Source organism: Staurois parvus, unplaced genomic scaffold, assembly GCF_062004578.1.
Source record: "Staurois parvus isolate SC_StPar_1 unplaced genomic scaffold, SC_StPar_1.0 ptg000023l, whole genome shotgun sequence".
Taxonomy (NCBI): Eukaryota; Metazoa; Chordata; class Amphibia; order Anura; family Ranidae; genus Staurois; species Staurois parvus.
The window spans coordinates 3,255,512-3,399,690 of record NW_028317819.1 but is presented as its reverse complement, the minus strand read 5'-3'; the positions used below and the strand labels follow the sequence as shown (position 1 = coordinate 3,399,690).

General features: G+C 41.6%; 1 protein-coding gene across 2 annotated transcripts; it reads left to right on the top strand.

The window, feature by feature from the left end:
• Positions 1–40,772: 40,772 nt before the first annotated feature.
• AVIL (advillin) lies at positions 40,773–136,111 on the top strand. 2 transcript variants are annotated; one of them, XM_089692800.1, is made up of 20 exons: positions 40,773–40,901; positions 94,159–94,258; positions 99,404–99,478; positions 99,834–100,030; positions 104,024–104,132; positions 105,935–106,045; positions 106,331–106,536; positions 111,012–111,090; positions 111,214–111,312; positions 112,114–112,267; positions 113,542–113,642; positions 114,514–114,651; positions 115,331–115,489; positions 119,860–120,039; positions 122,489–122,634; positions 124,636–124,780; positions 125,045–125,233; positions 126,524–126,592; positions 129,529–129,657; positions 135,552–136,111. In XM_089692800.1, the coding sequence occupies exons 2-20, from the start codon at positions 94,193–94,195 to the stop codon at positions 135,663–135,665; spliced, it is 2,466 nt and encodes an 821-aa protein (XP_089548926.1). In that variant the 5' UTR covers positions 40,773–40,901; positions 94,159–94,192; the 3' UTR covers positions 135,666–136,111. The 2 variants fall into 2 exon arrangements, with proteins under 2 accessions (XP_089548926.1, XP_089548928.1); XM_089692802.1 differs by lacking the exon at positions 40,773–40,901 and adding an exon at positions 51,377–51,496.
• Positions 136,112–144,179: the final 8,068 nt, after the last annotated feature.

Genomic DNA, 144,179 nt, shown 5'->3' with positions numbered 1-144,179 from the left:
TAGGGTAACATGGAGGGGCGTTTGAAAGCAGTACAAAAAAAAAAACGCCTTATGCCCCTAAGGCTCCATTAACACAAATGCCTTTTTTAGTGATTTTTGCAGAAACGCACTACAGTCCAATTAACATGGTTTCCTATGGAACATGTTCACATCTATGCTTTTTTGAACTGCTGCATTTTTGGAAAGGGTCAGGGACTTTTTTTTAAAAGCAAAAAGCAGCATTTTTGCTACAATAGAGTTCAATGGAGAAGCTGCTGAAATGCATGGTAATGTGTTTTTGCCGCATTTTGCATTTTTATTCTGTCCAGCAAAAAAGTTTCCACTTTTAAGAAAAAAAAAACGGTGAACAAAACGCAAAATGAGGCAAAATCATGGCAAAAATGCAAGTAGAAAACCGCAAAATGAACTGCGGAAAGCACAGCAAAACAGACAAAAAGCAAACTGCATAGGTGTGAATGAAGCCTAAATGTGGCTGCAAAAACATCCTGTGTGCTTGAGGCCGTATGGAGAGAAAAGAGGTTCTGATGTGAATAAAAGCCCATCAATGTGGTATGTTTCATCACCAAAGTACCAAATGCTTGTAAACAAGGAAGAGAGGCGTTAGTACCATCACAGCCACTAGATGGCACTGCTGGTTAAGCTTATATCCAATGTCTGGAGGTCTCCAGATCATGGTACCATTTCCTTCTTTTTTTTTTTTTTTGGAGAAAAACTATAATTACATTTTTAGTACAGCATTACCTTTTTAAAAACCATTCCAGCGTATTTTTTTGTTATTTGACTGTAGAGATTTGCAAATCTAAACAGGGAGAAAGGCATGTCACAGAGAATAGAATGTGCAGGCCTGTAGGGAGGTGGACATTTTTCTTATACTATATGATAGGAAGAGCAGTATTGCAGATGTAGCAATTATACTGAGCAGCGCTACAGGTACAGCCAAACCATTCATAAGGTTCAGGTGATAAAGCTCCATTTTTCCATGGTCTACTATGGAATCTGAAATGCTACCACTATTTTTTTTAGAGGAGGGCTTTGTAGGGGGGAACATGAAGCTTTAGCCCCTGCAAGTGCATTTATCCTTTAAAACTTACACCACTCACCCCCATACATGAAAATAAATAATACTGATCTGTAAAATGACTGTTTCTTTATATGTAGCTATTGGTTAAAAGCACTGTTTAAAAAGGATTCACAAAGAAATACAGGTGTACCTCATTTTACGAATTTAATGCGCTCGCTGGGACGTTTCATTGCGAACAATTCGTAAACCGAAATGAGGTTTCCCATAGGAATGCATTGAAAACCAATTAATCCTTTCCGGAGGTCAGAAAAAATTGTTTTTAAAAAAGTCGCTGTCCCTATAGGCCAGTGCCGGTTTTTAAATGTAATTACCGACTTTTTTTTTCTTCTTCACTATAGCTCAGAGAATCGGCTGTCACTTTCCCCCCAGCTAAAAGAAAGAGAGTTTCCTTTTAGTTTATTTCCCTAAGTTAAAAGTTTGTTTCCTGAGATAAAAGAAACAAAGTATCCTTTAGCTCCGGTGAAAGTGACAGCTAATTCTGTGAGCTACAGTGAAGAAAAAAAAAAGGCGGCAATTGCATTTAAAAATGAGCATCGATATACACGTCAGATTGCGAAAAAAAAAGTGTAAACCGAGGCATTATTTTCAATGGATTTTCATTCGTAAATTACGTTCACCGAGGCATTTGGAAACCGAGGTACACCTGTACCTCTAATGAATCCATCCATACCCTTCAGACATTTTACAACATTCATATGGCATGCAACAGTTGCATTCACCCTATTTATAATTCAATGGATATGCACCAGGTGAAGATGGCAGCTGTCTGAGAATTAAGGAGCACATAGACACGTTTGAAAGAGAGATACAAACTCTGGTCATTGACCTGCACTATGCAATAAAAACGGAAAGATGTCTCTGCTCTAATGCAAATAACTTACACTTATATAAAACATGAGTGTGACTGCATGTTAATATTGAGAATTAAGGATCAATCCTCTGCACACTGCTATGTACCTTGATATATTACCTGCAAACGTTTGCATTATATCTGCGACTCTCAGATCACATAAATTGTAACACATGTTTAAGCTGGCCAACTGTGTCAAAGTGCTCCCTCTCTGGTCAGTCCCTACTATACTCTGCAAAATGCCAAAAATGTACTTGTTTATAGCATAGCTTATTGGACATAAAGTGGCAATATGCAGCAGACTCTGGTTTGTTCATGCAGACTAAGGTTTTCCTTGCAGTCGGGCTGTGCCCACACTGCATGGGTCAACTTCTCATTTTGTCTAGGGGTGAAGAGAAAACTTATACTCGCCTGATCCTTTGTTCTATCGGAATACAGCGATCCCCCATGGTAAACCGATGAACTGTTCCTAGTCTATGGAGCCTGCTCTGGTCTTGATGATGACAGGAGCAGTCGACCATACAAGACCACTAGACCGCGGGGAGGGTGGAGTTCAGGCGCTGCAGGGACTAGTCTTGTGCTGGGTGGATCAGAGGATTAGGTAAGTATATCTCCTTTCTCCTCTCCCCTAGACAAAAATGAGCCACTGCCCCATGCAGTGCAGGCACAGCCCCACTGCATGGGAACATTTTTTTCCTTCAGAGATGGGCTTTAAAGTAGGCTATAAGCAGGTAAGTATTTGGCATTTTGCACAGTAGAACAGGGAATAGCCAGAAAGGGATGACTTTTAGGCAGTAGGCCAGCTGGAACATGTATTTCAATTATATGAAAAACAAGAATCCCTGTTTTTATGCAAAAGTTTGCTAAAACATGTAAGGATATATAGCAGTGTGTAGAGGCTTAAAGCTAAACTCTGCAGAAATTAAAAAATGGCATACTAAAAATGCCATTTTTGCATAGGGAATCATGAAAAAACCACTTGGTTTATCCCTTGCCCCTGCAGGTGTCCCATGCAACTGGGCCCCTGAAGCATCATCTGTACATTGGTCATACTCTGATGTCATCAAGTAAAATGCAGGATCAGTAGTCCTGCATTGTAAATGAGGAGGTTGGGGGCTCATTTACAATTCAGAGAGAAGAGGAAAGTGCTGGCTGCTTTTAATGATTTAAAGGTAAGTAAAGATGCTTTTAATGGCACCCTAGGCAAAAACAAGTGTTTATCCCTTGCAGTGTGGGGGGAGCCACACTGCAATGGTAGCTTTTTTTTTTTTTACTTCTCTAGAGTTTAGCTTTAATTCAGATTTTTTTGTATTAACATGTGCTCACATCATATGCCTAACTAGAACCTTCAGGGCCCTGGTGCAAGAAACCATGAAGGGCCCCCTGACCCCCCTTCCCTCTTTAACCCCCCTTTCCCCTGAGCCCGGGGCCCTGTACTCCAATCGTGGTCCCTTTATTACAGTCCCACAGCAGGACCATTCCACATGTTCTGCAGTGGGCCCCCTTCCTGACATCTTGGGTAGAGTTGCCACCTTTTTTTCAAGCCAAACTCAAACACTTTAGCAGCGTACAGCAAATTTTTGTAGCATACACTGTACATATATTTTGTGAATAAATAACATTTCTAATCATATGGATTTAATCGCAAGAGTCCCCCTTACATCAGAGTCCACAGAGTTCCCCCTTTACAACTGAATCTGCAGTTTCCCCTTCACATCTGAATCTGCAGAGTTTCCGCTTTACATCTCAACTCTCACAGTTCCCTTACACTGTAAGGGGCGACTGATGTAAAGGGAAAACTCTGAGAACTCTAAGGGGGAACACTAAGAACTCTGATGTAAAGAGGGAACTCTGATGTAAGAAGGATCACTGCAGACTCTGGTGTAGGGGGAACTCTGATATAAGGGGGTCTCTGGTAACCAAAACCCCCACTTACATCAAAGTTTCCAGCATTCCCCTTTAATCAGAGTTCCTAAAGCACCCCTTATATCAGAGTCTGCAAAGCCACCATCAGTGTCTGCAGACCCCCCCCACCATCAGTGTCTGCAGAGCCCCCCACCATCAGAGTATGCAGAGCCCCCTGTAACGATTGTGTGCAATAGGGACATGAAACCTGTATACGACAGCCATCTTGTTAAGGTCTCAGCCATTTTGTTTTTCATGAGCAGTGATCTTCCTCCCCTCCCTCCTCCTGATAACTGTGGAATTTGTAGCTGTAAATTTTAAACTCCAAAAGAGCCTCTTATCTTAACTAAAACACAACAGATGAGCGTCCAGACCTGGCCAGAGCTGTAAACAGCTAATTAGTCTTGGCAGGATGTCTGTTTCCATGAACCATGGAACACACTTTCCTCTGCCCTTTAGTAAAACAAAAATAACTCCGTCAAGCCATCACACATGACATGTAAGGTCATTTAAGCTCTAGGAATGCAGAGCAGCGTGCCTTAAAACGTCTATTCCACAACCCAACAATTCCACATACAATTCATAGAATTCAACAGGAACAGGACACATTAATATTAGGTATATATTTGAATGGGGAATATCATACCAAATAAATCAAGGTCTAATATGACTACCCTAGCAGAACATACAAAAGGGGAGAAAGCAGTCCCCTCCCTCCTGGGTGACAAAGGTATGCTGTGTTTGGTATCCCTGGATATGAAATATTCAGGATTATAAGATTCTGCCATGTTCTAGAATACCACCTGCACGTATTGGAAGTTATTAATATTAGTGTAAAACTTTATTTTGGAATTGGTCGAAAACATGGTGGCCTCCCAGCACCCAACCCTTAAACCGGATTATTGGTCATTTGGTCTCTGTCTACACCCCTTTTTGATATCACAGAAAAGGGACTGACAGGACTTGGTAGAAAAGCTCTTGTTTTACCATCAACCAAAGGAACACCCAAGAGAGCCACGGCAATGTTTTTGCTTGGACAATTGGACTTTGCTAAAACCAAGGACTTTGCAAGTATTCTGCCTTCTTAACTCCTTTCTTTTATTTTTCTGTTGCGCTATTGTTCTCTTTATTTCTTTGTAACATCCCTTTCTGTAAATATTTTAATTGCATCATTTTGACCTTTTCATTAATAAATCCTATTTTGAAAAGTGTTAAAATGATCTCAAGCTTTTAATGCAAACTAAAGAATCCCTGTCTCTTGAAGAGTGCTACTGATAATCCTCTGAATATACCTGTCTGTGGTTACAGTGTGTGTTACAGAGGTGTACTGTTCACCTTTGTTCTTGCGAACATTGTGATTGGTTGATGGGCCCAAAGCTATCTGGTGGCAGTTTGGAGTTTGAAGGGTTAATTGCTAATTAACCTAACCCAGTGACAATCACTCTCAGGCTGCTGGCACATAGATTTTGTTCCCACGATCTGCAAAATCTTTGTGCAGGGTGCAACTGAGGGTCGCATTGTTATGCAAGTGACAGCACGGTGTCAGATTGGCTGGTCCTTTGTCACGAGTTGGTGAGAAGGGCAGGGGTCGAGCACTGCATACGTCACACCCCCAACATCAGAGTCCACAGAGCCCCCTACATCAGAGTCCGTAAGGGACTGTAAGGCTCTGGAAATTTAAGGGGAAATCTGATTTAAGGGGGGGGGGTCTGATGAAAGGGGAAATTCTGTAGATTCCGGTGTAAAGGGGAACTTTGATGTAAGGGGGTCTCTGCTGACCAATGCCCCCCTTACATCAGAGTCCACAACACCATGGTGCTGGGGAGACACAATCCGGGCTCTTAAGCCCTGCCACAGTGGTGGAACTCCAGGGCCTGGTCGCAAGTGCAACTTTTGCGACCCTGGTAGTTCTGCTACTGGGTCACATCCCCGACTGCAGGTCGCTGATCAGACTTTAGATCTCCTCCAGCTGTGTCTACTTGTCCCATATTAGCACTATATGTACATTAAGGTATGTTAAAACAAGTATTTGGCATTTTGAACAGCAGAGAAGGGACTGGGCAGAGAGGGATCACTGGCCAGAGAGGGTATTGCAATAGTTTGGCCCCTTTTTAAAATGAAAACTTTTACAACTTTTACACATTTTTATGCAACACAACAAATTGAACAAACAAAACATAAAAAAATTAAACGGTTTAAGCATTAATGGTTAAATATTTTTTTTTTTTTTTTTATCATAATCAGAAAAATAATGGGGGTCAAAGGAAAGCGTGGAGGGGGTTAATTATCGCCGATTGGGAAGTGATACCCATAAATAATTTTTATTTAAAAAAAAAAAGTGTTTTAACTTTGCATTAAAAACCACTTCCCATCCAGCATATGTACATATACATCCTGGATAAGAAGCGATTATACCAGATCAGGGCTGCAGCTGCAATCATGGTATCAATTTTACAGTTTGTGATCAAGTTGGCTTTCAAGTATAAGTGATCTGAGCAGCTCCACAGCTGCCCAATCAATTTTACAGTGTTCAGAAGTGAGGCCCCTCTTCCGCTGCCATCCACCATTCCACCAGGCTTCAAGCGGTTGGGTCGGCTGCCCATAGAGGAGATGGAGGAACAGGTGTTCCTCTATCTCCTCTGTAACAAATGAAGCTGGAAGTGACAAGGATTTCGGCATGGTTTTGGTGCTGTGTTGCTCAGGAAAGGATCTGATCAAACAATCTGTGTTTGATCAGATCCTTTGAATGGCAGAGGAGGGATCAAAGGTCTAATAGACCCCAGATCTCTCCATAAATAGAACCTGTCACTGCCAAAGCTATTGCATGGTGGTCATCCCTTGTGATAGTAATAAAGTTGAATAAAAAAAGTATACAAAATATGAATTTAAATAGAAAAAATTTTAAAGCACCCCTATCCCTCCATGCTCACATAGTAATGTAGACACGCACATAGGTTCGGCACTCATATGTAAATAGTGTGAGCACCACACATGTAAGGTATCGCCAAGAACGAAGAGTGAGAACAAAAATTCTAGTGCCAGAGCTCATTTGCTAGAAAATTACATAGATCCCCTGAACATTACAGGTGTAACTCGAAAAATTAGAATATCGTGCAAAAGTGCATTTATTTCAGTAATGCAACTTAAAAGGTGAAACTAATATATGAGATAGACTCATTACATGCAAAGCAAGATAGTTCAAGCCGTGATTTGTCATAATTGTGATGATTATGGCTTACAGCTCATGAAAACGCCAAATCCACAATCTCAGAAAATTAGAATATTGTGAAAAGGTGCAATATTCTCGGCTCAAAGTGTCCCACTCTAATCAGCTAATTAAGCCATAACACCTGCAAAGGGTTCCTGAGCCTTTAAATGGTCTCTCAGTTTGGTTCAGTAGGAATCGCAATCAAGGGAAAGACTGCTGACCTGACAGTTGTGCAGAAAACCATCATTGACACCCTCCATAAGGAGGAAAGCCTCAAAAGCTAATTGCAAAAGAAGTTGGATGTTCCCAAAGTGCTGTATCAAAGCACATTAATAGAAAGTTATGAGGAAGGGAAAAGTGTGGAAGAAAAAGGTGCACAAGCAGCAGGGGTGACCGCAGCCTGGAGAGGATTGTCAGTAAAAGGCCATTCAAAAGTGTTGGGGACTTTCACAAGGAGTGGACTGAGGCTGGAGTCAGTGCATCAAGAGCCACCACACACAGACGGATCCTGGACATGAGCTTCAAATGTCGTATTCCTCTTGTCAAGTCATAAAATGTTACATTTCCAATTCGCGCTTCTGAACAGTGTTTAAAAACACTGTAAACAGGCTTCATTTTTACAGCAGAGACTTGGCAAGTCCCGCCTGTTGTTTTGACAGCAAAGAACTACTCACGAGAGAAGGACAATGTGTGCTATATACATCCTGTGTACTTTGATTATGTTTTCTTTGGGTGTACATGGTATATCTTAAGATTGATCCTAAGATTTACAACTGGTTATTGAGCTATTTTAACAGGCAACTGGACACTTAGCCCCACCCAGGGGCGGACTGACCATTTGGAAACTCGGGCACTGCCCAAGGGCCCGGGGTCAGTAGGGGGCTCCATGAGATGCCCCTGGTACCTTTTCCATAGGCTTTTTTGAGTTTGGGCAAGGACACAAGGGCCCCATGATCTCCTATTGCCCGGGGGCCCCATGAGTTGTCAGTCTGCCCCTGGCCCAACCCTTTGGAATGTGTCTGGAGAGTGGTGATTTATGGCATATTTTCTGAATGGTCTACAGATGTGAGCAGGGTGCCCCAATTAGGCTCTGTCCTGGGACCGATTCTGTTTACCATTTCATAAACAATATAGAGGACGGCATAAAATAGTTAAATCTCAGTGTTTCCTGATGATACAAAGGTGAGCTGGAAAATAACATCTCAACAGGATACAGCAAATTTACAGGAAGACCTAGCTAAAAGAGGAGAGGGCAGCTATATGGCAGATGAGGCTTAAAGTGGTTCCAAAGGTTTTTGAAAAATAATTAATACATCATACTTACCTGCTCTGTGTAATGTTTTTTTAAATGAACGCTAAAGCGCTAAACGCGCATTTAGGCGCACTTAGACACGTTTACATGTGTCAAGCATTTTGTCTGCCAAAACACTGATGCTCCTGGATGCTCTGGCAGTAAGTTTTTTTTTTTTGTTTTTTTTTTCTTACAGCTCCTAAAAGCCCCTGCCACGAAAAGCTTCTAAAAGTCTATGTGTGCATGGACACGTAGGAAAACATGGAGTGGAGTTTGAAAGCTGTAGAGAAAAATGACTGATGCCCCTAAATATGGATGCAAAAATGCACTGTGTGCAAGAGGCCTTAATATTGAAAAATATAAGTAGTGCACTTGGGAGCTAAAGATATATACAGTGTCTCACAGAAGTGAGTACACCCCTCACATTTTTGTAAATATTTTCTTATATCTTTTCATGTGACAACACTGAAGAAATGACACTTTGCTACAATGTAAAGTAGTGATTGTGCAAATTGTATAACAGTGTAAATTTTCTGTCCCCTCAAAATAACTCAACACACAGCCATTAATGCAAAAACACTGGCAACAAAAGTGAGTGCAAATGTCCAAATTGGGCCAAGTTAGATATTTTCCCTCCCTGGTGTCATGTGACTCGTTATTGTTACAAGGTCTCAGGTGTGAATGGGGAGCAGGTGTGTTAAATTTGGTGTTATCGCTCTCACTCTTTCTGGTCTGGTCACTGGAAGTTCAACATGGCACCTCATGGCAAAGGACTCTCTGAGGATCTGAAAAAAAGAATTGTTGCTCTACATAAAGATGGCCTAGGTTATAAGAAGATTGCCAAGACCCTGAAACTGAGCTGCAGCATGGTAGCCAAGACCATACAGCGGTTTAACAGGACAGGTTCCACTCAGAACAGGCCTCGCCATGGTCGACCAAAGAAGCTGAGTGTACATGCTCAGCGTCATATTCAGAGGTTGTCTTTGGGAAACAGATGTATGAGTGCTGCCAGCATTGCTGCAGAGGTTGAAGGGGTGGGGGGGTCAGCCTGTCTGTGCTCAGACCAATACGCCGCACACTGCATTAAATTGGTCTGCATGGCTGTCGTCCCAGAAGGAAGCCTGGTCAAGCATGGTGGTGGGAGTGTCATGGTCTGGGGCTGCATGAGTGCTGCCAGCACTGGGGAGCTACAGCTCATTGAGGGAACCATGAATGCCAACATGTACTGTGACATACTGAAGCAGAACATGATCCCCTCCCTTAGGAGACTGAGCCGCAGGGCAGTATTCCAACATAACGAGCCCAAACACACCTCCAAGATGACCACTGCCTTGCTAAAGAAGCTGAGGGTAAAGGTGATGGACTGGCCAAGCATGTCTCCAGACCTAAACCCTATTGAGCATCTGTGGGGCATCCTCAAATGGAAGGTTGAGGAGCGCAAGGTCTCTAACATCCACCAGCTCTGTGATGTCATTATGGAGCAGTGGAAGAGGACTCCAGTGTCAACCTGTGAAGCTCTGGTGAACTCCATGCCCAAGAGGGTTAAGGCAGTGCTGGAAAATAATGATGGCCACATAAAATATTGACACTTTGGGCCCAATTTGGACATTTTCGCTTAGGGGTGTACTCACTTTTGTTTCCATCGGTTTAGACATTAATGGCTGTGTGTTGAGTTATTTTGAGGGGACAGCAAATTTACACTGTTATACAAGCTGTACACTCACTACTTTACATTGTAGCAAAGTGTCATTTTATCAGTGTTGTCACATGAAAAGATATAATAAAATATTTACAAAAATATGAGAGGTGTACTCACTTCTGTGAGATACTGTATGCAAATTACTCATTAGGGAGAGAACCTCTGGAGGGAAAAGGATTCGGTGCTCCGAATAGATGACAGACTCAGCGATAGCATGTAATGCCAAGCTGCAGCAAGGAACGCCAGCAGACTATTAGCATGCATTAAAAAGGGTATTTACTTAAGAGATAAGACCATAATTCTACCACTTTTTATAAAAACTCTGGCCACAGCTTGAATGTGCTGTCCAGCTTTGGTCACCAATCCTCAGGAAGGATGTCCTTGAACTGCAGAGCGTCTAGAGAAGGGAACAAAGCTAATAAGAGGACCTCAGTTATGAGGAATAGCTACATACACACTGAGCCCAGCAGATAAACTCGGCCTGGTGAGGCCCACCATTGCCTCCACACCACAGCGCAACCAGACCTGCCCGGACCTGAAACCCACCTGGTGACCCCCGGGAACACAGTGCGGGAGAAGGCCCGACTGCTGGTTCTGCGATCCCCCAGCCTTACTACGCCCATCACCCACATCTGATGCCCACCTCTCACAACCTTCCCTACACCCTATCTCCACCACCTAGAAAACACCTTGGATCCAAGCCACTGACTCCACCTCCCGTGCAGCACTCTCCTATGGAGGTCTCATCTGGACCCACTCACCCAGACCCAATGGTCGAAAAGGTGGTGGGGTTGGTCTGTTCCTGTCACCACTGAGCACCTTCCGAGTCCTCCCAAACCCCCCCCCCATCCTTCTCCTTTGAGGCCCACTGCATCCGACTTTTCTCTCCAACCCCCCTGAGGATTGCTGTGATCTACCGGCCTCCTGGACCCGTATCCAGCTTCCTTGATGACTTTTCCGCCTGGCTACCCTTCTTTCTCTCTTCTGAGCTACCCACCATCATCCTTGGACACTTCAACATCCCTGTCAACATCAATAACCCGGCTACATCTCAATTCCCCCACTTAACCTCCTCTTTTGCACTCACTCAGTGCATACAATCCACCACCCACTCCGACGGGAACATCCTGGACCTCCTCTCCTCCCATGCCCACCTCCAGGACTTCTCCAGGGCATCACCCATCCTCTGGAACTCCCTACCCTAATCCATCAGACTATCACCCACTCTCCTATCCTTTAGGCGCACCCTAAAAACCCACCTCTTCAGGGAAGCCTACTCCACCCTCTGCTAACTGCCAATCTCCTCCACTCTTCCTACCACTTCATCCCCCACAGCTTTTCCTCCCGTACCACTATCCCCTCCCTCCTAGATTGTAAGCTCCAAGGAGCAGGGCCCTGGAACCCCTCGTGTATCGCACTGTATTGTTATTGTACTGTCTCATGTATTGTCTCCCATTGTAATGTACAGCGCTGAGCAAACTGTTGGCGTTATATAAATACTGTATAATAATAACAACATACAATAAAATTATTCTTCCTGATTAGGAAGTGCTTAAACTGGTTCTAAAGGAACAAAGTGTTTTCCTTAATGCATTCTACACATTAAAGTAAAAAAAAAAAAAAGTAAAAAAAACCTTCTGCATGCAACTCCCCTCCCCCTCCTTATACTTACCTGAGCCGGATCTAAATTCAGTGCTGTGCACGAGAGCAGAGGCTCTCTCAGCTCTATCCCTTTTCATTGGCTCAGAGACAGCAGCAGGAGCCATTGGCCCTGCACCTAGACTGCTTTATTTTAATTGTCCGGATTATATGTTATGGAATTTTAACAACACATAAATATAATAATATATAATAATATATATGGCCTTATAATATATAAGGCCATATAAGGCCAAATCATCACCATTCTTATTAATAGTTATGATGTGAACAGATATAACAAGGGAGACTTCCCCATCCCCAAAACCATGTCTCCTGGGAGTAGTAGAAGACTAAGTTTTTATTTTTTACCTTGAAAGAACACTCAATGGCCTGTTCCTTTATTATTATGGAAGGCCATAAGCCATGTGATGGAAACATCTGAATCCTCCAAACTTATTCTATAGAAAACCTGGCAAACACTAAACTGCCACTATGCTAAGTGACGTTTTCTAACAAAGGGATCAGACTTAAAGAGTAACTCCATTTTTGTGGAAAAAATAAAGCAAATGAAAAAAAAAACATATTCAATTGCTACAATGTTATTAAAAATTACCTTTCCTTTTCCAACTGCAGCATTGTCATTTTCTGTAAAATGTAATGCAGTATGGCAACTTGGAGGACTTCTGTACACAGCTGGTGTACAGAACACCCCCAGACAAGTCACTTCCTGCTTGTGTGAAGAACTCTGCACTAAGAAACAAGTCAGGTGTTAGGCATCCTCTGCAACAGACATGTCATTTTTGGTGAAATACTCCCTTAGAGTTAATCACATCTAAAGGGATGCAGACACTGCAACTTTTCTCATCAGAACATAGTGCACCAGCTGACTAAAAATAAATTCATCACCCCAATTCGGAATCAATATTCAAAGACACAAAGTGGAGTTAACAGTTTTTTCTTCAGAGTAGAAACAGGTAAGAATCTGGAGAAATATTTCACAATCTTTAAACATTATTATTATTATTATACAGTATTTATAAAGCGCCAATAGTTCACTCAGCGCTGTACATTACAAAGGGGGACAGAACATGTGACAGAACAATACCAATACAATGCAAAACATGAGGGGATCGAGGGCCCTGCTCTTTCGAGCTTACAATCTAGAAGGGACGGGATAGTGGTACAGGAGGAGATAGCTGTGGGGGATGGAGTGGTAGGAAGAGTGGAGGAGGTCAGCAAGTTAGCAGGGGGTGAGGTAGGCTTCCCTGAAGAGATGGGTTTTCAGGGTACGCCTAAAGGAGAGGAGAGTAGGTGATAATCTGATGGGTTGGGGAAGGGAGTTCCAGAGGATGGGTGACACCCTGGAGAAGTCCTGGAGGCGGGCATGGGAGGAGGAGACCAGGGAACTAGAGAGAAGGAGGTCTTGTGAGGAGCGGAGTGTGCGTGCTGGGCGGTACTTGGATATTAGGTCAGTGATGTAGTTCGGGGCAGTATGGTGGACAGCTTTGTACGTCAGTGTTAGGATTTTGAATTTGATCCGTTGCGCAATCGGAAGCCAGTGGAGGGTTTGGCAGAGGGGGGTGGCGGAAATGGAGCGGTTGGAAAGGTGAATGAGTCTGGCAGCCGTATTCAGGATCGACTGAAGCGGGGATAGCCAGCGGCGAGGCAGGCCAGTGAGGAGGGAGTTGCAGTAGTCGAGTCGTGATATGATGAGGGAGTGGATGAGCTGTTTAGTGGTTTCTGGGGTTAGGAACGTGCGTATTTTGGCGATGTTGCGGAGGTGGAGTCTGCACGAGTTTGTTAAAGATTGGACTTGGGGCTGGAAGGATAGGTTGGAGTCCAGAATGACACCAAGTACTCTGGCCTGCAGAGCGGGTTTGATATTGGCGTTGTTGGATGTGATGTAGAAGTCAATGGAGGGTGGGGTTCGGGCTGGGGGGAAGACAAGGAGCTCGGTTTTGGAGAGATTCAGTTTAAGGAAGTGGAGCGACATCCAATCTGATATGTCGCTCAGTAGGTGTGTGATTTGGGCAGAGACCGAGGGGGTGAGGTGGGGGGTTGAGAGATAGATTTGTGTGTCGTCGGCATAGAGGTGGTAGTTGAAGCCGTGAGCGTGTATGAGTTGGCCAAGGGAGGAGGTGTAGATGGAGAAGAGAAGGGGCCCAAAGACAGAGCCTTGAGGGACCCCAACAGAGAGGGGGAGTGAGGGGGAGGTGGTAGCATTATAGGTAACGCTGAAAGAGCGTTGTGACAGGTAGGATGAGAGCCAGGAGAGAGCAGAATCTCTGAGGCCGAGGGAGTGTAGTATTTTGAGGAGGAGGGGGTGGTCAACTGTGTCGAAGGCCGCAGGGAGGTCAAGGAGTAGGAGCACTGAATAGTGGCCATTAGCTTTGGCGGTTAGAAGGTCGTTGGAGAGTTTGAGTAAGGAGGTTTCGGTGGAGTGTAGGGGGCGGAAGCCAGACTGTAGGGGATCGAGGAGGTGGTTGTTGTTGAGGTGAGAGCATAGGCGGGTGTAGACGAGGCGCTCGAGGAGTTTAGATGTAAGTGGGAGCAGGGAGATGGGTCTGAGGTTGTTCGGGTCATTGGGGTCCAGGGAGGGCTTTTTAAGTATGGGGGTGATGTGTGCATGCTTCAGTGGGGAGGGGAAAGTGCCGGAGGAGAGGGAGAGATTAAAGATGTGGGTGAGGGAGCGTAGGATGGAGGGGGAGGGAGGTCGTAGGAATTGTGAGGGGATAGGGTCGAGGGGGCAGGTGGTGAGGCGGGCATCAGAGAGGATCTTGGAGACTTCCTCGATGGTAGTAAGGTCAAAGGTGTGGAGTGTTGGGGGAGCTTCAGTATGAGGAATGTAGGGTGGGGTGGGAGTGGAGGTCAGAGCAGTGGTGGGGCCGTGGGAGAGGGGTGATGAGGGGGTAGCTGAGTGGGGGGGAACGGGGTAGGAGGGAGTTTGAGCAGTGACGAAGTCCCTGCGGGTAATGTCGAGGGGGAGGGGGGATGAGGGGGTAGCTGTGTGAGAGGGGACGGGTTGAGAGGGCGTGTGAGTTGCGGCAATGTCCTTGCGAATTGTGTCAATCTTGTTTTTGAAGTGATTGGCAATCTCAAGGGTGGTGAGTGAGGTGCTGGGTGGAGGTGGGGGTGGAGAGAGTAGAGAGTTGAAGGTGGAGAAGAGTCGGCGAGGATTGGAGGAGAGGGCCTTGATGAGGGTCAGGCAGTAGGCTTGTTTGGCTGCGTGGAGGGAGGAGGTGTAGGTGCGGAAGGCAGATTTATAGCAGGTGAAAGCTTGTTGGGATTTTGTTTTGCGCCATAGTCGCTCCAGGGCACGACTGCGTCGGTTGAGGGTTTTGGTGTGATCAGTCTGCCAGGGCTGAAGCGGTCGGAGTCTGATGTTGCGTGTGGTTAAAGGCGCTAGTGAGTCAAGGGCTGCTGACAGCGCGTTGTTGTAGGCAGTCATAGCCAAGTCGGGGCAGGACAGGGGGAGGATGCGGTCGTGGAGTTGATCAGCTGCAGAGTGGAGGGGGGCAGGGTTAAGGTTGCGGAGGTTACGGCTGGTAGTAGTGTGACATTTGGAGGGGTAGGCGTTGGAGGACGAGGAGATAGAGAAGGTGATCAGGTTGTGGTCAGAGAGAGGGAAGGGGGTGTTAGTGAGGTTGTGGGGAGCGCAGCGGTTGGAGAAGACAAGATCAAGGATATTACCGTCGGAGTGGGTGGTGGATTGTATGCACTGTGCAAGTGCAAAGGAGGAGGTTAAGTGGAGGAGACGGGCTGTGTCCGGGTTGTAAAGGTTGACAGGGATGTTGAAATCCCCAAGAATGATGGTGGGTAGCTCAGAGGAGAGGAAGAAGGGTAGCCAGGAGGAGAAGTCATCCAGGAAGCAGGGTATGGATCCAGGAGGCCGGTATATCACAGCAATCTTCAGGGGGGTTAGGGAGAATAGTCGGACGCAGTGGGCCTCGAAGGAGGAGAAGGATAGGGAGGGGGGGGTTTGGGAGGACTTGGAAGGTGGTCTGAGGTGACAGGAGCAGACCAACCCCACCACCTTTACGACCGTTAGGTCTGGGTGAGTGGGTCCAGGTGAGACCTCCATAGGAGAGTGCAGCAGGGGAGGTAGAGTCAGTGGGCTGGATCCAGGTTTCCGTGATCGCCAGGAGGTTGAGGGAGCCCGAAACAAAGAGGTCGTGGATGGCGGTAAGCTTGTTGCACACCGATCGGGCGTTCAGGAGTGCACATGAAAACGGGGGGAGATTTTAGGGAGCAGGGGGACAGATACTAGGTTGCGGGGGTTGCGGTAGGACATGGAGGCGGGAGGGTGTTGTGCGGGTGAGGGAGGTGGTGGAGGGCCAGGATTCGGGGAGATGTCTCCCGCGGCTAGGAGGAGGAGAAGGGTAGAAAGGTGGCATGGGAGCGGGATGTGCAGGAGCGTGAGAAACTCCTAGTGGAGGTGTTCGGGTCAGTGGGAGAGTGGAATAATAGGAGGAGGTGGTGGGTGCCATAGAGGGGCGAAGGAAGCAGTGAGGACACAATATACAAATGTTTAGGAGGAGCAGAGGGATATAGTGAATGGATTTTGGGAATGGAGGAGAGGAAAATGAGGAGGAGGAGTAGAAGGGGCATTTTGGGGGGTGATGAGAGCAGTAGTAGGGAGATGATAGCAATGAGGGGGAGATGTGCAAGTTTTGGGGTGGAGCAGAGGGGTAAAGAAATGAGATTTGGGAACAGAGGATAGTAATATGAAGAGGAGTGTATTATATAAAAGGTACACAGAGTGGGACTCAGGCATGTAAGAGATGTTTCCCAGGGTGTTTGCTTGCAGTCTGTCCAGCGTGCAGTAGAGTTTCTTGCTGTTGTGTCTTTCTGCTGCTTAAGTTCTCCTGCTTTAGTTCAACTGCTGTGTTTAACTGCTTCGCACTCTTTCGAAGCCGCACTCCATCAGAAGCAGCACCCCCATCAGAGATCTCCCCCCATGAGCTGATCTAAATTTATAGGGAGATGCTCAAATGAGCATTCAACTCCACCCCAATTAGAAGCGGATAAGGCTCACATGAATAGTGGGGGATGTCTCTTAGGAACCAGGCTACAGTCGTAAACTGGGTGCAACATTGATTTACATTATCTGATTTTCTCAATTGGATAGTCCTGTATAAAATATTGCGTATGATAATTAGCCTGTAAGATATGACTGACCAAATGTTATCTTTAAAAAACCTAATAGTACTTCAACCCTACCTCATTGGAAATAAGGGGCAGAAGTAAGGGGTGTTGCTGTAATATTTTAACTTTTCATGACGATGTAATTGTAAATGATGCTTGTTTTCCTGAGAAGCTTCCCTCTTGTCTGGCTAAGCCTACTAAAACGTTTTCAAAAGCTTTTTTTTTTAAAAGAATTTGACAAAAAAGTAGTCATTAAAGTGCTCCAGAGACACATTGGACAGAACAACTTTAACATTTTGTTATAGAGGTCATTGAGGGTACAAGTTATTACTTGAGACAGTATTTTATAAAATGATGCTGCGTAAACCTCCGGCTTGGGTGATTGTCTATTTGCAGGAAAATTTATTGTCAAAGCTAATTCTTCTGTAGTGATAAGGAAGTTATATTTTTCTCTCTGGCTGGTTGAACGTTTAGGTAGGTGAATTAAAGTTTCTTGCACTTGTAATAATTGAAAACTTGACACGTGCATGCACATCTCCAAAAGCCACATATCTAGTCTTTAACTGTAAAAGGCTCATGGTGAGAATCAAATCTGCCAACCCGCCTGTTTGGTATTCAAGCATTTACTAATTGGGTGGGGTCAGGAAAGTTGTATCTCTATGCTGGGGCTGATAAGTGTGCTTTTTCCACTACTGTTCATACTGTAGACTGCAGATATCTAAGATAACACGTGTGGTTTTTTTTATACAAATATAAAGCCTGCTCCTTAAATTATTTGCATAGAGATATTGTTTGTATTTCATAACGTACTGTTATTGTAATGGCCACATGTTTGCCTTGTTTAAGGCGATGTCATGCAAAGTCATAGCATGTCTACCATCTGTTAAACTGCATCAACTTCTGCATCAATCCTTAGGTTTAAATAGGATTCAGATATGAATTAGATGTGTGATCCACTCTCAAACTTCCAAAAATTCCAGCATTTTTGGGAAAAAAACACATTTTCTGCCTATGAAGAAAACCATAATGCAGGCCCCATGTACAGCTTTCTTTCCAGTAAGGAGAACACTGAACAGCACATCATCATATCTCACTTCAAACCTTATCTTTTTCAGATGTAGTTCAGGTCCACTTCAAAGACTTGTATAAGAGCTGGGGGATGTTAAATGCTAGTTTTTGTGATTAGCGTGATAGGGTTAATGGTTTAACTGTTAAGGTCTTGCCCTAGAGTTTAAGTGTTATGGGTTTTATTTTAGGTGATGGTTCAGTGTTCAGGTAGCAAAGGGTTGACCGTAGACTTTTTGGCAAAATTTTGCCAAAGCAAAAAAGTTTCAGTTTTGATTTTAAGCTTCTTAGGTCATATTTACATTAAAAAAATCCACCCAAAGTCTTTTTTTTCAGACTGTTTATAGCTTTTTAAGCATGTAATACAATACAGATGCAAAATCCTTACATGACATAAGGAAAACCATAAAATGTCTTGTCGTTTCCTATATGGCTGCAGAACACAATGAAAATGAATGCAGAGAGAAAAATGAGTGGTCTTCCTAGAACCATATTGAAGTTAGGCTGTAAGAGAGGAACAGCACCAGAAACCCCAGATCTTGTAAAAACGCACTGAGAACCCCCTAGTAGTGTAACTGACTTTGTAAAATGGGAGTTTACATTTGATGAATGTTTTATACTTAGATAAAGTTAGAGAGAGATTTTGTTTCTAGGGGATTAAAGTGTTTTTTGGAGTAACAGTGCAGTGCCTTAAACTGTTTTTGGTATGAGAGTTAAGGGGAAGATCTTCCACTAGCCCTGAGATGGATGCCTTGGAACATCTGGAATCCGGTCTAAAGCAGTTTTAATAAATCCGCACACCTGCTTCCAGAATAAATGTTTCTTGGGGCAGGACCATTGTCAGGAATGGACTCGCCAATGGTGGTGGGACTCACCTGCCTTGTGGGCTGCAGTACCAAGGCTGGCCAGCGGGTGCTCTCAGCAGCCAGAATCTCATTCTTGCAATCAGGCCATCACCTGAGGCTGATTGCAGGAGGTGTATTTAAGCAGGACTAGGCCTGTGATCAGTGCCTTGGTGTATGTTTCCCCATGAGCCCCTGTACCTGCATCCTGTCTGCTTCCTGCTTTGATGTGGACTCTGAACCTGACTCTGAACGAACTCCGCCTGTCCTGACCTCGGCTATTCCGGACCACTCTTCCGCTCGCTCCTGGTACCCTGTTTGCCTGTTAGCTACCGACCCGGCCCGCCTGACTACGTTGTGCTCTATATATATATATATATATATATATATATATATATATATATATATATATATATATATATAATCAGTTTAGGTTTGGGTTTGTTTCACCTTGTTGTATGTATTTGTGTTAGTTTTGGGTTTGGTTTGTTGCACTGCGTTTTATGTTTGTGTTGTCCTTAATAAATTACCTTGTTTACATGCTATACCTGAAGTCTGTGTTTCCCTGTGTCGGTCCACACACCTCTGGTCATTCCCGGAGCCCTGACAACCATATAGCATGAAGAAAATCCCCTTTATGACTGCACAGGTGAAAGCAGAGCTGAGAATGTCTAATTTTCAGGTTATACAACCACAACCATGTAGAATATCTGATGGTAAAGTTTGAATTAAATGAGTTTATCTTTGTAGGAAATAACTGAGGACACATAAGTTTCCTCAACATCTTTCCAGTCCTCTATCAATAACTGTGGTTTATTATCATGCCAATTGGATCAATGTAGAGGAGTATGGGATGTTCTAGCAGTGAGCAGCTTGATATAGTACCTGGAAATGCATTTAGTATTTTAAAAAGATAATAACATTTTTTCCAAAGAGACTTGTTTAAGTAGAGCCTCAGAAGTTTTGAATTGGCTAGGGACAACATGTCAGAGTTGATAGTAGAGGAAACATCAAATTCTAGTTGCAGGGTTTGAAAACCCTTAATGTACTATCATGAAATAATTAACCTGCAAATGTAAGACCCAGTGAAGACCAAAATCCTGCACTAGGGGATGAAGTTCAGGGAGGAGTGGGTTGCCCATATTGGATTATAATGATTCAGACCAATCCATAGACTATTGTATAAGGAAGTATTCATATATTGCAGCAGCTTAAGTGCGGTTTTAAGGAAAGAAGCGACCCGCAGATTGCCTGTAGTTTCTCCATATACAGAATTATGTAAGAATTCAAATGAGGACATAATGCCAGTTTCTGTAGCTGTACAAGTTTTATCTCTCCCTTGTCTACATCAATCATGTACTGTATATGGACGTTCGGCAAATAGGAAAAAATTAGAGAATGCAATGCCAGACAATTTAGACAGCATCTAATGGGTAGTAAGACAGGGTGGGGGTTGATTCCATATGAAGGAGGATAAGATGCAGTTTATTTATTGAAAGTAGTGCTTCATTATAACATTGAGGAGTTTGCCAGATTATAGAGGAATTTAATTTAAGAGAGGAGGAATTTTGCATAGCAGAGCCATTCAAAGCAGTGTGCTTACAGTGAAGCACACACGCAGCCCCCATAGTGAAACAGCACACAGTTAACCCTTTGGCCCACATGTTAACCACTTCCTGTCCAGTGCCATTAGTACAGTGTCAGTGTTTTTTTTATTGGCACTGATCACTGTATTGGTGTCACTGGGGATGTCAGTGACACCAAGTCAGTTCCTCCCAGTGTCAGAACGCCCATCGCAGTCCCGCTATAAGTTGCTGATCGCCGCAATTACTAGTACTGGGATTTTTTTTTTTAGCAAAGACATGTAGCAGAATACATTTTGGCCTACATTTATGATGAAATTTGATTTTTAAAATTTTTTTACTGGACATGTTTAATAGCAGAAAGTCAAAACTATTTTTTTTTCTCAAAATTGTCGGTCTTTTTTTGTTTATAGCACAAAAAATAAAACACTCACAGGCGATCAAATACCACCAAAAGAAAACTCTATTTGTGGGAAAAAAAAGGACATACATTTTTTTTTTTTGGTGCAGCATTGCATAACTTCACCATTGTCAGTTAAAGTAACGCAGCGCCGTATCGCAAAAAATGGTCTGGTCAGGAAGGGGGGTAAATCTTCAGGAGGGCAAGTGGTTAATATGTAGGGATTTCCTCACACTTCCTGTTTTGGCTATGGGACAGGAAGTGAAGGGAAATCTTCTCAATGACAACACTGACTTTTTCATTGGTGAAAGAAGGGTATTTATATCTGTGTGATTTTTTTTTTTTTTTATACTATTTTCTTTCAAAATTTAACATTTAAAAATATGATTTGTATTGACCTAATTTAACGTAGTTGTTTTTCATATACCAGCAGCTTCCCTTTGACTGGTATTCCAGTAACCTTTTTTTTTTTTTTTAGTATTAATATATGCTGCTGGGACCACACTGACTGAGTGGGTTGACATATTTCTATGGTTGAAACCATTTTTATATTTTATTAGCAATAAAAACTGACAAGGGTTCTAATCCATCTCCACTGTATCCATTCCACTGGATATCACATCATAAGATAAAATTCTGAGGGGTTTCATGAGATAAATATCTCACATATTGATTAAATAACTCGTGCTTTATTTAGTTGTGTGTGGTTTTTTTTTTTTTTTTTTTTTTTTGTAAATTGCAAAAACATTTTTGAAAAATGTTATGAACTATTTTATCTCACATTTTAAACCGGAAAATAACTCTTCGTTAATTGAGCCCTGTGATAGGGAATTGACTGAAATGCTGTAAGTGTGCATTTAAAATACTTGATTTGTCTTTGATTTTACCTGCAACTTTGAAACTTTTTCAAGAATATGTAAACCCAACATTTCATTTTCCTGATGTGTGGCTGCTGTACCCTGTACTTGTATGAAATTGTATCCAATTCTCTTTGCAGTGGATTTCTTTGTGTGAAATCCCTGGTGTACCTGCCAGTCCCTCTGCTTTCCTATTATTCCCCCAGCCATTCATTGGGAAGATCAGTGTTCTGCTAGTTCTCCTCCCCTAGCTCTTTGAGCTCCTTATGCAGCTGAGAACAGAGGGTATATGATCACTTATAAAAAGGGGGGGGGGAGGTATTTATTTTTTTTATATCTAATTACAAATGTTTTGCCTTTCATTTCTATTTTAAACTGAATAGGTTGTTTTACATGGTGAGGGTTCACATATAGTTTAAGCTCTTCAATGAGCATCTTCCTGTGAAACGGAGCAAAGCAACTTCCATCAGAGGCTTCTTACACTTTTCATTGTGCAGGCTCCCTTTAAAATGTTGAGTGTTAGACTTGTATTGCTGCAAAGTCCCACCTGCTTTTACCAACATGAGAAATGCAGAAAGCTTGTCTATATTCCCATCACACGCTTTCCTGGAAACAGGGCTCAGCAGTAATGGGTGCGCAGCGACAACCAGCTGGATACTGGACTCATCACGGATCAATGTACATATTCGCCAGCACACCATGGATCACCAAATGTCATCCAAAACTTTTATTGTAGAAAGATCACATCACAAAGGACCAAGTGCAACATTTTGGAGCTGCAAAGGACCCCTTTATCATATACCTGAGGAAGGGGTCCTGAGTGGCTCTAAAATGTTGCACTTGGTCCTTTGTGGCAGTACTAGGGTTGTTGGTTGGAATCCCAACCATGGCACCACCGGCCTGGAGTTTGCATGTTCTCCCTGTGCCTGTGTGGGTTTCCTCTGGGTACTCTGGTTTCCTCCTACACGCCAAAGATATGCTGGTAGGTTTATTGGATCCTGTCTAAATTGGCCCTAGTATGTGTATGTATGAATGTAAGTTAGGGACCTTAGATTGTATGCCACTTGAGGGTTAGGGACTGATGTAAATGTACAATATATGTGTGTGTGTCTGTAAAGTGCTGCGTAAATTGATGGCACTATATAAGTACCTGAAATAAAAAAAATAAAATAATGTGATCTTTCTGCAATGAAAATTTTGGATGACATTTGATGATCCATGGTGTGCTGGCGAACATGTGCATTGAAATGCAGAAAGCTGTTCCATAAAAACACATGTAAACGACAAGTGAATGACCCGACTTTTTTTTTTTATCGGAGCATTAGATTATCAATTCTGACATATGCTATGCAATGCAAAAATTACAGAACTGGAGAATGAAGCAATAATTCATGTATATCAGCCTTTGTGACACCTACACACTATACACTTTATTCAGAACTATAAAAGCACCAGTCAGTTCCACATCTTTTCATCTTTCAATGGACTTCTATTATCTGTAGGTTCTATGACACCAGCTAATTTACAAATTCATTACAAAGAAATAGCACACTGCGGAGAAATTTGAATGATGCAAATACATGCAAATCATAAAATATCGATCAAAGCTTTCTTTCTCACCCTTCTAAGGGTTAGTCATTGATGTGAAAACAACAGAAACTTTAATTAGTATACTTGTGTACATTTCAGTTAAAGCATTCATATGAGTCACAAGTTTACAGTGTAATGTCCCTACAATATATACCCCTCCTGAGCCCAAAGTATGTACAAACCTCTGCCATGCCCCAGTTATCCATAAATAGAGATTTCATAGGTGAAGATTGATCTACAGTCTACAAGTGCTTTTTTTTCACTACAACTTTTATTTTACTAGCAAAATATAATTTGCAATAATTTGGAGGCTGAGCGCAGTATAAAATTTTTAGTAGTTAAGAGTTTTTTTCCTCCCCAAAATTACACTTACCTAGGTGGAAGTGGCATCAGTCCGATGCTACATCTGTCCCCCGCTGGCTCTAAGTGAGAGAACTCAGTGGTCACATGACCACTGCTTGCTGAGTTCTCACCACTGATGTGAGCAGAAAATCTGCTCTGCTCCCCCCCGATGGAGTGGATGACTCAGGCTCTCAGCAAATCGCTGACAGGTGCTGCTCCAGACTCTGGGGAGGATCCTGACATTAAAGTCGGGACTTTTCCCCAGACTGGACCGGCTGAGTGACGTCCAGTGAAGCCCGCTATCAGCTGAACACTGATCACAGGAGTGAAGAACACTGCACTCCTGTGATTTACAGAAGTACAGCCAAAGGAGCTTTGGCTGTACTTCTCCTTTAAGGTCTGAACCACAATGGGTGTTAAGCCCCAGTGCATGAGATCCTGGTATTTAGGTGCATGTGGAAGGCACGGGTGCATCCTCTAGGCCTGGTGCCGGCAACCTTTTAAACTCTGGGAGGCCAACAGCTGTGCGGCTAGATAGGGCACCAAGTGTTACTAAGGTTTATGGCAGTATATGCCCAAGGACAAATTCCTAAACGCAAGTAGTCTGTGTTCCAGGCATTCATCAACGAGCAAATGCACCATATTACCACTCAAATGCACAGATGTAAAAGGTTCCTACAGAGAGACAGTTCCTTCAAATAAGGGGCTTTTACAGTATATACAACTACTATACAATAAATTGTATACCACCACTCAGGCACCTATGTAGAATGTGTGTTTGTGGAAATCTGGTTTATATACTGTAGTACATTTGTAAAAGCATATTGTAATTTCACATTGTAATGCTCTTCGTTCAAAAGAAAATTTGTAGATGCAAATGCTATTTTATTCCAACATAAACAGTATTACTTTTCATCCTAAACCCAATAAATGTCATCTGGATTAATCAAGTGGACCAGTCAATGGATCATTCAATCCACCAATGGATTCTCTACATTATAATATAAAAAGACACATGAAGCTGTTAGTATGAGTAAGTGCCTGGTCATACTGGTGCAACTTGTCATGCGATTTGATAGTTTCAAATCACAGCCTATTGTCCACAAATTGAAGCAGTCATATCGGTGCAATTCCCACTTCGTCGGAGTCACACCGATTTTGAAGTAGTGCATGCACTACTTTTTAGCAGTTCAGGCGTGACTTGCATAGACATCTGTGTCTTGCATGTTGCAGATGTCTTGCAAGTCACACCTGAGGTCTGACTGACATCCAACTTAGAAATTGTGCAACTTCACTGGAAGTCGCATGATTTCAAAGTTGGATTGGTGTGACCAGGGGCGGACTGACAACTCATGGGGCCCCCGGGCAATAGGGGATCATGGGGCCCCTGTGTCCTTGCCCAAACTCAAAGCCTATGAAAAAGATATCAGGGGCATCTCATGGGACCCCCAACTGACCCCGGGCCCTCGGGCATTGCCCAAGTTTCCAAATGGTCAGTCCGCCCCTGGGTGTGACCAAAGACTAAAGAGATCAATTCTAATTCATAGCACATACATGCCTATTAGATTCACATGTTAGGGGAAAAACAATTAGTGCATGGGTTAACCCCAACTTCCAATCATTGTATAATGTGTACAGTAAATTGTTGCATTATTTTCCCATTTAAAATATGGAAGGTAATTTAATTGGAAACATTTTTTACAGCACATCTGCCCTTCCATCCCTTCCCGGGTCCAGCTGCTTGTGCAGTTATACCTTCTATTTAGGGCTAAGCAATGCAGGAGATTTGTATTTACTTTTACACAGACAGATATCTGCATCAGTAAGGCAGTGTACAATGCCAAGTGCAGTAATCCATAATAACTAGTAAGGTTTTATTTTATTGCTGTAAAATCAATAGTTTATTGCTGATGACTAGCTCTAAGTAGTTGCTCTTTGCAAAACAATTTTGCGCTGCTTTACTACATAAGTTTACCAGATTTTCAAAATGAAATCCAGAGACAGCATACAGACCACAGCCACTAAAAAAAACACACCCACATGTAACCCATTGAAATGGTGTTAGGTGCAGTATTCTAAAATGGACATTAGATGGTGGTGACCTGCCATTCAGGGTTATTCACATTTTGCAGAACAGCCCTTTGGAACATGTATGCTGAACAGCAGGACTTGAATGGTCAGCAGGACACAAAGGGACTGCATTTCCCAGGGGAGGTAGCGTGTGGGTGGGGGCATATAAATATCAAAGCCTGGGAGACTGGCCAGGAGAGTGAGGGGAGAGGCTTAGAGAGGAGGAGAGAAGTGTGTTGACAGTTGAAGTGCTTAACTAGACCATGGAGCCAGAGTTAGAGAGGGAGAAGGAGCAGAAAGAGCTTACTGATTGCCCATCTTGCCACGCTGCCCAGCAAGCCTATCTGTTAACAGGAGACCAGACAGGACGCCAAATCGGAACCAAAGAGTCTGGTTGTGGCCCCCATCTGCCAGAAAAGACAGACTGCTACAATCTGCTGGATCACATTGAGCGGGTGAGAGAGTTGACTCCCAACTATCCACTGAACACTTTCGTCACCTCAGCTACTTACCTGCACATAATTGCGAACATTACATATAGTTGCCCCAGGATGCGGGCCTAGTTCTCCTAGCCACCAATGTTGGGATACATCTGCATTACAGTCTCATCATCCAAGCTGACCGCAAGACATACAGTACAGTTGCAGGCCAGAATACAGTAGTGCCAACTGAAACAACAAGTTCCCTCTTCCAGCAGAGCAGGATTCCTACTACTGTTGCCTTTGGCCTTTGACATCCAGAGAGAGTTGTCCTTGCCCATAGACACTTATGCAAATTGTTACTCTCCACTATTTCAAGTCTGTCTTTTATCTAGTGCCTTAAAGGGGACCTTGCATTAATTCACTACCAGCAAAAGAAAAAATGTTAAATCATTCTTTTTTTTTTGTCCTCATTATTTTCTTTGGGTTACCGTTTGAGGAACTATCATCTACACCTTAATTCAATTTCATACCAACTGGGCCCCAACAAGCACACAGAAGAATTTATAGTATTCTTAAAGGGATGTTGATCAATTATAAATGAGAGCTCACTTCACAATTTAATACCTGTGATCTAGTTCTGAGGACCCACAGTGTGCTTATGTGCTTTGATAGTTCTTGTTCACTGTGGTATTTAACAGTCTCCTCAGATTGGAGGCATTAGATTATTTCTGAAAGCAGGCCTGATAAATGTTACGGGTATTTCACTGCAAATGTTTTTACTTTTACTTAAAATTGATTTCACTGCGAATGTTGTTACTTTTAGTTAAAATTGACAAGTGATTATCTTTGCTTCATATACCTATGTTATTCTGTTCTTTTTGACCAAATTACATTCAATGCCAATATGAACTTCATATTGGTTTATACTAGTTGTAGTTTATTGTGGTCACCAAAGTATGGTGGTGCCAGCATTTGGAGGTCCAGATTGAGAGGGAACCCAAAAATTTACTAAGCAACCCTTAGGGCTCATGTACACTGCAGCTGATAAACTCACTGTTAGGAGCTGTTCAGCGTTTTTGCTCAGACCTCTCCCACCCTTGAAAACAAAAGATATGTTAATGACCATTCACACCTTAAATTCCTCATGAAGACCCCCTGCCAGGCAGCTTTAATGACTCGCTCCACCAGACACCTTTCCCACCCTTGGAAACAAAAGAGATGTTAATGAGCAACTCACACCTAAGCTCATCTCAACACATACTGCTGCCTCTGCTTCTACACTCTGTATTTTTCTGAAACAGTCTAAAATAGTTAATAATTTATTACTTTGCAGTGCATTCTGGGCATTTGGATGTTTCTCCTGTGCTTATCTTTAAAAGACACATATGCACATAAACAGACTTTTTTTAACCTACGTTTTCCAGCAGTCAGTTTCCATTGTTCAGAAGCGACCCGTGTACATGGGGCCTTAAGGGTGTAGTGCTACACAAAAAAATCACGCTTCAATTCATAACCACGCCTACAAAATTAATACCTCATTTTAAAACCCTGAAAGAATTGTTCAAAACCTTTTGTAACAAAAGGCAGACATTCATCGTATAAAGACACCATGAGCAGAGGAAGGCTAAAGAGAATTGTGGGTGTGGCCAAATGGTGGTAGCAGTCTGTGGGGCTTAAAGAGGTATGGTTAAATAAAACCTGAGCCTATACTGCTATTGGTCAGGGGTGCATAATGCACAAATTACAGGGGTGAAGAGTAAGGAAAGTATAGTATGCAGGGATCAGGAGTAAGTAATGTACAGGGTACAGAGGTCAGGAGTAAGTAACGTACAGGGTACAGAGGTCAGGAGTAAGGCCTGGTTCACACCTATGCATTTTTTTTTTTTTATTGAACATGTTCATGTCTATGCTTTTTTTAGCTGCTGCATTTTTGGAAATTTTTGGAAATGGTCAGGGACTTTTTAAAATGCAAAATGGTGCATTTTTGGTTGAATAGACTTCACTGAACATGCTGCAGAAAAGCATGTAGTGTGGTTTTTATGTGTTTTTGACACGTTTTGCATTTTTTATCTGCCCAACAAATTGGCCAAAAGATGCATCATAAAGTGTGTAAAATGCGTCAAAAATGTGTGTGCAAAAATGCACAGCAAAAAGCACTTGAGAAACAGTTCAAAAGCAAACTGCATAGGTGTCAGCCAAGTAACACATAGGCTGCAGAGGTCAGGAGTAAGTAACTCACAGAGTGCAGAGGCCAAGAATAAGTAGAACACAGGGTGCAGAGGTCAGGAGTAAACACACAGGGTTCAGACAGAGGGCAAGAGTAAGTAACTCACAGAGTGCAGAGGCCAGGAGTAAGTAGAAAACAGGGTGCAGAGGTCAGGAGTAAGTAGAAAACAGGGTGCATAGGTCAGGAGTAAACACACAGGGTGCAGAGATCAGGAATAAGTAACTCGCAGAGGCCAGGAATAAGTAAATCACTGAATGCAGAGGTCAGGAGTAAGTAGAACACAGGGCGCAGAGGTCAGGAGTAAGTAACACAGAGCGTAGAGGTCATGAGTAAACACACAGGGTGCAGAGGTCATGAGTAAACGCACAGGGTGCAGAGGTCATGAGTAAACTCACAGGGTGCAGAGGTCATGAGTAAACTCACAGGGTGCAGAGGTCATGGGTAAACGCACAGGGTGCAGAGGTCATGGGTAAACGCACAGGGTGCAGAGGTCATGGGTAAACGCACAGGGTGCAGAGGTCATGGGTAAACGCACAGGGTGCAGAGGTCATGGGTAAACGCACAGGGTGCAGAGGTCATGGGTAAACGCACAGGGTGCAGAGGTCATGGGTAAACGCACAGGGTGCAGAGGCCAGGGGTAAGTAGAACACAGGGTGCAGAGGCCAGGGGTACATAACACAGGGTGCAGAGGCCAGGGGTACATAACACAGGGTGCAGATCAGGAGTAAGTAGGACACAGGGTGCAGATCAGGAGTAAGTAGGACACAGGGTGCAAAGGTCAGGAGCAAGTAACACAAAGGTTGCAGTGCAGCTGAAGTGAATTTACAATATACAGTAATATATCTTGTTCTTTGGCTTGGTGGCACACTGATTGCACCTGGTTTCCCTCACATATAAGTCCAGAATCTGCCCATCACCCTCTCCTTTCACTTTCCTAGTCAAGCAGAAAGTTATACAGCACAATAAATTGCAGACATCCCCAGCATTGTCTCCTAGCACTGTAGAGAAAACCTTGCAGTGTTCAGGTTCCAGTTGAGTCTTTTGCACATGTTCGGCAATTCAGCTTGTCCAGTGGACCCAATATCAATTGAAGCATGCGCAGTGTGAATGGTATATCACAAAAATAAAACAAAAACAAGCCAAAAACAACAAATAGCTAGTGTCATTGTCATATCTCCGACTCACTTGTACAAGTGTGGATCCATGAACCCAGAAAAATGCATACTAAACAATATGGTAGTGTGACAAGAGCACTCCTACCTGGAGAAAGTAGGTTACTAAATGATGGATCATTTAGTAACCTACTTTCTCCAGGTAGGAGTGCTCTTGTCACACTACCATATTGTTTAGTATGCAGTGTGAATGGTGCCTGTGCCCTGCAAGGTTCACACTAAGCTGCCAGGCTGAGGGATAAACCAGGGACATCTCCTGTCAGGGGACAGACCCCTCATTAAATGGACCTGTCCCCAGGAAAAAGGAACAAATGGCAACCTTGAAGTAAATGTTTTTCACATGAAGTGATTGTGAAGAATAGCTTAGTCATATGCTACTAAACCAGGGGCGGACTGACAACTCATGGGGCCCCTGGGTAATAAAAGATAATGGGGCCCCTTGTGCCTCCGCCTACACTAAAGCCAAAGCCACACCCACACAACACCCCACCTACATATTGCAGCTCAGCTACATATAAAGGGCATTAAAAATTAATTTAAAAAATAAAACCACATCGTGGGGTCCTTCCTCCTTCCATACCAAGCCCTTTGGGTCTGGTATGGGCTTTGAGGGGAACCCCCACACCAAAAATTAAGAAAAAATGTTCATGGGGTCTCCCCCAAGATCCATACCAGACCCTTATCTGAGCATGCTGCCCAGCAGGTCAGGAAAAGGGGGGATGAGCAAACGTTCCCCCCTTCTGAACCATACCAGACCACATGCCCTCAAAATGGGGAGTGCTGTGGGGGGCTCCCCCCCCAAAGCACCTTCTCCCCACAAGTGCCTTTTCCCCACAACTCTGGCTGGTGGTTGTGGGGGTCTGCGGACAGGAGGCTTATCAGAATCTGGAAGCCCCCTTTAGCAGGGGGGCCCCCAGATTCCGCCCCCCCCCCAGTGTGAATGAGTATGGGGTACATGGTACCGCTACCCATTCACAAAAAAAAGTGTAGTGTAAAAAAAAGACAGGAGACGGTCTTTTACAAGTCCTGAAGTAGATCCAACGTCAATCACGATGCCCCCCGCTACCCGAAAAGAGAGAGGAAAAAAAAAGGCTCTGCTCCCAACAGCGGCTCCCGGCCGTCTGCCTGCTCTGCTGGCTTGACATTTCTTAAATATGTAAGGGGCGAGGCCACCCAGTGATATCACAAATGTGGCCCCACCTCCTTGTGACATCATTGACCCAGCATGCCCCGGTTGATGATGCCGCAAGGGGCAGGGTCACACGCAAGTCCCTGGGTGGCCCCGCCCCTTACATATTTAAGAACTCTCAAGCCAGCGGAGCAGGCAGACGGCCGGAAGCCATCGTCGGGAGCAGAGCCTTTCTTTTTTACTTTTTTCGTGTAGCAGCGGGCATCGTGATTGATGTTGGATCTACTGTGGGGAACATTCTTTATTTTTCTTCTTTTAATAAATGACTTGTCAAAGACCGTGTCCTGTCCTATTTTCACACTACACTTTTTTTTTTAGTGAATGAGTAGCGGTACCATGTACCCCATACTCATTCACATGGGGGGGGGATCTGGGGCCCCCTTGCTAAAGGGGGCTTCCAGATGCCGATAAGCCCCCCCACCCGCAGACCCCCACAACCACCGGCCAGGGTTGTGGGCAAGAGGCCCTTGTCCCCATCAACATGGAGACAAGGTGCTTTGGGGGAGGGGAGCCCCCTCTGCCCCAAAGCACCCCCCCATGTTGAGGGCATGTGGCCTGGTATGGTTCAGGAGAGGGGGGCTCTCGCTCATCCCCCCCCCCCCTTTCCTGACCTGCAAGGTTGCAAGCTTGGATAAGGGTCTGGTATGGATTTTGGGGGGGACCCCCACATCATTTTTTTTTAATTCTGGCATGGTGGTTCCCCTCAAAATCCATACCAGGCCCAAAGGGCTTTGGATGAAGGGGGTACAACACGCCGTTTTTGAAATACATTTTTTTTAATTGTCAGCAATTCTTTCTTTTACATTCAGTTGTCAGTGAGGAACCCTGCTGACAGATGAAACATTAACGCATGGTTTTCACTACTAAAATACCGCATGACTTGATAAAATTAACTCGTGCAGTATTTTAGTAACATTTTTTGGTGAATTCAAACTTTTTTTTTAAATACTATGCGGTATCCTTCTGCATACTGGGATGCTGCAAGATACTGCTTAGTGAATTGTGCCCAGTGAGCCTCTCACCAGGCCCCCTACTGACCCCGGGCCCTGGGGCAATGTCTGAATGGTCAGTCCGCCACTGTACTAAACAATCACGTTTTGTTTTCCTGGCTTTCATTAACGAAAAACCCTGTAATATTCTATTTCTGCAGGTTCCTTGATTAGGAACCCATCACTTTTGCAGTATGTTTGACCCATGTACTGCCATATAACCTGATTTGCTTATTTGCAAACTATATGTAAAAAGGTTGTGTCACTATATTAATGTATTTACTTTCTGTTTACAATAATACAGAGAACAAACACACAGTAATAATATTTTAGGAAAATATAGTTTTATATCTGGCTAGCAGGCGATGCCCTGAATAACTATATGACTACATTTACTTCAAATGTAATGTATAAGCACATAGCCATTTATGGGAATAACACCAGATGTAATATGAAGCTGTGACTCAATGCAAATGTAATGTGCTTTTCCAGTCAAGTATTGTTTAACATACTACATATTCTATATATGGCCACAGTTTGAAGTAAACCTGTGCTTTACCCATGTAGGGCCAGACATCAGGTTCATTATAATGGTGGCCACACCAGCTGCTTAGACTTGCCTTCCTTCCGCTCTCCTGCCATTTTGTTCAGCCTCTATCAATGAAGTCATGAAGCTATGTTTAACTCCTTGGGACCGGGTGTACGCAAATATATGGCCTCTTGGTGGCTGGGCCTTGACACTGAGGGGCCGCATTTTTGCGTACCCAATGTAAACAAAAGATGTGCCCTGAGTGTGCGCCCTGTGCACTCCCAGCACATTTCAGGGAAAGGTCCCGATCGCTACTTACTTTCATGAGCTTTCCAATCATGTGATCCCCATGATTGGCTGTCGCATGACCCTAAACCCCGCCCCACCTTCCAGTGCCACAAACCCCTTAAAGGGCTGGGAGATGCCAGCGCCAAGGGGTAAAGGAGAAATAAACCCATGAATAAAAATGCACGATATTGCACCCTACAGTCCCCTAGATGTGGTGGATGCCTTAGTTTTCTTTTTCAAAGTAAGAACGTTTTCAGCAAATACAGAAAATATGTGTTGATCCTGCGAGAAATGCAGTGTCCTTGGCGCTTCCTGTGAGCTAAATTGAAGAATATCTTTCTTCGTTGCTGTCTTCTGTAAACTACCAATTGCCCTTCCCCCATGTAATGAAAATGAAGAGATAAGGACATGTTTGCAATCCATATCAGGAGAGCAGCCTAGGGTAACAACCACAGCTCCCTCCATACAGTAAATACCATGGAGGAGTGACAAAGCCAAACAGGAAGTGTGTTGTCTACAGGATTACAAGGTGAAAATAAAGCAAACAAAGCTTGAAAAAAAGAAAACTAATGCAACAACACACCGACAATTAGTAAGCTGCAATATATTACATTTTTGCTTTTGGGTTTAAATATATTTTAAGCTCAGTGTGATAGTGCTGGTGCTTGATCTGGGAATCACCAAGCACCAGCGCCGTCACTGGAAGCAAGATGGGGGAGTCACATGCTTCCCATACCCAGAAGAACTGGATATTTTTCTTTGCTTCGAGGGTCAAAGAGAGCTCCAGCACATGTAAGATGAGTAATTGCTGCTTTTGGGGCTGCCATTAAAGTGGACCTTTTGCATCATTCATTCAAAGAGTTCTGTGAATGGGGGAACTACAAGTATCTTCAGCCTTTGCGGCTATCTGTTTGTAGTTCTCAATAAACTACTAGGGCGCTGTTGGGTGCTCTAGTTAATTAATTGTTTCTCCCTGTCATTGTGTAACTGCCTGCTACTAAGAGGTACGAACAGACAGCTTATGTAGCAAGTAAATGATTAAAACCTCCCAGTAATGCTTTTACTATGCTGCAGCTAGAGGGAGCTGTAATGATTGCAGTGTGACTGTCACGTACCTGGATAGTGAGCCTGACGTGAAGAGGCAGGCTTCCCGTACAACTCCAGCTAAAGGACTGCTGATGGTGAGACAGCGGTCACAGGTGCACGGTGGGGTATGAGTGCCTGTGATCAGTCCAGTAATAGCAGGTGAGCTGATGAGTTGTAGGCAAGGAGTAGGGTTCTGATGTAGCCGTGCGGGATGGATGGATACTCGAGCTCAGCGTGCTGAGGATGCAGGGTCAGACGAGCCGGATTCGGTATCGGTCAGGCAGATCAGGATTACAGTGGCAGGAGGAAGAGTAGTCAGGTCACAGGCCAGGTCAGCAATTGAAGATCAATCAGGAGCAGAGACAGAAGAATAATCCAAGACAAGCCAGAGGTCAGGACAGGAAGCAATCAAGCAGAGATCAGGAACAGGCTGGTTCGGTATCAGGAGACAATCACTGGAATCAGGGAACATGAGCAGGGAAAAGACCATACCGCAATGGGACAACTACTGCAGCCAGTTTAAATAGCCCTTTTGGGGCCAGCATTAGTGACATGCGCGCGCCCACATGTGCGAGTGCACATGTGCGTGCCAATGTCCAAGTACCTGCACATCTGTTTGGATCGTAAGGACTCTGCACATGCGCATATTTGTACGCCACAGAACTTCACCTGCACTATGGGCAGGTCTTCCCTGACATTGCCCCCTCCCTATGGGCAGCCTCCGGATGTCCAATTGGCTCCTTATTTGTGGGTGATTGAGAAAGAACTCACAAATTAAATTTGTAGCATGCACATTCTGTGCAGATTCCCATGAATTTTCCTCTGGCCCATACCCCTTCCATTTGATTAGGTATTGCATCTGGCCCCTCCTTTTCCTACAGTCCACAACAGCCTCAACTTCGAATTCCTCCTCTCCATCAATCATTATAGGCTCAGGAGGCCTTGCCCTTCAATCAGAAAAGGAGTCTGGAACTGCAGGTTTTAGTAATGACACATGGAAAACTGGGTGGATTTTAAGGGATTCCGGTAATATTCACTAAAAAGTTAGTTACCAAAGAAATGTTCCAATAAATACAACACTTCTATTATACCAACATCATTGCGCCAATGTAATAAAGAGAGGAAATACACTCACTGGATGCTGCTATTATTAAAAAACTCAAAATAATAAAAATGTGAAAAATATACAAATCACAAATAATAGCGCAAACCAAATCACACAACTAAATATAACCACCACCAAATAAGTGCATATTAATAGTGCAAACAAAAAAATAAAAAAAAAGGGAATCTTAATATAGTCCATTCAGAAAAGTCCATATAAACATGATTCTCAGTAAATGAAGTAATGAGATCCTCCTTCATAAGCAATGTGGTATTCAGTGCTCAAAAACACCCCATCAAAATGCACACTCACCATGTGCTAGTAATTAACCAGCATGTCAGTATATATCCAGCATTCACCAAACAGACTTCAAAGGACGATCATCATGTGTTGGTAATTACTCAGCATACTACTGTGTATCCAGCATATCACCAAACAAACTCCAGAGAAGATCCTCTCATATCCAGATTAGCACATGTGGGTAAAGAAAATACTCGCCATAGTGCAGTATCATCCAACAAATTTATTGCCAAACAAACCCCCCTTAAAATCACACTCACAATGAGCAAATAAAAACAAGGCGTTTTGTTATATCAGAGCTCCAGTCTCTGCATCCTGTGTCTCACCAGCCAGCCCGCATTCAAGATGGTAATAGTGCGATCACGTGATCCGGACACGTGCATCAGCATGAGTAGTGACGTCACAGGAAAGCCACACCCTTCAGGTAATATTAATTCGTAAGAGACATCGTTAATTTTACGTCTTACCGGAAATGGTCTCACAAACTTAGAGGCCAGCTTCCTTGAGGGACACGCCATCTTCAGGTTGGTTGTGGCGAGCCAGACCTACTCTCCTTGGTGCATGATCAATTCTCATCTTCTCCTTCTATCGAAGACCCTCTTGTTGTCCTCCTGGGCTTTTGTGACAGTCTCCTGTAACAATTTGTTATTAGTAGAGAAAAAACTTATGTATATCTTGAGCAGTAGGCACAGAAGTTTCCAGCACAAGGTCAGGCAGGAAGGTAGGGTGAAACCCATAATTAGCAAAAAATGGGGATTGTTTGGTGGCAGCATGATTGGAGTTATTATATGCAAACTCTGCCAATGGCAGGAGCGATACCCAATCATCTTGGACAAAAGACGTATAACACCAGATGTACTGCTCCAGGGTCTGATTAGTCCATTCCGTCTGTCCATTGGTTTGTGGGTGATAGGCTGAAGAAAAGACTTCAAGGTTTGACATGGTGCCCTCCAGAATCTTGATTTGAACTGCACCCCTTGATCTGAAACCATGTTTACGGGAATTCCATGGAGCCTGACAATTTCTTTAAAGACCTGAGCAGTTTCAAAAGCAAAGGGTGTATTTTTCAGGGGCAAGAAATGGGCCATCTTAGATAGCCGATCTACTACCACAATGATGGCTGTAAATCCTTCTGAAGGTGGGAGTTCTACTATAAAATCCATTGATATCATCTTCCATGGTCTATCAGGTACAAGCAGAGGTCTGAGCAATCCCCAGGCTTTATTTTGGGTACTCTTATTTCGGGTACAGATGGTGCATGCGTTTACATAAGCTTTACAGTCTTTTCTGATATCTGGCCACCAGAATGTGCGTTGTGCTAGCTCTATTTTCTTGGAGACACCAAAGTGGCCCGTTAAAGGATGGTCATGGCAATATCCAAGGACAAGGGTCCGCATCTCCTTTGGTACCACAATTTGCTCACCTCTCCATAGCAGTCCATCCTTGCTTCATACTGTAACTCCGGGTGGGCAGAGTCCGGTGGAAGCGGACCCCCAGTCTGGTGAGCTGGGTAATGGGTGAGATGAGGGCTGAGACGTTTTTAATGAATTTCCGGTAGAAATTGGCGAAGCCTACAAATCATTGGAAAACTTTTTTATCTGAGGGGATTGGCCAGTCCAAGATTGCTGAGACTTTCTGTGGGTCCATTTTAATTCCTGCTATAGAAATGATCAGCCCGAGAAATGGAATACTCTGTTGCTCGAATTTGCATTTCTCGGCCTTGGCATTAAGTCTGTGCTGACGAAGTCGATCTAAGACATTTTTAACATGCTCTCGATGGATCTCCAAGGAAGACTATGACAAAGATGTCAAGGTAATCTCTGAGGATATCATTGATAAAATATTGGAAGGTAGCAGGTGCGTTGCATAATCTGAAGGGCATGACCAAATACTCAAAATGGCTAAATCGGGTACGAAAAGCAGTCTTCCATTCGTCCCCCTCCTGGAAACGGACCAAGTTATAGGCTCCTCTTAAGTCTAATTTTATAAAGATGACTGCAGTTTTAAGTCTTTGGAAGAGTTTGGGAACCAAGGGAAGGGGGTAACGATTCTTTACCGTAATTTTATTTAGTTCCAGATAATCCACACAGGGCCATAGGGATTGGTCCTTCTTTTCCACAAAGAATATTCCCGCTCCTGCTGGAGATGTAGAAGGGCGAATTAATTCCTTTTTGAAGGTTTTCTTCAATATATTCTTTTAATACCCCTAATTACCGTTCAGATAAGGGAAAAATGCGCCCGAAGGAAATTTCAGATCCTGGAAATAGATAGATCGGGCAATCGTAAGGTCGGTAAGGAGGAAGTTTATCGGCTCCACGCTTGCTAAAGACATCCAAGTATCCATGGTAAGCCTGTGGGACTATTTGGACAAGTTCAGTACCTGAGTCTATGCAAAGTAGTGTAGAGGTGGATGAGGGTGCTATGGATAGGCAATGTTTTTTGCAATATGGGGATGAAAACTGGATTTTCTCGGTCTTCCAATCAATCTGTGGGTTATGAGCCTGTAGCCATGGTAGGCCCAAGATAACAGGAAACAAGGGAGAGGCAATAGCGTCTAGGCGTAATAGTTCCTGATGGTGAGTAGTTATTGTAGTCAGTAGTGGCGGGGTCTCTTTATTTACCAGCCAAGATTTGATGCAGGACCCATCAGCTAAAAATATATTAAATCCTTGTTCCTTTAGCTGCAGAGGGACGTGTTGCTGGGCTGCAAAGGATAGATCGATGAAGCAGCTACAGGCCCCAGAATCAATAATTGCAGTCACTGATACGGTTCTTCCAGGAAGCTGGAAGGAAATAGGAACAGCCATATGAGTTGAGCTGGTTAGTAATGATGAATGATTAGCTGAAGAGAAGGAGATGCACTTACAAAGCTTGGCAGGGCAGGAACGCACATAATGGCCTGCATCTCCACAGTACAGGCAGAGATTGTTTGGCTCCAGCATTAGTGACAGGCGCACGCCCGCATGTGCGAGTGTGCATGCGCCGATGTCCAATTACCTGTACATCTGTTTGGCTCATAAGGACTCTGCGCATGCGCATATTTGTACGCCGCGGAACTTCACCTGCACTATGGGCAGGTCTTCCCTGACAATGACTTCAGGAAACTAACAACCAACAAGCTCACAATAAACTTGAAATGAGCAAGTGAGCCACATGTGTTTTCTCTTCTCCTCTTGATACAGGTTAGTCACACTTGATTTATGCTATCTTTGTTCAGTTTTGTATTGTTCTGACATTCACTTTTTCTATTTAGTATTCTATATGTTAGTGATGGTAACTCTCTAACAAAAATGAATCTGCTTCTCCATGTGGCCTGTGCTGCCACTATAAAGAAAGTAGTTATCTGTATAATGTGATCCATTTTTGTTTGGGACATTAATCTCGGAATGAGTAAGTGAGCACGTGTTTTTTGTTCTCCTCTTGATACAGGCACTGCAGGCTGCACCTTTGTCATACCTCGCACTAAGATCACAGATAATACTGTAACACTTACACTGACAGCCTGCAGGAGTCCTGCAAGCTCCTAGTAAAAAAAATAATACATGCACATATTTTTATCTGCAAAAAGATGTGCATTTATTGTTTTTTTTACAAAGTTGAACTTATCCTTTAATAAGCTTACATTCAGAACAGAGTCTTAGTGGCATTTGTGGTAAGGATAGAATAGGCCAGCTAACGCTTCTCCTACCTCTCCTACCATCAAAGTGATCGACACTCCTAAATTTTGTTTCACATTAGAATATTCAGTGTTGGCTGGAAATATTCACGAAATATACAAATGCACAATATACTGTATATACTTCATACATATAGAAAAGGATAGCATTCTGCAGATGGGTTATGAGAAAAAGAGAGGAAGGCGCCTCTAAGTGCAGTGTTGACAATTTATTTAGTAAACAATGGATAAATTGCACTTACAAGATAAACGGTTAAAAAGACTCATCGTGTGGTAATTAGATCCAGGTGGGACATCCAGCCGTCCAGCAGCAAACTATGTCTATAGGATCAGGAAGTAGAGTCCAGGATGTGCCTGTGCATCAAAAATGAAGCTTGGAAAGCAGAGTCAGATGTAGCAGATGAAGGAGGCGGTAATGCATTTTGGAGATAGGTTATGACCTAACAGTGATATGTACAAGAGCAAATCACCAAATCTGAGGACTCCTGGAAACTGAGAGCAGTTTGCAACTACAGTTAAGATGACCATACAACTCAAGGAGAATTTTAAACAAACATTAATATGAAAATTCTCATCAGTATATTGAATGACTTGATGATTGTTATTTATACGTACTTCAATATCTTGTTTGTTTTTAACTTTAACTTTTGGGATGAATGCAATTTCCCAAATAAAAACCATATGCATTGTTCAATTTTTTTCTTACATGAACAAATTTCTAAGTCCTGCACATTCAAATTTTCCCATCACTGCGTTTGAAAATGACCATCAATTTGACCCCCCTAATGATTAAAAAAGAGGTGGTTTTATACTACCTCATATGCACAATTTACCATCACCCCAGAGATTTGTTCTCTATGGGGCAACCCCACCTCCCTTTTCTAGTATGTTACTATTGATATTCCAGCTGACTGTAAAATGGTTTACATTCCACTCAATCTTTATTTCTATCCTCTTGTGTACTTAATGCTGGTGACTCTTTATGTACATTTTGTGATAAGATATACGTTTGCTATTATATTTTGCAAAATTTTAATTCAAATATTGGAATAGAAAATCGAAAAAAAAATGTTCTCCAAATGAACATTTCAAACAAGATTCTATAAGTGTATGTCCAGCTTTAATGTATGTGTTCAGTGCACTTTCAGCTTTGTGAAATGGCATGCTTTGATGGAAGAGGGCTGAGAAGATTTCCACCAGTTTTTCGGTTGACTAATATATTATGTATTTGGTATGTACTTGCTGAAATTGTTCTTGGCTTGGATAAAAGGGATTAATACAGCCAACACATCTGAGGAGAAGTATGCTGCAATATATTACATCTATGTTCTTTGGTTATGTTATCTCGTCCTTTCTTCAACCTGCAGGAGCAAAATGCACATCTAGTGCTTGGCTTTCCCGTTAGGCAAACCATGTAACCCAACCCATGCTTGTACTGCTCATTCTGAAGCGTGGAATCTCCCTATATAAATGAAATTTGTATAATAAGCAATATACAAATATAAAACAACTAAAGATAGAACATTTCACGCTAAACAATTAAAATAAAATTGTTAAAAATCATACAGTTTTTCCTAGACAAATGCCTCACAAGATGACAATCTTGATGGCATTGTAGCTAAAAAATGCATCACGGCAATGCCTCCAAAAAAACCAAGAAGTAGAAATATTTTTTACAAACATTCTTGAATCCGATTCAGAGCTGGGCTCCAAAGGGTTATAATCCCAATAGTAACCATTACCCCTGCATTCAACACTGATATGGCCCTGTACCTTCCCTAATCTCTTCCACTGAATGATATTTACTGGTAGATTTCTGGTGCTCTTTACCAATCTTCCAGAAAACATCAAGAAAAAGCTCTGTATGTTTGTGATCCTCGTTTGTTTACTTCTAAAATATCATAGAAATAAATATGCTTCAGCTCATCTCTAGACAGCCTTGCAGTGACTTCCGCAATGTATTTAGCATTATGAATTATTGATTGTTTAAAATGGGCACTTTCCAAAGAATCAATCTCGGTGGGATGTTGGGCTACGTCCCAGCTGCAAAGAAATGTGAGAGGACACTGCAACTGTGTGTGCTGCTGGTTTGAATATGGACAAATAGATCATTTTCATCCAATTTGAGTATATTGAGCGAGAGGACCTACAGGACTGTGATTGGCTGGAGACTCTGAAAGAGATATGACAATGCAAACACAGGCAAATCTCATGTGCTAGCAGAACTAAACACTATCTTTTTGACAGAGGCACTGGGCACTTCCCTCTTTAACTCTCTGATGAAGTGATTCAGTTGTGTGCGGTGAACTGAGGAATCACTCTCTGCACCCAAGGCGTTCCACTTCAAAGGTGAGGAATACTATTACCTTAATTTAACAGGATGCTGCAAAGAGCGGTTATAATGTATATTGATCATGCATTAACCTATAACAACCAGACAAAACCTAATCTTAAAAAGGATAACTAAACCCAAGAACAAAGCTACAAAATTATTGAAGCCTAAAGTGGTGGCTGTATTAGTTTTCTCTTTTTTTCAACAATTTCAGCAAGTACAGAAAATTCCTGTTGATCTTGCCAGAAATGCTGTGTCCTTGTCCCTTTCTGTGAGCTGCAAAGAAGAATATCTTTCTTCCTAGCTATCTTCTGTAAAGACCCAATTGGCCTGTGCCACATGTAATGGAGATGAAGAGATGGGGGACATGTTTGTAGTCCATATCAAGAGAGCAACTGAGGGTGACAACCACTGCTCCCTCCAAAAAGACAGTGGTGGAGCAATGTAGCCAGGAAAACCATGGATTCCTCCAAAGATACAGTGGAGGAGCAATGTAGCCAGGACAACCATTGCTCCCTTCAAAGATACAGTGGAGCAGCAATGTTGCCAGGACAACTATAGATTCCTCCAAAGATACAGTGGAGAAGCAGTGTAGCTAGGTTGACCATGGATTTCTCCAAAGATACAGTAGAGGAGCATTGTAGCCAGGACAACTATGGATTCCTCCAAAGATACAGTGGAGGAGCAATGTAGTCAGGACAACCATAGATTCCTCCAAAGATACAGTGGGGGAGCAATGTAGCTAAAACAACCACTGCTCTCTCCAAAGATACAGTGGAGGAGCAATGTAGCCAGTACAACCATGGATTCCTTCAAAGATACAGTGGAGGAGCAATGTAGTCAGGACAACCATAGATTCCTCCAAAGATACAGTGGAAGAGCAATGTAGCCAGGACAACCATTGCTCCCTTCAAAGATACAGTGGAGGAGCAATGTAGCCAGGACGACGATGGATTCCTTCAAAGATACAGTGGAGGAGCAATGTAACCAAGACGTCCATGGATTCCTCTAAAGATACAGTGGAGGAGCAATGTAGCCAGGACAACCATTGCCCTCTCCAAAGATACAGTGGAGGAGCAATGTAGCCAAGAGAACCATGGATTCCTCCAAAGATACAGTGGAGGAGCAATGTAGCAGGAAGTATTTTATGTGCAGGATTACCAGGTGATATGGTGGCTGCATTTGTTTTCTTTTGCTTTGTATTCAAGGACTAGTAATCTGCAAAATTAAATTTTTTTTAGTTTTTTGTTTAGATACAATTTTTAATTCCTAATATTTTACCTAATGTTACACAATTTTACCAATTATATCATAGGTTTATCACTTCATTCTAAATTAAATGCATGTATGATGAGTAAACAAATGGCTGGTATAGGACAGCTAATGTTGTTTATAGACATGTAATCTTTTCCAGTATGTAAATAATGTTGACATATTTATTTTTCTATATTTATTTTAAAAAATGTGTTCCAAAGTTCACAAGTGCTAACATACTATGTAGTGTTTTGCAGAGCTTATCATGCCAGTCTCTGTCCCCCAAAGACAATGACAACCTAATTTCCCTACCCCATAAATAGATGCTATGTATAGGGCCACTTTACCAACCCATATATTACTGGATTTTGGCAGAGAACAGGGTAAACCAGAGAGAGATGCACAAACTCCATGCAGCTGGCATCCCTGTTTGGATTGTGACCAATGAACCACAGCTGTATGCGAGAGTGCTAACAGTTTGCATAATTGTACTTATACAGTGCTGTCCAATGTTTCATTTTATGTTAATGTAGTGTAGTTTCCTATCTATTACTACTGAAAGAATGTAAATGCGTGTGTTGCTGTAAGCAACTGGTGAGAAACCTTCCTTTGCTTTTACGAGACTCGTTAAATATTATTTCACTGTAAATTGTACACTATATATATTTTGAAAAACTGAATTTAACATCTTTTTTAGCAAGCCAATATCACAAACATGCACTGATGACTACCGACTACCACAGAAATTGTTTTATTGCACAGATAACACTTTAACAAACACTAAAATTCAGACACTTTTCACTAATCTTCAATTAGATTAGTCACCACCCTTTCTTTAAAGTAGAGCTATAGGCAAAACTTTTTTTTTCATTTTGCATAGAGTAAAGGAGAGTATTAACCTCCGTCAGTTTTTTTTTTTTTTTTTTTTTTTGCTATCTGTGTCCCGTTGTAGAAATTTACCTTCACATCCTGTCCCATAGCCAAAACATGAAGTAAGAAGATTCTTTGGGGAACCCCAGGTCACTAAAACTAGTGTCCCTGTTGAAAAAATTCCCCTCTATTACTTTTCCGGGAACCACTCAAAATTTGGGGTTTTCTTTTATTTTTCACTTTTGATGATAATGGTAAACAGGACAAATTAAACAAAAGAGGGTGAATCTCCCTAATAATGACACAGACATCAATAACAACTGACAGGTGTTCTAATCCCTCTCTACTCTATCCAAAACTACAACAAAAACTTTTGCTTTTAGTTAAAATTTAAGCTCACCATAAACTATAAAATCTGATTGTAAAATCTCCTTTAGATCCACCATCAACTATGTAGTACAGATCTCAATGGGGAAAAATATCACGCTGGATATGTATACTGATATGGACTGGGTAATGTGTTAGGAACGTAAGGATGCTCCATCGTTTGATGGAAATGAAAAAGATCAACCTACAGAGGAATGAATTCAAAGACATCCAAAAAATCAAAGTGAAAAAATGATGCAGCAGGCTAGTCCATTTTGCTGAAATTTAATTGCAGCAACTCAAAATGGTACTCCGTAGTTTGTATGGCCCCCATGTACTTGTATGTATGCCTGACAACGTCGGGGCATGCTCCTAATAAGATGACTGATGGTGTCCTGGGGTATTTCCTCCCAGATCTGGACCAGGGCATCCCTGAGCTCTTGGGCAGTCTGAGGTGCAACCTGGCGTTGCTGGATGAACCGAAACATGATTTCCCAGAGGTATTCTATTGGATTTAGCTCAGGCGACCGTGGGGGCCATTCAATGGTATAAATTCTGTCATCCTCCAGGAACTGTCTGCATACTCTCGCTACATGAGGCCAGGCATTGTCGTGCACCAGGAGGAACCCAGAATCCACTGCACCAGCTTAGGGTCTGACAATGGGTCCAAGGATCCCGATACCTAATGGCAGTCAGGGTGCCATTGTCTAGCCTGTAGAGGTTTGTGCATCCCTCCATTGATATGCACAGACCATCACTGACCCACCACCAGAACAATCATGCTGAACAATGTTACAGGCAGCAAAACGTTCTCCACGGCTTCTCCAGACCCTTTCACGTCTGTCACATGTGCTCAGGGTGAACCTGCTCTCATCTGTGAAAAGCACAGGGCACCAGTGGCAGACCTGCCAATTATGGTGTTCAATGGCAAATTCCACATTCATACATACACATACTACTACAATTTAGACAGGAGCCAATTAACCTACCAGTGGCTTTGGAGTGTGGGAGGAAACCCACGCAGGCACAGAGAGAACATGAAAACTCTAAGCAGATAATGCCTGGACCCTAGTGCTGCCATTTAGAAGTGCTAACCGCTTAGCTACTGGTTATTTTATAATTTATTTATACTTTTATACTTTAATTTCCAGGATCCATCTTCTCATGTTTCTGGGCCCCCATAGCCACTGCAGGGTCTGCGTTAACTATTGCTATTCTACTATTAATCTTGATTGTTTTGTTTCTATATTCCTTGGTGTGGAGTCTGCAGAATTGTAGAGGTAATGAATGTATTTACTAGAATACATGTCTGGTGGGTAAATGGGGTGCATTCCTTATTCTGAGCATTGGGTAATGAGGAAACTCTCTGAAACAGGAGTGTGGCCCAGAGAATGCAGGAAGTATATGCCAGGAGTCAGTTGGTGTCTGGAAATGCCATTAGGTGGTCTTCTGCCACTTTTAGTATACTGTTTTGCCTAGTACCCATAAAAAGTAATGAAAGAAACACAAGAGGTTAGCTACCCCTTGCTGTCTTATATTACAGCAACTATAGCAGCAAATATAGTGTTTCTTATCCAGAGAGATGAGTTTAATTACAATATCCTACAGCCCCTGTGAAGGCTGAACGTGAGACACTTTGCTGGAACATAACAGTAGAGAAAGTATACTGCTACTATTTATGATAAAGGCCAGATGGACTGGAGTGACCCTATCTTAGGCAAAGCAGGTGAGATTCCCAGTGTGGCAGAAATTCTTTCCAATGGTACAGTGTACGGAGCCTTTTTGAGGTGTTTCTTGTTGTAGCCCCAATAGTATTCTGTCCTTTGTTATATAACACTTCTGGTGTGTACTATCCCTCCTTCAGATTTGGCTGTCCTGTACAATAGTTGAGAGAAAAAATACATATGGTTACAGCTAGGGATGCACCGAAATTTCAGTGGCAGAAACGTTTCGGCCGAAAACACCCCTTTTGGCTGTTGGCCAATATGAAAAAAAGTACCGATACAGGTGCTGAAAAAACCCCACCCCTCGCCGCCGCTGCCTGCCCGCTGCTGCTGCAACCGGCCGCCGCTTGGTAGTTCTCAGCCTCACCTGAGAAACCATCGAAAGATCCCGGCACTGGGCATAGAGATTAGTGAAGGAAGGATTTCCTCCACTCATCTCTATGCCCTTGGAGGACCGGAGCGGTCACCTCCGGTTTCGATAATTTTTTTTTTTAAAGCACTAGATCAATGCTTTTTTTTAAAATCTAATGCTTTACATTGCACAGGAGAGATGTGGGGTCCTATTGTCCTCATATCGCTTCATAAAGAGGACCTGTCACTAATTATTTCTATCACAAGGGATGCATGCATTTCTTGTGATAAGAATAAAAGTGATTCAAATTTTTTTTAAAGGGACTGCAAAAAACCCAAAAAACATTAAATACATTTAAAAAAAAAGTTTAAAGTGCCCCCGTCCCCTCAGGCTCACACGTAGTGGTGAAGGCATATATAGACCATGCCCACATATGTAAACTGTGTTCAAACCACACACGTGAGTTATCGCCACGAACTTTAGAGCAAGAGCAATAATTCTTGCACTAGACCTCCTCTGTAACTTTACACTGCTAACCTGTAGAAATTTTTAAAGCATCACCCATGGAGATTTGTAAGTACCACCATACCACAAGCGTGCGCAATTTTAAAGCATGACATGTTTGGTATCTATTTACTCTCCCTAACATCCTCTTTCATATTTTACAAAACAATTTGGGTATATATTGTGATTTTTTTTTTGTTTTTTTAATCAAAGTGTATTTTTTCCCCAAAAATATATATTCATTTTTAAAAACTGCGCATTTCGGTTTCAGTTTTTGGCCAAGTGCATTTTGAATTTTCGGTTTTGGCACCAGAATTTTCATTTCAGTGCACCACTAGTTACAGCATATTACCATATCTTCGTGCTGAGAAAGCTTTAGGCTACAAATTTCAGTTAAAGGCTAAATTAACCTTTTCCAGATAAAGGTGCCTCGGTATGTATTAAAATGTGCAGCTTTGTAAAATGTTCATTAATTTTATTATCATACCTACAGGCCATTATGCCCCCCCAGAAGCCTAAACTAAAAACTCCCAGTTAACAACTCCCACATCCTGCCTTGTTGCTAAGCAAATGGCCTACAGGTATAACAATAACATTAAAGAACATTTTACAAAGCTGCACAATTTAATCCCTACTGGGGGCATATTGACTGCATAGGCTAATTTCTGGAAAAGGTGAACTTAGCCTTTAAAGTTTTGTGCTCCATGTATTCAGAACCACAGGATTTTTAAAGGTCATCCCTAATGCTCTCACTAAACTGTGGAGTGTATCTGAATGTTATTTTAATACAACCAAATAGCTTTCTGATTCAGCAATAATCCACAGTGAGTTGCTGCAAAAGCAAACTGCTGTCTAGACCAATTATGTTTAGCCAGGGAAAAGCAAAGCACTTAGAGTTCTGAGGTTCTTGATTGAAATTGTATGTAACCCCTAGCAATAACCGTCTCTTATTTGCTCCATTTTAGTCTGTTAAAAAAAATTAAAAGCATTTTTTATATCTCTTTGATAAGTGCAAAAAAAAAGAAACCTGTTGAATTCAGAGCTGTGATGTGGCCTCCATAAACTTCCTTCATTTTCTCAAACAGCCCTCCTAGTTCTTATCTTGGACTACAAGATAATTAGTCTCTATCTAGTGGAGGTCTGAGTGTAAGCCCTGGTTCACACCGGATCCAGAAATTGTGCGACTTCACTTGAAGTTTCAAGGTCACTTCACAATTTCAAAATTGCGTGTCAGTGCGTCTTTAGGTGCGACTTGGCAGACATCTCTGTGACTTCATGAACAGATGTCTATGCAAGTTGCACCTTATAGTAGAGGAGCTACTTCCAAAATCTTTGTCAGAGTCACACCAATTTAAATGGTTCAATAACCGACAAAAGGAAACTGTCAAATCACCAGACAAGTCTCACTGGAGTGAACCAGGGCTAAAGTCTAGTACACATGATGAGAAAATCGGATGAAAAATTCCGCTTTTGGAGCGATCATCTGATAATCTGATCGTTCGTACAAAGCTTTCGAGAGACGATCACGAAAGTTCATGCAAAATTACCCAAAACGACAAGCACAAAAATTTTTCCCATACGATACCAGAATGAATGAGTTTCATTTAATCAGTAGAGTACTCATCCATAAAAAATCATGTGACGAAGTTGCATTCCGTTGTACGAGAATTTTCATAGCTTTAATAACTTCTTAATATTTTCATATCAGACTAGTATGCAAAAAAAACCAGCCGATCATTCATCCGATATTCTCATAAGAGTGGTTATGTAGTTTAGAGAAGAGACTGGGCAGAGCTGATACCACTTAGTCCACAAAAATGCTGTGTGTTGTCAGCACACAACAGGGCTTAGGTGCTGCATGCATTTCTGGCAGATTGACAGGTATTTCTGTGTACTTGAATGATGACCATTGCAGAAATGTGCGGAAATGTATTGCAGAGATGTACTCCCATATATTTTTTTTGCCTTCATATACACTTTCAGTGTAGAAAGTACTTTCATTAATCGATAAAATGTTTATATACAGGATTTCTGACATCTAAGTTTTGCACAGTTTCTTTTGCTCTACTAAAGGATAAGGAACTGTGTTACCATTTTATAAAGCTAAACACAAAGTAATGCAGGCCATGTAGTTAGGCATAGGGGGTGTAAGGGCTTCTGTACTCAAATGAGTACTTAAAGGTGGCCCTGCTGACCCCTACTTAGCTTGACAAACTTTAATTGAGAAATCAAAGGAGCTGGTCAGAAAAAAGTCAACCAAACAGTGACTGCAGTCACTGTTCGAATATTCTGACAGCTGCAGGTGACAGCTGTCAAAATACAATGGCTGGCAGGGACGATTTGTCCTTCCATGGTGCTGTGTAGCACTACCCCCCTTAGGGGGTACTGGAAGTAGAGCGGTCTTATTTACCTGTTCAGAGACTGCCAGGCCTAGGTACCAGCTCCACGGCACACCAACAAAATTCAGGCTCAGTCTAGGGTTTTTTTTAAGTTTTATTGCAGCACTTGAACACAAACAGGTTTAGGGATGAGAGTTAAGATATTTCAAATCACAAGCGGGCATTAGAGGGCAGATCCTCAGGCAAAGCCCTCCAGCAGAAGCTGGAGGTAGAGGGGGCAGCCAGATAGTCTGAGACTCTGAGAGCAGTAACAGTCCTTGTAGCATCCTCCGACATCTAACCCTCAGAGCACAGGCACAACTGGAGCTCTAGGAAAAAGGTCCTATCTTCCCTGTGACATTCACTGAAAGGGGTCCTTCACCCTAGCTTTCTAAGGTAAGTGTCCTCTAGAAAACTCTCCTTAATCCAGGTTCTTTCAGGCCCTTGGCCAAGCATAGCTGCAGCCTGGTAACAGCTCTTCAGTAACACAGACTGCCTCCCAGGGGCAGAGGCCCCAGAAGAGAGAGGCTTTGTACAGGCCCTTATTTTCTCCGCAGCCACATCTTCTGGGTCCCCCTTTCAGGGATTGGCTGAGGTCAGATAGATATTCATAGCCCAGAGATTGATCCTCCTATTCTATTTCTGGAAGCTTCTTCCAGAGGCAGGCATAAGTAATCAACTCCCAGGTTTGGGGATAGATCTAACAAGATCTGAAAAATTATATTGTCACTCAGCTGAGTACAGCAGAGCCAAAAACTAGATTTATTCAGCCTAGGGCAGGATGCTACATTCATAAATGAGGGAATCTATGGATTTCTTTAGCTCAGCCCAGCTTTTTGGCTTTGGTTTGAGATGGCCAAGCAAGAGCATTTTCAGAAAATTATCCAGTGCAGGCTCTTAGTACTTCTACTACTTGCTTCCTTCACTTTGGGTTTTTGTGCTGTCTCCAAGCAGCTGTGTATGCTGATGTGCAGATCCTGTGAAAAAGAAAAAAACCTTCCTTCTAGAACCTGTCAGCCTTGCTAGAAGCACAGACACAATATTGTTCTGGATTGGTATCACACAGTAATTCCCTGACTACTTTTACATAGTAAAAACCATGATCTTTTTACAGTTTTCCTTAAACTTTTTATAAAAACAATGATGTCCTGTTTCACATGGGTGTGCAGAGAATTCTTCAGCCACGGGTGATCAAATAAATAAAAAGGCAACGTTTCCAGAACAATTTCAGTGGCACATTACAACAAATACATGAAAAAGTGAGTAAGTTTACTACCCCTTCCCCCCCAATGCATCACAGCGTGCCCCCCTTTACATGTAGCACTTTGCAGAATGTACCCTCAATACACTCAACATACAATACCATCCATCACTGCTCCCCATCACTCCACGCTCCAAGCCAACCACCCTAAATACACACTCTACATTCAGGATAATGGAGTGCAGGAGTACATACTTTGCACCCCTAAGGCTGACCCTGGGCAAGAGGCATTAGAGGTCGGGTTGCCACCTCATCCCTTTAAAACTGAGCACATATTAATTACACAGTTTCTGTGGCTGATTAGGATGGTAATTAAACTCACCTAGTGCCTTATCTGCATTAAATTAGCCTCAGAACCTGTGTAATTAATGTGTTCAGTTTTAAAGGGATGAGATGGCAACCTTAACTAGAGGATGTAAAGAGTCGGAGTTCAATCACCAATAGGCCTGAATGCCCATACATTTTAAGTTTCTTCATTTTTTTAATTATCCGCTTTAGGTAGGTAATGCTTCATTGTGCTATATAGTGGATAAGCATGGTAGGTGATTATAGCATCTGTAGAGCTTATGTTCATTTGAAAACAATTCTATACCATTATGTACAGTATGTGAGCTAAAGCAGATGAATTGGAAGTATTTGGTAGATTCCAGGTCTTCCATGTTGCTAGTGCATTATAGTGATTCTAAACCTTTTTGATTTTTTTTTTTTTTTAATGCCAAAAATGTTATACTTACCTGTGCAAGGGTTTTACACACATCAGCTCTGATCCTCCTTTTATGGGGTTCCCCACCTGCACTCCTGGCTCTTTCCTCCTGCCAAGTAACCCCCCTAGCAAGTCTCTTGCTAAAGAGGATAGTTGTGTGGGCTCGCTCTCGTGCCCCGCTCTCCGTGTCCATAGACACAGGCAGTTAGGCTTTGCTCGGTCCCCCCATTCCCTTGTCATAGGATTTGATTGGCTACTATCAGCCTACACTGTGAGGAGAGAGAGAGGAGAGAGACGCTGTTTTTGTGCACAGCGCTGGATCAAGATCAGGCTCGGGTAAGTATGAAGAGGGGCTGGGGGGATCCTGGACACAAAAGGTTTTTTACTTTAATGCAGAAAAGGCATTAAGGTAAAAATCCTTAGAGAATAAGAACCAGTTTAATCTCCAGGAGACAGAAAAACTCTGGGCAGGCGTCACATAACTGTGCAATTCAAAGGATCTTCCAATGATCGGATTATTGAGAAACAAACTATTTCTCATGTATGGCCAGTCACAAATTGGAACCGTGAGAACAAAAGTATAGGGAATTGCCATTATTGTCATATTTTTCAAGGTTCAGGCTCTGAAGCGGTCATCCTGTCCTGATTTCCCTACCTACTGTATCAGTGACCTGGAATAAGTTATGGTTAACAGACAACACTGGTGGCATACTTGTTTCGGCTCAGTGACTCACTAGTTAAGGAAAGCTAGGATCAGAATGACAGCGCCAGGGCCTCAACTTTAAAAATAGGTCAGCAATGGCAGCATCCATATTTCTTCTATCTTCACAAATTCACTTAAAAAATCAATAGGTATCCCTCTTGATGGGTTTTAAAAAGTATATTTATCTACACAATATTCTCTGGGGATTATCTGATGAACACAGCGATAGCAGTTGTATGCCTTGTGCTTGCTTTGATACAAAGAAGCAGGTTAGATGTACTAGAGGCTGTAGTGCATAGTATACTACTATATTCCATCACTGGAGTCATTCTGCTTAACGTTTTCCACGTGGCTCTGGGTGTGACCCATAATGGGCAGAGCATGGTGCCAGCTCCACGCCTCTGCTGGCATTGTTAGGATTGTGATGCACAATAGATATCAGTCTGGATTCTAACAGGGAAAGCTGCTGTTTATTTGTCTCTGCTCAGCCTCTTCCAGTAAGTATGAAGCTCACTCCTATGTGTTCAATAACTATCGTACCTATTACAATTCTCATAAATGTATGTGTCTGTTATAGTATTGCAAGCATATTATGTAGAGACATAAGATGTTATACTCTTGTTATCATTTTCTATTGTTTTAGTCTGGGATGTAAAGATTGAAGTGGTGGTATTGCAATGCATTGTCAGAATCTCATGCAATCATTCTTAAAGTAACCATAGAGATCGGATGATTACCAATAAACCCCAATGATTTTAATGTCTATGAACACCTTAAGACCTCAGTATGGGCCCCTGTCTTTTCAATCTGTAGGGAAAATGTATTTTTTTCTGGTTGGTAGTAACTGCCCTGGCAGGGTAAGACTGGATTTTATGCATACATATACAACTCAAGTTTGTGCACAAATAAACTCAAGCAAGATTCTCTCTTGATTAATTGTGGAAATATGTCCGACATCCATTCAGTAACTATAACCAGCTTTTTATAAGATGGCAGAACAGTTTCATAACAAAAAAGCAAATGTTGATGTCGTACATCTTTTGTTACATTGAATGATTGCCATAACAGAGTGATCTTACTCCCAGGTGAGAATCAAATTAACTACTATCCTAAGGTAATAACCTGTTTCCAATTGGTGGAAATTATGATTTTCATTTGCAGAGATTTGCCAACTTAAAGGATAAGTTTACCTTTCGTAACATGTTACACCCATATTCAGGGTGTAACGTGTAGCACTACCCCCTTAGGAGTTGCTGACGTTTTGGATTTCCCTATAGTCTTGCACAGCCAGGAAACACGCATTTCCAGGAGTCACATGTGTATCCAGGAGTCAAAAATCAGTCCTTGAGCTTGTTTTTGATATTTTATTGAGGGGATATCAACTTGGATGTGGAATTGGGTATATGGGATGCCCAATGGAACCAATGAACTGAGGACAACTTCCTGTAAACTATTTACAAGTCCACTGCAGCATAGTCTCCAGCATCTCCCAGTGTACCTCTCCAGACCCCAAATAGTCCTCAATCTGGATGTCTGAAGGAAATTCCTGCTACCAGGCCTTCTAGCTGGGCCACTCCTCCTCTACTGCTCAGGTGGTCCTCTCTCAGGGGGCACGTGTAGGTGCAATCTTTCTTCCTGTCCAGCTCCTCCACCTGTAGGTAACCCCTTTCCCATCTGAGCCCCCTTCCAGGCTTCAGTCTACTTCTCCATCTTCCACCTGCATTCTCCTGCAGCTGAGCAGGCTCTCTCACTTTTAAGTGTTGTTCTGGCCCCTTGCCAAACCTCCTGTTGGGGATTGGCCAGGATCCCATAAGAGTACACAGCAGCCACTCCACTGCCTCTAGACCTTTCTCCAAAGTTCTAGAGCAGGGGGAAATTCCAGAGGGGCTGGTCTGCAAAAGCTCTCAGCTCTGACCCAAATTTAACCTCTCTCTGACTGTTGCACCTGAGCTGTTGCTTAGCCCCTGTCTAACAATTGAAGCTAGAGCTACCCCTAGCTAACTAGAAGGGTGTTACATATGTTACATGTTATGACTGGACTGGCCCCTGCTCCTCCCCGCTACCCATTGTGACAGCTAGCAGGGGATCTTCTTAACACTAGCTGTCACAATTGTCAAGTTGTAGTTTTCAATGAACTACCATAGCGCTGTGGTAGTTCATTGATTCTTCCTCTCAGTATATCTGCTTGCCTGTACATCGTGTATGGGCAAGCAGATATACTGACAGGTCTGCAAGAGATTTGCATGGCACCAGCAATCTGCTGATCGCAGGTGCAATGCTATCGAGGCTCCAGAAACAAAAAAAATAATAAATGCACATTTTTTCTACCTGCAAAAAAATCAGCATTTATTATTTTTTGTAAAAAGGTGAACTTTTCCTGTAAGGGAAGGAAGTACTAAACCCTGTTGTAGGAAAAACAGTGATGGGTCACAGTACTACCGAAGATGGGCAGATGTCTTTCCATGCATCATTTTGAGGAGACATCTAGGGTGAAGACGCTCTCTTAGGTGTACTGTATCTTTATAGGAGCAGGATTGTCACCCTAGGCCACTGTACTCCTCATTTGGACTATAAACCCCTCCCTCTTTCTTTATCTTTATTACAGACATAATTGTTTAATAGTTCATAGAATAGTTCTGGGAAGACTGATAGCATTGTTTGATATGTCAATATGTCAGTTTGATATGTCAATAAGTCAGTTCAGTGCACAGGTAGTTATAACAGTGAATTCCTAGCACGCTGAATGGGCTTAATGGGAATTTCGTGTAATTGCAGAAAATGCACTTAGCCTAGAAAAAGATAACAACTGCAACCACCACATCTAAGTAGCGGTAAGCTGTAATATATTACATTTTAGTTATTGGGTTTATACTTTAAAGTGCTACTAAACGTAGGACCCTGCATTCAATATATATGGTCTCCCACGATACACACAACATAGAAATGCAATTATTTTAGTGAATATAAACTACTACATACCTTTTCTCATCAGCAGTTAGAGCAGTCTTGTGACTTCTATCAGTGTTCAGCAGAGCACTGGGTAAAGCTTGTAGGAGGAGTTTTCTTTCTGCTCTAAGAGGATTCAGGACCCCTGACCTCTGTTTGGATAGTGCTGATTGGCCCTGTGCTGATCACATGCACTCTCCCAAGGAAAAAAAACAACCTCTCTAGCAATACACACCAAACTGAGCATGTGCAGAGTGTCTCCATACCATATGTCTTATCAGGAGATAAGAGGGGGACACTGGAAGAAGGGGAGGATCAGAGAAGTCAGGATGAAACAGCCTTTTTACACAATGCAGAGGATTACCCCTTAGGTTCCACAGTGAGTATAACAAGCATGCTTTACTGCATATACAGACTGATTTTACTGTTATGTGTTTAGTAACACTTTAAGGTGCTGGTCATTTTCACTGGCTTTGTCTTGCTGTTCCTTCAGAACAGGCACAAAAATACATCATCAAATTTATTTGTTTAACCCCTTGACGCCGACATAACACAAATATGCGGCCTCACAGAACTGGGCTTTTTTTTCCGTGGGGCCACATATTTGTTTATCTGTCTTTGTGCTGCGAGTGCGCCGCCAGCACAAAGACTGGGGTGTCACTGACAGCCCCGGGTCCCGTTCTAATGATCATGATCTGGGACTCCCGATTCCGGGTCACATGATCACTGGGATAGCCTCTGATTGGCTATCACAGTGATCAGTCACTGTACAGCCTGCCCCTCTTGTTTGTTTGTTTTTTTAATTGGTGTCAGTGTCGGCGTCAGTGTGTTTTAGGTAAAAAAAACAAAATGCGCACTATTGGTTCTGGGCTGTAGTACAGGTACAAATAACATACACATATATGATATCGCTGCGATCATCAAGAGCTGGAAAATTTATTTTGGGTTGTTCTTTGGTGGTAGGTTATGGTAGTAACAAGAAACACACAGCTACATTTTAAAAAATAATTTTTTTAACTATTTTGGGCCAGTTTTCCTTTGGCAACAAAAAATAATCAGGAGATACCCATTACCATTTACCATCAAATGAAAGCCCAATTTCTCTTGGAAAAAAAAACAAGGTATAATCCACCTGGATGCACAAAGTAGTTGTGGTGATATGTACGGTTTTACTAACTTATGTTAAAGTTGCAAAATTGTGCTTAGGCATTAAGATTTGTTTTACCCTTAGGTGTCAGAAACAATTGAGTACTGTCCGTGATACTTTTTTTATTTGCACTAACATACAATTTTGAGGACAAGCTTTTGTAGTATGTCCCCTTCTTCAAAGTCCAAACAGTACAAGAAGGGGACATACCCCAAAAGCTTGTCCTCAAAATTGTATGTTAGTGCAAATAAAAAAAGTATCACGGACAGTACTCAATTGTTTCTGTCGCAAATGCACTAATATGGCTACAATCACCTCAAGCACCCTTAGGTGTGAATGGGGTTAAACACAAGCAGTGTAAGTACCTGCATTTGACCTGTTATCAGCCTCTTGTAGCAGAGCTGAAATCTGAGATGATGAAACAGCACAAGCAGCCAAACGGTTCATGTGCCAACAAGAAGCACTGATGGAAAGAAAAAGCAGAGTTAGAGACAGATAAGCTCATGGCTTCAGCTGCTTTTCCTTTCGCTGTACAATTACAGGCTGGGCTGGGTCCAGAAGAATCTGGGCTCAGAGGAAGTGGGTCGAATGATGCGGGCCATCAGACTGAGGGCAGCATAAAAAAGCACTGCATGTCAAATCTCTGAATTTAAGCTGAACATTGCAGCAAAAGCTGTTTTTTTTTATCTTTGAACAAATTAATAATTTTTTACCTTGTTTTGACTGGAGTTCTGCTTTAACATTTTTTCATTTGTCTTAGATATATCTTTTTAGTTAATAGAAAATTATATGGTCATAAATGATCAATTTCTTTTCTGCCGAGTTTTATTACACTACACCTTACAGGGGTGAATTAAGACCTCTGACTGAACAAGGCAGACATGATGACACTCATTTCATACAGGCTCTGTCTTTTGTCTGTAGATAGCCCAAAGCCTAGCTAAGCCTAAAGCTTTCACACCTTTATACTCCTTATGGAGCAGATCAATTATCACATTTCCACTATCGGCCTGTTTAGTCCAAGATAGCTTTGTCATTACCTAAATTGATACTAAACACCCACTGTTAATTCACATTATCCCTTATTTTTATTATACAGGATTTATATAGCGCCAACAGTTTGCTCAGCGCTGTACATTATAATGGGAGACAATACACAAGACAGTACAGTAACAATACAATTCAATACACAAGGGGTTCGAGGGCCCTGCTCCTTGGAGCTTACAATCTAGGAGGGAGGGGATAGTGGTACAGGAGGAAGTACTTGTGGGGGATGGAGTGGTAGGAAGAGTTGAGGAAATTGGTAATTAGCAGGGGGTGGGGTAGGCTTCCCTGAAGAGATGGGTTTTCAGAGTGAGCCTAAAGGTGAGGAGAGTAGGTGATAGTCTGATGGATTGGGATAGGGAGTTACAGAGGATGGGGGAAGCCCTGGAGAAGTTCTGGAGATGGGCATGAGAGGAGGAGACCAGGGAACTAGAGAGAAGGAGGTCTTGTGAGGAGCGGATGTTAGCATTTTGAATTTTATCCATTGGGCAATCAGAAGCCAGTGGGGGGATTGGCAGAGAGGGGTAGTAGATACGGAGCGGTTTGTCAGGTGGATGAGTCTGGCCGCAGCATTCAAGATCGACTGAAGCGGGGATAGCCTGCGGTGAGGTAAGCCAATGAGGAGGGAGTTACAGTAGTCAAGTCGTGATATAATAAGGGAGTGAATGAGTTGTTTAGTTGTTTCTGGGGTTAGGAACGGATGTATTTTGGAGATGTTGCGGAGGTGAAGTCTACATGAGTTTGTCAGTGATTGGACCTGGGGCTGAAAGGACAGATTGGAGTCTAAGATGACACCTAGTACTCTGGCCTTATCTTTCTTTTTTTTTTTTAATTTAAATATTTATTTATTTTTCAAATAAAACAATACACATTTCCATAATGTAAAAACATAACATTACAAAATCTCATAAAACACTAATTTCATATCATTTTCTCCCCCTAACCCCCATCCTTTCCACCCTCCCACCCTGCTTCAATATACCCCTGACATCTATCTGATCGACTTGTATCTCACATCCTCTGGATACCGAGGCTTGGAAAAGAAGAAGAAAGAAAGACAGGCTAATTGCTATATTTTCTCCTTTTCCTTGGCCTTTCCTCTTTTCTCTTCCTTTCTTCTTATCCTCTCTTTCCCTTTTCTTTATGTTTACTTACTCACTCAGTACCTTCCTTTACCTTTACTTTGAACTCCTCCCATTTCCCCCATTTCATATGATATGTCACCATCCTATCTTCCTGCATATAATAAAGTTTTTCCATTCTAGCAATCTGGTCCACTCTATTCATCCAATCCTCTTCCCTCAGTACCTCAACCTTACGCCAAAACCTAGGAATCAGACTTTTTGCTGCATTTAAGTAACACATTATACCCAGTTCTTTATATTTATTTCCAGGTAATATTGAGTTATGAAAAAGACAGGTTTCAGGGTCCAGTCCTATCTCTATTCCAGTGATAATCGTGATTTGATTTCTAATTTTTTCCCAATATACTTGTATTTTTGAACATTCCCACCATATGTGATATATCGTGCCCAGCCCTCCACACCCTCGCCAACACCAGGGTTGGTTCTCCTCACTCAACTTGTGTTCTATCACCGGTGTAAAATACCACCTTGTCAAACATTTAAAATTCATTTCCACCTCACGCATACTAATATTTTCGTGTACCATTCTATATATTTTCCTCTGTGTGTGCTCTTCCCACTCAACTCCTAAATCCTTTTCCCATTTTTCTATGTATTTTAATTTAAACTTACTATCTAAATCCGTGAGAGCTTTATATGCTTTAGCAGTGCTGTGTTTCCCATCACCTCGGTCTTCTAAGTATTTCTCAAATTCATTCCACTCTTTCCTAGTTCTAAGGGGCTTCGTCAATTTCTCCACAAATTGTTTCAGTTGATTATATCTCCATATATCTATCCTAGTGAAAATTCTTCCCTCTTCCCTTTTCAAATCCTCCATTGTTCTTAAGTTTACCCCCTCCATTACATCTCTTAACTGAGTGTCTTCCTTCATAATCCATCTACCTGAAATTTCCTCTTTACCTGGGGGGAAAAACTCTGAATTTCTTAGTGACATTAATAGTGAATTATAATCCCATTTTCAGTTTGTGCATTTTATCCCACTCCCTTATTACAATTCTCGTGTATATACTCGTGTTCTCCTCTAATTCTCTAAACTGTGGTGGCACCCATACACTCCTACCCAACTCCTTTCTACTAAGTGTATTTTCAATTGTGACCCAGTGTTTACTCTTTGAATTATATATCCAGTCAAAAATTCTTGCTAAAATGACTGCCCTGTGGTATCTTTTAAAGTCCGGTACTCCCAACCCCCCCTTTTCTTTATTTCTGCTTAGCACTTCATATGATATCCTAGGTTTTTTATTTTTCCATATATATTTAGTTACCATTCGCTTAATTGTCCTAAAATACACCTCTGGAAGATTAATGGGAATCATCTGAAATTTATACAGTATTTTCGGGAGAATTACCATTTTTATCAGGTTAATACGACCCAGCCAGGAAGGATTTCCACTACCCATTTTCCTCAATTCCTCTCTAATTTCGTTTAACATTGGGATATAATTAGCTTTATAAAGATTTTTCTGTGAGGGAGTGAGTTTTACTCCCAGATACTTTATTTCTCTATCTTTCCTTATAAAGGGAAATTCTCTCTGTATATTTTCTTTTTCACTCTTTGGAAGATTTATATTTAATATCTCTGTTTTGCTCGGGTTAATTTTTAGATTTGACATTTCCCCATATTCCTTCAATGTTTTCATTAGGTTAGGAAGTGTTATCCTCGGGTTTCCAACATAGAATAATAAATCATCCGCGAAGGCGGCTATCTTATGTTCTGTCTTTCCAACATTTATTCCCCTTATATCTATATTCTTCCTAATTGTTGATAACAGGGGTTCCAATGATAAAACAAACAGTGGGGAAAGTGGGCATCCCTGTCTGGTTCCATTTGACATAGAAAAGGTCTCTGATCTCTCTCCGTTTACCATTACCATCGCAGTCGGTCCTTCATACAACTTTCCAATCCACTTTCTCATCCTACTACCCAATCCCAGGATCTCCAGTGTATCTAACATAAAGCTCCAGTTAACCCTGTCGAACGCCTTCTCCGCATCTATCGAGAGCAGCACTACTGGTTTTTTTTCTGTTTTACTTTTCTGTATAAGCATCAGGGATCTCAACCCGTTATCTCGACCCTCCCTTCCTCTAACAAAGCCCACCTGATCTCCATGTATCCAATCCGGCATCAGATCTCTTAACCTATTCGCCAATACTTTTGCATACAGCTTCGTATCTACGTTCAATAGTGATATCGGTCTATAACTTGAACAGTGGGTGATGTCTTTACCTTCCTTATGTATTAAGACCACCTGTGCCAGAAGGGATTCCTGTCTTATCTCCATCTCTCCCCCCAACGCCTCCATATATCTCTTGAGCTTGGGTATCAGTAAATCACCATATTTTTTATAATATCTCACGGTATACCCGTCTGGGCCTGGGCTTTTCCCCGTCTTAAAGCTTTTTAATGCTATGTTTAGTTCTTCCTGTGTGATTTCAGATTCTAAGGAGTTTAATAGTTCTTCACTTAATTTTGGTAATCCTGCATTTCTTAAATAATCCCTTCTTTTTTCAATATTTATCATTTTATCTTTATGTCATCCTTGGGGGCAATATTATATAATTTACTGTAGTAATCTTTAAATACCTTTGCAATGTCTCTGGTTGAATGGACTAACTCTCCCTTGGAGTTTTTTATTTTATCTATATAGTTCCTATTCTTCTTTTTCCTCAGGGCTCTCATCAGATATTTTCCTGATCTGTCTCCCCATCTATATCTTTCACCATTGATCTTATTAAAGGTTCTCATTTTTTCTTCCTCCATTACCTTCTCTAGTTCTTCCCTCTTTTTTATCACTCTTTGCTCTATATCTTTTCTTATGTTATTTTTATGTAGGAGTTCCATCTCAGCTATTTCCTTCAAAAGCCCACTGATCTTCTCTCGTCTTTCCCTTTTTTTACAATTGCTATAAGGATTCCTCTTACATATGCTTTATGTGCCTCCCACACTGTAGCTAGTGATACATCCCCTGTTTCATTTTCCTCAAAGAACCTCTCTATTTCTACCCTGATCTTCCGGTCAATATCTGGATCCATGAGGAGTGTCTCATTCAACTTCCATGATAGGCCTCCTGACACCTTCCCTCCCCATCTTAATTCCAATACTACGGGTGCATGGTCCGAGAAAGTTATTGCTTCTATTTTTACTTTAACCAGATCCTCAACAAGTCGATGGTCCACCAAAATATAGTCCAATCTAGAGTATGTCCTATGTACACTAGAGAAAAAAGTATAATCTCTATCTCTCATATTAACAATTCTCCAGCTATCCACCAATTGGCACTCTTTCATCACCGTTTTCAATAATCCCATGGACCTATTTTCCCCTCTTTGTGCTCTAGATGTTGTATCTATTTGTGGATCCATACATATATTAAAGTCTCCCGCCACTATTAGATATCCCTTTCCAAAGTCCATCAATCTTCTCATAACCCCTTTCAAAAACATCTCTGGCTTCCTATTTGGGCAATATATGTTTACAAGCGTGCATTCTATGTCCTGTAGTTTACCTTTCAAGAACAGAAACCTCCCTTCCGGGTCCGTCTTTCTATCTTCCAGTTCAAATCTAATGTTTCTTGCAAATCCTATAGCTACACCTTTAGCTCTCTTAACTGGGGAATCTGCGTAATACCATGTCGGATGTTGTCTAGAGTTTAGCTTTTTTTTTTTTTTTTAACTCTAGATGTGTTTCCTGCAAAAAGACGACTGAGGCCTTTCTATGTTGTAATTCTCTGTATAGTCTAAATCTTTTACCTGGGCAGTTTAATCCATTTACATTATGGGTTACAAAGCGTATTACCTCCATATTTTATTTGTCTTCTTCCTATTTTACCCTTTCCTTTCCTCTTCCCCTTCCCCATACCTCTCCTTTCATACAAGATGTCAGTTTTAAAAACCTCTATGCCCACTCCTACCCCAATTCTCTCCCTCCCCTCCACCCCCCCTCCATCTCCATCCCCCCAGGCCTCCTTTGCCTTTGGATCATGATCCTCCACTGATCCCTCCCTAGGGGTTCGGCTCCACCCATGAGCGCTCACCTTCCCCCCCTCCTCCCCGATGTCTCCTTGTCTATTGACTCTCTGTTTCCTCTTCTTACCAGCTGCCACTCTCCTTCACCAAAAGTACTTAACTCTCCCTCCTCCACTTCCCAACCCGGTATCACTAATCTCTGCAGACCAAGTTTATCACAAAAATCTTCCATGTCTTCTGGGAATCTTAATATTGCTGTGATTCCATCTCTCCAACCGATTAAACTCACTGCACGGCCCCATCTGTATTTCACATTATGCTTTTTCATCAGTTCTAATAGGGGTTTCAGTGATCGCTTTCTTCTCAGAGTCTCTGCTGTTAGATCTGCAAAAATTTGAATATCTTTCCCATCATATGAAATACTTGTTCTTCCTTTGATCTTTTTCCATATCTCTTCTTTATCTACAAAGTCATGGAATTTAACAATTATATCTCTTGGTCTTTCTAATCTTTTTTCTTGTTGATATTTTCCAATCCTATAGACTCCATCCAATTTAAACGTCTCCACGTCTGTTTTCTCCATTATGGAACTCAAGATTTTGTCGATTAGCTCTTTTAAATCTTCCCCCTTTGTCAACTCTGGGACTCCTCTTACTCTAAGATTATTTCTCCTTTCTCTGTTTTCTTGTTCTTCCATCATAAAAAGCAGTCTTTTCTGTTCTTTTCTATCTTCTTTTATCCATTTCTCTAATTTTGGGACAACTTGGGAATTAATTTGAACCTTTTCCTCCATTTCCTCCACCCTAGTTAACATTTGCTGCAATTCTTCCCGAATTGTCCCCATCTCTTGCTTTATTGATTTTTCCAGATTTTTGAACATCTCCGCCATTTCCTTTTTATTAGGTAATTGCAGGTCTCTTTCAAAATCTCTTGATTCAATCCCTTCCTTTAATTGTTGACTATTATATACCGGTCCCAGGGATAGTCTCGGGCTGTTATCCAGACTTATTTCCAACTCACTTTCACTTACTCCCAACGTTCTTTCTGGGGTCAAATTTCCCTGTGATACATACTTTTTAATCGTACTAGATTGGGAACTCTTGGACCCACTCCCTTTAGTATTTTTTCCTTTCATGTTGATTTTTAATGCTTTACTTTTACTTTCGAGGCTCCTCTTTCACTTCTCCAGGTCTTCAGACCCTCCCTAGGAATCCCCTATATCCTTATTTCAGACTCAATGCTTGATAAAATGTCTTTTTTTTTTTTTAGAGGCACAAGGAGATCCAATATAAATCAGGTTCAAGAACATAAATCCAGTTTATAAATAATGCATAAAGAGTTGCAAAAAAATCCCACAGTTAACACAGTTATCACTCACCCTCCACGTTGAGTGTCTTTCTCAATACAGTCCTCTCCTGTAGCCGTGCTCTCTTAGGGGGATTCCTATGGGTCTCTTTTTTATATATATATTTATGCTGCTGATATGTCAATTGGAGGATTTGAGGGGATTTGAAGTTGGGAATGGTGTAGTTTGGAGGTAGTATGGCTGCATTCCCCCCCTCCACCAGTCCACCAGCTCACCCAGACGCCGAGTGTTGGAGCGTCAAGCTGACAAGCAGTCTCTCCTCCTGAAGCTCCCAGGGCTCCTTTGCAGCTGCCCACGTGTCTTCGCCGCTGCGTCCGTCTCCCTGGCAACCCTGCTCCTCCACTGCAGCCGCCGTGAGGGTTCCCAGTGAACCTCCCGGTCGTCTCTCTCCGGGATCCCGCCAGGCCCGCCAGGCTCCAGGCTCGCCACCAAAGCTTCCCTCTTCAACCGGGTGAGTCTCCGCTCACCCTCCGGTGCAGCTGGTCTCTCTGTGGGAGACACCTAGGGAGGATATACGGGGAGGCTAACGAGGAGTGCTTACAGCACACTCTCTCATGCCGCCATGTTCAGGCTCCACCCCGTCATCTCTGGCCTTATCTTTCTGTATATGGATAATGGCACTGTAATTATTTTAATTTAAAAAAAAAAATAATAATAATCTTAGTGCCATTTTCCTGATCAATATACAGCTGTCACATGACCCAGCTCTTTCTCAGCCTGTCTGCAGGGAAACAGTGGCAGGCATTTAGTCCTCTGCTGCTGGTCACATGTTCAAAATAAAAAAAACACGCCTTTAGGATACAGAGTAAAAATAAATAATATCAATAAAATTGTTTAAATTGTCATACAATCATATATTGGAAATTAAATATTTATTATATTTTGGCGATAACATGGTGTGGGTGGAGTTCTGACAATCACAGGCTGTGTCACACCCCTCCAACCTGTTTCTTGAAATAACAGAGAGGTGAAGCCTCCATCAAGATTAATTATCCTACCCCCTCATTGTGTTTACCTGGTTAGGCATGGAGGAGGGGGGGAGTGGGATGTCATTTACCACTGTGTATGCATTCACATGTGTGACTCTATAGTCACATGGGCTGCTCAGATGTGATGAGATGTTCAGCAAAGAAACTCACTGAAAACTGAGCATGTTCAGTAGCTGCCAACACTGCTCTGCAGAATCCCCAGCTGCATTGGGGACATGGACCGAAGGGGGGAATAGAAAACAGCAGGATCAACAAGATTTTTTGTAGAATACAAAAAACAAATCCCATAGTGGCTGAGTATGAACAGGGGGTGGGTGGAGAATGGGAAAATAAATTATACTTTTTGGATAATATTGTCTTGAAAAGAAAATCTTATTTTCTATGTAATCTAGAGACAAAAAAACAGAAAAAACTTTAAAAAAGGGTTAGTTTTGTTGTAAATAAAACATACCGTTTATTCTAAAATATGTCCTGTTTAAAATGGCATTAAAATTATATTTCTGGTGTAAAGCATGGCCAGGTTTTGGCAGATGGAAAAAAATCCTTTTTTCTTGCACATTTTTGTGCTGTTACACTTTTCTTTAAAGAGGAACTTCAGTTAAAAAAAAACAAACAAATAAATAAAAGTAAGCGGCTATGTATACTGTAGCTGCTGACTTTTAATGAACAGCCACTTTACCAGCCGAAGGGATCTTCAGGTTCACGTTTACAGGTCCACCATGTTTACTGTGAGAAGCCATCATGTGGATTTACAGCTGGCACCCACTGTGCATACGTGAGCCATGCTACTCTTTGTCCTGCAGCCTCCCGGTACCTGTGATGTAGCCCAAGAGGTTGCGTGGGGGGGGGGAGCTTACCCTCGGATGACCTAGGCCAGGGGTGTCAAACTGGTGGCCCTCCAGCTGTTGTAAGACTACAAGTCCCATCATGCCTCTGCCTTTGGGAGTCATGCTTGCAACTGTCAATCTTGCAATGCCTCATGGGACTTGTAGCTTGGCAACAGCTGGAGGGCCGCCAGTTTGACACCCGTGAGTGACCTAGGCGATCCAAGTGGGAGTGGGTACCTGCCAAAACTAGGTACCTGCTCCCTTAAAAAATTCCCAATACATGCAGAAGAGGGAGGGAGGGTGAGAGGATGAAGAATGGCAGAACTTTTGGTGGTGACGGAAGTTCTGCTTTAAACTTGTGAGTGTTTTTAAACTAATGTTATTTGCAGATCAATGGCTGCGCCTTGATTTACATATGAACAAATGGTTACATGCAAGGTGTGGGTACATTGTTACTCTGCATGATGCAATGACACATAGCAATTCCTGGCTGTCTTTTTCACTTTCTCAAGTCAGAGCCTCCAGGAAGAAGAAAACAAGTAACACAGTACTGGCATCACCAAACCTCTCTCCAAATCTCCTGAGACTAGCAGTCAGAGGCAGCAGTGCCATAGATCTCATACTGCAGATATAAAGCTGTGGGCACAGGAGTGCCTAGGCATCCTCACATACCATGTGAACTGCTGGAATTTAAGACAAAAGGCAGTTTCAGGGTACCATGTGACTGCACATTCTCTCTCTCAGCAGGCTTCTTGTACTGCAACACACCTAATTGGCAGCTTGTGCCGTATATTTAACAGGCAAAGGAAGCAAATATATTCATTGTTACGGTTTACATAAATCACAACAACCGATAAAGGACAACCATTGAGAGACAGCGACACAGGAAGAAAGGCTAAGTATGCAATTAGCAACATATGCTGCCATTAGTATTGTGGTCATGCAGGCATGATGCTAATGCATTGCTATCCTGGCCTAAGCTGGGGGGTCTGTGCTAAGTATTTTCATGCTACATGGTAACCATCAGGACAATGAGAGCTGAGTTTAGTACATACACAGCTGGTCAAAAAGCTGCCCTCTATAGAGAACACAAATATGTGAAAAACATTAGCTGGGTCCAGAAGGACCACCTACCATGATGAGCAGCCACCTTCATATTGAGGTACTTGTTTGCTGTGGACCATTTTCTCAGCTAGGCAAGTGACTAAAAGTGTACGACCAGAAGAGGAGTTATAAGTGAAAGTTTTTCAATGACTGGATTAAGCATGGGGGCCATGTGGTCTTAGCCTTAATGCCAAACTGTGGAGCTTGTTCCTCTCCCCTTGCGAAGTACTGCTTCCGTTTCTTCAGGGACAGTTCCTAAAGAAACTGCTGGATGCAACATTTAAAGTGTATGTACACTTTAACCATTTGCTGCTCTAATTTGCTCTCTGTTAATCTGGTAAATATGCCATTGGAAGAATTTTATTATATAGTTACATAGTTAATCTGGCTGAAAAAAGACAAAAGTCCATTCAGTTCAACCATAAAAAAAGTTATAATCCTATACCCACAGTTGATCCAGATGATTATATCTGATAGTTACAGAAAAATTGTTGTTGGAAATTCAGAGTTTTCCTCTGTTTTTTGTGCACTTACTGGAGATGATGTACTAAAACTGGTGCACACAGAATCTGGTGCAGCTGTGCATAGTAAGTAACCAATCAGCTTCTAGTTTTTATTGGCAAAGCTTCATTGAATAAGCTGAAGTTAGAAACTGATTGGTTAGTATGCACAGCTGCCCAAGATTCTGTGCACACACCACTTCATTATTGTGAAACTCACTTTGCTGTTACATAGTTAGTCTGGCTTAAAAAAGACAAAAGTGCATCCAGTTAAAAAAAATGTTATAATCCTACACCCACAGTTGATCCAGAGGAAGGCAAAAAAACCCAGCAAAGCACGAATCAATTTGCTCCCGCGGGGGAAAAAATTCCTTTCTGATCCCCGAGAGGCAATTGGATATTCCCTGGATCAACTTTACCTATAAATGTTAGTATCCAGTTATATTCTGTGTATCTAAGAAACAATCCAGGCCTTTTTTGAAGCAATCCACTGAGCTCGACAGAACCAACTCTTGAGGGAGTCTATTTCACATTTTCACAGCTCTCACTGTGAAGAAACCTTTCCATGTTTGGAGATAGAATTTCTTTTCCTCCAGACGTAAAGAGTGCCCCCTTTGTCCTCTGATGACCTCAGGGTGAATAGCTCTACACCGAGTTCACTATATGAACCACTGATGTATATATACATGTTGATCATATCCCCCCTTAATCTCCTCTTCTCGAGAGAATAAATTCAGTTCCTCTAATCTTTCCTCATAGCTGATCTCCTCCATGCCTCTTATCAGTTTGGTTGCCCTTCTCTGTACTTTCTCTAGTTCCCCAACAGGGGCGGGCTGACAACTCATGGGCCCCTGTGGGGGATTATGAGGCCCCTGTGTCCTTGCCCAAACTCAAAAAAGCCTATGAAAAAGGTACCAAGGGCATCTCTTGGGGCCCCCTACTGACCCCGGGCCCTCGGGCAGTGTCCAAGTTTCCAAATGGTCAGTCTGCCCCTGTTCCCCAATGTTCTTTTTGTGAATTGGTGCCCAAAACGTAACTGCCGTGCTTTTGCCCACTGACTAGTGGCTAGTACATTGGGTGAGGTTGGGGTCAGAAATTGACACTGGATTGTAGAATATAATATTAGTATACAATTTCACTACTGTTATTATAAAGGATTTTTAAAGAACCAACAGATTAGTCAGCACATTACAAAATACGTGAAGACAGTATAATTACCTTGCAATTCAATACAAGAGAGTAAAGCGAGCCCTGCACATGAAAGCTTACAATCTAAAGGATATGCGACAACCCTTTGTGTACACTGCACTGGTGGCATTTATTGTCTAAATCAGTGTGCATTTGTGGGAGAAGATCATTGAAAAATGCTGGTGACCCTAATTCCCTTGCACAGATATGTGGGGCGCGTCAGCTGGCACCCTGTGAGACCAAAGCAGAGGCACACCTTGTTACATAGTTAGTCTGGCTGAAAAAAATCCATCCACTTCAACCACAGAAAAAAAAAAGTTATAATCCTATACCCACAGTTGATCCAGAGGAAGGCAGTTGTACCTGTGATAATTCACAGCAGAGAATCCAGGCTTCTGTGACATAATTTTTTTCTGCTGGGCCTAGAAACAGATTACACTGCATTCTATTAGCATTAATCCAAACAGCTACATTATTAAAACCTTATGCTCCCAGCATCCATCGCAACTTTTAGGCCAAGGAATGTGAAGAAAGCATTTAAAAGCTTTCTGCAGTTTGTGGGCTGAAATTTCTGGTAACAATAATGTTCTTCAGGCAGGCTGGAAATATTTATTCCCATGATTATTGCTGTTGCGGTGAGAGGGTGGAACTTGCGATTTTCAAAGCTTGGATTCAAGTGTAACTCATTAACGGCCAGTTTTCTTGGCAGGGTGTTGGATAAAACTATGACATGGTCTCATTGGGCTTTGAGCCATCTAGGCTGATAATACAAAAATCATTCATGGAAAGGGCCAATCACAAACCTAATAACATTACTGTTACACTAACCCAGTTTTGCCTTTCAAAATATTCACTGTCAGTTATGAAAAAAAACAAACACACAAAACCATTCTTAATATGAAAAGAGGATGTAAAGTGATAACCATGTACAATTACAAAATGAAATGTGTTTGTTTAAATTAGTATATGAAAGAAAGTACAACCATCATTTACAGGTGAAACTCGAAAAATTAGAATATTGTACAAAAGTTCATTTATTTCAGTAATGCCACTTAAAAGGTGAAACTAATTTATAAGATAGACTCATTACTTGCAAAACAAGATAGTTCAAGCCGTGATTTGTCATAATTGTGATGACTATGGCTTACTGCTCATGAAAACCCCAACAATGCAGAAGAGCTGAAGGCCGCTATTGACCTGACCTGAACCCCATAGAGAATCTATGGGGTATTGCCAAGAGAAAGATATGAGACCGAACAATGCAGAAGAGCTGAAGGCCGCTATTGAAGCATCCTGGTCTTCCATAACACCTCAGCAATGCCACAGGTTGATAGCTTCCATGCCACACCTCATTGAGGCAGTAATTGCTGCAAAAGGGGCCCAAACAAAGTACATATGCATGCTTATACTTTTCTGAGGTCCGATATTGTTCTATGTACAATCCTTGTTTTATTGATTGCATGTAATATTCTAATTTTCTGAGATTGTGGATTTGGGGTTTTCATGAGCTGTAAGCCATAATCATCACAATTATGACAAATCACAGCTTGAACTATCTTGCTTTGCATGTAATGAGTCTATCTTATATATTAGTTTCACCTTTTAAGTTGCATTACTGAAATAAATGAACTTTTGCACGATATTCTAATTTTTTGAGTTTCACCTGTATATACTGTCACAAAAATATAATTTGAAAAATAAGCCCCTCAAATGCAGATAATTATGAACAGGATTTCTAATTCAACTCTAATGTATTGTAGATAATCATATTTTTGCATATATACAGTATATCTACATTGTATTAGACATGTGCAGTTTTGTTTCGTTCTGAATTGAAAATTGGACACATTTTTCATTATTCAGATTCAGATGTATCCGAACTGCAATAGTAACGAATTTAATTGAATCCAAAATAGTGAAACAAAATCACATCCAAAATTTTAATTGAAATCGAAATTGAATGTGAAAACAAAATTGAATAGAATAGAAAATAAGGGAATAGAAAAGAATAGAAGAGAGTGAAACAGAACAGAATAGAATAAAATAGAAAATAAAATAATAGGAAAGGAAAGAATAGAATAGAATAAAAAAATAAAAGAATAGAATAGAAATTAAAAGAATGGAGTAGAAAAGAATAGCGTAAAACACAGCAGAATAGAATCGAATAGAAAATAAAATAAAATAAATGAATAGAATAGAAAAGAAGAGATTAAAACCGAGCAGAATAGAATAGGAAATAAAATAATAGAAAATAAGGGAAAAAAATAGAAAAATAGAAAAGAATAAAATAATATAGAAGAATAGAGTAAAACAGCAGAAAATAAAAGAAAAGAATAGCAAAAACAATAGAATATAATAAAATAATATAAAATAAAAGAAATATAACCATCTTCCGAAATTCGAATTTTGAATAGAATAAATTTGAATTAGAATAAAATAGACTAGAATAGAAAATAACATAATAGCAAAAACAATAGAATAGCAAATAAAATATTAAAATATAAATGAAAGGACTAGAATAGAAAATAATAGAATAGAAAATAATATAAAATAGTAGAATAGAATAGAGTAAAACAGAGCAGAATAAAAAAAAAAGGTCTGCACTTACTCAAACCTCATGAGCATAACCAGTGAAACTGTTCAGGTTTCCAGCCCTCTTGACCCCACAATACCAGCTCCTGGGGTGCCTCTCCCCCCATCTCCTCCAACTACAGAAGAGACCATGTTTCCCCTGGACATATACCTGTAAACCACTGTTGGCTCTAGGAACAGTTTGGACTCCTTATGATCTACAATGAGCTACATGAATGGCTAAGTATCATTCTATTTACCGGGGCATAGCAGGGCCTGGAACTCTTATTCATCCAACTAGTTGCTCCCTTACTAGGCTATTATGTTATGCTCTACACAGCTTGGAATTTGCTAAGAACCCTTCTATGAGGACCTAATTGCCAATAGGGAAGTACTGTAGGTGCCATGCTACATGCTGTACATAGGGACATATGTGATGATATGGGTACCTCTTTCCTTGTAGTCTTCCAGTAGTATTTGATATACTTGCCAAAGCACATGCTGGATCTATACTACATACATATGGTCTGGTCTTTGGAACAAATCCCAGTGTAGGATATCTCTACTGGATTTTGAATCGATAGCCTGGTAATTAAGTGGTCTGTCCTTGGATCTATACATGGAGGAGAGTTTCCTTTATAAGACAAAGTCACACCACACATTTATATGTGGATGTTGCCCCTGATTAGATGATATAAACCTCATTATTATTCTTTCCATATATACTTTGTCATTGTTTGGAGGTGAAGCTTGTATTTTTTCATGAAGCTGCTGCTGTTGGTTTTTAATAATTGGCCAATTGTGGTTTTATAGGTTAAGTAGTAGGTTTTTGTACATTCTAGATTCTAATAAAGGATTTAATTTATACAACTGTACTGTATGTGTGAAGTGGTCTGCTGGGTCATCTACATATATATCAGTCATCTTAAAAATACAAGGGCTATATCTTTTGAACACATTGGCCTTGATTCATTATTGGGCGTGGGCGCATATTTATGGGCTTAAGCCCAATTTTCATGGGCGTCCTTCCATTTTTTACCCTGCAACCTAATTCACTATTGAGCAGAGCCCATAAGCAGACGCCCAATCTAATTCACAAAAAGACACACGCCTGAAATCAGACTCACAAAAGCAGACTTGCTAAGAAGCACGTCTAACACCATGAAAAATCACTGTAGAGACATGTTCACTTAGAAATTTGCTTTGCCAAATATCAGGACTTCACTTTAAACAATATCTGCTATTTCCAAAAAAATTAAGAATGTGTTAAAAATCGTTTTTTTCAAGGAAATCGACACAGTAAAAATCTAGACGCCCGTGCAGTGTCTTTGGCAGATAGAACTGAGCATGTGCAGAACACCTTTTAGACCTCTGCCATGGGCGTTTGCTTTTTAGCCACTGACTAATAGTGAATCTGATTGTGGATTCCTCTGACAGCCGGCACTCGGTCGTGACTACTGTGTTTAATAAACAGCACTCGGCATATCTTCATGTAATCTAATTAGATTTCCTTAGTTCTAGTGATTCTATTTTTGTTTCTTATCCTTTATAATTATTTCTGTTATGATTTTACTTATTTTGAAGGTCTAGATAATATTTATTTTGAAAGCTGAATGTAAAAATAAAGGTCCGCAATAAAAAAAAAAAAAAAAAAAAAAAACAGCGTGGGTCCCCCCTCTCATCCATACCAAGCCCTTCAGGTCTGGTATGGATATTAAGGGGGAACTCCATGCTGAAATTTAAAAAAAAAACAGCGTGGGTCCCCCTCAATATCCATACCAGACCCTTATCCGAGCATGCAGCCCGGCAGGTCAGGAAAGGGGGGGGGACGAGCGAGCGCCCCCCCCCTCCTGAACCATACCAGGCCACATGCCCTCAACATGGGGGGGGGTGCTTTGGGGCAGGGGGGCTCCCCCCCCCAAAGCACCTTGTCCCCATGTTGATGAGGACAAGGGCCTCTTCCCCACAACCCTGGCCGGTGGTTGTGGGGGTCTGCGGGCGGGGGGCTTATCAGAATCTGGAAGCCCCCTTTAACAAGGGGGCCCTCAGATCCCGGCCCCCCCCCCCACGTGAATGATTCTGCGGTACACGGTCCGCAGACTCATTCACAAAAAAACTAAGTGTGGTGTAAAAAAAACACAGTACAGGGTCTTTGACAAGTCCTTTATTAAAACAATGTCCCCCGAAGTAGATCCAACGTCAATCGCGGCGGCGGCGACCCGAAAAAAGGAAAAAAAAAAAAAAAGGTTCCGCTCCCGTCCAAGGCTTCCAGCCTAGTGAAGAAAAGCCTAGCTGACATTTCTTATATAGGTATGGGCGGGGCCAGCCGGGGACATCATCCCAGTGACCCGCCCCATGTCACATGCTTGCTGTTCCCGGCTGGCCCCGCCCCATACCTATATAAGAAATGTCAGCTAGGCATTTCTTCACTAGGCTGGAAGCCTCGGACGGGAGCGGAACCTTTTTTTTTTTTTTTTTCCTTTTTTCGGGTCGCCGCCGCCGCGATTGACGTTGGATCTACTTCGGGGGACATTGTTTTAATAAAGGACTTGTCAAAGACCCTGTACTGTGTTTTTTTTTACACCACACTTCGTTTTTTTGTGAATGAGTCTGCAGACCGTGTACCGCAGAATCATTCACGTAGGGGGGGGGACCGGGATCTGGGGGCCCCCTTGTTAAAGGGGGCTTCCAGATTCTGATAAGCCCCCCGCCCGCAGACCCCCACAACCACCGGCCAGGGTTGTGGGGAAGAGGCCCTTGTCCTCATCAACATGGGGACAAGGTGCTTTGGGGGGGGGAGCCCCCCTGCCCCAAAGCACCCCCCCATGTTGAGGGCATGTTGCCTGGTATGGTTCAGGAGGGGGGGGGCGCTCGCTCGTCCCCCCCCTTTCCTGACCTGCCGGGCTGCATGCTCGGATAAGGGTCGGTATGGATATTGAGGGGGACCCACGCTGTTTTTATTTTTAATTTCAGCGTGGAGTTCCCCCTTAATATCCATACCAGATCCGAAGGGCTTGGTACAGATGGGAGGGGGGACCCCACGCCAGTTATTTAAAAAACAGTTTCTAATTCCCCGCAATACTTTGACATTCAACTGTCAGTGGGGAACTCCGCCGACAGCTGAAACATGAGCGCTGCATTGGTTTTCACTACTAAAACGCCGCATGAGTTGATAACATAACTCATGCGGGATTTTAGAAGCGACAGCCATGTGTTAATGTTTCAGCTGTCAGCGGGGTTCCCCACTGACAGCTGAATGTAAAATAATTCCCTTTATAGCATAAATAATAATAAAAAAAAGCGTGGGGTCCCCCCTCCCATCCATACCAAGCCCTTCGGATCTGGTATGGATATTAAGGGGGAACTCCACGTCGAAATTAAAAAAAAAAAAAAAAACAGCGTGGGTCCCCTCAATATCCATACCAGACCCTTATCCGAGCATGCAGCCCGGCAGGTCAGGGAAGGGGGGGGGACGACGAGCGAGCACCCCCCCCTCCTGAACCATACCAGGCCACATGCCCTCAACATGGGGGGGTGCTTTGGGGCAGGGGGGGCTTCCCCCCCCCCCCCAAAGCACCTTGTCCCCATGTTGATGAGGACAAGGGCCTCTTCCCCACAACCCTGGCCGGTGGTTGTGGGGGTCTGCAGGCGGGGGGCTTATCAGAATCTGGAAGCCCCCTTTAACAAGGGGGCCCCCAGATCCCGCCACCCCCCCCCTAAGTGAGTGATTCTGCGGTACACGGTCCGCAGACTCATTCACAAAAAAACTAAGTGTGGTGTAAAAAAAACACAGTACAGGGTCTTTGACAAGTCCTTTATTAGAGCAATGTCCCCCGAAGTAGATCCAACGTCAATCGCGGCGGTGGCAGGGACCCGAAAAAAGAAAAAAAAAAAAAGGTTCCGCTCCCGTCCGAGGCTTCCAGCCTAGTGAAGAAGAGGCTAGCTGACATTTCTTATATAGGTATGGGGCGGGGCCAGCCGGGGACATCATCCCCGCCCCTTACCTATTTGAGAAATGTCACCCTGTCTCTCCACTGAGGCTAACTAGATGAATGCAGGAGACAGTCTGACATTTCTTATATAGGTATGGGGCGGGGCCAGCCGGGAAGAGCAAGCATGTGACATGGGGCGGGTCACTCAGATGATGTCCCCGGCTGGCCCCGCCCCATACCTATATAAGAAATGTCAGCTAGCCTCTTCTTCACAAGGCTGGAAGCCTCGGTCGGGAGAGGAACTTTTTTTTTTTTCGGGTCCCTGCCGCCGCGATTGACGTTGGATCTACTTCGGGGGACATTGTTTTAATAAAGGACTTGTCAAAGACCCTGTACTGTGTTTTTTTTACACCACACTTAGTTTTTTTGTGAATGAGTCTGCGGACCGTATACCGCAGAATCATTCACGTGGGGGAGGGGGGGCCGGGATCTGGGGGAGCCCCCCTGCCCCAAAGCACCCCCCCATGTTGAGGGCATGTTGCCTGGTATGGTTCAGGAGGGGGGGGGGCGCTCGCTCGTCCCCCCCCTTTCCTGACCTGCCGGGCTGCATGCTCGGATAAGGGTCTGGTATGGATATTGAGGGGGACCCACGCTGGTTTTTTTTTTTAATTCCAGCGTGGAGTTCCCCCTTAATATCCATACCAGATCCGAAGGGCTTGGTACAGATGGGAGGGGGGACCCCACGCTTTTTTTTTTATTATTTATGCAATAAAGGGAATTATTTTACATTCAGCTGTCAGTGGGGAACCCCGCTGACAGCTGAAACATTAACACATGGCTGTCGCTCCTACAATCCCGCATGAGTTATGTTATCAACTCATGCAGCATTTTAGTAATGAAAACCAATGCAGCGCTCATGTTTCAGCTGTCGGCGGATTTCCCCACTGACAGTTGAATGTCAAAGTATTGCAGTGATTTATAAACAGTTCTTTAAATAACTGGCGTGGGGTCCCCCCTCCCATCCATACTAAGCCCTTCGGGTCTCGTATGGATGTTAAGGGGTAACTCCACGCTGAAATTAAATAAAAAACAGCATGGGGTACCCCCCTAAATCCATAACACATACTTATCCGAGCATGCAGCCCGGCAGGTCAGGAAAGGGGGGGGGGCGACGAGCGAGCGCCTCCCCCTCTCCTGAACCATACCAGGCCACATGCCCATACCAAATTATTCAAACATTTGTAAACAGACCAATTAACTGAAATGGTTTGACATTTGTACCCCAAATATGACGTTCCCTGAGGCGTTGGTAAACCGAGGTACGCCTGTATTAGTATTGCAATCCTTTGTATTGGGATACATAGAACCAACATACATCTGAATTGGCAACATAGCACAACATTTGTGTCACATTGGAGATATCTGGCTAGTTATACTGACCATGCCCAGGGACCTAAGATTGATTCACAGCACAGAAATACAGGCTGGATTAGCAATGTAGCTCTGTGGATTAGTGGTTAGCACTACTGCCTCACAACTCTAGGGTTGTAGGTTTGAATCCCAACCCCGGCGAGGTAGTAGCATGATCTCCGTGTGTGGCTGTCTTCACATACATATTCTGGCAACATCTTTGCTTTCTGTCTAAATGATCCCTAAAATGTGAATTAGAATGAGGCCTTGTCTGTTGAAACACCTTCAAAGCTGCACCTTATGTGAATGTCATACAATGGGGTAAGATAAGAGCCTGGAGCACTAATAGATTTGATAATGATGGTTTACACTCCACCCACTTTTGTGAAGGATTTGGCAAGCAAAGAGCTGACAGAGAGAGAGAAGAGTGAGACGAAGAAGAGTGAGCGAGAGATACATATGAAGAGTGATAAAGAGAGACATTCAGAAGAGTGAGCGAGAGAGAAGAGCGAGCCAGTGAGACAAAGAAGAGTGAGCAAGAGATACATACTGAAGAGTGATAAAGAGAAACATTCAGAAGAGTGAACGAGAGAGAAAAGACTTGGTTGGTGAATCCACACATCAAACTTGTCACAAATCCTGGCGTGCATTTTTCCCCCAAATGCATAGCAGACCCTTATCCCAGCAGGCAGGTACCGCACGCCTTCAAAGATTTATTTCCTTTGTTGATTTTCCTGCTTCGCTCACACTATATGCAATTGAAAATTACTCTTTAAGTTGCCAATTTTACTGTGTTTTCTAGAGAATTACTAACTAGTTGTGTTTTCAATTGTGTGTAGCATTGCGATTTCTATTTGAGTCTAGATGTTAAATTGCTAATAAATGGCCACAATTCTCAAATACCTTTGAACTCTCGCTGCAACAAATGGTGTATGTTAATACACTCACATTCATTATATCCAATATCAGGTACGATGTCAATGCACAAATCGCACCTGAAATTGCACACCCTGGATGTGACTTGTCATGTGATTGGCATGGCCAGCAGCTTGCTCTTTGCATGGCAAATTGCACCCAATGTTACTGGGGGCCAACACCACTGTCACATCTAATCCGATGCGGCAATTGTCCAACTTACAGTGAAGTTGCACGAGTTCACAATCCAATTGGATGTGAACAGAGCCTACAGTGGCCAATAGGGTGTGACTTGGTCTACGATTTGCAAGTCGCCTGTCATGCCAATTGCATGGCAATCGCAAACAATGTTACTGGGGGCTACCCGGTCACATTAAAGCAGATTTCTAAGTGGTGTTATTGACACCACAGTCACATCATGTGACTTGCATAGAAGTTGCATGATTTCAAAGTCGGGGTACATGGTGATTTCAAGTGCAATTTGCAAGACATTCAACATCGATCTCTCAGCAAATTGCATGAAAAGTAGTGTATTCATTACTCTATTATTACTTGCGGCTCCTACCAAGTTTGAACCACAACAATATGAACGCTCCAATAGCGTGCACATTGAGTGGGACTTGGCATGTGATTTGCACAACATGCAAGCTGTAAATCGTCTGCAAAGTCGCACCCTATTGTCTGCTATTAGAGTGACCACATGGGTGCGTTTCAAACACTGATTTCTATAGTAGTACATGTACTACTTTAGTGGCAATTTGCATAGAGATCTGTGTCAGATGTCTTGAAAATTGCATTGAAATGGTCAACTTTACTGTAAGTTGCATGATTTGTAAATCAGCTTTGCCCAGAGTGTAATGTTTGGTGATGTTTGATTTCTGGAGTGTTTTACCAATTGATGGGAAATTCACCATACTAGTCAAATCGATTTGTCATTTTCAGTATTGCATACAAGATGTGGTCATGTGACTGTCTTAACTCATGCGAGAATCTGGAGGGAATTGTGACCATAGTAGCAATAAAGGTTCCAATTGGGGTTCCCTTTCACATCCCTGCTCAATGTTCTGTTGTATGCTGCACACGTACATTTCACTGTATATATCTTTCTGATTTGTGGGGCCTGTATACCAAGGGTTAATGCAGGTAGGAAGCGGATTCATCAGGTGAAAACACTTTCACTGACCAAATTAAGGTCAGTGGTGGGTGTGGCTTCATTGGGTGTGGGGCCTTGTTTGGCGCACTCCAAATACAACCTAGCTTATATAAAGATGTGCAGTAGGGAGTGATTTGGCCTGTTACTAGGCCGGGTGGTTTGTGACTAAGTCCTTGCTTGTAGTGGTTTGGGGGAGGAAGAGATTTTGTGCTGAATTGCCCCAGACACCACTCAGGCTGTGTTTGGAAGTGGGCTGGAAATGTTTGCATATTTTTGGCCTTGTAAAGTGTGTTTGTGTGTTATTGCACAATGATTGTGTTTTTTCTCTTTGCATTGAAAGCCTCACACATGTCAATCGTTTTGTTTAAAATCTGCTCTTGTTTTAATTTTGCTTGCTTATTTAGACTCAAATGCATTTTTCTTACAAACCTGCTGACAAATGTATGTGTAGGGGATTTGTAGAGGTGGGAGGGGATTTGTAGAGGTGAGAGGGGTTTTTCACATATGTCTTGTTTTCTTGATATTTTGATCTGTAGACTTTTTTGTGAATGGATCTTCATACTAAATGATTGTGTAAGTAAACCTTATGTGCACGAAAATGTTACTTGATTCATCTTCCCCTTTGTTTCCTGCTATAACCTGAGCACACACAGTTCATTAGAAGTATCTTTAGATTGTAAGCTCTTATGAGCAGGAGTGTTTTATTTTTGCCACATCAATCCTATTTTTGTGACTCACCAAGATATTGACTGTACCTACTTGTTCCTGCTGACCAAATAAATGAAGATATATTTGATCAATAAATGTTTCACCGATGTTTTTGTGTTTATTTTATGTTCAATATATGAACAACCTTAATAGTTACTTTGTATACTTATATAATCTGCTCAAATGTAGCTTGTAAGAGCGTGAATATGCAAGTGGGTGCAAACTGGCTTTTTCAAAACCAAACAAAAAAATAAAAAACCTGCTTGCACCACAATATTGTTATGTACTAATGAATATGTCACATTCACTGTGCAGCCAGCTACAGGTTTTCTACAATTTGATTTACAGTAATAAAATAGTCCCCACTGTATGTTGATTTTTGGCCTTTGGCAACAAATATATATTAGCCAAGGTTTAAAAAGAAAAAAATCACTAAGAAACACATTCGCGAAAGCTATCATAGCCGTGCATAGAAATGAGCGATCGTGCATAGATATGCGCGATCGTGCACAAATAAACGCCAAACAGGTGTCCCCCATGGCGCACGAGCAGCTATCCTCCTGGAAGTCCGTCATCTGGTGCGCGCGCACCCGGAAGTGGTTGTGGGGAGTGTAAGTGGATGAGAAGTGGTTGGAGGTTTTGTGTTGGTTGAAAATTTTGATAACTTTATTGGCATTTGGACATGGCGAGAGCACAGTTCTCAACTGAGGAGATGATCCTTATATGTAAAGTAACTGTGGCCATTGCAAATATGTTTATAACATGTGAGGGACAAGTAATTGTAATTTTGTGGGTGGGGCCTAGCAGAATCTCACTTGGTGCACATGCTACTTATCTGCACATTAGCTCCTGGGTATTGATGGGTCAATGATATTAACCACTTGCCTACTGGGTACTCATACCCCCTTCCTGTCCTGGCCAATTTTCATCTTTCTGCACTGTTACCCTTTGACAATTGTGCGGTCATGCCACATTGTACCCATCTTAAATTTGTATCAGTTTTTTCAGACAAATAGAGCTTTCTTTGGGTGGTATTGACTTGCTGCTGTGAGTTTTACTTTTTGCTCGATAAATCACAAAATAGCTCATAATGAATAAAAGTCTGTTTATATTATAACATTTGGTAAACTGGTAATTTAGCAACACTGATGTGCGTTGATGAGGCGGCACTGCTGGCCACAGGTGGGCGGAACTGTTGGGTGGCACTGGTGGGCACTGATCATCGGGGCCGACCCCTGCTTTGATAACTGCTGGTTCTCGGCAGTACTTTCCACACATTCTGACAGCGTGATGAAAGTGCAGCCAAGACCCGGCAAATGCATTTCCCGGTGATCAGCGTGTCATTGGACATGGCTGATCACATGGTAAAAAGCCGCTGTGATTGGTCTTTACCACATCACGTGATCAGCTGTGTCCTTAGGACACAGCAATCACGGAGAGCGCGTTCTGCCAGGATGTCATATGACACCCTCCCAGAGCTGCCTGGATGCAGTGTAGCGTTATTCGGCTATTTGCGGTCGCCAAATAGGTAACCAGCTAGGCCTTCATGGCTAATCTTTGAATATCTGGACATGTATACTGCGTATAATGCATTACATTCTACAATGTGTTGGTGTACATGGTATTACAGTGTGCAATGCGTTGCTGGATTCTGCATGACAGTGGACAGCGTATCACAGTGTGCAATGCGTAGCTCCAGCCTGCATGACAGTGTACAGTGCATTACAGTCTACAATGTGTGGGTGTACACGGTATCACAGTGTGCAATGCGTTGCTCCATCCTGCATGACAGAGTACAGTGCATTACAGTCTACAATGTGTGGGTGTACACGGTATCACAGTGTGCAATGCGTAGCTCCAGCCTGCATGACAGTGTACAGTGCATTACAGTCTACAATGTGTGGGTGTACACGGTATCAGTGTGCAATGCGTTGCTCCATCCTGCATGACAGTGTACAGTGCATTACAGTCTACAATGTGTGGGTGTACACGGTATCACAGTGTGCAATGCGTTGCTCCATCCTGCATGACAGAGTACAGTGCATTACAGTCTACAATGTGTGGGTGTACACGGTATCACAGTGTGCAATGCGTAGCTCCAGCCTGCATGACAGTGTACAGTGCATTACAGTCTACAATGTGTGGGTGTACACGGTATCAGTGTGCAATGCGTTGCTCCATCCTGCATGACAGTGTACAGTGCATTACAGTCTACAATGTGTGGGTGTACACGGTATCACAGTGTGCAATGCGTTGCTCCATCCTGCATGACAGTGTACAGTGCATTACAGTCTACAATGTGTGGGTGTACACGGTATTACATTGTACAGTGTATTACAGTGTGCAATGCGTTGTACACTGCAGTGTGCACTAAAGCATTTTACACTCATGCACTGTACACACTAACGCATTTGACATTTCTAGTGTGCAATGCGTTAGTGTGCAATGCCTTGGACAGTACAATGCATTTGCAGTATTGGTGTATGTTTATGAAGCACAGATAATTCATCTGATTTTAGTTATCAAGGAGAAGTCTTCTCTGTCCCCCTGTTTATGAGGTGGAGGACAATTGTTTTCCGAAGAAGAGAGGAGACATTTTTTCAAGGAGATCTGTATAGATTTCCAGAGATATGTGTAGATGGTTGAGGGGCTGCATGTGATCTCCGGAGATAATTGTGATTAACGATCACCTGAGTTAAACCAGTGAATGAAAAGTGTAAAAAAACATGGATTGAAAATAATCTGCACTGACCACTGTGCTTTGTCAAGCCACATATTGGCACATTCTGGTGTCACACAGATGCGATGTGAAATTTGCAGTGTTTTCTGTGCAAGCGCTGCACCGCATCACAACCGCAACCCCTTCATGCCACCTGCTGCGGCTTTCTAGGTGAAGTTACCAACACACCAATATTGGTACACAAAGCGTATTGCGATTTGCCAAATTGGATGGCATGCCTATTCACACCCATGTGCATACCCTGAAAAAGGGTCCTGCACATTTTTGGCCCGGATGAGGTGCAATTTGAGGTGTGCAAAATGTTTGTCTCTAATTGCAACACACACAAATTGCATGTGATTTGCCCAGGAGTGCGGTGTTAGACCACAATGCATGTATGTGAAGCCACAATAAAAGGATGTGGATTTTGTCTGTTTTTACTTGCGCATGTTAACATTATGGAAGTGCATTTTTCTTCTGTTTAATATGCTATAGAAATGCAACATGCATTTGGATGGAGTGTTTTTGTATGTGCATTTTGGAAGTATTCTAAACACACATTGACCCTAGGGCCACACCATATCTTATGCAGGCCATAGATGGGTCGAAAATCGGCCGATTTTTCGGCCGAAAATAAAATCGGCCGATTTTCGGATCGTTAGTGGGCTATTTGTTCGGCCGTTTTTCGGTATTTTGGCAGATTTTTTTTTTCGGTAAAATTGGAAAAAAACGGCCGAATTTGCCGATCGGTCGATTTTCGCGGCAATGATGGGCAAATCGGCCGATTTTTTTACTGATAAAAAATCTGCACATGAGCAGTGACCTGCAAGAGGAAGACAAAAAGAAGAAAAAGAAGAAGAGGATGATGATGAAGATGATGAAGAAGAGGATGATGATGAAGAAGAGGATGATGATGAAGAAGAGGATGATGATGAAGAGGATGATGATGAAGAAGAGGATGATGATGAAGAAGATGATGAAGAGGAAGAAGAGGATGATGATGAAGAAGAGGATGATGATGAAGATGATGATGAGGATGATGAAGAGGATGATGATGAAGAAGAAGATGAGGATGATGAAGAGGATGATGATGAAGAAGAAGAGGATGATGATGAAGAAGAAGAAGAGGATGATGATGAAGAAGAGGATGATGATGAAGAAGAAGAAGAGGATGATGATGAAGAAGAAGAGGATGATGATGAAGAAGAAGAGGATGATGAAGAAGAAGAGGATGATGATGATGAAGAAGAGGATGATGATGAAGAGGATGATGATGAAGAAGAGGATGATGAAGAGGATGATGATGATGAAGAAGAGGATGATGATGATGAAGAAGAGGATGATGAAGAAGAAGAAGATGATGATGAAGAAGAAGATGATGATGATGAAGAAGATGATGATGATGAAGAGGATGATGATGAAGAAGAGGATGATGATGAAGAAGAAGAGGAAGAAGAAGGATGAAAAATGAGAGGAATTCCAGTATGGCAAAAAGTGTCCCTGCAGAGAGCTCCGCTATTTCTTTGACAGTTCCTTGACATTTACAGCGTTTGCAACATTGTATCTATTTGTTTCCGACTAAAAACATCTGTATCCGAAATGGATACAAATACATTGTTGCAACCGCTATAAATGTCAAAGAACTGTCAAAGAAATAGCGGAGCTCTCTGCAGGGACACTTTTTGCCGGCTGTAGACAGGATGAAAATCGGCCGATTTTTTTTTTTTACCATTGCTGGTAACGTCGGCCGCTTGAACAACCGATTTTTCATTTTTTAAAAGAAAAATCGGCTGTTTTTCTCCCCGTCTATGGCCTGCATAAGCATTAGTGTGCCTGGGGGAGGGGGGGACCTTTGGCCTTTCCAAACACAGTAGATGCTCCAAGAATGTTTCCTTGAACTCTTGAAATGGTTAAAAAGGAAGACACTCTAGATAGCCTGCACTGAGAATTGACTGTCATGATGACGTGTCAATGATTATTTGCTCTCATTTTTCAGGAGTGGTACTGCTTGCGGTTGAAGCTGGTAGAAATCCACCTTCACGTCCTCCACTCACCTTCACTTGTGGCCAGTGGATATTTTGTGGCCCCAGGCAAGAACTGGCATCGAGGACCTGCATAATGACCCTGGCATGCCAGAGGTGGTTTGGAAGCAGCACAGCAATTTGACCATCCCTTTCCTCTATGTTGGTTTTAGGGGTGCAGAATTGCTTCTCGTTGGTGAACGGACTGTCGCCGGATATCAGAGTCCCCATATTTTCAAGATATGTTTTAGCCATGTTGGCTTATTTTTATGTTATTTTCCAAGTGTGTCGCACCTAACCGCACAGTAGTGTGGTGCCATGCGTATTTGTGGCTGTGAATGGGGCTGTTTTTAATAGACGTGTGTAGGTGCAACAACGTTTTCATCATGGTACCTGCGCACATCTACATAGGGCATTGCATTTCTTTGCTGTGCTGGAAAATGTGTGTTCTTGCATGCGTTTCTGCACCACCAATGGTGTGAACAAGTCCTAAGGGCTGATTCACACTATAGAAACAGTCTAGATGTGTTCCTGATGGGTTTTTTTCATGCCCTTTTGGCATGCATGTTTAGTGTGTTCCAGTACATTTTGGATGCGTTTTGGACATGTTTACATTGCATTTTTGTATCCCTTCCACTTATTTTTTTCTATTTTCTTTGTATTCAATGTAGTTAGGGACATGTGCGTTTTAGTACATTCAAGGACGTTTCAATGTGTTCCAGTACAGTTCTGTGCAGAAACAATGCAGCGTGGTCAACTTTGTTTACAGCACCTGCAATGCATTGAAAATGCAAGCGCTGATGTGAACTATGACATTGACAACCATATAACCTTCTTTCTGTGCGTTTGTGATGCTGAAAAAGCAACTGAAACACATGTAGTGTGAACTGGCCCTAAAGGTTATTAGAGGTCAGGGAACAGGACTGACCAGCAATTGTGAATTCAATCAGACTAGTGGTGAGATACAATCAGCAATTGTATAATAATGTGAGATCTGAGCTGTAGCTGATAGAAAATGAGACACATTCACTTGATCAGTAAATAGATAGTTAAAGAGTGGGGCGGTGATCCATAGATTTGCATATGGGACAGGTGATGATGGGGTGGGTGAGGGGGTCAAGTTGTATAAGGAGACAGATTTAAAAGAGAAAAAAGTTACAATGAAATATACACGGCATGAAACTTGCACATGACCTAATTGGCAGAAGAACAGTACGCAAGTAACATTCATCCACTTTCTAGTCATTAGGCAAAATCATAATTGATTGATCAATATTCCTGCCACAACCCAGAAAATTGATCTCCATTTTTTTGGGATGTTGCCAAGACTGGGATTAGAACCCATGACCCAAGTGCTGTAAGTTCTGAGCTCTAACCACTAAACCACTGTGGGAAACACAGTTTGAGTTATAATGTAGAATAGTTACATTGTTTAAAAATGATAAAGCGAGCGCTGGTCAAATGATATAGACTAGTAAAATGGTATTACACAAGATAAATATAACCACGAACAGTAGTGCATGAACTCGTGAAAGGTCATCCACCCCTGTGACAGTGTACTACACTATTGAGCACCTTTCTGGCTCCTGTGGCTGAGCTAATTCCTCCCCAGGACCATTTGGGCACCCACCCTGATGGATGGATGGAGCTGGTTGACTAACCCATAGCTGCCAGCATACCGCTGCACCCCCAGATGTGCGATGTGTATAACCCATACACATTAATACTTTTGTTCTGGTGAGTGTAGACCAGTCCCAAGGGTGGTTTACCTTTCACGAGTTCATGCACTACTGTCCGTCACGGAGAGAACACACGTGCCATTCATAGGCACTCTCTGAGTTGGTACTCTCACACCAAGGACATTCCATTATTCAGGAATAATTATATGAACTTATTTTAGCACGATTTACCAGTTTACATCATTATTGCAATTCTTTACACTTTTTGGTTTTTACATGCGTTCATTATTGATCACATGCATTTATAGCGCTGCACTTGTCTTTAACATAGAATAGTTATGTGATTAAAGAGAATGAAGATATATAATTATATTGGGAAATTAGAAGTATATAAATTATTTGAGATATAAGTGTGAAAAATTTGAAAATAAAATGTATGACATTCATTAGTAAATGCAATACTTTCCTAATCATTTTGGAGAAACAGCCAAAAAAAAAAAATAGCAAAAGAGAATTTTCAGAATGTAATAGTACAGCTGTATTAGAATTTTCTATCAGAAAAACGCCAATGTTAATAAAGCCTGCGCTTGTGCGCCATCTAGCGAATATATCCGGTATTGCACCTACAAATGTGCCAGACGGGATACCACATTCACTAATGGCAAAGTAGTCAGTAGACGCTCGATAATGAGCTTGCTAGACGCTGGTCAGACGACTGATTGATTGACCGGAGTCTGCCTGAATGGTCAGTCTCTGCTAATACACTCACATCTTAGTGAATCAAGGCCATTGAGATTGAGCCATAGTCTGGTTTTTATTACCATTTCCTTTTTGCCAAATGTATGTTGATACCAATGGCTCCCTCAAGTCATGTTTGGATGAATGTTTATTTTATTTCTCCCTTATTTTTTTTTTTATTTCTTTGTGCTTAGACTCGGATCTGGAGGACACATTTTATTGGGCTTTTCCTTAAATTTATGTGTTGTTACCACAGCTCATGGGTAGTGCTAAAAGACAAATGTATCCTACGTTCAAGCATCTATGGATTGGGCAGAGATATACAAGGTGTGTCCAGAAAGTAATGAGAATAAAGTTCCTACACTTGAGAAGGGCTCTGTGAAGGGAGAAGGTGGTCAAGGTCACTTAGGGTAGGGTGTCAGGTATAAGTTAGAACACTGATCAGTTGCATTCCAGCCCTGTCAGAGTCAAGACATTCTTTCTTGTGACACCCTGTTTGCGATAAAGTTTTGTGTGAAATTGGCTAAAAATGCATCAGAAGCTTTGGAAATGGTGAGGACAGCTTATGGAGAAGCTGTGCTATCATCAGCACAAGTGTACTTGCCTTCAAGGAAGGACAAGAAGGTGTTGAAGATGAGCAACAATCAGGACACCCCTCTTTGGCAAAAACAGAACAGAATGTGGATGCAGTGAGGTCTGTTCTCAATCCTGACCAATGGCTCACTATCAGAAGATGAAGAAGGGTTTGAAAGGACACTATTTTGGCAGCGTGGAAAACGTGCAAAGAGCCACTACTCTGAATGCCATCCCACATAAAGGCTTCCAGGGATGCTATGAATGGAAAAATAACAGAGCGTTGTGAACACTCAGAAGGTGCATACTTTGAAGGAGACAATGTTTATTGTAAAATTTTTCAATCAATGAATGTTTAAAATATTATTCTCATTACTTTCTCGACACACCTCGTATATTACCAAAAAATTTGGCGATGTTAAACTCAGGGAGCCATGCATGCATGTTCTGTAGAAGAAAGATTTTCAATGATTCTGAATGTGTGTATTTTTTGATGTTGACACATTAGTAGTTGTAATTTTGGATAAAAGTAAATAAAATATAGATATATTTATGCAATTATGTACATGATTATTTGTATTAGAGTTGTATTAGAAGTCCTATTCATAATTATCTCCAATTGAGGGGCTTATTTTTCAAATAATATGGATTTTGAGAGTTTCTTTATGGACTGGTTTGATATTTGTTTGAATATTTATGTTATATTAATATGTATAATATAAATTATATATAGCAATGCCTCTTAACTTGCGTACTCCTGGGTGAAAAGTTTACTAAGCACTGAAGTGACAAGTTGAACACTGCAGTCAGAGAACTAGTAAATTCCTAAAAGTAAAATCAACAATTGCAACGCCTATGCTTCTATAATTACAGAACCCCCTGAATATTATATGTCATAAACAATGTATTGCACATAAATATAATTGCATTATTTACAGTTTACATATGTAATTGCCACAAAGCCAAAATGACATGGGCTAGTTCTGCTCAGTTTTTTGTCATACTATCTGGGCTAAATAAAAATGATTTAATTGGTCAAACTGTGGGATTCAGCCCCATAAACCCTCTCTTGTTGAGATTGCTCAATGCACCCATCATCTGATATCAAGTATAGTGACAGTTGGTACATACAAAAAAGAGGTCAATGGGACTTGCAACTGACTGAAGGCACAATGTATGGTGATTTTGTGTTTTCACAGTACTAAAATGTGTACACATAACTCCCATGTAGCTTAGACTTTAACGGAGTCTAATGGTGTTTACAGGCCAAGTCCTATTTATCCATTAAATGTGTCTATAGCATTGTTTGCCAGGTAATACTTATGCTTGGAAAAACAGAGGTGAAACAGTTCCAGTTTGTTTAACATGAAAAAGTATTGTTAAAAATGTTGAATTTAACTCAACAAATAAAAAGTATTCCTTGACCTTGTCCTAAGTACCTCCAGATAAAGGCAATGCAGAATGACAAGCTGTGTCCAGGCTTTATGTCCTGCTCCAGCTGGTCTACCCCATCCCAGGAACATCTGAATCACTTTCCCCAGTATTCAGAGAATGCTATGGTAATTCCTGCCACTGGGTAAGGTATTACAGCTTGATTCACATCAGTAAAACACATTTTCTTGCCTTTTTATATCTTTAAATCAAGTTTGTAACCATACATGGGAATTCGCCAGAGCAGTCACTCTATACTGCCCGACTTTCCAGCTCCCGTAACAAAGACAGTTACATTGCTGAGAACCATGCCATTCTAAAACAGTAACTTAGAATAACGGGCAGACAGTAGATGTTTTATCTCCTGAAGAAAACATTCAAACCTAATGAGTCCCCTTTAAAATAATTTGCCTTGGTGCTGCATGTTCTGCTGTAGTTTTATATACTCATCGGCCACTTCATTAGGTACACGTGTTCAATTTCTTGGTAACACAAGTTGCTAAGCAGCCAATCACATGGCAGCAACTCAATGCATTTAGGCATCTAGACATGGTGAAGACGACTTGCTGAAGTTCAAAACAAGCATCAGAATGGGGAAGAAAAGGGATTTAAGTGACTTTTGACTTTGAATGTGGCATGGTTGTAGTAGATGCCAGACGGGCTGGTCTGAGTATTTCAAAAGCTGCTGGGATTTTCACGCACAACAATCTCTAGGGTTTACAGAGAATGGTCCAAAAAAAATATCTATTGATTGGCAGTTGTGTGGACGAAAATGCCTTGTTGATGTCAGAGGAGAATGAGCAGACTGGTTTGAGATGATAGAAAAACATCAGTAACTAAAATAACCACTCATTACAACAAAGGTATGCAGAATACCATCTCTGAATGCACAACCTGTCGAACTTTGAAGCAGATGGGCCACAGCAGCAGAAGACCACTCCAGGTGCCACTACTGTCAGCTAAGAAAAGGAAACGGAGGCTATAATTTGCACAGGCAAAAATTGGACAATAGAAGAGTGGAAAAACGTTGCCTGGTCTAGATTTCAGCTGCAACATTCAGATGGTAGGGTCAGCATTTGGTGAAAACAACATGAAAGCCTGGATCTATCCTGCCTTGTATGAACAGTTCAGGCTGCTGGTGGTGGTGTAATGGTGTGGGGGATATTTTCTTGGCACACTTTGGGCCCCTTAATACCAAATGAGCATAATTTAAACACCAGGGCCTACCTGAGTATTGTTGCTGACCTTGTCCATCCCTTTATGACTACAATGTACCCATCTTCTGATAGCTACTTCCAGCAGGATAATGCACCATGTCGCAAAGCTCAAATCATCTCAAACTGGTTTCTTGAACATGACAATGAATTCACTGTACTCCAATGGCCTCCACAGTCTCCAGATCTCAATCCAATAGAGCACTCTTGGGATGTGGTGGAGCGGGAGATTTGCATCATGGATGTGTAGCCGAGAAATCCACAACAACTGTGTGATGCCATCATGTCAATATGGATTGAATGTTTCCAACACCTTGAATCTGTGCCACAAAGAATTAAGGCAGTTCTGAAGGCAAAAGCAGGTCCAATCCAGTACTAGCAAGGTGCACCTAATAAAGTGCCTGGTGAGTGTACATCCTAGCTAAACGTCATGGCACCACTACATCTATACTATATATTATGGTGTATCTGTGTGCTAACTGTCTACATTGTCGCTATACATTTATCCTTTCTTGAGTTCTTTTTGACAACATTAACTGATATATTGTGATACAGGAAATATTGATCTGATTTATTGCTTCATGTACATGAGTGTCTTTCAAGCATCGGGATAATCTAATTAAACTAGTTTTAGCCTAAAATTTTATTTTAACTGACTTAAGTGCAGAAAAATAAATAAAATACATGCTTATTATACATGCATCTCTTCATGATGAAATGTCATTTAGGTCACATACAGAGACATTAACAAGACTGTAATAGACTAATTCAGGTGCTTATGAAGAGCAATACTAGATTATCACTGCAAGACAATCTTTACAAAAGCGGACAAGCACAGGAAATGCATCTGTCATTGTACTCTAAGTTTATTAACTGTGGAAGAAAGTGGAAAACAGTTTGACTCTGGCTTATTTTAAGTGCTAAGCTAATGACTAAGTAAAACAGAAGGAAATATAATACTAACTATAATAATATGGTCACTGGTTCTGTTTCGTTTCATTTTCATATTAGTTAGTATAATGATGAATGACAAGAAACATTTCTAAAGTGTGAAAATCTGAAATGTCAATTCCTGATATATTAATGGCCTGTGTTGATCGGCTTTGTTTGCGGCAAAGTTGTTTCTCTCTATACAAGTCAATACAAGAAGCAGCTTATAAGGTGGTAAACTACAGGCATCAATGAACTCTGAATAATCAAAATCATCTCAAACTGATCCTAAATGCAAGCCAAAAGCACTGGAAAACAAACTGAACTTGCCCATCAACACTAGCCATTAGAATCCTGTAAAATATGTTGTTTTCCAAAGTAGAAAATGGTGGATGGTACTTTGTGTACCTATCTATCAATACCACATCATATTTTGTCAGTCTCTAAAGCAGGGGTGTTAAACTCAATTTCAATGCAGGCCACATTAGTATAATGGTTTCATTCAAAGGGCCGTTTGTATCTGTAAGACTATGCATGCAGAGTTCTGCAGTGCACTACATACAGAGTGCAGAGTTCAGAAGTGTGTTATGTACAGAGTGCAGGGTTCAGAAGTGTGTTATGTACAGAGTGCAGGGTTCAGAAGTGTGTTATGTACAGAGTGCCGGGTTCAGAAGTGTGTTATGTACAGAGTGCCGGGTTCAGAAGTGTGTTATGTACAGAGTGCAGGGTTCAGGACTATGCTACGTACAGAGTGCAGGGTTCAGGAGTACACTACGTACAGAGTGCAGATTTCAAGACTGTGCTACATTCTGAGTACAGGGTTTAGGGGTGCTGTAAGTATAGAATGCAGCTTACAGGAGTGTGCAGGGTTTAGGGGTGCTGTAAGTATAGAATGCAGTTAACAGGAGTGTGCTATGTACAGAGTGCAGGGTTTAGGGGTGCCCTACATATAACTTTCAGGAGTGTACTATGTACAAAGTGCAGAGTTCAGAAATTAGCTGTGTACAGAGTGCAGGGATCAGGAATGCACTACATAATGAGAGCAGAGCTTAGGGGTGTGCTATGCACAGAGTGCAGGGTTCAGATCTCTTTCATAGGCTGTCCACATCTCAGTTCCACCCTTTCTCCTTGGCTCTGACCTCAGCACCTGTTAGTAATCCAGATATGACCAGAGATGTGTGGCCTGACACAGGGAATATCAGGTTTCAGGAGTGATGTGGATAATAAAATTTATTGTGAGCTACACCAGTATACAAAAACGTACAGTGCAAACAAAACCCAAATAACCAAAAACCTTTACCCAATATATACATGTACAGCAATCAAGCATAGTCAGGCTAGCCGGGGTCATACACAGGAGATCAAGCATGGGACACAGGGATGAAGATAGGACACAGAGCGTATCACAGGTAGCAGGTAACCGGTTCAGGATAACAGAGGCTCATGGGAACAAACACCAAGGCACTGATTGCAGGCCTGGTTACTGTTTAAGTACACCCCCTGCAATCAGCCTCAGGTGATGGCTTGATTGCAGGAGGTGAGATCCTGGCTGCTGAAAGGCACCTACTGGTAAGTCCCAGTACTGCAGCCCATAGAGTAGGTGAGCCACAGCACCACCAGCAGAGAGCCCTTTCCTGACAGCACCACTATCCCCCTCCTCTGCACACATTTACCTCCACAGCCCTCATCTCTCCCCCCAAAAAAGCTTCCTTGCATCTCACCTATCCGGCCTGGCACTAGTACCTCCCGGCAGTGCAGGTGTCTCCGCCTCTCTCTCTCTCGCAGGGATATCATTGGTCTGCATTTGTCCCTGCCATACCCGACCATGAATGTGTTTAAAGAATATAATTCTTCACTATAGAATTATTCAGGGTTTCTGGAGTATGTGGATTATGGTAATAGGGGCAGGGACTGAAAGCGTGCTCATTTAGTCTAAGGGAACATAAAAACCATTTCACTTACCCAATCCTCCTCTCCCCTCACATACGATGCTCCCCCATTCTAGGTAGTGGACTGTCCCTCAGGGTCCTCACATCTGACACAGGGTTATGGATTCTGCATTAGTTTTGATGACGTCAGGGCCTTAGGCTGCCGGAGAAGATGTGGGAAGAGGCTGCAGGGACACAGTGGTGCCTGCCGGAGTGGAAGTTCGGGTAAGTAATTCTACTTTTCCATGACCCCTAGACCTAATCAAGCAGTAAACTCTTGCAGTGCAAGTACAGCCCCACTACAAGGTAGAATTTTCAGGTTTTCTGGAATTCAGCTTTAACTGACTAAGCTGAAGATAAATGCTGATGGGTTACCATGCAAACTTACACAAGATTGTGTCTGCATCAGTTTTGATAAATCCCTCCTCTGTGTCTTCATTTACTAAAGACTTTTTTGACATACTTTTTGCTTTAAAAACTGAAACGGCAAGACCCATTTGATTCAAGATGTTTGGAGCTTCATCTTTCAACACATGGTTACCATTTCTAAAATATTAGGTAAAAGTCTTACAAAAATAAAGTTCTTGACCCCTGTTTGCCTAAGAATAACTACACCTTTGGCAATACATGTAATAGCTGATGAAGTCAAGTAGCTAACCAGTAACACTGCTGATGGACTTGTTGTCAGGAATGGACTCGCCAGTGGTGGTGGGACTCACCTGCCTTGTGGGCTGCAGTACCAGGGCTGGCCAGCGGGTGCTCTCAGCAACCAGAGGCTCACTCCTGCAATGAGCCATCACCTGAGGCTGATTGCAGCAGGTGTATTTAAGGAATGGCCAGGCCTGTGATCAGGGCCTTGGTGTAATGTTTCCCATGAGCCCCTGTACCTGCATCCTGTCTGCTTCCTGCTTGATTCCTGATTCTGCTTGATCCTGACTCTGAGTGAACTCCGCCTGTCCTGACCTCGGCTATTCCTGACCACTCTTCCGCTCTCTCCTGGTACCCTGTTTGCCCGTTTGCTACCGACCCGGCCTGCCCGTTTGCTACCGACCCGGCCTGCCCGTTTGCTACCGACCCGGCCTGCCCGACTACGTTGATTTGTATATATGGTTATCTGTTGGAGTTTGGGTTGTTTGCACTGTGTTATGTTTACCTTGCACTGCGTTTGTGTTGTTTAGTCTTAATAAATTGTCTTATTTACACTATACCTGAAGCCTGCGTTTCCCTGTGTCAGTCCACACATTTCTGGTCATACCCGGATCCCTAACACTTGTAATGCACTACACCAATTTCGGATGCTATTTTTTGACATTATATTTTCTGTGCTGTAGTATGAACCATAAACCCTTGAAGGAGCTCCACATTAAACCAATGTCCTCACTAGGTAAATAAAATAATAAGTTTGCAATGCTAATGTGTAGGGCTATCAAATGCATACTGGATGGATAATGGAACTCAACCCCATTTGTGTGATCAGCTTTTACTAATAAAATTTGGTGATTGAACAATATGGAATATTAAGTCTATGCCCATAACTTTGAATGATATATTTTTGCTAACAAAGAGAAAATCTTGGCAGATGGCTTTTTACATAGGAAAGCCTCTCAATACTTACACTCTACAAAATTACTTCCTCATATCTTAGCCAAAGGGCATTTTGTGACAAGTTAACATCTTAGTACTCAATTATCTGCTACTGCTACAAACCAACATGAGAAAACTCAATTTGGCAGCATCAAGGACACAAGCACCCAGTGATGCTCCTCAAGCCTTAAGATTCTTTCCAAAGACTGTTTGCAGTACTTGCATAAAAGCTTTTCAGTATCTCTATAGTTGGCAAGAACTGACACTGGAACTATGGTTTGAAAAATCTCTTTATTGAATATTTTGCATAAGATGTAGCGCTGCTTAAAAGTTAAAGTTGCTGAACAAAATAGTAATAGCCACATTAGCATTCTATTGTAGCAATGTATTTTTGGTAACATTTTACAAATCTGTCTTTCACATAATTAAGCTTTTGCCTGTTAACAGATCTTTCATTGTTTTCAACAAAAACTATGTCCATGTCTAGACCTTTGGTTCAGTTAATACTTGTAGAAAGATGGTCAGGAACTAACTTATCTCCTTAACAGCAGGCTTCCATAGTAAAGGGAGCAACTGAAGAATACCTTAAAAATGGTAATACCTTTTGAGACATGCGGAGGACATTTTGAAACTTTTTGACATGTCGAAATATACAAGTATTGAAAATATTATTTTAGGTTGTATACTGTGGAAATTATTATGTTTTAACCAAATTTGCATTCACAGATTGTATTAATGTACACAAATTCTGCAATTCACATTTGTTTTATTTAATAATGCCTGTATTAAACAGTCTGCTGCAATTTGAATGAAAGTAATATCAGTATTTAAAGCATTTTCAGCAGCTGATGTAAGCATTTACTGAGTATGCGGCTTCTTTATATTTTGAACCTTCCAGTTTAAGCTGGTGCCATGATCACTGCCTCAGGGTTCCTGTTTCAGGGTGGCTCCTTTCACTCAAAGCATCCTATGGAGCCACCCTTGCATGCAGGGACTAGAGTTGTATCTTCTTACACTGTGTGCATCAATAGAAACACACAGCCCTGTAGTCTAGGCAAAGCATTCCCTTGTTCCCCTCCCCCCTCTAAACTAACAGACTGTTTCAATACTGCACTGTCCACTGTTTACTCTTTCTTGTGAAGGCCAGAAGTTTAGGGAAGCAGCACTGAGAGAGCAAGAACTAGCAGCAAAGTTATAGACTGCCAGTGCTTTAACAAATAGTTTGCTGGAAAATGTTTATTTTGCTTTGGTTCATATGTAAAACTAAAAAAAGCTGAGGATTTAATACCACTTTATTTACACACCATCAAACACAAACAATTTATATTAATTAGCAAATTGAAAGTTTCGATTTCTTGTTTCTTTGAATAAAATGCATCCTTTTTTCCTGATTGCAAATACCTTATTCCTGTTATGTTTTCACATTTTTAGGTCTAATCACTGCATGTAATAATTGCTTACAATCATGGCACTCAGTGGTGCATTTAAGGCAGTCACTAAAACTCCGGGGCTAATCATTTGGAGAATTGAGGTAAGAAGAGGTGAGGTAGAAGTGTTTACATTACAATAATCCAATGAAATAGTTCTGTAACACGTATTTTTGAAAACTTCCTAATTTAGCAAAGTTGCATTATTTCCCATTAACAATTTTGCATATGCAAATTTTGTTACAGTAATCTTATAATCTTGCTGCTGGATGCAGAATGGCTCAGGAAAAAGTCGTGTTCTCCCTTCACAAACATTTCTGTTTGTATTGAGACACCAGAGAAACCAGCACAAATAAACATGATACCAGGCTCACAGTATATGCTGAACACACCAGTTCTGGAAAAACTTCAGTCCTCCAAAACAACATCCATATAAATACATAATATAATACCCTTTTTATAAATCTCCTGGCAAGTATAGGAAGTGTTGCTGGAATCCCCCATATCTGCTGACATTTATCTGATGGTGATGTGCTTCTGGTGAATACCAAAAAGAAATAAAAGTCATTGCTCAGAGCAAAAATATCAGCTTGCAAAAAAAGTCAATGTACAAAACCCCCTAGGTAAGTATGTGTAAAGTGCAGCGCCAAAAATAAATGGTACGTAAAGTGTGCATATGATGCAAATAAATAAAATGTTCAATTTATAATAAATAAATCAAGTGATTCATAAAACCATCAAGTGAATCCAAATTGTGATAAAAGAATCAATTAAGAGTCCATAACTCAATAAATAGATAAATACAAAGTCCATCAATTCCTTACTAATATAAATAATTTAAACGTTCCACCAATTCATAAATATGTCTGTGCAAAAACTTTCACCACTTTATCCGTGGACTATCAAATCATTCAGTGACTTTCAGATCGTGCACATCCCCAAAACCATCACCAACACTCCCCACTCACCAGAGAGTATAGGTGCGCAATATGACCAGAGCCAGACAACATTATCATAGTGCAGTATTTTATTTATAAAAGCCCACATAGACATTTCAGCATGAAACTTTCATTAAAATCCAATCCAAAGCAAACAAAGTGAAAGCTGTTGGCACTAACAAATATGGCCACCACTTGAGCTTAATGTGTAGGCTTGACATCAGCACTCAAGGCTTCTCCAAACGTGTTTCATGCCATGGCACGTCTTCAGGGGTCCCATATTTGTAAGTGCTGACAGCTTTTACTTTCTGTTTGCTTCGGATTGGATTTTAATGAATGATTCATACTGGAGTTTGTATGTGGACCATTTATAAATAAAATACTGCACTATGGTCTGTGAGCACTTCTTATACAGCCACGATATCCAGTTGTTGCCCCCAATGGTGGAGCCATGTAAAGTGGGTTACTGCCTTAAGGGGACCAATACCTACAGAGGAGAAATGGATCCTACCTTGGTTGATTCATAAAGTGCTTTAGTGCACGATCTGGAAGTCACTGAATGATTTGATTGTCCATGGATAAAATTGTGGAAGTTTTTGCAAAGACATATTTATGAATTGGTGGAACATTTAAATTATTTATATTAGTAAGGAATTGATGGACTTTTTATTTATCTATTTATTGATTTATGGTCTCTTTATTGATTTTTTGTATCACAGTTTGGATTCACATGATGGTTTTGTGAATTTTCACTTGATTTATTTATTATAATCTGAAAGTTTCATTTATTTGCATCATTTGTACACTTTATGTATAATTTATTTTTGGCACTGCACTTTACACATACTATTTGTGAATGTTTAGCCCAATAAATATGCCTATAGAGCTCTCCATAGTGCTGAAACTGTGCTTCTAAACAGGTGCAATGTTTGAAAGATTAATACTTCCATTTTATTTTTATATTTTAAAAGAAGTACAAAAATGGGCATGCGCCAACGTCTTCATTTATATGAGCACAGGATACCAGGTAGCATGCAGGCTGGTGTACCAGTAAGTATATGGCTCATGTGTATACCAGTCCCCATGCCCTTGAGGACCAAGTACTAGGCACCAGAGGTGTAGAAGAGCCTATTGCCCATCACAATATTGTTGCGTTGGGAGGAATACTCCTTTTTTGAGATCCCTTACAAAGTCCCTGTAAGTATGCAAGCTGATACTAGAATGATCTCATATGTAAGCCCTTCTAACAAACTAACATGAACAACCTTCAAACAAATGAAGCCCCTCTCTAGTATTCCACATGCAGCATGACTACTTTACTCTTACTTGTAATTACCACATTCATTTATTTAGGTGCCTTTGCCAAAATTCTGTCTGAACGCTTCTGTGCTGCCTTAGATCCTCTCTCAGTTTGGCCCAATCAGGCGAACATTAAAATGTATATAAAGTCAATTAACTTTTTCTAGTTTTTTGTAGAGTTGGTAAGGGTTACACCCCTTGTCAAGTTTCTATTGTTGTCTGTGGGCTTATTTCACTAAAGAATATCTCATCAGATATTTGTATCACGTGACACATTTTCCCCAAATATCTCATGATATAATGAAAAAGTCAATTCACTATCACCTTCTGAGATATTTACCTCAAAAAACAAAAACGTTTGGTAAATGTCTCATAAAACAGCATTAATGTCGATTCACTAAAGGAAATAAATAAATTCACGAGTTAAATAAGTAGTGTTTCAGACATGAGGTATTTAAGGAATGTAAAAATAGATTAGCCAATGTGGAGTAGTCTCTACCTTTTTGGACCAGTTTCTCAACAGTAATGCATAGAAACCTAAATATGGAAAATCACGAAATAACTGGGATTGATTAACTTAAATAAACTAAAGGCAAACCTTTTTAGGTTTTGAATAGAGTGGATAAGTATTAGAACCCCTGTCAGGTTTTTATTGCTGTCTGTGCCCTCATTAGGGATATTCACCCTCTCTATTTGTCCTGTTTACTATTATCATTGAAAGTAAAAAAAAAAAACACATTTTGGGAAGGCCCCAGGACAGTAATAGAGGGTAAATCTTGCAATGCAGACATTGGTTCTGGGGGTCCTCAAGGGATTATTTTAAAACGTAGGGATTTCCTCTCACTTCCTGTTTTGGCTATGGGACAAGACGTGAAGGGAAATCTCCCCAATGACAATATTGTCCTATTTTATTGGTGGAAGAAGGGTATTTACAGTTGCAAGAAAAAGTATGTGAACCCCTTGGGATTACGTGGAGTTTTGCATGAATTGGGCATAAAATGTGCTCTGAACGTCATCTAAGTCACAACAATAGAAGAACACAGTCTGCTGAACATAATACTACACAAATATTAGATGTTGCCATGGTTTAATTGCACATAACATGTAAACACTCGCAGTGCAGGGCTGTATGTTTGAGTCGAATGTTAGTTTAATGCAAACATCAGCTGTTCGCATGTTCCACAATGCCCTGCGCCCTGACAAAGGGGTGACCCCGCCCCCTTGTGACGTCATCGCACTATTTAAGAACTGTCATCCTGGTGCAGCTGTCAGGATTTTTTTCTTTTTTTGGGTCGGCAGTGGTGGCGGGCATTGTAAATGATGTTGGATTGACTTCGAGGGACATTTTTAACATTTTTGTTTTTAATAAAGAACTGGTCAAAGACTGTCTCCTGTCATTTTTACACTACGCTTTTTTTTTTGTGAATGGGTAGCAGTACCAAGTACCCCATACTCATTCACATAGAGGTGGGGCCGAGATCTGGGGGCCCCCTTGTTAAAGGGGTTTTCAGATTCCGATAAGCACCCTGCTCACAGACCCCCACAACCACTGGCCAAGGTTGTGGAGAAAATGCCCTTGTCCCCATCAACATGGGGACAAGGTGCTCTGGAGGGGAGCTCCCCTGCCCCGAAGCACCCCCCCATGTTGAGGGCATGTGGCCTAGTATGGTTCAGGAGGGGGGGCTGGTCCTCCCCTTTCCTTACCTGCCAGGCTGCATGCTTGGATAACGTCTGATATGGATTTTGTGGGGGACCCCCATACCATTTTTTGTTAAATTTTGGGGTTCCCCTCAAAATCCATACCAGACCCGAAGGGCTTGGTATGGATAGGGGGACCCCAAGTGTTTTTTTAATCACCCCGCTGACAGCTGAAACAATAAAGAAAGTGCTTAGTAACTGTGCTAAGATGCGGTAAGATACCACTTAGTGAATTGTCCATTCTGTTCAAAGTTTGCGGTCAAACTTTCATTATGTTTGAATGTTCTACCGCGAACCAAACAGTAGAGTGTTCGGCCCATCACTAATATGTGTGTGATTTTTTTATACTATTTTCATTCAATATTTGACATTTATAAAGATATTTTGTATATACCTAATTTAACATAGTTGTTTTTGATATATCACGTGTGTTCTGTGAAAGCAGCTTCCATATGCTGCAGGGACCGCACTGACTTAGTGAGTTGACATATTTCTACGGTTTAAACCATTTCACCTCTTTATTACCAATAAAAACTGACAGGTGTTCTAATCCTTCTCCACTGTATCCATCCCACTGGATATTACGTCATGAGATAAAATACTGCATGGTTTCATGGGATAAATACCTCACATTTTGATGAAAGAAGAGCTTTATTTTAGTAGTGTTTTTTTGTAAATTGCAAAAAAATGTGTTTTGAAAAACACTATGGGGTATTTTATCTCAAATTTTAAAGAGGAAAATTACTCTTCATGAATTGAGCCCCGTATTCTGCTGGGGATATTCACCCTCGATTTCCTGTTTCAATATTTTTATTAGGAAAGTTCTGTTTTTAAGAATATAACAAGTTCAAAATACGCCCTCGCGGGGGCAGAGCAGAACAATAACACATAAACAGAGACATCCTGCTGACTTGTAGTAGTCAAATAACGAAATGTCCAATGACATCAAGAAGGGACGGCAAAAAGCCAAACCAAATAGCAACAGTAAGCCAACATAATTCACCCTCTCTTTTTGTCATGGTGGCCATAGTCACCAAGAAAATGAAATCCAATCATTCTGAGTTGCCAGAAAAGGTGAAGAAAACCCATAATATGGACACTCTTTCCAGTGACAACTCTCTAGGAGTGGATTTTTTTTTGGGGAAACAGCCAAAAATAAACTGGGTGGTTAACCCTTCCTCCCATCATTCTATGTAAAACTGAAAAAATGTTTTGGCTTAACACACGCTTTTATTAATTCATGACAGCGGTAAGGATTGAGACATGTAGACATCCTGTCAAAGTGAACATTTTTATCTCTACTTCATTCTTTAGCAAATGGACCTTGTGCTGGTGCCACAGAAAGCCCATGGAAACTTCTTTGAGGGAGACTGCTACCTCTTACTGTATGTAAGTGCCTGTATGATAAGTGTCTATACAATATACAGAACTGTCCTTGGCTTTTGTGCTGGGCAGGGATAAGAAGTAAAGCATAACCTTTTTATACACAAATGAACAAGAAGTCGATATGAACAAAAGGAGAGGCTCAAGGTAAGTAAACACTATATCATGCCAACAAAGCTCTTACCCAGCGGTCACAATCCTGGGAAAAAGCAAGGCTGAAACATAATGTTGTCCTAATGCAAGTGCATGACATTTTTTTCTGCCAAATTATGTTTCTTCCTATTTCACTGTAATGAATACTTTTGTCTTTCAAAATAAGAAAATGAAACATTCATTGATTTTTTTTTTCTTGCATTTATAGACAAAAAAATCTGGCAACAACCTGCTTTATGATATCCACTACTGGATTGGTAATGATTCTTCTCAAGATGAGCAGGGGTCAGCAGCCATATACACCATCCAACTGGATGACTATCTGGGAGGAGGCCCAGTGCAGCATAGAGAAGTGCAAGGATATGAATCAGAGTCCTTCAAAGGGTACTTCAAGCAGGGAGTCATGTAAGTACAATCGGCACCAGGGCTTGGTGGAATTAATAAATTATGTTAAGTTCAGTATACAGAATTTAGCACTCTGTACTCAATTTTAACTTTTTTTTTCTACTTCTAGTAAGAAAAGACGTGTTAGGAGGAGTGTGGGGATTTCCCTAGGAAGGTCTCCCAAAATCAGGGATCTTTAGATGTGTATAGTTCCCACTTTTACTTACCTCCTATCACATACTTTGTTAGCTTTTATGTCTACCACCATACACGTATGGCTGATGTAAGCATACATTTTTAGAAGGACAAAATGACACCATACCCATTTTCACTATGAAATTAACTTAAAAACTACCAATAACAGTGACAACTATTGTTTTAGAATGCTGGTATGTGTTACTGCAAAAAAAGCCTGCAAAAATTAAAATATATTTAAAGTCAAATGTAGCACTACCCCTGCAGGGGCTCCTAATTTTACTTGGTCCATCCCCAAATAGTACAGTGGCCATCAGCCACCCAAGCAACAGTTCATTCACTCTGGCTGCTATAAACTGTCTAGTCTTGTCTTTTGTAATTTATTGCTGATAAAGCTTGTAACAGGAGAGGAGTTAGGGGCATGGGATACTCCAATATATTTAGCACATAACAGTTGGAGGACAGTCTTTCCCCTGTGTCTGAACTCTCCACAGTAGACCATGAGGTGGCATTCTGATCAGGCTAAAACCTCACGGCTGGGACTATAAGGCAAGTCTCTTTGATATACAGCATATGAAGACAAGAAACTCGGTTTTGGAGAGGTTCGGTTTGGGGAGGTGGAGCGGCGTCCGGTCTGATGTGTCGCTCAGTGGGTGTGTGGTTCGGGCAGAGACTGAGGGGGTGGGGGGTTGAGAGGGGTTGGGCTCCGTTTCCTCCACCCCCCTCTTCCAACCCCTCCACTGGCTTCTGATTGCGCAACAGATCAAATTCAAAATCCTAACACTGACGTACAAAGCTGTCCACCATACTGCCCCGAACTACATCACTGACCTAATATCCAAGTACCGCCCAGCACGCACACTCCGCTCCTCACAAGACCTCCTTCTCTCTAGTTCCCTGGTCTCCTCCTCCCATGCCCGCCTCCAGGACTTCTCCAGGGTGTCACCCATCCTCTGGAACTCCCTGCCCCAACCCATCAGATTATCACCTACTCTCCTCTCCTTTAGGCGCACCCTGAAAACCCATCTCTTCAGGGAAGCCTACCCCACCCCCTGCTAACTTGCCGACCTCCTCCACTCTTCCTACCACTCCATCCCCCACAGCTATCTCCTCCTGTACCACTATCCCCTCCCTCCTAGATTGTAAGCTCGAAAGAGCAGGGCCCTCAATCCCCTCATGTTTTGCATTGTATTGGTATTGTTCTGTCACATGTTATGTCCCCCTTTGTAATGTACAGCACTGAGTGAACTATTGGCGCTTTATAAATACTGTATAATAATAATCTTCTCCTAAGCACTTGTTGAGAAATTTGACAGTCTAAGGCAGGGGTGTCAAACTGGAGGCCCTCCTGCTGTTGCAAAACTACAAGTCCCATCATGCCTCTGCTCTTGGGAGTCATGCTTGTAACTGTCAATCTTGCAATGCCTCATGGGATTTATAGTTTGGCAACAGCTGGAGGGCCGCCAGTTTGACACCCGTGGTCTAAGGTCTCACAGCTGAAGACTAGAGGCCAGTCTCAATAACAGGCAATCTTCTCTTTAGTAATTGTGGAAACTGAACAGTCTAAGGCCTCACAGCTGAAGACCATGAGGCCATTCCCTTTGACAAGCAATCTTGTTTTGGAGATAGTGATGAGAATTCCAACATTTTACTGTTGTCACCAGAATAGGAGGTGAGGGTAAATCTTCAATGTTGTGTCTTCAAAAAAAAATCTCCCATAACGAGACACAAACAGCAAAAAAAACACTTGTGGTGTTTCATGAAATAAAATCCAGATTTATAAGCAATAAAGTCTTTCGTACAATATAGAAGAGATATAAACCACAGTCATATATAGCGTTTACTCAGCACTCCAAAACTGTAAGCCAGTGTCCATTGTCAACATAGAAATAGATATCCAGGAGAGTGATGATGGGTGTACAGATCCAAGGAACTCCCCCGCAGCTCCTGGAAGGGAACTGGGAAGGATCCACCCATGTGTATATGAAAAAGAACACGAAGGGCGCTGGGGTTAGTACGATCAATGAATCAACACTTTTTTTAAACAAAGCACACTTACAGTTTAAAAGCTAAAATCCAGCTAAATGGCAGCCAGGAGGGTAAAACATTGACATCCTATGCAGGGCTGATCAAACAACAGCACATGGATGCCCCAGAACACCACCAGAAGTGAAAGGACCAAGATGGGTGGGCCTGTTTCAGGGGCACCTTCCCTTTGTCAAGCTTGACATTCCATGGCTCTGCTTGCAGCCACACACGCTGTCCCTCCTTTCTCTTCTGGTGGTCTTTTGGGGCTTCCACATGCTGTTTGCACAGGATGTTGATGTGTTTTCCCCTCCTGGCTGCTGTTAATACTGGATTTTCACTTTTTAAGTGTGCTTTATTAAAGAAAGTGTTGCCTCTTTTATCCTACTAACCCCAGCACAATGTCTTTGTGTTCCTTTTTATAAAGGCTTTCAGAAGAAGACAATTTCATGAAAAAAAAACCCAAAAATGTGCATTTTGCTGTGGTTCTGCCAGATATACCAGCTTGTGTGGAGCCCGAGCTGCTGGTAGATGCTATGGAATATGAAGGCTGCAGTGAACATATGGAGTGGGTCAGATCTCAGCATGTACATGAATACATAGTCTTGTCTTCTTGTGCCTTTTTGTGAGGTTTTACATTCATGCCGTATGTTTTTATGCTTGAGAAAATGCAGATAGCATGTGCTTGTGAGCATATTAACAGCTGTAGCTGTGGCACACCAAAGGCAAATCACAATAAGCCCCGGTTTAGATATATGCAAATTGGATGCATTTTGAACCACATCCAATTCTCATGACATGTGAACCAGTAGCTTTTTCTATTGAGCCAGTTCACATATGTCCGAGCCGGCCAATGTGTGATTTTTCAGTCAGGTTCAGGTGTGATTTCCAATGTCATAAACTTTAACAATTTGCACCTGAATTGCACCTGAACCGCTGACCAAAGTCACACTGACCGAACGGGGCTTGAAATTGAGCTGCAAACCAGCCCTGCACATATGTGAACCCAGGCTGAGTTTGTGGAACACCTCATACTCTCAGCTGTACACAAGACCTCAGCCATAGAGGGGTACATCATTTCATCTGGTGGCTTCCAGTGCCCACAGTAACGATTGGACAATATTACAATTTACACAGTTATGGTTTTCATTGACTTAAAGTGACACTAAACTCTGGTTTACAAAACTTATATTCAAGTAAAACTGTATTGTCACTTGCCCTCAGCCTCTTCCAAATTCCTTTTTTTCTTTTGCTGCTGTGGTCTGACTTACTGTTAGAAGGTGGCTACATTCGTTCTCCTTGGTCACACTATATTAACCTTGCAGAATGAAATGAAAACGAGAAGCGCACCAACCTTGCGCATTACCTCAGTAACCAAAATTTATTAATTGTAAAAAATATACTCACAAACAGCGAATAAAATCAGGCATGTAAGTCCTCACAGGGACTTGAAGATAACATGAGTCCCATCAGGGGAGTGGGTGTTCAGTACAGCTGACGCGTTTCGAAGGGGGTCCCTTCTTCCTCAGAGCTAGCAGAAAAAGCAATATGAAACAATTTCATAAAAAATAGATTACAGAATCATTAAGTAGTAGGTGTGTATGGATTTTTTTGAGAATAATAATATTTTTTAGTGTCCCTTTAAAAATATTGGATTGTCAAAATAGTGCAGTAAGGTTTTCTAGTTTTCACTGTGCAGACGTTTATTATAAAATGTTCAGTACACTATAATTCTTTGTGATCTGATTATTCATAGTGGATTTCTGGATCTAGAGTTGTTCTTTACTTTTTCAGTTACAAGAAAGGTGGCGTGGCATCTGGTATGAAACATGTGGATACTAACACATATGATGTGAAGAGGCTGCTTCATGTTAAGGGCAAACGGAATGTCACAGCTACCGAGGTAATACTCAGCGCCTACAGATAACTGCGGCAATCCATCAGCTGCTCCTTTTGACTTTGTAACATGAATTTTTTGCACATACACTCACCGAAATTTAATAGGTACACCTTTTCAATTGCTTGGTAACACAAATTGCTAATCAGCCAATCACATAGCAGCATTTAGGCATCTAGACGTGGTGAAGACGACATGTTGAAGTTCAAACTGAGCATCAGAATGGGGAAGAAAGGGGATTTAAGTGACTTCGACCGTGGTGTGGCTTTTGTTGCAAGACGGGCTGGTCTGAGCACTTCAAAAACTGCTGATCTACTGGGATTTTCATACACAACCATCTCTAGATTTTACAGAGAATGGTCAGAAAAAGAGAAAATATCCAATAAGTGGCAGTTTTGTGGATGAAAATGCCTTGTGGATGTCAGAGCTTAGAGGAGAATGGGCAGACTGGTTCAAGATGATAGAAAGGCAACAGTAACTCATGTCAATATGGACCAAAATCTCTGAGAAATGTTTCCAACACCTTGTTGAATCTATGCCACGAAGAATTAAGGCAGTTCTGAAGGCAAAAGTGGGTCCAACCCGGTACTAGTACGGTGTACCTAATAAAGTGGCCGGTGAGTGTATGTGCATTAAAATAGTAGAAACTGGACATAGACCCTGGAATTCATAAAGAGTATCGTGGACATTGTTCTGAAATGTTTCTCGTGCTAGTGCGACAAATGTCAGATTCATGTACAAATGTCAGATTCATGTACAAATGTCAGATTCATGTACATGTACACATTAAGATGTATATGAATCTATCATAGAGCTGATAGAACTGCTGCGAACATCTCACCTGCGAAGTGCCAAAGTTTTACAGACAAACTACTGTACTTAGAACTTAGGAGTGATTTGGGAGAGTAATGGAAATCAAAGGTCAGTTAACTCAAAGTGGACCTTCACTCTAAATTTGGTCTTTTTTTCTCTGCAACCCTTACCACTTCACAGGCTTAAAAAGCTATTTTTTTTCCTTCCCCAGCCCGGCCTTTCACCGCTATCCCCACCTAGGTGATAACGATGTGTCCCTGCTCCCATAGCCTCCTGAAATCTCCCTGTCCTATATCCCAGGAAGATGCAGGAGCAAAGATACAGAACGGCTGTAGGGTGGAGCTGCATCTGGCAATGGGGACCGGCTGTCTGAACCCAGAAAAGACAGTTGGGCTCCCAATGGCAAAATAAGATGGCAGCACAGGATCCAGCATGTGGTAGAGGTACAGTAGATTGCAGCAAGACAATGCTGGATTCACTGGGCAGTGAATCGAAGACAATACTGTGATGTTTTACATATTTGAAATATGACTGCAAGAGCCATCAGTAACCAAAATGTTGCTGTAATAGGCCTTTTCCCCATATAACATGCATAGTATGGTAGTCAATTTTCCATATATCATACATAGTATGCGTGGTCATGACTATATACCATATGTCCAAGGGGACAATTTACATTTTGTAGCGTGTTAATGTCGCTGCGGGTGGTAATCACATACAAGAAATCTTACAGCCTGGTTGCACTGAAGTTGATCCATGGATCAACTTCAGCACAAACATTCTGCCCATAGATGGATCGAATCTCAGACGGTTCCTGCTGAACTGGCCGAGATTTGGTCTATCTATTTAAAAAGGTGCGTATTTTGCTGAAATTTAATGTAGGCAAGACAACTGGCAGCATACACGGAATTAATTTGATAGTGTTTTAGATGGGAATATATAATTTATGTATTCCTCAGGTTTTTTTAACTGTACGAGATTCTATATTATTACAGGTGGAACTGAGCTGGAACAGTTTTAATATTGGGGATGTGTTTTTGCTGGATCTGGGGAGAGTGCTCGTCCAGTGGAATGGACCTGACAGCAATAAGGCAGAGAGAATGAAGGTAACTGCTGCTTCCAGAAGCATTGGGGTTGATTTACTAAAACTAGAGAATGCAAAATCTGGTGCAGCTGTGCATGGTAACCAATCATCTTCTAGGTTTTTCTTTGTCAACGCTTAATTGGTTAAGCAGAAGTTAGAAGCTGATTGGTTACCATGCTCAGTGGCACCAGATTTTTCACTCTCCAGGTTTGGTAAATCAACCCAATTGTCTTTTACAACCCATTTTTAAACAAAAGTTCAGTAGGTCAGCATGGTCAGTCTTGTTTTTTTTTTTTTTTCTTACTAGGGTATGCTGTTGGCTAAAGACATACGTGATCGAGAAAGAGGAGGCCGAATGGAGATCGGGGTGATTGAAGGAGATAATGAGCAAACATCATCTGAGTTACTGAAACTTCTATACAACACACTTGGAGAGAGGACCCAGACTATTGGACCAGGGACTGCTGATGAAATTGCAGATCAGACACAGAAAGCTAACATCATGCTATACCAGTATGTAGTGAGAATGTGCGTCTGATCTATAGTGTTAGTGTAGTGTTAGGCTACTTTCACACTGATCCACCACAAAAACACAGCAAAAACGCATAGGCATTTTTACAGCGTTTTTAATGCGTTTTTGCCATGCTTTCTGGGCGTTTTTTAACCACTTCCCATCCGGCTGTTGTATGTAAATGGCGACCGTGGCAGTGCAGGGTCGGGTGGCTATTTATAAATGGCCTTCCCGACCCCTGCTAGTGCGCGTTCCCTGGGAGCGTGCAGCACTGCGATCCGGTGCCCGCTGTGTCCTCTGGACACAGTGGAACACCGATCGCCGGACGGGACCTTTGTGCGAGTATCACCAAAATAAAGCTTTATCTGTCTCCAAAAAAATTCATATGGCTACAGTGTTGCATGACCGCGCAATTGTCATTCAAAGTGTGATAGCACTGAAAGCTGAAAATTGACCTGGACAGGAAGGGGGTAAAAGTGTCTGGACTGGAAGGACACGTGACTTAAAAACTGCTCCAAAAACACTTCTCAGGGGAATTTTTTTTAACTCCCCAAACATGCCCCAAAGATGCTGCAAGCAGGAGTTTTCACACAGCACCACAAGCGCAACGTCTCAGTGTGAAAATATACATAGATATACATTCACATACATAAGGAAGCAGTTTTCTTGAGCTTTTCAAGTGCTTTTTTTAATGCAAACACGCTTGAAAAACTCCTCAGTGTGAAAGTAGCCTAATGTGTTCCTAGTTAAATGCTAGCAAAGTATATAGCTGTATTTTAGTGCAACAATTATATATACCACAAACAAACAAAAGTTTTCCCAGCACATTTACCAGCTAGCGTGCAAAAAACAAAAACCAAAAACCCAAAATGGCACTGTCTAACTATTTACTTTAAAAACTTTAAAAACAGAGGTTTTATTTGCACACATTTGCTAATATATGTGGAAGCCACACTACCTTGTCAAGGCCTCTCTATAAAGTGCGGTCCTAATTCATATATGAGAGTCTCCATATTGCAGTATACAGCATATAACAATACATTAAAGGCAGGTGTGCCCAGAGGCGAGTTCACACTACATGCATTTCAGTTGCTTTTTTTCTGCATCTAAAATGCACAGAAAGTAGGTTATATGGTTGTCAATGTCATAGTTCACATCAGTGCTTGCAGTTCCAGTGCGTTCCGGATGCAGAAAAAAAGTAGAACAGGCTGCATTATTCCTGCACAAAACTGTACTGGACCAAAAATGCACCAGAACGCACTGGAACGCACCAAAAACGCACTGGAGTGCACATGTCCCTTTTTAAATTGAAGAAAAATAGAGGGGAAAAAATGAACTGGAACGCATCAAAAACACATTGGGGTTTATTTACTAAAGCTGGAGAGTCCAAAATCAGACTCCCTTCTGCACAGAAACCAATCAGCTTCCAGGTTTCATTGCCAAAGCTTCATTGAACAAGCTGAGGTTAGAAGCTGATTGGTTTCTATGCAGAAGGGAGTCTGATTTTGGACTCTCCAGCTTTAGTAAATAAACCCCATTGTGTCAAAACACATTAAAAACCACACTGGAATGCGCCAAAAATGTGCATGCAGAAACACAGCCAGAATGCATCCAGACTGCATTTCTATAGTGTGAACCGGCCCTAAAAGTACGGGGGCACATTAAAAGTCCAGCAAGAGCACAATGACAGCTAATAATTGTATATCATTTGCATATTATGGAAATGGTGTACTTTGAAGCCCTGTGAACAAATGGGCAGTACAGCATATAATGTTAGTAGCACTGAACATGTCAAATGATATCATGTTGTTAAAAAAAACAATACCAAAGAGCCATTTATCATGATACTGCCAGCCAGCCGATCTGGGCTCATGCGGAGTCCAGTGTGAAGGTCTTGGCAAGGACAGTATGCCTATAGGCCTTTAGGTCAGCTTCTGTATCTGTAATATACTATCCCAACCAACAGACATCAAGAACTATCCAAATACTTCACGGTTTTGCACAGAAAAGATTGTTCTATACATATGCATGTTTTTACAGTACATATTGAACATATACAGTATATTTTTCTTAGGAGGGAGAACTTAGAGTCCATCTTAATCTTGGAGGAAAAACAATTAAAATCAGCTAGAAAAAAATTTAGCTTTGCTGATACCCTAAGAGTGCTTGAGAAATTAAAGGATAAGTTCAGTTTAAAAAAAAAAAAATAATAAATGCCCATTTTAATTATTTTTTTTTGGATCCTGGAAAGCATTGCACCAGCAATCAGCAGATCGCTGGTGCCATGCACGACTTCTGCAAACTGTCAGTGTATTTGCCTGTACACCCCGTCTGAGAGGAAGACTCAATAAACTACCACAGCGCTCAACAGCACCATGGTAGTTCACTGAGAGCTATAAGCTGACAGCCGCTAAAGCTGCCGGGACTTGTAGTTCATTTATTCCCAGAATAAATGACGCAGCAGTATGGGCGAAGCGCTGCAATGGCCATGCTGTTTTCAAAAACTGACAGCTAGAACTTCTCCACGTGCTGCTGTCACAGGGAGGGGATTGGGCAGCTGCTGCAGCACTGGGCAACATGTTACATGTTCCACCACAAAAATGGTTGGAACCTGTAATGTGTTCCCAAAGATGAACTTATCCTTTATTACCTACATAAAGATATAAGGTCATTGCCCAAGCCAGCCTAAATCAGCCAACACAGGTAAGCATTCACTTACATTTTACAGACCTGTAGTCTGTCCTGCACAAGTCTCTGGGAAATCTGTAGTACAAGGAAATACATGGAAATAGCTGGCACCCAGCCTTGTTGAGGGTAGGATGGAGGATCAGTAAATGCTGTGGAGTACACTTTACATGTCACTCTCCTGTTTTCGATCTTTAAAGGATAAGTTCACCTTTAGGAACATGTTCCACTCGTATTTAGGGTGTAACTGGTAACATGTTCCTAAGCGCTCGCTTCCCATCACCTGAGTCCCCTCTCTATGACACTGTGCAGGGTGGGCCCCAAGTCCCCACAGCCACTGTCACATTTAAAATCTGCGTAGCTCCACACAAGGTCACCAATTTTAAATGTGATATCGGTTACAGGGAAGAGATCTCTGAATGAATAAACTACAAGTCCGTCTGCCACCATGGCAGACAGACTTGTAGTTCAGAATGGTCCACAAGAGCGGTAATCGGCGCACTTCTAGTCCATTGACACTTCCTCTAGCTCAGTAACAGAAAACATACATAGAGGTATGGGTAGACCTGTAGCAATCTACTGATCGTGCATGCAATGCTTTGCAGGCTCCTGTGGAAGAAAAATAATAAATGTACATTTTGTTTCCTGCACAAATATGTGCATTTATTATTTTTTTCTTAAAGGCAAAGTTAGCTTTTAGGTCCTCTATTCAGGACTGAATGGGGGGTAACTCTAATCAGCACACCGGAACTGATAATTAAGGATTCCTGTAGATTTGTCATTTTCTTTAAAGTGGTTGTAAACCCTTACATATACCCAGTGAAGTGACTGACCTCAGGTGATACACAGAGATGAAACAAATCCTCCTACAAAAGTTGTACCTGTCTGTCTGCAGTCTTCTTTTCTCTACAGCCATTCAAAGTGCTGAATTTATAAAGCTTGTCTGAGAGTTCAGAAAAAAAAGGGGGAAGAGAGCTGAAATTACACTCCACAGAGCTCAGTGAGGAGAACTTGGAGAGTTGATTGGAGGGATGGGACACACCCCCTCCCCCTCCACACAGCTCACAGGAACAGAGCCGAGGCAGTCAATCTGCTGGAGTTCCCTTCTCTGTCACCATTTTTTCTCTTGTTGTCAGGAAAACTTGTCAGCATTGATTCATGCAGAGAGCTAAGGAACAAAACAACAGGCAGAGATTACACTTAGTGCTGTTAATTGAGACAAGTACACACTATAGAGCAGTGGTCTCCAAACTTTGGCCCAGGGGATGTGGCCCTTTTGCTTATTTTATTCAGCTCTTGAGGCACTATTTCATCCACTGACACCAACAAAGAGGCACAATTCCTCCCAATGACACTAACAATGGGGCACAGTTCCTCCCAATGGCACCAACGACACCAATGATGGGGCACAATTCCTCCAAATGGCACCATCGATGGGAAACAATTTCTCTCGCTGATACTTAAGATGGGGCATTGTTTACTCCCACTGATGCCGGGACAGTCTCTATTCTTGATTGCCATGGTCCAGCCCCCCTAAAGTCTGAAGGACAGCAAATTGGCCCTTTATTTATAAAGTTTGGAGACCCCTGCTATAAAGGGATATGCTTTGTTTATATTTCATGTCTGAGGTTTAGAACCACTTTAACTGCCATGTTATGATATTCGTAAATTCTCTACAGAGTTGTTTTTTTTTTATACCAAACTATTTTTTCCACAGGATAAAAGCTTTGCCTCTTGAAAATAGCCATATAATTTTCTGGAAGTCTATAATTAAATTGCACTTTTGTATCAGTGTTTCAGATGCTAGTGGGCAGATGGAGGTGACAGATGTAGCAACACGACCATTAGTTCAAGACATGTTAAATCACCAGGTGAGTGCGAACCTTGAGAAGACCTACAGTATCAATTAGAATGAGTACATTAACAATAGTTGTGTGATAAACTGGAGTCGTATCTGTTACTTCTCCATACTGAAATCTCATTTCTCCCTCTAGGACTGTTACATCTTAGATCAAGGAGGAATCAAAATATATGTTTGGAAGGGGAAAGGAGCGACAAAGGCTGAGAAACAGACTGCAATGTCCAAAGCTTTGGTAACTATATAAAATATATCCATATTCAGTATTATACTACAAAACACTGGAATTTTTATTTAGGGGGGGTCATATATAGTAATTATTCACCATAAATTGTATGCAAGTCCTCCTAGAGAGTCCATGACATAAAATACATAAAGATGAGGAGCTTGTTTTAACTTCCTAAATATCCACTTATTTTAATGTAATTTAAGTTCCTCAAAACCTGGCAAGACATACCGTTTATGTCCATTTATAGGCATACTGTAATATTTGGTGTGGGTGATGTGTTATTGCTAATCCATTTAACTGTTACTGATTACTTGTAATCACACCTTGATCAAGGTAATGAACTGCTGAAATGGTAGGTCAAAAAGCTCAACAGGTCTAGTGACCCCGTTGAGGTCAGTTCATGCTTATTTGGATGGCCCGTTTTGTTTTTTTTTATGCTCTCACCTGAAACAGACACCATTTAAGTGTAATTTTGGTGGGATGTTGCTGCTAGCCATTACAGGGAAGGTATTGGAGAAGAAAACTACTCTTCTTTGTGGTCGTATTTTCGTATGAGCCCTCAAGAGACTGTACACAATATGCAGCCCTTCCTTCCCTCTCTACATTCTGCCTATCCTAATTCCAAAATATAAGTAATGAATCTGGTGCATCTTAATCATCTAGTAACATTTCTTCTGAAATATAACATGCTTCTAAATGCTTCCCATGGACACTTACGCTGGGCCATGCATTACTGGAAATAGAGCATTAGTAATTGCACATCTGGGATGACCACAGTGATAATTTGTCCTTTATTGATCTGAACAGGAATTCATTAAAATGAAGTCATATCCGCACAGCACCAACGTGGAGATGGTTAATGATGGAGCTGAATCTGCCATGTTTAAACAGCTTTTCCAGAAGTGGACAGTGAAAGACCAATCGGTGGGTTTGGGGAAGGCTTTCAGTGCCAGTAAGATTGGTGAGTATTATTATTATTATACAGTATTTATATAGCGCCAAAGGGTATGCTCAGCGCTGTACAGTAGCAAGGGGGACAGAACATGAGACAAGACAGTAACAATACAATACACGAGGGGTTCGAGGGCCCTGCTCTTTCAATCTAGGAGTAGAGCACACAGCAAATTTACCATCATAAAAACATGAACAAAGGGAAAAATGTATTGTTGCCTATAGCAAACAGGCAGCTGTCATTTTAATGCTAAAGGCTTAGTTCACCTTTCATAACATGTTACACGTTATACCCGTATCCAGGGTGTAACATGTAAAATATTACTAAATAAGCAGCCTCCTTTCCCCCCGAGCCCCTGTTGTGACACTGGCTCAGGGATCCTCTCCCCACACCTGCTGTCACAGTTTAAAAAAAGCTTGGGGTCTACCCACCCACCGCATCATTCATCCACAGAATGGATGGGAGAACTACAAATACCGTCAACCATTGCGGCTGATGAGTTAATTGATCTGTCCTGTCATTCAGTAACTAACTGTCCATATGAGGTACAGGAAGACAGCTACACTGACAGTCTGCAGGAGACTGAGAGTGCAATGCTTTACAGGTTCCTAATATAAAAAAAAATAATTAATTTTTTTAAAGGTGAACTTGGGCTTTAATAATTCACCATCATAGTTAGACATGAAGCTGAAGAAATTGGAATATTTAGTATACAGTAACATTTTTAGTGGTAAACATCTATATCTTGGAGCACTAATTATATTGTTTCATTTCTTTCAGAGACTTCAGTTATTAATTTACTATAAAGCTGAAAATACAGTACAAACACATAGTTTCCAGTGGAATACATTTCATATTTCATTTCCAAGCCAACAACTAGCATCTCTGTAGTAAGACATCAGTTTTCAGCTCCCATGTTATCTTTTCAGAAAGGATTACTTTTTGAATATGGATATCTGTCCCTCTTAAACCTGTCAAAAGACTCAGAACCTATAATACTGTACCATATACAGTACATCACAGATTCAAAAGTGCTGCTTCTCAGAATGCCACTATTGTAGTAATAATTACATTTTAGTGTGTTAATTCCATTTTGCTCCAGAATGTTAATACAATAGAAATAGGTATGTATATGAGTTAGATTCCTAGATATAATATTGACTCATAAGTAACTCCTGGATGTGATACTGTTGCTTGATTCCCCAAGATTAAAAAAGTCAAGATAAGATTTGGCTTATAATTCTCTATTAAAACACTAACATAGCATTTTTATGTAAACGTAGCCAATGTCAGCCAAGAGAAATTTGATGCTTCCCTACTTCATGCAAAGCCAGCAATGGCCGCTCAGGAACGTATGGTAGATGATGGAAGTGGAAGTGTTGAGGTAAGAGGGTTGATTTTATCACCATATAATTAGTATTTACTTTCCGTATCTAGATTCCAAAATGTGTCTACTATAACTATTAGAATATTTCTGCAATAAGTAGCTACAGGAAAGTGACAGGTTTGGTTTTGTGGAAGGAACAACTGGTGACAGTCTGCAGCAGAAGGCTGTTCTATGTGCAGATTACTATTCTGTTGTTCTTAAGCCTTGTACATGCGATGAGAATATCGGACAAATGATCATTCTTTTTTTGCATGCTAGTCTCGTATCGAAAATGAAGAGTTTACTAAAGTTACGAAAATTCTCGTTCAACAGAATACAAGTAGTAGACAGAAATGATGTAATGCTTTTGTATTTGTATCGTAGTGTATTCTTTTGTTTCTGAGCATGCGTGGTCTTTTTTCAGACAAATACTGTACTGATTAAACAAAAATTGTACATTCCGGTATTGTACGAGAAAAATTTTCATGCTTGTCCTTTTGGATAATTTTGCATAAAAGCTGAGTACTAACGATCAGATTATCGTACCATCAATTTGAAAACTGTATTTTTCATCCGTTTTTCTGATCATGTGCACTAGGCATTACTAGCTCACAGTAGAGAGAATAATCTGCACACCTGAGCTCAATATGTTGTAAGACTTTGCTTGAAACAAGGTGATCAATACTTCCTACATTCAACAGTTCTCAGCAACAAATAACATTGCAATGTAGAAAGATTGCTTCACCCACATCATCCATAAGGCAATCAATTACATTAGCAGGTTTACAATAAAAGTCTTAGGTCATAGAGATAGTACATTTAATATGGAAGGTGATCACTATTGTGACATGGAGTTTCCACTATCTTACTAACAAAGATGTTTTCCTAGGTGTGGAGAATAGAGAACTTGGAGATGGTTCCAGTGGACCCTCAATGGTATGGCTTTTTCTTTGGAGGTGACTGTTACCTGGTACTCTACACATACCAGGTCAACAAGAAAGCACACTACATTCTCTACATATGGCAGGTAAGCCGAAGCTGAAATCAGCTACAGTGAGTGTGATCTGATCTGTGAGTGTGATCTGTGAGTCAGTCAGCAAACCTTTTCCCACAAGTATGTGTATTTTAAAATGGGTTTTATCCTGCAACAGAAATCACAAGAAGAGGAATATGATATAGTATGTCAGTGGTAGAATGTCAGTAGTTACACTACTGTTGGTAAAATGAGATTGAACCACAGAATTACTGTAGTTGAAACCTCTTGGCCCTATATGGACTTCTATCTCCTGTTTGTGATCCAAGACACATAGACAGTTGTGCCAACCTCAGATGGTTTGCATGGTATGAGACCTGAAACAATCTTCACCCAATGATAATAGCCATACCTGTGAGGTCTTTGTCTTTGAGCCACTTTATTGTGTTTATTCAGAGAATTATTCCAAGCCCCGCTCTCAGCGTTCACCACGGTATTATCTATCATCGCGAACTGCTCCGCTCTCTCTGTGATTAGAGGCTGAACTGAGCTCTTTTCCATGCTCTGACTGGGAGAAGCAGGCAAAATCCCCAGTCTCCTCCATGGGCCATAATCAGTGGGTAGAAAGCTAGCCTACAGTGTCCTCCAAAAGCCCCTGTCCATGTTGGGTCTGTCACAGGAAGGCTCAGAAAGTGTTTCTCTTTTATTTCTTATGCTGCCCTCTTAATGGCAGGGTCGCCATGCATCACAAGATGAACTAGCGGCTTCTGCCTTCTTGGCTGTTCAACTCGATCAAGATTTTAATGGAGAGCCAGTACAGGTGCGATTGTGCATGGGAAAGGAGCCTCGACACTTTATGGCCATCTTTAAAGGAAAGATGGTTATATTTGAGGTAAGATATATACTAAGATGAGTGTATTTTTAAGTTTTACAGTGCACTGTTTATTAATACAGAGTAAAATCAGCCGTTTTCCAGAAAAGAAAATGTTTCCTATTCTTTTTCTTTGAACCAGTGATTATAGTATATTATAGTAGATCTAAACCCAAACTGGATGACATTTAGTGGTTGATTTACTAAAGCTGGTGCACTCAGAATCTGATACAGCTGCATACGGTAGCCAATCAGCTTCTAACTTCAGCATATTCAATTAAGCTTTGACAATAAAACCTGGAAGCTGGTTGGTTTCTATGAAGAACTGCACCAAATTTTGCTCTCTCCAGTTTTAGCAAATCAACCCCCTGCGAGGAGCATTTATTAAGCAAATTAGAAACAATTTAGACACAAGTCAGGCTCCCTGTCAATTAGTAAAGTGCATGCGAAAGTTTGTGTATTTGCAAGCCTTACACTTGCAATTATGGGCAGTCAGCTGTGAAAATATTGCATTGGAGAAGAAACAGATTTTCACTGAATACAGATGGACAATTGAGAAGATATCAGGGTTTTTTTTTCAGTTACAGTCCTTTACAGCAGCTGAGGGAGAAATATATGATTGAAGCTGTCTAAAAGTTTTTTATAAAGTGCTGTGAATTTACACAGTGCTTTACATACTGTACATTCACTATCTAGGGCCAATTTTGGACAAAGGCCAAGTAACCTTTTAGCTTTTCTTTGGAGTGTGGAAGGAAACCAGAGTGTCTGAAGGAGTCCCACAAAAGCACTGAGAGAGCATGGGACCCCAATACTGCAACACACAAGCATTAGCCACCAGGGGCGGACTGACAACTCATGGGGCCCCCGGGCAATAGGGGATCATGGGGCCCCTGTGTCCTTGCCCAAACTCAAAAAACCCTATAAAAAAGGTACCAGGGTCTCTCATGGGGCCCCTACTGACCCCCGGCCCTCGGGCAGTGCCCGAGTTTCCAAATGGTCAGTCCGCCCCTGTTAGCCACTATGTCACTGTTCTGCGCATACATCTGTCTCATATGTACATCCCTGTAGCACCGACTTGCTGTGTGATAAAATTGATATGTGTCCCTTGTGTATTTTAATAATTGCCAAATGAAAAGTTCATGTTTAAAAAACTTCCAGGCCCCTCCCTAGCCCCTTATACACAATCACAGCCTAACCATTAACAAACTCCCCTTTCCCCACAATTTCTTACTTACCCCTTCAAACAACAGCTTTCCAAGTTTTGTGCAGCCTGATGGACAATCTAGTACCAGTCTCCCTGTCATACCATATACTTGGATGGCACATACTCCTGCAGTATGGGTATGTCCCATTCAAGTTTAAGGGATGTTAGTGCATAGGTGTGGGCAGTATGGCACCAAATTCTTACTGGCTGGGTGGCAGACACCACAGAAGGCTTCCAGTGCTGGTGGAGGTAATTAAAGAGGAATCACCTTCCCCCTAACATTTTTGTTCTTCCTTCCAATTACATGATGCTGAACATCTCATATACTCACCCAAACAGGAGATCCAGCATTGTCCTGCTGAGATCCTCTTCTCAACAGCCACCGCTGGGTCCCTAGCCACCATGTTTCTCTGTGAAGTCATCAGAAAGCTGCGCCAGTGCTTCAGGGTTTTGGTGCAGTCTTCAGATGATGTGCTGCTAGCCCCACAGATATGGAAGAAACATATATTTGAAATATATGCTCACCAAATATATTGACATATATTTGAAATGCTACAATTTTGGCCATATTCAATATATTTCAAAATATATTTCAATAAATATATATATATATATATATATATATATATATAATATATATATACTGCATTTCAACATGCATTTTTATTACAAATTATATGAAAAATATTTTTAAAAATAAATTTCAAATATACTGTATGTCTTTAAAAATACAGTACATTTTTGGAATGCATTTACAAATATATGTAAAAATATATGTTAAAATAACGTTAAAAAAATCTGAAAATTTAAAAAAAATAGATTTTTAAAAATATATATTTAATATATATACAGTGGGGCAAAAAAGTATTTAGTCAGCCACCAATTGTGCAAGTTCTCCCACTTAAAAAGATGAGAGAGGCCTGTAACTGGCATCATAGGTAGACCTCAACTATGAGAGACAAAATGAGAAAAAAAAATCCAGACAATCACATTGGCTGATTTGGAAAGAATTTATTTGCAAATTATGGTGGAAAATAAGTATTTGGTCACCTACAAACAAGCAAGATTTCTGGCTCTCACAGACCTGTACCTTCTTCTTTAAGAGGTTCCTCTGTCCTGCACACATTACCTGTATCAATGGCACCTGTTTGAACTTGTTATCAGTATAAAAGACACCTGTCCACAACCTCAGACACTCACACTCCAAACTCCACTATGGTGAAGACCAAAGAGCTGTCGAAGGACACCAGAAACAAAATTGTAGACCTGCACCAGGCTGGGAAGACTGAATCTGCAATAGGCAAGCAGCTTGGTGTGAACAAATCAACTGTGGGAGCAATAATTAGAAAATGGAAGACATACAAGAACACTGATAATCTCCCTCGATCTGGGGCTCCACGCAAGATCTCACCCCGTGGGGTCAAAATGATCACAAGAACGGTGAGCAAAAATCCCAGGACCACACGGGGGGGACCTAGTGAATGACCTGCAGAGAGCTGGGACCAACGTAACAAAGGCTACCATCAGTAACACACTACACTGCCAGGGACTCAGATCCTGCAGTGCGAGACGTGTCCCCCTGCTTAAGCCAGTACATGTCCAGGCCCGTCTGAAGTTTGCTAGAGAGCATTTGGATGATCCAGAAGAGGATTGGGAGAATGTCATATGGTCAGATGAAACCAAAATACAACTGTTTGGTAGAAACACAACTCTTCGTGTTTGGAGGAGAGAGAATGCTGAGTTGCATCCAAAGAACACCATACCTACATGGTATGGTATAAGCATGGGGGTGGCAACATCATGCTTTGGGGCTGTTTCTCCGCAAAGGGACCAGGACGACTGATCCATGTACATGACAGAATGAATGGGGCCATGTATCGTGAGATTTTGAGTGCAAACCTCCTTCCATCAGCAAGAGCATTGAAGATGAAATGTGGCTGGGTCTTCCAACATGACAATGATCCCAAACATACTTCGGGCAACGAAGGAGTGGCTTCGTAAGAAGCATTTCAAGGTCCTGGAGTGGCCTAGCTAGTCTCCAGATCTCAACCCCATAGAAAACCTTTGGAGGGAGTTGAAAGTCCGTGTTGCCCAGCACCAGCCCCAAAACATCACTGCTCTAGAGGAGATCTGCATGGAGGAATGGGCCAACATACCAGCAACAGTGTGTGCCAACCTTGTGAAGACTTACAGGAAACGTCTGACCTCTGTCATTGCCAACAAAGGATATATAACAAAGTATTGAGATGAACTTTTCATATTGACCAAATACTTATTTTCCACCATAATTTGCAAATAAATTCTTTCCAAATCGGCCAATGTGATTGTCTGAATTTGTTTTCTCATTTTGTCTCTCATAGTTGAGGTCTACCTATAATGCCAATTACAGGCCTCTCTCATCTTTTTAAGTGGGAGAACTTGCACAATTGGTGGCTGACTAAATACTTTTTTGCCCCACTGTAATAAATTCTTCTAATATATTTATTAAATTCTTCATTTTTTTTTGCAGTGCTTTTCACAGTTCATTTTGCATTTTTCTATGTGCATTTTTATTGCGTTTTTACCGTGTTTTGTTCAGCTTTTTTTTATTTTGTTAAAGTGGAATTTTTTTTTCTTTTGCTGGGCAGAATAAAAATGCAAAACACGGAAAAAATGCACTACCATGCATTTCAGCAGCTTCTTTATTGAACTCTATTGTAGCAAAAATGCTGCTTTTTGCTTTTAAAAAAGTCCGTGACCGTTTCCAAAAACTCAGCAAATGACTCAGAAAAGTATAGATGTGAATGTGTCCCATAGGAAGTCATGTTAAATGGACTTTAGTGCATTTCTGCAAAAAGCACTAAAATACACATTGGTGTGAACGAAGCCTAAAGGCTGCAGGAACCAGATAAAAGACAAAATAATTGGTTCCGGTCTAAATTGGCCCTAGTATGTGTATGTATGAATGTAAGTTAGAGACCTTAGATTGTACCCCCCTTGAGGGTTAGGGACTGATATGAATGTACAATAAATATGTAAAGCATTGCATAAATGGACGGCACTATATAAGTACCTGAAATAAATAAATAAAAAGACATACTCTAGAGAGGCTTACACTTTAATAAATTAATTTGTACGATGGCCAACTGAAACACAGATCTTTGATGTATTACTTTTCTTAAGCCTCGTTTTATCCTTTGCTGTGCAGGGGGGCACATCCCGCAAGGGAAACGAAGATCCCGAGCCACCTGTCAGACTGTTTCAGATTCACGGCACAGAACCTTCCAATACCAAAGCTATAGAAGTTCCTGCATATGCATCTTCACTTAACTCCAATGATGTTTTCCTGCTGAAAACCCAGGCTGAACACTACCTGTGGTATGGAAAGGTGAGCTTGATGAGATAAAGAACAACTCCACTCCACTAACACTATTTACAAAGCTTTTTTTAGAATGTATGGCTCAATTTGTATTTATTAAAATAATAAGAGATAACAAAAAATTACAAACACAATAGAAAAACAGTCTGTTTTTGCAGTCAGACTAATGAAAAAAAAAAAGTATACAAAGTAATCAGGAATATAGCTCATGAATAAACCTGAGCATAAAAATGGCATCATATTAGTCAATAATCTGCTAACAATCAGAGTCCGACAGAAGTAAATATAGGCCCAAAATTTGGGTTTAAACTAGATAAACAATAATAGCTTGTTTAGGCAGCAGCAGGAATATTTCTAGAAAATGGCAGCTAAATGTGGAGCTCCGCAATGCACTATAGCAATGATCTGGAAACCCCCAGTTAGATAATGGTCATATATTACAATAGGGATGTGTAAGCCAAAAATTCCACATTGAGTGAAATTTAGGCAGGGAGAGGTTCTTTATCGCAAATATTTTCTCACAAGCACAGTACTGATTGAGGTCATGAATAATCTCTGTAACAACAGCAGCAGTTCACCCCTCTGTTCACACTCTTCTTTCCTCCTGTCAGCATGATCCTTGCCAGTGCGTTTGTAGACCGCATATACACAGCTCAAAAAATTAAAGGAACACTTTGAAAACACCTCAGATCTAAATGGGGAAAATATGATGCTGGATATCTATACTGATATGGACTGGGTAATGAACAAAAGGATGCCCCATCGTTTGATGGAAATTAAAATTATTATCAACCTACAGAGGACTGAATTCAAAGACACCCTGAAAATCAAAGTGAAAAAATGATGCGGCAATTTCATTGCAGCAACTCAAAATGGTACTCAGTAGTTTGTATGGCCGCCACGTGCTTGTATGCATGCCTGACAATGTCGGGGAATGCTCCTAATGCGATGAGCGATGGTGTTCTGGGGTATTTCCTCCCAGATCTTGACCAGGGCATTATCAAGCTCCTGGACAGTCTGAGGTGCAACCTGGCGGCGTCAGATGGACTGAAACATGATATCCTAGAGGTGTTGGATTTAGGTCAGGTGAGCATGGGGGCTATTCAGTGATATAAATTCCTTCATCCTCCAGGAACTGCCTGCATACTCTCGCCACATGAGGCCTGGCAATATCGTGCACCAGGAGAAACCCAGGACCCACTGCACCAGTGTAGTGTCTGATAATCGGTCCAAGGATTTTTTCCCGATACCTAATGGCAGTCAGGGTGCCCTTGTCTAGCCTGTAAAGGTCTGTGCATCCCTCCATGGATATGCCTCCCCAGACCATCACTGACCCACCACCAAAATGGTCATGCTGAACGATGTTACAGGCAGCACAACTTTCTCCACAGCTTCTCCAGACGCTTTCACGTCTGTCACATGTGCTCAGGGTGAACCTGCTCTCATCTGTGAAAAGCACAGGGTGCCAGTGGCGGACCTGTCAATTCTGGTGTTCAGTGGCAAATACCAATCACATTCTATGGTGCCGGGATATGAGCACAGGGGCACTAAAGGACATCGGGCCCTCAGGCCACATTCATGAAGTCTGTTTCTGATTGTTTGGTCACAGACATTCACACTAGTGGCCTGCTGAAAGTCATTTTGTAGGGCTCTGGCAGTGCTCATTCTGTTCCGCTTTTCACATAGGAGCAGATACCAGCCATGCTGATGGGTTAAGGACTTTCTACGGCCTGTCTCCTGGGAGCTCCTCCATGCTCTTGAGACTGTGCTGGGAGACACAGCAAACCTTCTGGCAATGGCACGTATTGATGTGCCATCCTGGAGGAGTTGGACTGCCTGTGCAACCTCTGTAAGGTCCAGGTATCGCTTCATGCTACCAGTAGTGACGCTGACCCTAGCCAAATGCAAAACTAGTGAAAAACAGTCAGAAAAGATGAGTAAGGAAAACAATGTCAGTGGCCTCCACCTGTAAAACCATTCCTGTTTTGAGGGTTGTCTCATTGTTGTCCATCTAGTGCACCTGTTGTTAATTTCATTAACACCAAAGCAGCCGAAACGGATTAACAACCCCCTTTGCTACTTAACTGACCAGATCAACATCCCAGGAGTTTCATGAACTTGATGTTATATTCTGATTAAAAAGTGTTCCTTTAATTTTTTTGAGCAGTGTATGATTGGCCAATAGAGCTGCTATAGAAGGTAACACAGAGGCCTAATATCAAGTCAAACGTAGGTACATTTCATTATGCTTAAATTACTATACAATTGCATTAAAATATGTTTTTACGGTATATCTGCCTGGAGTTGTGTTTTAAGACTACTCCAAAATATTTAGGACCATTACAAATAAACATGTTGCCTATGTCCCAGTGTTGTGTTATTGGCAAACTTATAAAAAGTTGTTTTTACGTACCTATATTGTTAATGACATATCCGTGCATTTTAAATTCTTTCACAGGGGTCAAGTGGAGATGAAAGAGAAATGGCCAAGCAACTGGCAGTCATTTTATCTGATGGCTCTGAGGAGGCTCTGGCAGAGGGACAAGAAACTTTACAGTTTTGGGAAGTTCTGGGTGGCAAAGCCCCATATGCCAATGACAAAAGGTATACTTTCTTGTTCCGGGTTGCTCACTTTTAATAGTTAAAAAAAACACAGATTTCTGCCCTCAGTCTTACAGCCACAGTCCTCACAGTTTTGCCTAAGCCCAAAAGGTTTGTGGAAACACATATTAGGAGAATGGGCCGGTGTGCTTTGGTCATGATTCTAGTGCTTGTAATGTGGAACACAGTGTTTTCCTGGAACAAGAGTAAATGAAGATGATGAATCTCAGTGAGAGCAAGAAAATTTAGAGAATGGCTTCATTCCATAGGCATACCGATCCATACACCTGTGCAAAGATCTATCTTCATCCATGCAGGATGCACAGGTGAAGATGTACATTACTGTCAGTGCGGGGCTGATGCACAGATCAAAATGCAGACAGATTGTGTTCTGATCATTGCATCAGCCCTGCACAAGAAGTACAGTACTTTTTTTTTACATGGAAAATTTACTGACGGAGCACCTTTTTTACTGACATCCTGACATATGACAGAAACTCCTATTATAAACGAAGACGATCACTATTTAAGCAGTATAAACAATACGTAAACATTAACAGTACTCAGAACAAGTAATTTGCCTGACTTTACAATGACAAGGGACAAAATGTGAGCATGAATAGGATTATGAAAGGCATGGGGAACCCTGGGATTAAACAAAAAATAAAGTTCTGTGGTGATCCGTATGCATCGTGAGATTTTGGCTAACAGTGGGAGAGGCTTAAAGGGGGATCATTAAACAGAATCTGTGCCTAGTCGCTATATACACTGCACACATATAACAGTCCTTGTACCCACAAAATATTCCTTATTACTGTACTATAACTGACAGCCTCACAGACACAAATAAACCTCAGGACAAAGGATCATTTTTTCCATTGCATAGGTTTTCATGCACACAAAAAAGATATTTTGTCTGACTGAGCCTACCTTCATTAAAACCAGCAACTGTTGGGACAATGAGCACATTTGTTAAGATTATGTCATCTACAGGGGCAGACTGACCATTTGGAAACTCAGGCACTGCCCGAGGGCCCGGAGTCAGTAGAGGGCCCGGAGTCAGTAGAGGGCCCTATGAGATGCCCGTGGTACCTTTTTCATAGGCTTTTTTGAGTTTGGGCAAGGACACAGGGGCCCCATGATCCCCTATTGCCCGGGGGCCCCATGAGTTGTCAGTGCGGCCCTGGTATGTATAACAAAATGTACAGAGTGCAGGGGTCAGGAGTAAGTAACATACAGAACAGCATATAGGTGTTAATTTACTAAAACCGGAGAGTGTAAAATCCAGTGCAGCTTTGCATTGAAACCAATCGGCTTACATTTTTTTTTGTCAAAGCTTAACCGAGCAAGCTGAAGTTAGAAGCTGATCAGTTACTATGGAGAGCTACACCAGATTTTGCACTCTCCCGTTTTAATAAATCGACCTCATAGAGTGCAGGAGTCAGGATGAAGTCCCCAGCATTCCCATCCCCTATTTATAAGGGTTCCAAAAGTCCTCCAGCTCCCCCTCATTGTGGTCTCTTTTATATTTCAGGAAAAGGCGCCAAGCACCCATTAAAAACTTTTCCTTGGATCCAGAACTATGCATGCACAGTTCCAGAGCTGTCCTATTAGTAATTGGCTGAACTTGACTCAGCCCGCACCCCCATCTGAGCTAAGCCCGAGTTAACCCCATTTACAGACAGCAGAAAAGCACCCCCCCCGCCTTTTTTTTTACAAACTGTAAATTCATGGACAGTTGGCAATTCTGCTTTGCATGGGTATATGTATTTGTCTTCCTGTGTTCATGATGCCAATGCCTGATGTATAGTTTAAAATAACTCCTTAAACACACTATGGACTTATAGGTGGGTTGTAGCACCACATCCCATCATAATTCAGGAAATTATTTATCTACAAATATAAGTTAGAAGTATGCTGAGAATTTTAAGGTGCAAAGGAGCACGTTTTATCCTGACAGTAAGAGTTTTGTATTTCTATTTATTGTCTGACTTTTACTACCAGGCTTCAGCAGGTAAATGAAGATGTTCAACCACGGCTCTTCGATTGTTCCAACAAGACTGGACGCTTTATTGTTACTGAAATCACAGATTTTAACCAAGATGATCTTGACCCAACTGATGTCATGCTCCTGGACACATGGGATCAGGTTAGAAAAGACTGCCAATGACTTGTCAGGGCAGGCATATAGCAGAAATAATGTTCTTTTAGTTTAGTTTCACTTTTGTTTGAGAGTATACTACAGTTAGAACAGATTTCATTTACTATGTAACTAATTATCTACCTGCCCTAATCAGTTATGTTGAATATATGGATCTTTAGATCCAAGGACTGGCCATGTTTTTCACACACTAAATACTATATATATTCTAAAATGGGATTGTGGTTTGACAGTATACTTGTTTCCTTTTAGATATTTCTGTGGATTGGTTCAGAGGCCAATGACGTTGAAAAGAAGGAGGCACCAGTGACCGCTTTGGAATATCTGAACACTCATCCCAGTGGCAGAGACCCAGAAACACCGGTCCTAATCATCAAACAGGGATTTGAGCCACCAAACTTCAGAGGGTGGTTTCTGGCCTGGGATCCACTCAAATGGAGTGTAAGATCTAGTATACCCTAAAGATTTTCTCTTGATCATGGAATTTAATAAAATACAGAGACAAGTATTTTATTTCAAATTTCACATCACTTTTCAAGTACCAAGAAAAAAATACTTATGTTAGAAGTATATATGCCCACAGTTGTGGTTCATTAGTGTTTTTTGGGGGGTGGCTCCATTACTTTGCTTATAAAACTCATGTGCTTTGTAATCAGTATTAACTTGGCAAACAATAAAAGAATATCATGCAGAGTTTAAAAAAAAAAAAAAATCAAACAAAAACACACTTTTCATCCAAGTTTAACACCTTCCTGCCCGCAATCTGTACATTAACCTTCCTTGGTATGACGCCCTGTGTTGAAGATATAGTAATAAATGTTCCCTATTTCAGAGCCAGCAGCCGAAACTTGGCTGCTGGCTCTCAATCCTAGCTGTCTATAACAGCCAGAGTCTCTGCAGACAACCAGGAACCAATAAAGGTCATCTGTGACATAGTGATCACATGTAGGCTGGAGGTTCCACTGACAAAAATGAAAGCGTCAGCCTGCAGATGAATCCCGCCATCTTTTGACACACCTTATTCTTGAGCACGGAATGATGACCAGACCAGAACTGTCTGAGTCCATTAGACTTATTTTGGAGGGAACAGGGAATGAATGGGACATTCTTTTAAAAGGGAGATTGTTGTGATGGTAATGAAGGCATGTGAGCAACCCTCAGGGGTGCAGGTAAGAGTATGCGTTTATGGGTGATGCATTGGTCAGTGAAAAGTGAATCACTGAAACAATATTGTAGCAGTAAAACTGGGTAGAACAGATACATGCAGGAGAACCAGCAGACGGTGATGGTACTTGACTGCCCTGTGTTTGTGAAACGTGGACATACAGTCAGTGGTGTATTTAGGTTTTGTCTTGCCCTAGGCGACACAAAAATCGGACAACCACCCCCCCCAACAACACCCCTGCCCCCCCCAAAGTAACTCACCTTTACAGCTCTGGACATTTATGGGAACGAGAGTTGGGCTCTGCATACACTATCAAGCAGTCCGCAGCCTCTCTCGGTTCCCACCTGGGTCCCCATGCTGCAAATGTCCCTTCCAGGGGGCAGTGCTGCCCCCCTGAAAAAGGCAACTGCCTTGTGGTAAATACACCCCTGCATACAGTAACTAATCTAACTCACATTATAAAGTAATCTGTGCAGCATTCCAATTGTCTGTTTACATCAAATTTTTTATATGAAATGAAATACCTTAAATTGTGACACTTATTTTCATTCCCATCTTTCCTGTAGAGTGGTAAATCCTATGAAGAGCTGAAGAAAGAACTAGGTGATACTGGGGCCATAGAGAAGATTACAAGGGTAATGTCCTAACATGCTTCAATTCTACTACAGCATTGCACTGGTGTTCTAGCCTTCCCATGTAACAGTGCTTTGCACAGGCAAAAATAGCAGACTGATACAGTATGTAAGGGGTGTCAAACTCAATTTCATCGGGGAGGGGGGGGGCCTGGGCACATCAGCATTATGGTTGCCCTCAAAGGACCAGTTGTATCTGTAAGACTAGATCAACACCCCAGAATACTACTTTCTTGGCTGTCATGCTGATTCAGTACTTTTCACCGAACCAGAATGAGTAGATCACAAGCTGACATTACCTGCTGCATACCTGTTCCAGGTCATTGGCTCATTTGAAGCCACTGGATCTGTATGACTGCCAGGTTAGAATTGACAGCCTAGGTAGGTCAACACAGATTTCTTGAAGTAGAGCTAATTGTGTTAACTTAAAGTGGTTGTAAAGGCTCAAGGTTTTTTACCTTCATGCATTCTCTGCATGAAGGTAAACAAAAACCTTCAGTGTGTAGCAGCCCCCCCCCCCCCCAGCCCCTGCTAATACTTACCTGAGCCCCATCATGATCCAGTGATGTGAACGAGAGCCTCGGCTCTCCCGGGTCTCCCCCTCCTCATTGCCTGAGACAGCAGCAGGAGCTATTGGGTAGAATAGATACATGCAGGAGAACCAGCAATGCTTGAACATTGTAGACGGTGATGGTACATGACTGACCCGTGTTTGTGAAACATGGACATACAATAACTAATCTAACTCACATTATAAAGTAATCACAGTCCATTAGCCAATGAAGATACAGAGAGAGGGGAAGGGACCGAGCTGCCGCTCTGTATGTGAATGGACACACAGAGCAGCAGCTTGAGAGTGAGCCTGTTTGGGTGCCCCCATTGTGAGCTTCTTGCTCTGGGGGCACTTGGTAGGAGGGAGGGGCCAGGAGTGCCGCTGGGGGACCCAAAAAGAGGAGGATTGGGGCTGCTTTGTGCAGAACCACTACACAGGTAAGTATAGACATGTTTGTTATTTTTTGTTTTAAATTGTCTTCGATATCACTTTAAAACCTCCAGTTACTGTACATGTTCTCTTCAGTTTACATTTTAGTAAATCAGGACCATGAATACACATTTGCCACAAGTGATTATGAGCATTTTTCTGAAAGCTTGACACACCTCAGATAGAACACATGCAGGGTCTGCTGAGTTTACAGTTCTGCAAAGTATTTAAAGCAATTTTAAACCCAAAACCAAAAATATATTGCTGTCATAGATGTGGTGGTTGCATTAGTTTCCTTTTTTTAGGTTCCCCCATGTTTTCACCTGGTGATCTGGCAGTAACAGACCTCCTGTATTATAGTGCCTCCACTCTGGATAAAGGGCACAGCAGACGCAACATTGTCACTCTAGGGGGAAGGGAGGGCAGCGTTAGATGTACTTGTAGATTTAAATACACTAACTGAAACCAAACTCCAGCTAACACTTTATAAGCACTTACAGCAGATGGATTTTGTTTCCTTTTGGGATAAAGGTTTTATGTGAATAAAAGCTGATCATAAGATTCCATTACATTACATCGAGTTTATATAGCGCCAACGGGTTTGCTCAGCGCTGTACAATAGAGGGGGGGGGGGGGGCAATACATGAAACATTACAGCAACTACAAACAGCACACGAGGGGTTATAGGGCCCTACTCTTTCGAGCTTACAATCTAGGAGGGAGGGGGTAGTGGTACAGGAGGAAGTGGCTGTGGGGGATGAAGTGGTAGGAGGAATGAAGGAGAGCAGCAGTTAGGTGAGGGTGGGGTAGGCTTCCCTGAAGAGGTGGGTTTTCAGGGAGCGCCTGAAGGTGAGGAGGGAAGGTGACAGTCTGATGGATTGCGGTAGTGAGTTCCAGAGGATGGGGGAGGACCTGGAGAAGTCTTGCAGACGTGCGTGTGAGGAGAAGACCAGGGAGCAAGATAGAAGGAGGTCCTGTGAAGAGCGAAGGGTACGGGTAGGGTGGTACTTGGGAATCAGGTTGGTTAGGTAGTTAGGGGCAGTGTTGTGAACGGCTTTGTAGGTCAGAGTGAGAGCTCATTCCAGAGCTCAGAGGACTTCTACACAGGCCCAAAAATGTGCAAACCATCAAAGTCAATATGGAATCATCCAGGAATGCTCAGCCGGTGCAGCCCTCCTCAGATGGCAGAATCAAGCAAGTAACTGTAGAAAAAACAAACAGAGAAGGCACAAACGCCTAATGCAATACTGAAAGACTGATTAATAAATGAAACTGAAAGCCAAATGGACTCACACAAAGGAGGAAAAAGTGTAGGCATTATATCACACCAATGACAACTCCAGTATGAGAGACATGTTATCCCTTCGGATGCACCACAATGTTGGCAAGCTAACGTGTTTCGGGGGACACACCCCTTTCCTCAGAGCTCTGAGGAAGGGGTGTGATAAAATATCTATTTTTTTTACTCCTTTGTGAGTATGCATTTGGCTTTCATATTTATTTATTTATTAATAATTCTTTTGGTAATCCACTAGGCATTTGAAATCCCCTGTTTTTTTCTACAGCAAAACCAAGTCATTGTAAGGAAACCTGCTAGTGATAAATGGATTGTCTCATCTCTGTAACTGATACATTCAGCTGAAGAGTTTGTTCTTTTGAAAAACAACAGACTCACTCGCCAGATCCCCAGATGGAAATAGAAGAAAGAAGGCCTAAAACAGAAAATGAATGCAGCCATCACATCTAAGAAGTGGTGAACTGCAATATAATAAATTCTTGCTTTTGGATGTAATACCACTTTAATAACCATTTATTTTTAATATGAGATATGTATACTGTATATGCAGTTTTGAGCTTGTAAGGGGTACATGCAAATGTAAAGGTTGCATCCACTACAGGCAGTGAAAATGGAGGCTTGTAAGTACCATAGAATACTACTATGCTTTGTGTCTTACAGGAAGTCAATGGCGTTGTGCTGTCCCCCAGCTCAAGTCAGAACAGCGTCTATCAGTGTTTTCCCCTTGATGCTTTAATAGGGAAACAGAAACATGAACTGCCAGAAGGTGTGGATCCCACAAAGAAAGAGGTGAGGTCATGAGATGAATGAAGGTGAGATAAGGTGATATACTGTATGTAAAAGGTAAAACTCCAATCTTGCTGAGAAAGATTTGTTACGAAGGTTCGGTTTACCTAAAGTTGATTCTGGTTGGTGCTTGAGAGTTGATGCACCCATAACAAAGAGGCTACACTCCTTGTTATTATGATTATTGTTATACAGGATTTATACAGCGCCGACAGTTTGCTCAGCGCTTTACATTATGGTGGGAGACAGTATACGAGACAGTACAATAACAATACAATTCAATACAAGAGGGGTTCGAGGGCCCTGCTCCTTGGAGCTTACAATCTAGAGGGGAGGGGATAGTGATACAAGAGGTAATAACTGTGGGGGATGGAGTGGTTGGAAGAGTGGAGGAGTTCAGTAATTAGCAGAGGGCGGGGTAGGCTTCCCTGAAGAGAGGTTTTCAGAGTGCACCTAAAAGTGAGCAGAGTAGGCGATAGACTGATGGATTGGGGTAGGGAGTTCCAGAGGATGGGGGAAGCCCTGGAGAAGTCCTGGAGACGAGCATGGGAGGAGGAGACAAGGGAGCTAGAGAGTAGGAGGTCTTGTGAGGAGTGGAGAGTACGGTTTGGGTGATATTTGGAGACAAGATCGTTGATGTAATTTGGGGCAGTGTTATGAATGGCTTTATACGTCAGTGATAGCGTTTTGAATTTTATCCGTTGGGCAATCAGAAGCCAGTGGAGGGATTGGCAGAGAGGGGTGGCAGATACGGAATGGTTAGTAAGGTGGATGAGTCTGGCAACAGCACTGAAGTGGGGATAGCCTGCAGTGAGGTAGGCCAATGAGGAAGGAGTTACAGTAGTCAAGGCGTGATATAATAAGGGAGTGAATGAGTTGTTTAGTGGTTTCCGGGGTTAGGAACGGTCGTATTTTGGAGATGTTGTGGAGGTGAAGTCTACATTAGTTTGCCAGCGATTGGACCTGGGGCTGAAAAGACAGATTGGAGTCTAGGATGACACCTAGTACCCTGTTGAATAAAGAAACATTTAGTGAGAAGTAATGGAGACTGCCTTTGCTGATCTCTCCTTCTGAAAATGCTAGCATTCTGGCTGTAATGCTGATCCAATGGTTTGGTGATTTTTTTTGTAGGTCACTGACTTACAGCAGGTGTGCGGATCAGGAACTGAGACTTAACAGATCTGCATGCTTATTTATAAGTCATTGGGGTTGATTTACTAAAACTGGAGAGTGCGAAATCTGGTGCAGCTCTGCATAGAAACCAATCAGCGTCCAGGATATCTTTTCAAAGCTTAAGGCTGGCCATACACTATACAATTTTCTCTCCAATGTCTGCCCAATTTCCTTTAGATTTACCTTCAACTATGTAGTGCAAGGGCCTGCCTAATTGGATACAATTGAAAGTGTTGTTTAAGTTTGACCTCATATTATATGGTTTTTGGTAAATCTAAAGCAAAATTATCAAGAAAATTGTATAATGTATGGCCAGCATTAGTGAACAAGCTGGAATTAGAAGCTGATTGATTACCAAGTACAGCTGCACCAGATTTTGCACTCTCCAGTTATAGTAAACCAACCCCCGTGTCTCAATGTAGTAAAGCCAGACAGACCGGTAACTAGCATTTGTAAGAATGATGTCGGCCTCTCTGTTTCTTTGTTCAGGATTCCTATAAAGTATGATTTAAACAAATGTAACCTGATCAAAAGTATAAAATCTGGTACCCATATACAATCAAAAGTCTGACAGGCATATCCAATCCTTTTCTAGTACCTTTTTTCATCTTCTTTACTATAATAAATGGTCTCACCAACTGGCAGGAAAATGCAGAATTGCTATGGGCAGCAGAGTGGCTAAATGGTTAGCACTTGCACCTGGCAGTACTAGGGTTGTTGGTTCAAACCCCAACCATGGCACCACCTGCCTGGAGTTTGCATGTTCTCCCTGTTCCTGCATGGGTTTCCTCCCACACTTCAAAGACATGCTGGTAGGTTAATTGGATCCTGTCTAAATTAACCCTAGTATGTGTAGGTATGAATGTGAGTTAGGGACCTTAGATTGTATGTCCTTTAAGGGTTAGGGACTGATGTGAATGTACAATATATATGTAAAGCGCTGTGTAAATTGACAGCGCTATATAAGTACCTGTAATAAATTTGAGAATCTCAGGTTTTTGGGGACTTCTGCAACATTCTTGCAGACGTCTGAAGGTATCCTTTAGATTGTAAGCTCCAGGAGCAGGGCCCTTATATTCCTTCTGTACTGCAATGTATTGTAACTGTAATGTTTCCCTTATATTGTAAAGCGCTGCGCAAACTGTTGGCGCTATATAGATCCTGTATAATAATTGTTTGCGTGGGGCCAGTTTCCATTTTTTTAACAAATGACTATAGAGAATGCAGGTGGGCAAGAATGGGGTCAAGAACTATGGCAGAAACATCTTGCCACAGATTTCGATAAGAAAATATACAAAGCCTGTGGATGACACAACTTTTCATAGTCCACTTAACACTGAAATGTTAGATTTTAGGTGGGGTGACCTTGTAAAAGAGCTGTCAAAGTCTCAGTCTTTCTAAGGATCTACTGTACACCATTTAAAACCACAGCCTACAACTGTATAACATACATGTTAGTACATATGTCAGTCACTTGGAAGATATCATCTCTTGTAGAACTGATTATATAATTTGTCATAACAAAGCATACCAAGAAAAATAGTGACATTTTCCAATACTATGTCAGAAGGTATACAAAGATGTAGAGTCATTAATGACATCACATTTCTTACAGGTTTTTATAATGCCAAAAACCAGCCAAATCTCGTTAATACCCCCCTAAACATATTGTTAGTTGGACTGTTATCCTAGTATTTTTTGCTGATACACACAAGAAAAGATCAGTAAGCTTATAACAAGGTGACCAGAAGATATTCAAAGCACTCTAACTACAGAATTGTGTTCTTAAACTGACCTCTGTACTTCAGCAGAGTCCTTTGCATCCAAAGTGAAGGTGCTACATAAGATTGTTTTATCTCCCAGGGCCCGGGGTCAGTAGGGGGCCCCATGAGATGCCCCTGGTACCTTTTTCATAGGATTTTTTGAGTTTGGGCAAGGACACAGGGGCCCCATGTTCCCCTATTGCCCGGGGGCCCCATGAGTTGTCAGTCCGCCCCTGCTCCCAGATGACATTAGATCCCAGTCTCACCCCCAACCTAGCACCAAGTCATGACCTCTAACATTCACTTGTTAAATAGATAAGCCATTGAGGCTCTAATGTTTGGTGAAAGGTTGAGGTTTGCTTAGAGGCAGGACCTTGGAGAGAAGTCAAAGTCCTGTGCACATCCTGAGCCTAGGATCGCAGGGATGGATCTAAAGACTAACACAGGTACCTGCCAACACTCCAGCACCATTGATATTTTAGGCTAGATCAGGTTTACATTTTTTTTTGTCTGTAACAGTATATGAAAGGATAGTGCCAACAAACTTCAAAGATGTAGTACTGAGGAGGAACTAGTATATTACAGTACTCACAAAATATTTAGATTTTTGATGGTTCGCAAGGGAAAAATTCCTAACATGTCACTCTTTAAAATTGTGCATGCTAGTGGAATGGCGACAAACTAAAGTACTTAAAAATTTCCATAGCCGACACTTTAATAGCCTTTACAACAGGGGTGTTCATTGTTTGACTTTCTTGGGTCACATTGGAAGAAGAAGAATTGTCTTGGGCCGTATATAAAATGCACTAACAATAATGATAGCTGATGAATAGAAAAAGTTGGGCAGATCACTGATATAGATACCTATCTGAGTAATAAAACTTCACTTATTGTAAAATCTTTAATTGTAAAAGAGGCCAACATAAAACTAATGCAATATTTGACACTGATTTTGATAAACTAACACATCAACATCTGGTTCGATGGATGTAGTAGCAATTTTCAATGAATTCTCAAGGTCCTCATCAGACATTTTGGCACGAATTTTGCCCGTCGTGTGCTTCTTTGAAAAAAATGTGCTCGCAAATATAGGTGCTGTCAAAAACTGATGACATGAATGAGGCATGATTGTGAAGAGATGGATATTTTTCTTTGGGAAGGTAAAACTTCAGTCTAGTAAAAAGGCACTGTAAAATTTTTCATCAGCCGCATGTGTTCACCAAATGTAAATGCATTTTTATAAAAAAAAGAAAATAATGTTTTTAGGTAAGTTTGCGATTTTGTGTTGGGCTGCCTTCATAGTCGTCTTGGGCCGCAGGTTGGACACCCCTGCTTTACAGGTTACAAATTTAGAGTTACACAGGAGGTCAGACGCTAAAATTATTGCTCTCGCTTTAACGTTCAAGGCAAAACCTCACATGTCTCATGCAGGTAGTCACTAGGATCGCTTTTACATTAAATCCCATCATGGCTGAAAAAAAAAAAGATACTGGGATGCTGCCTGTAGCTGCAAGTATAACCACTTCAGCCTGGGGACATATGGGTAAAGTAGTTACCTTTACATTGCAGTTGACATCTCCAAGTTCAGATCCTCAAGTGAAAACAGAAGGATAAAAAGTAGGGATGCACCAAAATTTTGGTGGCTGAAACATTTCGGCCAAAAACACCCCTTTTGGCCGATAAAACCCTGCCCCTCACTGCTGCTGCCACCATCTGCCGCTCGGTAGTTCTCAGCCTTACCTGAGAAACCGCTGGGCATAGAGATGAGTTTAGGAAAAATGGCCTCCACTCATCTCTATGCCCTTGGAGTGCCAGAGCAATGTCACTTTTGGTTCTAGAGATTTTTTTGTTTAAAGCACTAGATCAATGCTTTTTTTTTGATCCAATGCTTTACATTGCAGAGGAGAGATGTGGGGTCTTATTGACCCCATATCACTCCATAAAGAGGACCTGTCACTAATTATTTCTATCACAAGGGATGCATGCATTTCTTGTGATAAGAATAAAAGTGATTTGTTAAAGGGACAGTGCAAAAAACCCCCCCCAAAAAACCATTAAATAAATTTTAAAAAACGTTTAAAGTGCCCCCGTCCCCCCACGTAGTGGTGAACGCATACGTAGGCCATGCCCACATATGGAAATGGTGTTCAAACCCCACATGTGAGGTATTGCCACGAACGTCAGAGCAAAAGCAATAATTCTTGCACTAGACCTCCTCTGTAACTTGACACTGCTAACCTGTAGAAAATTTTAAAGCATCACTCATGGAGATTTTTAAGTACCGCAGTTTCACATTATTTCACAAGCATGCGCAATTTTAAAGCATGACATGTTGGTTATCCATTTACTCGCCGTAATATCCTCTTTCATATTTTACAAAAACACTGGGGTATATAGTTTTTTTTTTTTTTAATCAAAGTGTATTTTTTTCCAAAAAATATAGTTTAATTTTTAAAAACTGCACATTTTGGTTCAGTGCATTTTGAATTTTCGGTTTCGGCACCAGAATTTTCATTTCAGTGCACCACTAATGAAAAGCCTGAGAAATGAAAACTGGTGCATCCAGTACATCTAAGATTTTATAAGGTGCAACATATTACACATTGTATTGCAAAAAAATGGTGAAAGAACAACAGTTGTACTACTATATATATGCAGATTGATTGCATTACAGTAAAAAATCTTGACGGTTCAGTTGGGCAGTAAGAGAGATAGAAATGCCTGTTGGCATATTGAAACATCTGTGTACAAGTAGGTTCCTGTTGTGGTCTTTTCTTTGGACAAATACTGCCAGTGTGTGAGCCTTATCCTCATATCACCATATAGAGATCACTGGAAAGCCCCTGAAAAGAAAGATTATCTGAATGCAGTCTGTGGCTAGCTGGAAAAACTAACAAAACCTAAATAAATTACTGACACCTGTATTTCTATCTTTTGTAATTTTCTGCCTTTACATTCCAGAACTACCTCTCAGACGAGGACTTTGTTACTGCGTTTGGGATGACTAGGGGAGAGTTTTCAGCTTTACCTGCATGGAAACAACTAAGCTTGAAAAAAGGAGTCGGACTTTTCTAAGAATGCCATGCACACCATGCAACCTTGAATCCATGACTGTTATTGACGAGCAGCATTACATTATGTCCAACACAAATTGCTGTCAGGCAGCACTGAACTAAGCTGTGTGAACCTAAACACCAATGTATGACAGGATGCTACACTTACTACATACATCTTCTGAGCTGCAGCAACACTGCTTGTGGTATACAATGCGCCATGTAAAATTTGCACTTTTACTGCAGTGTCTCAGCTCTGATCTGCTGCTTGACCAGAATCTGGAACCTCCTGTCCCCCAAAGTTTTCACAATGCTTAGCAATGCTCTACAAGCACTACCTGTGAGTTAGGCACACACTAAGGGCATTCCCTCCTGCCTTATTAAGTGTAAAATACAGGAATTATTTGTTTTAGTTTTATAGCCTGGTATATATTATGGTGCCATGATAAATAAAGTTTACTTGCTATGCCTCTTCGTTGGAACCAAAATATTAAAATATTATTTTGTAAATATATCAACCGTTTTAGATATTAAGAAAATAATCATACCTATTCTATTAAATAAATAAATTGGTGTAGCGCTAAATAAATACGAACATGTACATCACAATTATAAACATCACTCATTATACCGTGATTAATAATATTAAATAAATAAGTGAATATAATAAAGTGCAAAACACTACAAAAAATACATTTGGATGATTCACTCAATTTAGGGAATCAAAAAATATAGGGAACATAAAAACACAGTGCAAGTGTACAAAAACACACTCAGTGAGAATAAATGTCCACTCCAACGCTATACGCTGCACTTATTATATTTATTAGTGCTCCACAAATCATGTGTAAACTCAATCCAACGTGCTGTAAATCCAGTGCCAAACCATGAATCCAGAATTAGCCAAAATGCCCCCTCACCTCCTTACAATGACCACAAGGGCCAGCTCGCTTTTTAAGGTTAAGCCACACTTTCACAGGGATATCCTCATCACCACCAGATGGACCCTCCTGGAAGTCCCCACAGATCCGCAATCCTCTTTTAGTACTCCAACTCAACTGGTCGTTCTCTCACAGAGGATCATAGCAGGAACAAACAGAGATCCTCCATAGTGTAAATCAGTAATTAAATATTCAAGTAACAAAGAAAAATCCCACTCACATGTAAAATAGTATAATCCAGCTTTTACCCATATCATGGATGTATGTGCATGGTTCTGGGTGATCCAAGATGGCCCCCATGCCGGAACTGATGTCACCGCGCACCAGAAGTCCTGTCACTGCGTACCGACGCGTTGCGTCACAATAATCACATGACTTCCTCAGGGTATACTTGAGTATTTAATTACTGATTTACACTATGGAGGATCTCTGTTTGTTCCTGCTATGATCCTCTGTGAGAGATCGACCAGTTGAGTTGGAGTACTAAAAGAGGATTGCGGATCTGTGGGGACTTCCAGGAGGGTCCATCTGGTGGTGATGAGGATATCCCTGTGAAAGTGTGGCTTAACCTTAAAAAGTGAGCTGGCCCTTGTGGTCATTGTAAGGAGGTGAGGGGGCATTTTGGCAAATTCTGGATTCATGATTTGGCACTGGATTTACAGCACGTTGGATTGAGTTTACACATGATTTGTGGAGCACTATTAAATATAATAAGTGCAGCGTATAGCGTTGGAGTGGACATTTATTCTCACTGAGTGTGTTTTTGTACACTTGCACTGTGTTTTTATGTTCACATATATTTTTTGATTCCCTAAATTGAGTGAATCATCCAAATGTATTTTTTGTAGTGTTTTGCACTTTATTATATTCACTTATTTATTTAATATTATTATACACGGTGTAATGAGTGATGTGTATAATTGTGATGTACATGTTAGTATTTATTTAGCGCTACACCAATTTATTTATTTAATTTGCACTTTATGGTTGAAGTAAGGTGTTTAGCGGCTTAGGGTAGGGTTGATCCATTTAAGCGCAGGAGATTGTTCTTTATACATACCTATTCTATTCATGGCTTAACTGCCATACACTTTAAAAAAGAAACCATTAGAACACCTTATATCACATGGTAAGATGAAATTTAAATTTACTTCATGAACACATTCTAACATATTTAATTTTGGGTAGAGTAGGGAATGGTTAAAACGAATTTCCTTGTTTGATATCTGTGTCTCATTAGGGAGATTTCCCTTCATTTCCTGTCCTGTAGACTCCACGTCTAGACTTTTTTGAATGTGATGAAAATTACAGAACCAAGTGTCCCTATTGTAAAATTTCCCCTATATCCCTGTTCTGATGGCAACTCCTAATTGTGGATTTACCCTTATATTCATTTTTGGTGACACTGGTGATCGGAACAATTATAGAGAATGATTCTATCTAATAGGAGTCACAGACAGCAATGATATAAATGGCGATTCTAACCTTCCACCACTCTGTCCAAGTGTAAACAAAATGTTGTCTTTAGTTGTCCTTTAACCATTTGACTACCACTGTAAGTTTTAAAATGGCAGGTTGCTGAATGTGGTATTCTGAAGCACCATTTTAAAACAGTGCTCTGTTTACTACTTGTGAATACATCTAGCACCACAATAACTGTGATTATGAGATCATAGAGGTTTTGTGCCATGTGATTGCCAATCACAGCTATCACAAAAGGTAAACAATACTACTCTTTACATTTGAGAGCCCCACCCCCTTCTTCTCACAATAGAAGAAGAAGGAGATAATCAGTGAATGAGTCAAGGGATCATAGGAAGCAGCAGGTTCTAGGTAAGAGGACTAATTAATTTGGCTTATGGGATCTTTTGTTTTTAGGCCTCTCAATCCCCAACCTTTTTGAGTGTAAAGCCAGCCATAGACTGACTGACTGACTGAAATTCCACTGGTTCAGCAGGAACCGGTTGAATTTCAATCCATCTATGGGCAGACTATGGGATCAACGTCAGTACAACCAGCCTATTGGGTTTTTCTTCTGATCATTGTCAGTGGCTATAGGCGCCGGCAGTGATGGCTTCACATGCTCCTGACTGGCAGAACACAATAGCATTGTCGGAGTGATTCCCCCATCAACACTGACTGTGTTGTTGGTGAAATCAAGCAATGTTCTTTCCTTCTACCAGTGGTTGAAGGAAAGAAAATTGCATACTGTATGGCCTGTTTAAGCTGTGCATCTTATTTTCATTCAATATATTTACACCTTCACCTCCTTTATCCTGCACAATAACCCCCTCATCTCAGTACCAGCTGTTAATAAAATACCACCAAAAGAAAACTCTGTCTTTAAACAAAAATGATATGAAAATTTACTGAATTGTCAAAATATTGCAGCGCTGAAAATAGGAGTGTTATTGGCTATACGCAAGTTTTAAAAAGTTTATAAATTGAGTTGTAGCTAAATACAGCTAATAAAATCTACAGCCCAGTATTTGAGTGTTCAGAATATACTGTCTACCTGCCCCTACTGATGTATCATGCTGACAAAGTAAACTTTCCAGGTAAAGAATATATTTTATAATGCATATTGGCAGCTGAGCCAGATTACTACTAAAGTACGGCAAGCTGTTAAGTCATGGTCATAACATTAGCCAAAATCTAAATACTGCGGGTAACAGAATCATAGAGCCTTAAGAAGAAAAAAAAAAAACAAACAAAATTGAATTCAATCACATTTGCACTACTAATTGCAGGACTTTGGCTATTTACTAGTAATGGGTGCAGAAGATAAGTACAGTATAAATACAATATTTCCAGGATGCAAAGTGTGGGCAGTAATGAGTAGGTGGGAGATAGAGAAGCAGGCCTACTATAGGAATCAATGGTGAATCACTCATAAAATCAATAATTCACTATCTTGAAAAGGGAATGCTAACAACACAGTTGAGTCAGTAGATGTAACATTTGCTATATTATAAATATAGGAAATTCATCCTATTGCAGAATGGGAAATCCAGACGTCATACTAATTTAACTAGATTCAGTGAGCACATTGCCAAATTTTGGGGACCAGTGAACCGGTCATTTGCCACTTTGCCTGTTTTTCTGTTTTACAGAGATCTGTGGTTTTTCTGATATTGCAATACAATTTTATGTGGTCATGACCTTCTTTGAGACAGCACAATTCACAGAAATCAGAATTCACCTTGATCAATTTGAAGCAGTTAGAATAACTAAAGCAACAATCATATACGCATCTTTCATTATTCTGTTTGCCTTATTAAATAAAGAAGTGAACAATTTGACAATCTAAATGTTATCATAGAGAGAGGTGGCCTACAACCCACTGAAAACCTATGAACCTATTATGAAAAGGCTTGTCCTGTAGGCACATTGATCTTCAATATGAATGTCCACGGTTTTATAAAGACTATATCGTCCATGATGCCCCAGTTGTCTGACAACCATTATATGGTCATAAGTGGAGGAAAAGGGTTAGCAAAGCCAATTTGGCTGAAAGCAAATAGGTAGCATGACCCTAAATTTCTTTTATACATATATCAACTTGCCATTTTTTTTCCTAGTCAAGATAATTCCTAAAGCTTATTATCTGATCAAGGCTAACATTTTGTTTTAGCTCTGGGTCATGGGGCAAGAAAACTGAAATATCACTTAGTGGTAATTGATTTTTCATATAACCTATAGGACAACACATTCTAGAGAGGGATCTGCCCAGATGTAAGGCCACTTTCATATGAGGCAGACTCCATTCTGATGACCTGGGGATTCACTCACAGATGCCTTATTGGTCAGAGCAGAGCGGGCGATGACAGGTCTGTGGCTGCTCAGTTTAAACAGACTCTGATCTGTGTTTACACACAACTATCTTCTGAACTGCCTACAGGAAGGACAACGGATACCCTTCCGTTTGCTTTTAGTGGACCAGTCAGATCGGAGGTAGGTGAGTGAAAATGGACACAAGTCCATTTACACCAGTCAGTCCATGAGAATGAATGACTATCCACCCAGGTCCGCCTGAAAAACGACAGGTGGACCTGATTGGAACGGTAATGTGAAAGAGGGCTTAGGGTTTAAATTGTTCTCCCGGTGTAATCTTGATTTGATCCAGAACACAAAGACTATACAAAATAGAACAATAATCCTATTAATTCATGATGGTATCTTGGATGTGTGCAAGGAATCTATGTAGAAAGACAATTACCAGAAAATGTAATTTTAGTTTTATTGCATACACACCATGACAGCACACATTTAAACAGATTAATATATTGAAAGGAACCTGTAAGCAAAAGTGCATAACATAATTTTACTGGTAAAGTTACTGGTAAAGTACAAGCACTGTGTGGTGTCACCAGGTACCTGCTCTTGCATTCAGATCAGTGCCACTGTGACTTTGGAGGATGCTAGATCCTAACTGTAGAATTGAAACCCTGACCTCCCTAGCATTAACCCCTAACTCCTCAGCCATTCAACAGTCAAAAGTCTATAATCACCAAGTCTCAGTTCTGAATGACTTCCAATCAACTGGGTCCTAGTTGTCTAAGGCTGATAGATGAGTCAGTTTTTTATCCTTCAACCAGTGTGTTGAACGAAAAATGAATCCATTCCCACATCCACACATTTGAGGTGGATGGGGAAATCTTCCCCACGGTCTTTGTATTCTGACAGAGGGGAATCTTCCCTGACATCAGAACACACTGATCAGCGCTTCAGTCTATTGATTGCACGCTCATTTAGCAAAAAAAAAAAATACCTACAAGGTGGTTGGACAGAAGTCAGTTGGTAGATCGACACCACAGTGACCAACATGGATTGAAATTCAGCTGGTTCCCTCTAAACAAGATGGAATTTTGATCCATGTATGGCCATGTATAAGTAGCTTGAAACAATAAAAATGGTACTGGTGCAAAACAGACAGGATCAGCTTGTCAAGCTCTAGTAGACTACAACAAAATGGTGACTGTCTGCACACAGATGTCAACTCCCTGTTGCATAAATATAAATTAGATGTGTAAAAGATGGCTTTAGGTCCTGTTCTCCATCTGTAGCAAACATCTCAGACATGTAGAGGCTATGATTAACTCCCAAAACTCAATGTCCTCTTCCCTAGAGAGAAGGTATTTGAGGCAATGAGAAAAAAAAAAGACTTGTTATTGTCCGATAAACCTTAATAGATCAATCAGTTTGGCAAAAATTGGTTTGATGGCACTGTAGCAAGAGTTACATGTTCAACTGTGACACCTAAAGCCCAATGCGGGTCTCTACTCTGCCCCTGCAAAATGACCCCTTCGCTCCTATCTTCTCGTAGCCCACACAAGCTTTATGCTATGTGACTTATGTTCTAATACCTTTTCTGAAATCTTCAGGTCACATGACACTGCAGGGTTCTCTTTGTCTCTCCTTTGGGCAGGGCTGTCCTCACTGATGCAGAGACATTATTTCTGTTCTCTCCACCTGTACACTGTTAATGAAGGGTGGGACCATGATGCACAGTAGGTTCCTTCAAATTCCAGTGACACTGGGCATCATTCAATCCAGATTGAGGCAAGATTGTGGCCAAGAAGTAGTTTCACTAACCAGGGGACTATTATCTTGAAATATTTAGAGTTGGACTTTGCACACTCATAAAGGGTTGTGTTCCAACATGCACTTTCATCGCCAAGTTTCTAAACGATGGGGACAAGATCCTTCGCCTCACCTTTGATAAAGGATACATCTTGTTTTATGATGGAAGGATTGCAGTCTGCCCTGGCTACTCTGCAGAGGTCCAACATCAATGGGGCAGTTTAAATGGAAGCAAAACCCTGCTTACGTGGCTTACATCTCACTTATGCATTGTTATTCCCTGCCAAGCTCCAAGTTGTGGCGGACAACAAAACCCATTTCTTTGAAGACCCGGATGCTGTTCTCTCATGACTGGAATGTACAGCTGCAAACAATGCAGCCCCTGACTGATCCCTCTTTGGCACTACTGCGGTGAGTGTTGACTTGCCGGCCACCTCTACCACACAGAATATTTATTGACGTCTAACCTCCCTGGCGGTATTCCCGAGTGTAGCTCAGGGTTAACTTTCAGTACCAAAAGTGGTAACCCTGAGCTACACTCGGGATTACCCTGCTGCGTTGCTCAGGGATTCCCTCCAGCACTGAACCTTGTCCTTCGCTCCCGCAATGTCCCCGCTGCAGCGTCCCCAGCCATCTTCTCCAGCCAATGCCAGCATCCATCTTCCGTTACCTGCGAGCGTTGGGATGTACGGGGGACAGAACCGTTGGGAAATTCAAAAAAATTTTAAAAGTGACATTCACTCAATACACTAAAATCTGATAGTATAACATTACTGTATCAAACCATTTCACATACATTTTGTCCCGAGTGCTTTGTCCTGTGCCCTGCCTGCATTTTTACTGTTCTTTCTGCCTGGAAACTTAAGAACGTCCATGGAGTCCAAAAAGTGCCCCTTTAGGTCAAAAACGGTTTCAGACCAGCTAGAGAACAGTGATAATAAATTAGAACAACTTGCAGAATTGAGTGATGATTCTTGGGGAAATTCGTCATCAGACACTGAAAACAATTCTGCGACTAAGCTCAGTAATGTGCAAACTTGGCACTCTATTTCAAATTTCAGTGTTTTTGGTTTGATTACATTATTGAATTAAATGTATTATTGTATTATTTTTTATGATTATTATATTATAATTTATGATTTTGTGTTTCAAATTTTATCATACACGGGATGTTTACTAGACTCTTGTTCGGACAGATTTCAGTGAGTTATTCCTAAGAATTACAGGCATACAATAACAAATCAACATATTTCTATGCAAAAAAATGTACCGCTTTGAGCACAGAAATACTGACATAATCAGACCGCTAGGGAGGTTAACCTACACCTAGCTGGGGACCATATTCCCCTTTCTTTCTGCTAATGCTGAGCTAACTGTCCTCCTTTGTTGTATGGCCCCATATTTTCCATCTTTTCAACATGGACCCCATCAGCCTTTACACAAATGCCTATTATGGCCTATACCCTACCACAAAGTGCATATCACAGCAAACATTTGCACCCCTAGCTGAACTTTCACTTTTCTTTCATATTGTTTGGTTAAGATTTATGACCCTGGGCAGCCCTGTGTTGTTGGTTTCCAATGGGTTGGCTGTCCCAGAGGACGTCTATTGGGAAATGATGTGCAGTACACTTCCCAAATATGGAAGCATATGTTGTTTTGCTTCTGTATTACCTTTCAAACGTGATGCAGTATCTTCACACATGGTTTGTCCAGAGCACACTGTGGGTTCCCAGAGCATCCTGGACCTCATTCTGGCACTTGCTGGCAGCTTGCATACCAGCCTTCACCTCCCCTCTGCGGGGTCTGCAATGTCCCATAGATTACTGTTTTTTGTATAATGCCTCATGTTATATCTTCATTGATTTATTTAGGCTGACCCAAGGGCTCCGGCTGAAGAGACAGCTCTTAAAGTGTTACTAAACCCAGTGCATTCACTATATCTGGTCTTCCACAGTACACAGAACATGGAAATGCAATTATTTTAGTAAATATAAACTGCTAAATACCTT

Bases quoted from the DNA above. Each gene is read 5' to 3' on its own strand.
- AVIL (XM_089692800.1), top strand. From the start codon at position 94,193: ATGGCACTCAGTGGTGCATTTAAGGCAGTCACTAAAACTCCGGGGCTA. The intron at 100,031-104,023 runs GTAAGTACAATC...TTACTTTTTCAG, and splicing joins TACTTCAAGCAGGGAGTCAT to TTACAAGAAAGGTGGCGTGG. The intron at 126,593-129,528 runs GTAATGTCCTAA...TGTGTCTTACAG, and splicing joins CCATAGAGAAGATTACAAGG to GAAGTCAATGGCGTTGTGCT.